This window comes from Cervus elaphus, chromosome 21, assembly GCF_910594005.1.
Source record: "Cervus elaphus chromosome 21, mCerEla1.1, whole genome shotgun sequence".
NCBI lineage: Eukaryota > Metazoa > Chordata > Mammalia > Artiodactyla > Cervidae > Cervus > Cervus elaphus.
Window position 1 is genome coordinate 45,517,414 of NC_057835.1, and position 144,179 is coordinate 45,661,592.

The 144,179-nt window shown below is 40.9% G+C and overlaps 1 protein-coding gene and 1 non-coding gene across 2 annotated transcripts; both read left to right on the forward strand.

Moving 5' to 3' along the window:
• The first annotated feature begins 11,261 nt into the window (after positions 1-11,261).
• On the forward strand, positions 11,262-67,560 carry STMN2 (stathmin 2). The gene is made up of 5 exons (XM_043880397.1): positions 11,262-11,649; positions 40,621-40,716; positions 45,400-45,572; positions 56,873-57,064; positions 66,210-67,560. Exons 1-5 carry the CDS (start codon positions 11,631-11,633, stop codon positions 66,267-66,269), a joined length of 540 nt encoding a protein of 179 aa, XP_043736332.1. The 5' UTR covers positions 11,262-11,630; the 3' UTR covers positions 66,270-67,560.
• A 34,553-nt stretch (positions 67,561-102,113) lies between these two features.
• Positions 102,114-102,186, forward strand: TRNAG-CCC. The gene has a single exon. It is a non-coding gene; the product is annotated as a tRNA-Gly (tRNA).
• Positions 102,187-144,179: the final 41,993 nt, after the last annotated feature.

Here is a 144,179-nt window from a genome sequence, read left to right on the forward strand (position 1 = left end):
GAAAATATTTTTAATAGACTAAAACTGAAAAGAGAATTTATCAGAATTTTTTGCATGCCTATCCTAGTCTTAATTATGGTATAATCTACTTTACAAAACCCCCATAAACTCTCACGTTTTTGCTGACTAACATTACCCTTATTACATCCTGATCTTTTCCGCTGTTTTTAAAACCTTATGTCCTATGCAGAGTCACACCCAATAGGTACAGACTGCTTTTCCTAAAGAGATTCCAGTTAATACACACCTGAGCTGAGCTGAAGTCGCTCAGTCGTGTCTGACTCTTTGCGACCCCATGGACTGTAGCCCCCCAGGCTCCTCGGTCCTTGGGATTTTCCGGGCATGAATACTGGAGTGGGTTGCCATTTCCTTCTCCAGGGGATCTTCCCAACCCAGGGATCGAACCCGGGTCTCCCGCATTGTAGGCAGACGCTTTACCGTCTGAGCCACCAGGGAAGCCCAAATACACACCTAGCAGGCTTTAATTATTGCACAATGAGTAGACTGAGTTATATAGAGAAAGACAGCAATGAAAGTTAGTCTTAAAGCTATATTGAAAGGGACCTTTTCAAGTGTTTCTCATCACTAATGCTGTTCTTAAACTCCGAAACACACAACCCATGGATTTATATTTCTCAACACATATGTACTAAGGACCTTGCTGCTAAGTCACTTCAGTCGTGTCCAACTCTGTGTGACCCCATCCCTGGGATTCTCCAGGCAAGAACACTGGAGTGGGTTGCCATTTCCTTCTCCAATGCATAAAAGTGAAAAGTGAAAAGTGAAAGTGAAGTCACTCAGTCATGTCCGACTCTTCGAGATGCCATGGACTGCAGCCTACCAGGCTCCTCTGTCCATGGGATTTTCCAGGCAAGAGTACTGGAGTGGGGTGCCATTGCCTTCTCCACTAAGGACCTTATGATCTGAATATCCATTCCCATTAGAGATCAAATCGTGGGCTCCCTAAAACATCTCCAGAAACCGGAAATTTGCAGAAACAAACAGACAGTTGCCACAGCTGCCAACATGGCCAACTGTGAAAACTCTTACCTGGCCCGGACCCTTCTAAAAAGTGTTAATGCACGTGCTCCAAATGAATTTAAGTGAAAGTCGTTCAGTCATGTCCAACTCTTTGCGACCCCATGGACTATAACCCACCAGGCAACTCTGTCCATGAAATTCTCCAGGCAAGAATACTGGAGTGGGTTGTCATTCCCTTCTCCAGGAGATCTTCCCAACCCAGGGATCAAACCCTGGTCTCCTGCATTGCAGGCGGATTCTTTACCACCTGAGCCACCGGGGAAGAAGTGAACTCTAGGTCTCCCACAATTGCTGCCGTCACATATATCCAGACCTCAAAGTCACCCATGGGATGTAACAATGTAAGTTATGATTCTACTATTCTGTCATAAGCTAATTCGGAACCATCACATGGCTTGTTTAAATCTACTGAGAATGCTTGTTCTTTGCAATTAGACTAATTGCAATCAAGCAGCAACTGATATGAACTGATTTATCTTTAAATCCTCTTAGAAGTCCCAGGGACAGAGGAGCCTGGCAGGCTACAGCGACTTAGCAACTAAATAACAATATGCATCCAAGGGATTACTTTTCCTCTGTAATTAGATGGACCTCAAAAATGATCTACACTTTGACAAAATCATATTGCCTTTCTTGGGATTCTAAACAAATCCCTCTTCTCATATTTTTGATGGGGAGCTTCACATGGTAACTCATCAGAAAAGATTCAAGACACCAGACATCATGAGGATTTCTTCCTCAGACTGAAATACGTGATCCATGAAAGTGGAATAACTAGTTTTGAGGGGGGGAATAGGCACACGGCTTTTAAGGTTGCCTAAACTGATCCATGAGCACTCCTGGTTGGTTCTAGGCCAATTAAAATCTAGGTACAAATAGTGGGATTCCAAATATTCCTTTTGGTAGTTAGGATTCACCTTGCCTTTTCAAGTGAATGATATGCAGGTGCCTAAAAATTACCACAGTGTCACTATGCCAGGCTGACACTCAGCTGATGCTACTCTAGCAAAAAGACTGAACCCATTATGGCTCATTCAGGTAACTTTGACCAAATGGAGGACCAACTTACTCTAATAGAGAAATGGTGCAGTCTTACCTTAACGATAAAGGAGAGTTCAGCAGAAGTCCAGCCAAGAGTTCAGCAGTAGCCATATCCAGAAATAAGACATACCACTTTCAGTCACAGAATTTCTCAGAAAACTCATAAATAACTAAAATGGCCTTCACTGGTAACTGCCAGTCCCTGATGAAGGCCGCCTTGCTTCAAGGAAAATGTTCCCCCCAATAAATATTAACTAATCACTTTGCCTAAGGGCCAAAAATAATATTTATTTTCAGATGCTGTTTTTTTTTTTTTAATAAACCATTCCTGGGACTTCCCTGGTGAGCCACTGGCTAAGACTCCATGCTCCCAATGTAGGGGGCCTTGGTTCAATCCTTGATCAGGGAGTTGACTCCCACATGCCACAACTAGTAACTCACAGGCATAAACTATAAGATCAAAGATCCCACATGTTGCAACTAAGACCTGGCTCAGCCAAATAAATAAATAATAAAACCATCCCTTGCTTTGTCTCCATGATTGATCTCCATCACATATGAGTAAATATCATCTATGCTTTTAATTAAACTGAATACATGTGAGTTATTCTTTAGCAAGATGATCCTCAATCTAATCAAGACCCAAAAGTTGACTTCCATTTACAGGAAGCTCAGGAAAAAGTTAAGTGACCACATAGCAGCAAAGAGGTATATCCAGAATGGAAAATAGTTCATAGGACAATTAACCCAGTTTCTGTAATAACTCAAAGACTTTTTTAAATGAAGGGAGGGTTGCTCCAGATTAAAAGAGATTTGAGAAACTTGAAACTGAATAGAATGCATGCACCATAGGTCCCATTTCAAGCAAATAAACTATAAAAAGGCATTTTCAAAGCAATCATGAAAATGTAATTCTGAGCCATGTATTACATGTTACCAATAAATCATTACAATTAAGTGTGGTATTAGAATTGCATTTATGTAAGAAAAGGTTCATATGTTTAAGAGAGATACCTACTTAGGTATGCAAGAGAAAATTTAAATAATGTCTATTTTCTCTTAAAGATTCCAACAAAGGTGAAAAAATTAAGAAAAATAATAGAAGCAAGGAAATTCTGACCATTTTTTAACCTGATTGACATGAGTTCATTATTTGCTCTCTCTTCCTTTGTGTCCATTTGAAATTGTTCATCACAAAAATATTCTTAACTTTGAAATCCTTTTTGAAATCCTTTTTTCCAAAAGAGGACATTTCCTGCATTTTCTAACTCAAAGAGCAAAACTGTGGGAAATGTTTCTTCTGCCACAACAGGCACCATTTGCTACCTAAACCTGCACATTTCTCCCTTGTCACTGACCTGAATTCCTGAAAAGTTAGATGTAATTACTTACCTTATGATTGAGGAAGCAGTTGCAAGGGAAAAAAAAGGACGACTCCATCAAGATGTAAAAAGATGAGAAAATACAGAATGAGATTCTACTGCCTATATGAGAACTCAAGGTTAATGTTACAGTCAAATTGAATTCTTAATGAAATCACTTTTAAAAATTCTATGTCTATTAATTCAATTCCATCTGATAACAAAGCAGGATGGGGTGGGGGAAGTTCAGAGGATAAGAGAATGAGTTAATAAATGATTAGTGGAAAAGTATCTTTGTCTTTTTTTTTTTAATTAAACTTTTCACTTTATATTGGAGTATAGCCAATTAACATGTTGTGATAGTTTCAGGCGGACAGCAAAGGGATTCAGCCATGGACAAACTCCCTTCCCATTCAGCCTGCCATATAGCATTGAGCAGAGTTCCCTGTGCTATACAGTAGGACCTTGCAGTTATCGATTTTAAATACAGCAGTGTGTACATGTCGATCCCAAACTCCCTAACTATCCCTTCTGGAAAAGTATCTTCAGAAGGCAATACAGTAAATTGCTTTTTCTTTTCTCTTTCCTAATTCCCCCTCTTCCTCCTTCCAGATGTGATTTAAATAAGACCAAGTTCTTAGGCAACCAAGGTTACCTGTATGTATAGTGCAATGCTTATGATGAGGTTTCTATTTAAAAAGTAAAATAAAAATAAGGCCTGTGGGATAAATGGAGTGAGTCATACTTCTCCTAGATTTCTCTTCCAGGCACTTCAATATTGTCTCCACTGTGTTCTCACTAAAGTATTGTAAGCTAAAATGCTGAGTGGGATCCCAAGAGGAATCAATTTCCCAGCTTCAGTGGTATCCTACTAATGTTCTCCTTGGACTCAAATTGTAAATCAGCTCACAGAAAGAAGGAAAGCAATACAGTAGTTGCTGTCAAGATAGCAAATAATTTTCAACATTATCAATTTAATGTAAAAATTCAACTTATTAAATTTATATTAAGTTCTTACAATCAAAGTAAATTCATGTCCAAAAATTTAATTACAAAATTATCAATAAGACTTACTAATTTCAATAAGTCACTTTGCTTCTGGGTAAATTATTCTAATTACTAATATGTATAAGTCCCATTTGGACATAAAAAAAATCATAGGTACAAAAAAGGAGATAATAATTAACTAAGCATTCTTCTTTTTCCCTGTTTTGGCCACACTGTGCAGCATGTGGGATCCTAGTTCCCTAACCAGGGGTCAGACCCATGCCCCCTGCACTGGAAGCGCAGAGTTTTCACCACTTGCCAGACAAGTCCCAGCATTCTCCACTTTTAATAACCAATCTAAGAGGAAAATAATAAAGTATGTTAATTCACCACTGCAGAATCAACTATAACTCACCAAACAATATAGATTTCATTGAATGAAAATATATATTTTCATTATATTTTCATTAATAAGGAACATAAACTCCCTCCTAGGAATGACTTTCCCTTTAAATAAACCACATCGGTGGTTCTTTTAAAGCACATCACTACAAACAATAAATGCTGGAGAGGATGTGAAGAAAAGGGAACCCTCTTACCCTGTTGGTGGGGATGTAAGTTGGTATAGCCTCTACTGAGAACAGTATGGAGGTCCTTTAAAAAATTAGAAATAAAGCTCCCATATGACCCAGCAATCCCCTTCCTTGGCATGTATCTGGAGAAGAACATCACTTGAAAGGATACAAGTACCCCAATGTTCATTGTGGTACTGTTAACAATATCGAAGACATAGAAGCAACCTAAATGTCCACTGAGAGATGAACGATAAAGAAGATGTGGTACGTGTGTACAATGGAATATTACTCATCCACTGAAAGGAATGGAATAATGCCATTTGCTGCAACATGATGGACCTAGAGATTATCATAAAAAAGTATGTTAGAGAAAGACAAACATCATATGATATCACTTATATACAGAGTCTTAAAAAATTGATATAAATAAAGTAACTTACAAAACAGACTCACAGACTTAGAGAACAAATTTATGGCAACCAGGGGGGAAGGATGAAGGGAGGGATAGACTGGGAGCTGGAAATGATGTAAGCACACTGCTAGATTTAAACAGATAATCAATAAGGACTTACTGTGTAGCACAGGGAACTTTGCTTAATATTTTGTAATAACCAAATGGGAAAAGAACTTGAAAAGGAATGTGGTGGTGGTTTAGTTGCTAAGTCGTGTCTGACTCTTGTGACCCCATGGACTGTAGCCCACTGGGTTCCTCTGTTCATGGGATTTCCCAGGCAAGAATACTGGAGTGGATTGCCATTTCCTTCTCCAGGGGATCTTCCTGACCCAGAGAACGAACCCAGGTCTCCTACATTGCAGGCAGGTTCTTTACCAACTGAGCCATCAAGAAAGCCTGAAAAAGAATAGATACATGTATACATATAATTGAATCACTTTGCTGTGCCCCTGAAACTAATACAACATTGTAAACCAACTATACTCCAATATAAAATAAAAAATAAGGGACTTTCCTTGGTGGTCCACTGGTTAAGACTCTGGGCTTTCACTATAAGGGACACAAGTTCAATTCCTGGTCAGGGAACTGGATCCCACATGCTGAAACTAAGAGTTAGAATGCCTTAACTAGAGATTCCACAAGCCATAACTAGGACCCAGTGTGGCCAAATAAATAAATAAAAACATTTTTTAAAAAACAAAACAAAACAAAAAATAATAAAGGATGTCAGATCCTTTTCATTCTTCATTAATCTACAAGGATATGGCAAAATCATCAAAATGTTAGCCAATTAACTTTTTTCATGTGTTACTATTTTAGATACATCTCTAGATATTTTCAGCTTTAACTGAATTTCCAACCACCTAAAAAAATTCTATGATTTTTTTCATAAGTTTTCTTCGTAATCAACCGAATTTCAATCAAAATAATTAACTCAATTCTCACAATATTTTTCCTATCTCACTCACTTTTAATAATTACTTTAAGATTCTTTCCCAGACAGCTTATTCTTAGCAGAAAATCACCTGAGTATACTAGATGACATCAGTTAAATACTCCAAAGAAACTGTTCTCTTCAGTTTGGAAAGATATCAACACCTCAGGCCTCCTTGAAGAGATAATACACAATACACCAAAACCCACAGTAATTAAATCTCTGTTAGCACGCCTTTGATTTTCACAACTTCCTCTGACTACTGCTAAAGATTTTAAAAATTACCAAGGATCTTCTATTAACATGAGCTTTATTCCTCTATGTCCATTTGGGAGTGGGGCAGGATATGAATAAAGATATAATGGTAAACAGCTTAGTACCTGCTCCCTAGATGAGCTAAGCAACGAAAGGTGGTTGAAAGCATTGCTACAGCTTCACTGGGTTTAATCATCTTGATTTATTTTCAACAGTGTTGAAAACTGTTGTTATTTCACAAACATTTATTGACTATCTACCCATGCTGCAGTCCATGGGGTCACAAAGAGTCAGACATGACTGAGTGACCAAACCGAACTGAACATGTGAATCACAAAGCCAAGCACTAAAAGGGGTCTAAAGATACACACTCAGTTCAGTTCAGTCACTCAGTCGTGTCCGACTCTTTGCGACTCCAAGAATCGCAGCATGCCAGGCCTCCCTGTCCATCACAAACTCCCGGAGTTTACTCAAACTCATGTCCATTGAGTCGGTGATGCCATCCAGCCATCTCATCCTCTGTCGTCCCCCTTCTCCTCCTGCCCCCAATCCCTCCCAGCATCAGGGTCTTTTCCAATGAGTCAACTCTTCGCATCAGGTGGCCAAAGTATTGGAGTTTCAGCTTCAGCATCAGTCCTTCCAAAGAACACCCAGGATGGATCTCCTTTAGGATGGACTGGTTGGATCTCCTTGAAGTCCAAGGGACCCTCAAGAGTCTTCTCCAACACCACAGTTCAAAAGCATCAATTCTTCAGCACTCAGCTTTCTTCACAGTCCAACTCTCACATCCATACATGACCACTGGAAAAACCATAGCCTTGACCAGACGCACCTTTGTTGGCAAAGTAATGTCTCTACCCAGTACCTAACCTTAAAAGTTTAAATGTATTGAAAACTAAAACATAGTAACTATAACTTATTAAATATCCATGGCGGTTTAGGCAGCTGACACATGGCAACCCTTCAATTTACTCCAAACATTGTAACATAAAAATTGTTGTCTTTATCTGCATGGCAAAGATCTAGTACGTATTGTTTCATTTGGTATCCATCCATCCCCATCAAGGGCTTCCGTGGTGGCTCAGTAGTAGAGAACCTGCCTGCCAATGGAGGAGATGCACATTCAGTCCCTGGGTCAGGAGGATTCCCTGGAGAAGGAAATGGCAATCCACTCCAGTATTCTTGCCTGAGAAATACCATGGACAGAGCAGCCTGGTGGGCTACAGTTCATGGGGTCACAAAAGAGTAGGACATGACTTAGCAACTAAACAACAAAAACATCCCCATCAAAACCATTTGCTTCCAGGAAAACTGATTCTCATCTTCTGGCCTCTGAGATCCACTCAGTCTCTGTAGTTAGATGAGCCAACCAATCCCCTTTTATTATCAAAGTCAGTTTGCATTTTTTTTTCCTATTCTTTGCACCCAAAAGCATTCTAACTGATACAGAGGATAACAATCATCCTCCAAAATTAGTAACATTTTCTTAAAAAGATGGCAGTTAATTTATTTTATAATTTTTATAGTATATTTTATAATTTTTATAATATATTTTATAATTTTTAGACAATAAGGAGAAAATTAGCTGATTTCAGAATATAAAAGCCTGAAATTTCATTAAATATTTGCTGAATGAATTAGCAGAACAAAAGAATGAGTAATGACTGAACTAGTGATTATGAGATAATTTCTCTGTCTCTATTTTGCCCCTATCCTCTCAGGCTATGATGTGTTATGTTAAAACATCGTTATGACATTGTTATGCTAAAAAAAATACAAAACAATAATTGATGCAACTCAGCTCTTTTAACTTAGTTTTTATTAGCCAGTTGATGACGGTCTCCTATCTTTATATTCTACAGTGCTGTGTGCTGTACAGTGCCAAGTCACTTCAGTTGTGTCTGACTCTTTTTGACCCTGTGGACTACAGTCTGCCAGGCTGCTCTGTCCATAGGATTCTCTAGGCAAGAATACTGGAGCAGTTGCCATTTCCTTCTCCAAGGGATCTTCCCAACCCAGGGATCTAACACACGTCTCCTGCATTAGCGGGTAGATTCTTTACCACAGTGCCACCTGGGAAGCCCATATTCTATAGTAAGTCATATTAACCTACTACCTCGCCTGCTTGACATTATTTGAAAATAATACATAACTTTAGGTTAAGTACCTAGCACCTGGAAAGTCAGAAATAGAAAAGATTTACACATTTGACACTTGTCTCTGTGTATATTGACCTCCATCTCACATTCCTATCCATCAGTAGGCAAAGTTCATCAGAGATTGAGAGATTAGACTGTACAATGTGTGTTTTATTTTGTGTTATTGATAGTGATCAAAAGTGCAGTAGATCTTGTTCAGCTGCTAGTGGTGGTTGTTAAAGGCATTAACACCATGATTTAGGGACCTTTTCTCCAAGGATTCTAATAATGGGTAGGGATGACACACAGTCTAAGGGGAAAGGGTGTGGTGGAAAGAAGAGGAACACTTTAAAGATATTAATCATGCAGAGCTACTGAAATCCCTTATCTCATGACTAGTAACTACTTTGCTGAGAAGGAATCAGCTCTCACATTTAAAACGGGAGATGACTATAAAGAAGGAGAAAAAGGTTATTTATTTCCAGACACTGCCAACTTCCATATTGCTCTCTTGCTGTGTCATAGTCACAGACCTGTACAGTGACAGGAAGAATAACTTCTAATCTTCCTGTTCAAGAAATGATTTTATTGATCTCTACTCTATCTTTTATTTTCCTTATGATTCAGCAGGTCAGAACTGCACGTGCTCCTGTAGCTTTCTATCATTCAGCAAGATATCCATAGAGTTAAAAATGTCTTACAATAGGAGAGGAAGAAATTTATTTCAGCACCAAGGAGAGTACCCTATTAGTTTGAAATGGTGTTATGCATTCAAAACTGCATATTATTCATGAGGCTAGAAAGAAATTGAAAGGTGGTTTGACAGAAAGCTGCTAAAAACTTATCTCATAAGATAGCTTATGAGAAAAATTCTAACCGTTTCTATAAAATTTAAAACTTGCCAAAGTTTTGTACGTGTATCTGATTTCAACCATGCACTAATCTTTTAGCTTTAAAATACAACAGAATTAGAGATTATTTGTCTATTTTTCAAATGTCAAAGCCACAGACCCTTGATGGACTTAGGTTTAAGGAAGTTTCAGTGAAGTCACAGAAGAGTTAAATTAACCATAATTAAAAACTCCATGATGCAATGAGAGATTATCATCCTAAGTGAAGTCAGTCAGAAAAACAAAGTAAAAACCATGATAGGAATCCAATGAACCTATCTATGAAACAGAAACAAAATCAGGGACATAAAGAATAAGACTGGCGGTTGCTGAGGAGGAGATGGGTGGGAGAGGGTAGGAGAGAGGGCTTGGGATTAGCAGATGCAAAATGGTATATATAAGGTGGATAAACAACAAGGTCCTACTATATAGCACAGGGAACTATATTCAATATGCTGTGATAAACCATAAAGGAAATCATATAAAAAATGTATATATATATATATATATATACATGTGTGTGTACATATATAGCTGTATATATATATACACATATAACTGAGTTTCTTTGTTGCACAACAGTAATAAGCCCAACATTGCAATTCAACTATACTTCAATAAATGTAAAAAAAAAAAAGGTCCATGAGGTCCATGTGAACAAGTCCTAAAATCTTGCTCACTGCTGTGTCCTCAGAGCTTGGTACATGGTAAATGCTCAATGAATATTCATGGGAGTCAAGTGAGAAAGAATGAATTAATGAATGGCATTCATTTAGTGAGTAGGAAGGAATTAATGAATATCTGGCTCATAATCAAAAATCACTGTCTGCACCTGGTCTCAGAGGTCCTCACACTGCTCAGTCTGAAACATGGATGCACCTTTCTCTGCCCTGTATCAACAGCGACTCTGGATCTCAGGGAAAAAATCTTGCTCCAGATCACACTTTTCAACTCCACTAAGCTTTCAGTATAAAGGGTTCTCCTTAGAGCCATGGAAAGGTCACTGAGGTTTCAACCGGTGTAATCCTATATCTCCAGGGCACCATAGCATCCACCCACCTGTGGCTACTCCAATGCTCAAGTCAGCCAGTCAATCTGGGTCTGCCCTGTTACCCGCTGGACAGGACGTTAACTCTCATCTTCTTCCCAAAGTCCCCAGGGAGACGATAACTACTTGTCCCTACTCCCTAGCAACCCAGCAGCCCTTTCTTGGTGCCAAAAGTAGAAAGCAGCAGGCCTTGCTCTGCTGAGAGATCCTCAGGAGTCCAGAGACATTTAAGTTCAGCTGCTGGGAGACAAATGACAATCGTGCCTTTCTGCTTTAAGTTGTCACCACACCAGACATGGGGTCACCCTGAGAGACTAGAATCTACCAAAGACATGGCCAAAGCTGAAAGAGAAAACACGCGCAAGTAAAAACAACGTTTAAATAGACGTTTCCCACAGTCAGCAGGTTGTGAAGACTTCTCAGGCCTCTGAAACCCTTTCCTTTTTCCTGTGTCTATTTGTGCAATGAAACAAGTGCGAATCAAGTCAAGCCTCCTGGCTCCTAGGTAGGTACAGCCCAGTTCTTAGCTCCTAGAAGGATTCTGGGCTAAGGCTCCACTCTACTTGGACTGTACTATCAGGCCCCCAAAATGGGGGGAGCTGCCTGGGAAGGACTGATTTCCATTTCAAACTGCATTCTGGTACTTTGTACTCCAGCACCATTGGCCGATCAATATTTAATGCTTGGAGATTCTGACTGTGCGGGAGTCATGTCAGGGGACCTTGGGAGCCAATCTGCTTGAGCTTCTGAGTGATAATTATTCATGGGCTCCTGCCTCTTGCTCTTTCTCTCGCACGGCCCCACTCTGCAGACTCAGTGCCTTATTCAGTCTTCTCTCTCGCTCTCTGCGCTGCTGTAGCCGGACCCTCCGCCTTCGCCACCGCTCAGCATCTGCACATCCCTACAATGGCTAAAACAGCAATGGGTAAGGCATCGCGCCTCGTTCTTCCTCGGCTCCACCTGAAGCCCACCTCTTACCTTTTCTCGTAGAGCTTGGAAGGCATTCGGAGATATTTTCTAGAAGAAAAGACATTATTGGTAACACAGGAATTGGGAAGGATGGAGGCAGCTCCGGGGTTTGAGGGAGGGCAAAGAGGGGGTCTTTGAAAATCTAAAGTTAAGGATATGTGTGTTTTTTTAAGGTGGAAGCAGGTAAGTTGCCGTCCCACGGGGAGTGAATTTATTCTGTTTCCATATTTTAAATTAAGGCTTAGCCGTTGGGGGAGGGGGCTACCTTAACTATATGCCTTAAATGGGGTTAAGGGACATTTTGGAAAGTGCTTGTAACGTCCTTTATCTCTTCTCTAGTTAAAAGATTAAGAAAGTAAGAAAATAGGGAAGAGGAAAGGGGATGGGAGGAAGGAAAAAGAAAAATGTAAAGTCCAAGTGGTCCCATCTAGGCTGTTTGAAAGATGGGTGGAGACGAGGGGAGGCGGGTGAAGAACCGGGCAAATTTTATGGTATTGTCTGGTGGCAAAAACCGCTAGTCCTGGGGCGCGGTGTGGGGAGGTGAGGGCGCGGGGCGGGGTTGCGGGGAGACCTACACTCCTTTGTTTTAGGGAGAGGGAGGGGATGGAGAGAGGAAGTCGGGAGGGCAAAGAGGGCGCGGGCGGGCAGCTGCAGGGGCGGGGAAGCGCGCGGTTAGGGAGGGACCGCGGTTTCGCAGGCGCTGGGGTGGGGTTTCTTTGTGTGAAGACGAGCCGTCCCGCGGGGGGTGGGGGGAAGGCACCTGCAGCGCGGGGCACACAATGCGGACTGCCCCACCCTGAGCGAGCCGCGCCGGCGCCCTCCCCCCCGCCCCGGCTGCAGCATCTCGGGCTTACAGGGGGGCACGGGTGCCGAGCGCAGCGCGAAGCCTGGAGCCCAGCCCTGGGTAGACAGCGACGCCACGCCCCGCGCCTCGCGCTCCGGACTCCCAGCCTCGGCTTCCGATCGAGACCTGACCATTGCCCCCGCCCTCCCCACCCTGGCCTCATTGTTCTGTTTGTAGAGAGAAGAGGAGAAAAGTGGGTTAAACATTTTTCTTTTCAAAACCACATCACCTAGGGTTGATTAGACTTAAACGCGATAAATTCTTCTTTCACGCATTTGAGCGGTGGGGAGGAAACCTTTTGGAAGCTAGATATGAGTACACATAATAATACAGATACAAAAGAGGTCAAGGTCTTTAACTGAGCCAAGTGATATAACAGTTTTGTAGGTCAAACAGGGCCAAATATCCGCAATTTTCATAGGCTCAGCCGGTATCAAGAGACAGATACCAAACGAGGTTCCGGATCCAAGGCCTCCAACCCCAACCCCTGGGTCTTGGGCCTCCAGGGCCCCTCCGTGGCCCCCGGGGACAGGCAGGGAGGGGCTGAAGCTCGGGCGGCGGCTGGAAGCACCCCTCCCCCGGAGCGGGATGCGGAGAAGGGAAAAGAGGCGAAAGAGGTTTGCTCTGGACCACTCCGCCCTGCCCCACCCTCCCAGGCGGAGCCGGGGAGACCTCCGGCTCAGATTCTTGGCAAAGGGGAAGGGGGTCTTGGGGAGGGGGGCCCTAGAGCGATCTGCAGTCCTAGAGCCCTCTTTTCCAGCCCGGGCGTCTAGAACAGACAGGACGCCCCTCGATGTGCGCAGACTTCGGGCGTTGCTCGGAGTCCGGGCTCGGAGCCGCTCCCAACCCACCGAGTGTCTCTGCAGAGAGGCCGGCTCGAGCCCCGCCCTGCCACACAAAGGCGCGACCCCACCCCAGCCGGCCGCGGGGCCGCAGAGGTGACCCCTTCCCAGGAGTGCGGGGGGCGCTTCTCTTGCCCTCCCACAGTCCAGGGAACCTGTGATTGCTTCCCCCAGCCGAAGCACACGATTCACGCCCTGTTCAGGTGGAGACCCCTTGGGTGGTCTTGGTGCGAGAGACCCTCGCTCCAGAGCGAGGGCTCGGCCCCACCCTTCCCAGCTGGGACGCAAACCCGACAGCGGCTGGCCGGGTGGGGGCGCGCTTGGCGAGCAGGCGCGTGGATCGCAGCCAGCCCTGCAGAGCCCCGCGCCGCGCCCTGCGCGCCCCTCCCCGGAGCTGGGCACTCGCCCCTGCGGGTGCAGCCCAGGAGACCGGTTTCTACGCAGTGTCCTGAACTACCCCAGCTCCCCACAGTCGTGCTTCGCCCTCAAGTCGGGAAAGGGTCTGAGAATGGGGGATGGGGGCGATCTGGCTCTGCGCTCTGCACCCCCCCCCCCCGAGAGGTTTCTGCTGCAGGAGGGCTTCTGCAAACTCATCACCATCATCAGTATTACTGCTGTTATTTCAAATTATTATTGTTTGATGACTCAGGTGCCATATTTGTTCAAACGGTTTGAATGATCGCATTTCAATGAGGATTAACCCTTGCTGCGCTAGCTTTTCTTCCTCCTATTCCCACCCCCCTCCCCAGAAAAGAATGCATTTCTTCTTTAATTATACTTTATAAAACAAGTAAATGTTTGGTTGCTGTAGGGATTTTGTATGTTCATAAGTGAAGGTACTTGCTAAGGGCAGGGCTTGTGTGCCAAAGATTGCTGGAATATTCTCCGCAGAGAATTGTTTGTGGCTGCAATATGCATATATAATTGAAATATTATGATATTAGCACTTGTATTCCTATGTATTATAGGCCATATCTATAAACATTTCAACGTAGATTATGCACAGAATTTTAATTGTTTCTTTTTTGTTTTCAAAACTCTTCAATTTTGCACAGAAACGTGGGTTGTGAAACGGTAGCCACCGTTCCATTAATAAAAATTCCACCCCAAATACGACAAATGCAAGGGCCCTTTCTGCCATGAGTAAGCAAATCAGGGAAAGAAGTACAACCTCTGCATTATTAAAATAATGGATTTTGAAATCATTCCAGTTGCAACGCATAATCAATTAATCACCAGGGCGGATGCTTTCTCCTGATTCATTAAACAATTATTGTATTCAGCATGATTGTACTAGCTGCATATAATACTCCCTGTTATCTTCTCTAATGAAGTGGACACCTTCTAAATGGATACATAAATAACTGGAAGTGGAAAGAGGAGGATTTGGTCAAAATTTCAGGATAAGATGGAAAGAGAAATAGCAGTAGCTTATCATTTAGTCTTATATGTATAGTTCACACCAGGCGAGTAAGCTGAGCCTGCAGTAAGCATTACTGACCCAGTGACGCCAAAGGCAAGTAGCTGGTTTAATGATATAAATTAATACATTTGCTGGTGGTTGTCTTACCTGAAAGAAAATAAGTTTTTCAGTGATAATTAAGATTGGATGGTTTGGCATATTAAAATCTACAACTTTTAAATTAAAGTTAATTAAAATTAACCATGCTTTTGTGGTGTGACTTACAGATTTGTACTAAATTATCCTAAGGAGAAAAGGAGTGTTTTTATTGTTAGAGCAATTGTCTCTGCCCTTAATCATTAACATTTTTAGCTGAGTTGTATTGTTACATTCAAAATGCATTTGCTTACTTTCATATTTTTTAATTATTAATGGATAGATCATGGAATAAGCATTTGACAGATTATGTCTTCCAGCAAATAACTCGTTCTCAGTGGTGAATGCTGCAAGAGGTTACATTTTCCCCTGATTCAGGAAATGTCCTCTCCCAGTGTCATAAAGCCGGTTCATGCAGTGAAATAGTTTTCCTCCCTGTAATTTAGGATCAAAATAATTACTCAATTCTGTGATTATCTAGTTGTAGCTATCAAGCAGAATTTGTAAGCTAAATCTGTAAAATTAAAAATGAAGTGGAAGATAAGTCAATTGCATAATTAATTGAGGATTTTTGTCATTGATAAATCCGAACCATTTTTAAGAAAATGCCTGACTTATCAATAACTGTGTTTTTTATTCCAGCCAACTATACACCCACCCCACCCCAGCCCCACTCCCACCAGCTTATTGTTCACATAGGCTGGAGGAAGCTGGTCTCAGAGCCGAGGGCTACCTTTTTTGGGTGTGGTCACCCCAGGCAGCTGATATTTAACTCCAGTTCACTCTAGTTTCCCTTGTGATCTTAGACAAACACACATTATTCTGTTGTCACACAACCTGTGACCTTATATGAAAAACACAAGAAATTTTCAAAAAAAGAAAAAAAAAAATACAGAATTAGCCAGCGACCCAGATGTTTCTAGAACCAAGGCGCTTTGCTGGTTCTTTGAACTGGAAAAGCTTGGTGCCTGCATTAACTTTTCACACCACTAGAGGGCAATCATGTTCTCAAAAAAGTAGATTTGCTTATTTAAGCCCTGTTTCAAAAACTTGCTATTTATTATAAAAGCATTCACTTGCTTATTGGATAAGTTAATGCCATGCTTAACCTAGTGAATGAAAAGGGTTTGTGCAGTTTTTCAAGGAGACATGAAATGAGCCATCTTAACAATCTGAAAGTAGGTGTTCAGTTCAGGAAGTAGGTATAGGTCCTGGTTAATTCTCTGATGATTTTACTCTTCTAGTATCATTACATTGTTATTGTAATGTCATTTATATTATTTTGGGAGTGGATACATAGTAGACAGTGGTCAGTAGTAATATCAAGATTATTAAAAAAAAAAAAAAAAGATTATTATAGGTACAGAATGTTTCAATGTTTAAATAAATTAATTAAACAAAAATATTGTTTAGTTATTCATTTATTTGAAATGTGCTCATTGTTGTGGATTCATTTGAATGTCACTCTCCACCTTCAGGGATCTTGCAAGTTAGTGACTAAAGCAGACAGGTACAATGTGATACTGAGAGAACTCCACCCCGCAACCCCCTCCCCACCCCCCGCAGTTGGCTGTTCCTCTGTTTCCTACTTTTTCAGCTTTTTTTCCATTTAAAGGATATCTCTTTTAAATAAATCCAGTGTGATTTCAGCTCGAATATTTAAATCTAATGTTTTGTTAGCTTTCAATAATTATTGAGTACTCCCTTATAGTAGTTTTATTAGTTTAGTAGAAAATTGATGTTAATTTTAATGAAATAAGAAGAAGCAGATAAGCATAAGCCAATTTTTAAGATTATCAAAATTGGATTTTTTTAAATGTTTGCATTGGTAGGGTATTCTTTTTCTCTTATATTTCATATAACTATAATCCAACCATAAAATATTTAATTGGTTCATATTACTATGCTCCCAGATTTAATGTGCATGTGAATTACCCCTGACTTTCATTAAAATGCAAATTTTAATATGGTAGGTCTGGTTGAAGCCAGATATTCTGCATTCCTAACAAGTTCCCAGAAGATGCTGATTCTAACCACCAAATACATTGATTTAAGAAATATAAAACTGTGATATATGTGTACCTTCCACAGTAAGCTCTGACATTATGTCCTAACATTTTCAAGTCTATGGCAATCTTTACAAAATATTTCACTTCCAATCTCATACACTTAGGGATTTTATTCCTCTGGGAGTTTTGTGTTCTGTGCCATCATTTTCTTTTAATTAGACTTTTAAAATATATTCGGATTGCAGGACTCAGCAGAAGACCTTCAGGAGAATGTGGAAATAAGAATTTGTGCATGTGTATGTACCTGTGTGTGTATAAGAATGGAATGTTACTTGTGGTACAGTTAAGAAGGATGACAAATCAATAATGCTCATTCCTGTCATTCCCAAAACAATATGCAGAAAAAAAAAAGTCAATTCAGAACCTTTTACTTGTGGAATGTTGTGCAAAAGTCTGTAACCCCATTTACCACATTGACTAATTCATTGTCAGTACTCCACACACTAAAGAAATTAACAAAGAGAATCCAGCAGCACTAAAATTGTCTCTCAATACAGCCTGCATTTATCATTTACCAAATTATCTAAGAGCATTTCTTTCTGGATACCATATTAGCAAATTATTAATAATCTTTTGAGTATGGATAGATATTTGAAAACAAATTATGTGTGTGTTATCTGCCTATGTAAACTAGTAAGGGACTTCTGTTACTCAATACTGACTTCCTAAAATGTGACCTAGAGGTAAAGAAATGTGCCATCAAGGAATATCATCAAAGATACCCTATGTCAGTCCTTCTACACAGTGGGTTGCTGACCATGCCAACATGACCACATCTCTGGAAATGCTACCCTGATACTATGCATGAAATACTATGCATAGAAATGATACTATGCATGAAATATCTCAGATTATAGCTTTACTATTTCCCAAATAGGGCATTAAAAACATGGTCTCAAAATAAAGCTGACCAGAGATATAGTACAATACACTGTTTTTCTCCATGAAGTTGGAGTAAGCCTCAAGGTTATCCATTCCTTTGTTCCTCCTGTCATTTCAGGGTCTCTCAAAAGCGAGGAAACCTTCAATTTTTGCAACTCCTAGTACATTTCAAAAGGAAGAAGACAGCATTATTAAAGTAATACGTGTTTTAAACATTTAATCCTAGCAGTCTTGATAGCTGTATGTTGTACTTCATTAAGACATCAAAAAAATCTAAACTAGGGGCCCTTGAAGACTGAGCCGAAAAAACTTCCTGCTTGGTCCTTCAAGCAATAGTTTTCCTATGATGCTGGTTGTTTTCAAGAGTCATTCTTCTGGCATAGAAGTAAATTTCAGAGTGTCTATAAGAAATTACTTTAGTCTATTGATTTCATCCTTACATAGCATATATAACATGCTGGACACTATGCACTTCACACATTTCACTATCCAGGCATCCTCAAAAGTCAGTACCGTTACAGATGAGGAAACTGAGGCCCAGAGAAGAGAAATGACTTTCCCAAGGTCGTGTAGTTACTCAGACCCGGAATTCGAACCCAGGTGTTCTGGCTCCAGAATCTTCATCTTTAATGAGTAACCTTACGTGTCAGAGGTTTTCTCATCATGGGGTTTGAACCAGTGATGCCGCCATTTTGTTTAACAGGCCCAATGGTCTCATCCTTTCTGAGCACAGAAGCACCTTGAAGATGAAACACCTTCAAATTAATGACTCGTTATAATAGCTAACCTGGGGCTTATTACAGTAATTGCCACGATTCAGGCTTTTGGAGAAAGAGAGCTATGAGACCATGGGGGCTGGAACATATGAAACCACCCGGCTTTCTGAAGGCTCAGCTAAGAGCCAGCAGGGACCTCTCATGTGGACACAATGATTTTTTCTCTGGAAAAAAAAAGCTTAAGCTAATCAGTATCATCCTGGTTGACACATTTCAAATGGACTCTCAGCTGTCTCCATAGGCCCTAGATATATAATTTTAATATTTTGTTTTATAAAATAAGTCTAAAGCTAAAAGAGAGATACAACAATGGTATCCACATTTAGTATAACCATTAGACATTACTTGAAGACTTCTCCATCCTGTTATCTCAAAAGCAGACAGGCAGGCAGGAATGATTGAGAAGATTCTGAATCCCCTGTGAAACATTTTTAATTATCTTTTAATAAAAGAATCAGGTCCTGTCATTAGTCAAGGAGACATTTGCAGTAGTAAAATCTGTGTTTATATAGCCCATTTTTATTAGTCATGATTAAAGATAACAATTTGTGTTCGTTTGTTCTTGCAAAACACTTTTATGTGAATGTAAAGGTTAATTAATGCATCTCAGCAATCAGTTTGCTAGTCATCTGGAAATATAGCTTCTCGAGGAATTGTACTTAAGAAAAGAAGCCACACACTATACCAGAAAACCATAACCAAAATTTTAAGGTTTTTCTCATTTGTAATTTTGTTGACCTCCAGTTTAAAATATTTAATACTTTGAAAAATTATAAGATTCCAAAAATTTGTTTTTGTGACCAAAAATAGATAGTTATAGTTCTTGTATAGTACATTAAATGTAATGCTTTCTGGAATTGATTTTTTAAATTATAAAGTGGTGGCTATAAGAATGCTTATTTAGTAGTTATTCTTCTGGAATAATTGTACTCTGGATGTCAGATTGTTTATCATTCGTTAGCACAAGTACTTAGTATAATAATAAATCATCAGTGATATGAATCTGTCAATCTTTTGGTTATATGTCTATATCAGTATAAAAAGAAATTGATGAAATTCATCTAGACTTAGTTCCACAAATACTTGTACAAGAAAGTATTTTAAAATTTAGATTTTCATTCTACTCCCTATCTTGGAAGATTTTTTTTCCCTTTAACAGCAACAATAATGGAGCCAGTTTTGTTCCACTGAACAAAACTGATTACAGTAAGCCTAATAAGAGTCTTTCAGTTTGGGCTTTCTAGTAAATAGAAGCCTAACTCACATGATAAAGTTCAATCTATAAAGTACTGACTGTTTCAGAACTGAGATGAGAAGATGAGAATATCATATCAAGATGTTGCTTCTTAACAGTTCTAGACTAACGGGGAGGGGCACCGATCATGTCAAGCTGTTGGAGGGAGGCTATGCAGCTGCCTTGGAACCCTGCTTCAGAACATTCAGACTTGTCTTTACTACTCCGTGGTTCTTTTTTTTCCTAACACACTAATGTCTATTGTTATTTAAGTCTCAGCTTTATCTGAGCAGTGTCAGTTAGCATCCTTCTCACTGTAGTAGTTCAAACACGTGAAACATCACGAGTTGATTCTAATCTTTTGATGTCCAGGTTACATGATCCCAAGACTCCTGTCACTTTAAAAATCATCTGTTCATTCTACTTCTGACCTACTTTTTCCTTTTAGAATTAAAAAAAGAAGCAGATAAACATAGAAGATTGAAAATGTTCAAAAGAAGAATTAGCATGACCTATCAGTATGGGACCTTGTGGTTCTCAGAAGATATTCACAAACTCCATCCTTTTTAACTTGCAAATAGTCCCTATGAAATGAGCATAATATACAGGTTACTCTGTTTAAAAATGCTCAAAAAATTTACTTAAGCAAGTTTACATGTGATAAATTTTAGAGATGGAGCCAGAACACATTGCATTATATATGTAATAGTATATATAACATATATATATGGCATATATAATATACATATCTTTATTATACATATCTTTATTAGACCTTTATATACATAACTCTTTATTAGAACACAGGTCTAGTAAAAATACACATCTTTATTAGAACTGTATATGATTTTACTGATATATGAAATCTACAAAACAAAATAGAAATTCATAGATAGGTGAGGGGGTGTAGGATTGGGCAAAATAAGTGAGAAACATTAAGTACAAATTTTCAGTTATAAAATAAATAAGGCACAAGGATATAATGTACAGCATAGGTAATATAGTCAATAATATTGTAATAATTTTGTTATACATGACAGATGGTAACTAAACTTACTGTGGGAATAATTTTATAATGTGTAAAAGTATTGAATCAATATGTTGTTCACCTGATAGTAATATAATATTAAAGTCAATTATAAAAAAAATAAAATAAAGTCAATTATACTGCAAAAAAAGATGTAGATATCTAATATACATTGTATATCTTAATATTATATGTATTAGGTAGAATTAAATTAGATATGATATCTATGATATATATCATATATATTACATCTATATAAGATAGGTTATGATAATATGTGATTAAATAAGCTAATAAAGTTTAGCACTTTCTCCTGTCCAGTAATGAAATATGCACAAGTGAAGAAAGGCAGGTATTGAGTGGGTTTGCCTTCAGTCTAAAGTTATTAATGGTTAATGGCATTGATTAAAATAGATTCAAGCACCCACTCCATTCTGAAACCTATGCTAGGTGTTGTGAAAATATAAATAATCATGGTCCTCACCCTTGGAGAATTTAGTCTTTTGAAGAAAACAGACCCCTGAACATACAAAAAAAAAAAAATAACCAGTAATAATAACATAACTATAAATAGAAGTGTCCATCATTTTAACAATTTTACTATACTACCCTGCAATATTATTACAAGACAGTACATGATACACTAAGACCATCAATTAGGAAGCACAGAGATATAACCAAAGACTGTTAAGACACCTCTGGCAGATCAGAAGTGGATATGGGGGTTAGATGGACATAGTTTTAAATCTTGCCCCATCTATTCACTGATAATCCTTGAGTGAATTATCATCTACTGCCATTTTCCCAATTATATCACACAATATATCTCAGGGAAAAATAATACCACCTAAATTACACGGTTGTTGTCAGACAGAAAAAGGCAAATACTGTATGATATCAGTTATATGTGGAATCTAAAAAAAATACAAATGATAAATGACATTTTTTGTGTATATGCAAAACAGAAACAAACTCACAGACATAGAAGGCAAGCTCATGGTTACCAAAGGAGAAAGGGGAGAGTGGAGGGACAAATGAGGGGTGTGGGATGAACAGATACAAATGACTGTGTATGAAATAGGTAAGCAACAAGGATATACTGTATAGCACAAGGAATTATAGCCATTATCTTATAACCTGTAATGGAGTATAATCTGAAAAAATACTAAATCCCTATACTGTACACCCGAAACTATTGCAATCTTGGAAATCAACTATACTTTGACTTTTAGAAAATCACATGGTTGCTGAGAGGATTAAGTAAACAATTCAATATTAAGCACTTCATAATCCAGATCCACCACAGGCTTCCCTGGTGGCTCGCCCAGACAGTAAAGAATCTGCCTGCGATGCTAGAGACCTGGGTTCAATCCCCTGGAGAAGGGAATGGCTACCCATTCCAGCATTCTTGCCTGGAGAATTCCATGGACAGAGGAGCCTGGCAGGCTGCAGTCCACGGGGTTGCAAAGAATCGGACATGACTAAATGACTTTCACTTCACAATCCAAATAGTAATCCCCTTCCCTGACACCTTAAATGGATGATGAAAACAGCAAACAAAAATATTAATTTACTTTGTAAATTTTACATATAATAACAAATCTACTAGAATTACTTGGAATTTAGGAAATGATCATTACTCAATAATTCTTTGTGGTAGAGGGAGAACTGATAACAATATTTATGAAACAGATGCCACTATCATATATCTCTAAGATAAATCCATTCCAGGAAATGCCAGAATCAAAAGTATTGGGTTGGCCAAAAAGTTCATTCAGGTTTTCCCATAAGATGTTAGAGAAAACCTGAGCAAACCTTTTGGCCAATTCAATACATTTCTTTTGAATTTATTTCTCATCTCATGTTTCCCTGTTATATTTCATATCTCATCCTCCTTCAAATATACATATAGCATCAATAAAACTAACCCTCTTGCTACCTAGTAAGGCTCATCAACATAAAATATCATATTCGACAGAAATAAAAACTGATTCCAGAAGCATTAAAATGTAGAAGTCTTCACTGAATTTTCTTGGAGAGCAGTCTCTTGTTCTTAAAAAGGTTATTAACCTATCAGTTTTGGGGGAAATTATATCACATTCCACACTCAGACACACACACAGAGTCTCTTGTTCTTAAAATCTTATCAGCCCATCAATTTTATCCAAATCTGACATCACTTGACTGTTTCATAATCTGTCTTTCCTGTTTCTTCAATTTCCTCCCTACCTGGAACTCTCCTGCTCTCTTCCATTTTCAACACCCATCCTTCAGCTAGATCTTTTCTTTCAGGAATAACCAAATATTTCTTATCTGGACCAATTTAGCCCTCCTACTCTCCACCCATTAGTAAATAAGCACAACAAAAATAACTAGAGACAAGCAGTAAAAACAGAATACTCCTTCGATAACTCTGGTAGGGAAAAAGATACAGAAATGTACAGTTTAGTATTGTTCTCCAAGTCATTCGTGAAAATAATACCTTTCCAATCAGTAGCTTTCCAAGTACTGATCAGTAAAACACTGTAAAATATTAGTGGAATGTTATTATTTAAATAATTAAGATAAATAAGTAAGATTAGCATTCATCTGACATCTGATGTTACAGAGACTTAAGGGATCATAATTGACTACTGACTTAAAGGGGCACTATTTTGTTTTGCCTCCAGACCATCAATTCATATAAATATGTGGTACATAAACCTGGAATTATATTTATGACATAATTGCAGGTATATTAATAGAAATATGTTTATACTTACAAGTGTAGTATAGTCCTTTTACAAATTAGATACTGTTGATGATTACCATATACATATAAAAATACCCCATATTGTTCACATTTATAGGCCATAAAATGCAGATGATAAAATATACTCCTACCTTCTTATAAACAAGAAATAATGACAAAGGAGGAGCTTTATATGAAAGCATCAATACAATTTAAACACTCGCGAGGTCATAATATATTACACTGAGTAGAAAAGTTCAGCAGTAAAGAAAATGTAGATATTCTCTCACCTTAAAAAGTCAAACAAAGTTCCAAATGCCTAACCAAAACATGAAAGTACAGAGAAAAGACCTACATCTCTTCCATTAACAGAACACTTGGTTTTAAAAAGAGCTTAGTAGTAGAACAAATAAAAGAAAATGCAATTCAGTATCTAGGATGAACATTTTTTATAAGCTCAGCATTAACATTGAAGAAATATTGAATTAAGCTGCTTTGAAAGAATTGGATTCCATCCGCTGTAATTTTTCTTAAAATGAATTTTTTAAACCTACACAGTAGCAGTCTGTATTGGTTTTGAGTTGCAGGAAGCTACATTCCAACATATGCAAGAGAAGAGTCACAGAAAAATGTAACTTGGGAGAGAACAGTGAATTTTATGACCTGCTTGCAGAGCTGAAAAGAATAAACGCATACCCACTTTTGCTGCTCTGTGTGTGTTGGGGTTTCCCTGGTGGCTCAGATGGTAAAGAATCTGCCTGCAATTCAAGAGGCATGGATTCAATCTCTGGGTCATGTAGATCCCCTGAAGAAGGAAATGGCAGCACATTCCAGTATTCTTGCCTGGAGAGTTCCATGGACAGATGAGCCTGGCAGGCTACAATCCATGGGGTTGCAAAGAGTTGGACATGACTGAGTGACTGACGCACTCACACACATTCATTGTCAGTAAAAGAACTGCAGAAAAATATATAAACTGGGAGAGAGCAATGAATTTTATGACTTGCTTACATAGCTGAAAAGAATAAATGCCTACCCACTTTTGCTGCTACTGACAACAAATAGCCAACATTTTATCACTTTTGATAAATTTTAGAAGTGAACACTGAATACATGGAATAAGGACCAGTCAGCTAAGTCAAATAAGATTTCTCAGAACTGCTTCTGAAAAAGAATTTGGTCTCCTAGAAGCAAAAAGAAGCAAGCAGGCTTTGCAAATCAACTTCACATCTAGCTCTCCTTGATCTTTCTTGCTGTGAACTCGACAGGTTTACCATCTAGCAATGCGCTTGGCAATTAGCCGTATACTGACTGGTAGCACCTTTTTGTGGTCATCATATTCCTTGTCATTTATTGTCTCCCTTCTATGCAGAAACCAGTGACAGGTCACATACCCCTCTGCCCTTTTTCCTATTTCATTTTTATGGCAACTTTTAAACAGGTTTTATTATCCCCGCTTGACAAGGAAGGAAAGGAGAAGCCGCAGGAAGTTCTGTAACTTTCTGGAAGTCACACACATTGTTCAGGGCAGAGGCAGGTTTCAGGTCTCAAGCTGTCTCTATTTGCTCCAGCTGCCTTGCCAAGAATGGTTGTTGACTTCGTGTTTTGCTACAGACATTATTTGTCTTATATGCAACTATACTAAGGGTTTCTTTTAGGCCAGAACCACATTTCCTGTACCTCATCTCCCCTACCGCACCCTCGCGGCTGGCAGTAATAATACTGCTGGCTAATGTGCATTGAGTATTTAGTGTGCTGAGTGTAGTGAAACTGCCAAATACCTTAAGATGATTACCATCCCCACTTCACAGGTGAGCAAGGGAGGGAGGGCAAGTCACCCACAGCTAGTAGGCGCTCGGGCGAGGATTTGAAACAAATCAATCTGACCCTGGAACCTGCGTGGGCAACACAGCCTACAGCCTCCCTTGGATACAGCAGGGGCTCCATCTGTGTTCAGTAATTATGAGATAAGGATGAAGAGAAGTCTCAGAATTACAAGAAGAAAGATGCCACAGCATTTCACTATAGCCACACTCTGCAGGACTTCAAAAGTCAAAAAATAAAGAACAAGTTAGAGAGGATTAATCTTTATAACAATATCTTGTACTAGTTAGCACTTCAGTTTCATGAAACGTCATTTAATTGAGTCTACAGTGATATCCTATCCTACCCCTGTTTTTTGGATTAACTCATATCTAGAAGGTTTAATATATTGGTTAAAGTCAGATAGATCCTGAACTAGAGCGTAAGTCTTGAGTTCTTACTCACATTTTTTCTATTATGCCAAGGTAATATTTATTCATCTTTAGTCAGTATTATGGGCTTCCCTGGTGGCTCAGCTGGTAAAGAGTCCGCCTGTAATGCAGGAGACCCAGGTTCAATCCCTGGGTTGGGAAGATCCCCTGGAGAAGGAAATGGCAACCCACTCCAGTATTCTTGCCTGGAAAATCCCGTGGAGTGGAGCCTGGCAGTCAGTTCTCCAGACCAGAATACTGGAGTGGGTTGCCATTCTCTTCTCCAGGGGATCTTCCCAACCCCAGGATCGAACCAGAGTCTCCTGCATTGCAGGCAGATTCTTTACCAGCTGAGCCACCGGGAAAGCCCAGAAAAGCAACGGAACCCATAAATGAATGCAGAGGAAACATTTACCTACCTCTTTTTTTCTCCTTACATAGAGGGACGTGATTACCAGCTGTGAAGCTGACCTTATGAAAGACAGGCTGAGCGGGTTGCTTAAATTTTGCCTTGAAACTGAGCAGTTATTGTGTTACTAACTAGCACCATTTGAAACTATCGCCATAGTTACAGCTGTGGGATAAGGGCCAAGTGACAGAAGCAGGCCACTGCAAACCACAGCAATTCCTGTCTATAGCATAAAAGGAAGTTAGTCAATTTACTGGAGAGAATCAATGAGCTCAGTCTGGGTCCAACATCTGGGCTCTTAACCCCCCACTCTTCACCTCTTCTCTGTGGGTAAGCCAGCTGAGCCACAGAGAGATGGGGGCGTGGGGGACACGGAAACGGTGGGGGTGGGGGGGCTGGTGTCATTTGCAGCTGGTGGCAGCTCCTCCCTGCTCAGCCACCAAAAGGTTAGCATTTATAGAACACTAACTGCCACACCCCTGGAGAAGGAACTGGCAACCCACTCCAGCATTCTTGCCTGGAAAGTCCCAAGGACAGAGGAGCCTGGCGGCCTACAGTCCGTAGAGTTGCAAAGAGTCGGACACGACTGAGCAATTGAGCGCAACCGCCTCACACAACTCTGTACACACATTAAATAAGACGCCGGCTCTCACCCTCAAACCTTAAATACGCTTGGGAAGAAATGATTAACAGCAAACACAGCAGTAGAGGAATAACGGCTAAGCTTTATGAAACAAGCCAGGAATATGCCTGTGGCTTTGAAAGGAGAAGAGACTCAAAGCCCCTTGCAATGGAAACCATCAAGTTTGAGTCCCTCCTGTGTTTCGGAAGTCACAACCATTAGAGCCATTTCTGAATTTTCACCTTAACCTAGTATTCAGATCCTCCGTCCTGCTCTATATATTATTACTTAGACACTTCTTTGAACTTGTGAATAATATCCCAAACCACAAGTACACTTTTTTATGAATGTGTTTAGGCTGAACAAATCTAGAGAAAACAGAACATAAAGGAAATCCCATATTGTGCCTGTAAGTATTATGTATTACCAAGCTGTGATTTTTAAAATAATATCAGCAATTTATTATGCCAAATTTCAATTCATATTTATCTATATAGGTCAAACACTTGATACCATTTTGCCTTCAGGTTTTTAATTAGGAATGTTTATGACCAAGTCAAGGGCTACTTGCTACATAAAGAAAATAAGATGCTAGTTTATTCTGATCTCACTCAACCAGTTATAATTATATGTAATATTTCTCATATCTTAAGAATGAGTATTATGAACTCAAAAAGAACTCCAGATGGCATCCAAAACTTTACATTTTATGCATCACCTAGTCTGCCTCATTGTGAAAATAGATACATATTTAAAGCCAAAAATTGATCTTCCATGTAGTATGGGGTAAAGTTGTTTGCTCAAATAGTTAGACAATTTGAAATTCAATCCATGAGTAGCTTTATGAATCACATTATATATAACATTTTGTGTCTATCATGTAAATATTTATTATTAAATACAAAGTTTTGGTAAGAGGAAAATTTACAAAGAAAAAATATGAAGAGAAAGTTTTCCTTTTCTTTAAAAATGTAATAGCTTAAAATAATTTGTTTAAAAGAAGGTAGATAATGGAAACCCTTAGCGGAGAAAACACAAAAGAATGAATCAGCATGTAATGAGAAAGCTAATCCATTTATAGACAAAATTGCTAAATTTGTAGAATCATACAATTCCAGAGCTTGGGAATACTAACTGTCAATGAGAAGGAAAAAAAAAAAAAGTCCAGAGAAATTAAATAGCTTGTCCAAAGTCTTAACATAAAAATCTTAAGTTCTGAGACAACTTCAAAGTTCTGCTCTTCCTTCCAGTTCTGAGATGCTATGGCTAGTGATTCCAATTGCATTAAACAAAATGCAGACCTAATAATATTTATGTTGATGATCTTAAAGTAAGTTTTTGAGAAATAGTGCTCACCAATTCAAGTCAACCAGATTTCATAGAAGCAGAAAAACAATGCATAACCAGAACATAATAATGTTTTGTTACATTATTTCCTCAGTAATAATATATTTCCTCAAAGTATGAACAAACTCTCCTGATCACTCAGTTATTTTTATTTGTATCTTATAGGTTAAATGTGTTATGAAATCCACCCTTAAGAGAACATACAGTTACTTTTTAAACATTTCTGGACTTTTCATGACATATATTGCTTATTTCAAATAATCAAAACTGAAATTTCAGTATCTTTAGCCTTTCTGTAGCCATTTGCTTTATTACCAAAAAAAAAAAAAAAGGCAAAAGGATATTTTGTCACGCAAAGAACAATAACTTAACAAAGCTACAGTTATCTTAGTATAAGCATATAAAACTTTTGTGCCACTGAAAATGACCATTTCTTAGAAGAGCTTTTATTTCCAGAAGAAACAAAAAGATGTGAAAGAAAGAAAACTTAGAAAACTTCTCTTGGACCACGTTGCCTTTTATATTTTGATCTTGTTTGTAACAGTCATGACCCAAAATTGACTGGGGAATTCAGAAGCTTCTGACATTTTACTTACTTGCTTTTTATATTGCTTTGCATCCCTTGCAGGAAATTATACTTAACATAAGTTCAAGTATATGATGGAAAGAATCCTATTTCAGAAAATGAGTCTTTAGGTGGTCAAGCTTGAGGAAGTAGCATTTGATTTTCAAAACAGAAAGCAATTTCCATGGCATATTTAGGTTAACCTCAAAATTCCTTCCACACTGTTTGGCTGCCTCGAAAATGGATGCTGAAGGTAATCACCCAGTGGAAGCTGTACCATTAAGAGACTTCACCTTCATTTCAAATGCTCTGGTACTTTCATCCATTCCCAGAGATATTCAAGAAGAATATCACTCAGTTGTTGTCTTTTAATATTGGTAGGAGTTCTAAATTTTGATAATGTGTCTATTTTCTGTTTTTCTTTAAATATATATTTGTTTGTTCTATTCTCTATGACACAAAATGACTGTAGGACATATTACTTAAGTGTGACTAGCAAGGTCACAAGATTTGTTTTCACTCGGGGGAAGAAATTTACCCGGCTGCTCAGGTTTTGTTCCCCCCTCCAGTTACCTAGGCATTTAATACACAGGTTTTGAATGGTTGACTAGAATAGAACTCCGAGAAACTTGCTTTGAAAATCCAACTTTCAGAGCACTAGTGAGTCAATGTTACCTACATTGAGACTCTAGAATTCTCCTTAGGTTTTGAGGAGCAAGCAAAATACCTCCTATATGAGGCTTTTTTGGCCTTTTCCTGAAATATTGTCTATTAATCATTTATATACCATTCATTTCCGAAGAAAAATTTTAGGGAGACTGCTATAAATACAGTTTGTATACTACCCAGATAGGAATTCTAGTCAATGGAAACTTATTAAGTATTATTTAACAATACCAGTAAGTTAAATGCTTCTTTTATTCTCAGTTGATGCTAGTAACTATTACAAGTAGTAAGGATTTTTTAAGATCCGTTCAGAACTAAAACAACAATATGGAACTCTTCAAATGCATAGAAACATTCCACCATTCCAAGGGAGTAGAGGTTTGTGTGAAAACTTCAAGAACTATGCTTTCAACTTCTAGCAAATTTTCAGATTGATAGAGGAATTAAATCAGGATATAACTAACAGGGGACTTCCCAGGTGGCTCATGGCAATCCACTCCAGTATTCTTGCCTGGAGAATCCCATGGAAAGGGGAGCCTAGCAGGCTACAGTCCATAAGGTCGCAAAGAGTCAGACATGGCTGAAGCGACCGAGCACACACACACACACAACTAATACGAATTGCCCCACAAATTATTGCAGAATCCCTGCTTAATCAGATTGTTTTCTTTTTAATGTTCTGTATAAATTAGCATATTCCATTATCTGAAGATAGGCAACCCCATCTTGTAATGACAGAGAGGACTCCCTTTTAATTCATTGTATCTTCAGCATCTAAACCACTGATCAATTCAAGAGAAAAGTCAACTGGCCTATTAAGTGAGATAAAGTTATGTGAATCTTATATTAGTTTTTTTTGTTTCTCACTTGTCAGAAAAGTATTGCATTTTTCATTTCTGAAAGTTCTTGCTTGGACTGAGACTATAATAGGAAATTCACCATATATGCAATTTTATACTTCCTTTTGCAATTCAGAAACATGAATCATAGTCAGACTTAATTCTAAAATCCATGGGAAGGGGAACCCAGAGCTTATTTTCTAGAGAAAGGCTACATGTTACAACAAAAAGAATAAAGAAACCAATATCCTCCTCATTGATGACACAACATTTTTGATTCTAGAATTTATACCATAGTCAGTCTGCATAAGAAGTATGAGTTTTGCTGAACTAAGAATGGGTACAAAGTATTTTTCTACTCTCAGTCAAAAGTTTAAAAGTAATAGGACAAGATTTAAATGAGTTGGGTGTCACATTTAGCCATTTTGGAGACACAATTCAGAGAACATCATGGCAGCCCCTGAAGGGCCCTTCCCTGGTGTCTCAGATGGTAAAGAATCTGCCTGCAATGCAGGACACCCAGGTTTGATCCCTGGTTCAGGAAGATCCCCTGCGGAGGGGTATGGCAAAGCACTCCAATATTCTTGCCTGGAGAATTCCATGGACAGTGGAGCCTGGTGGGTTACAGTCCATGCGGTTGCAAAGAGTCAGACACAGCTGAGCAACTAACACTTTCTGGTTTAGGAGACCACAGGGAAGACTAGGGAAAAAGGGAGGAAAAAACCCATTGCACTATGAGAACTTCACTCAGTCACATGAACAGACTGTTCTTTCACTCTGGTTTTCTCTCATTTTAGTCCCAACTAATTTAGCTATCATCCTAGGCTTGTGACTACTGCTGAAGACTTAAGAAAAATATATCCTTTGATACCTAAAATTAGGCTTGGTAATAAAATCTTGACTTGCAGACAAAATAAAGTGCTTCCATTACTCTTGTGTAAACCACAGTGTAGTTTGGTCTCCATGTAAGACTACAAGAATTTCTTTCATCACAGGAAAAGATAAAAGAATAGCACCCTGCATGGTTAAATTCCCATTAAACTCAACAGACGTTTGACTTGGAAGTAAGAGTAAGGTGTAAAGTTCCAAGTTGATACAATTTACTGCTTTTATTACAGTTTTGACCCCAGGGACTGAATCAGGTCACCCAGTTTCTTTTCCTTGTTACAACTATTTGACCAGTTATCAATGGAATTGAAATTTAAGAGTCTCATATGCTTCTGTAAAATCCAATGATGCGTTGTACAGCTTTGACCTTCTTAAATGTCCCTTGATTTGATTTGATATCTATTCCTACAGAAAAAAATATGCTGCTTTGGCTGATCAAAATATTAACTTTTCAAAACCTCTGTGGCTATTATAGCTTAGGAGATCATAATTCTTATGGGGAGATGTGCATAGAATAAATACCAGCTGAATCCATATTTATTCTAAGCCAATTAGCATTACATCATCATGGCAGAAATATCTAGACCATTACCTCATATCAGAGATCTTCTGGGATGTTAAAATAGATCTTGAAAAATCTGAGATTTCTTTTTCATGTAAATGTTGAGTTCTCAATTATGTATTCATCAAGCAAAGTTTTTTTAGGGCCCAGATAGAAGCCAATATAGTATGCAAATGCTTTAAATAAAGTCATTTTCATGCATTTCATCCTTCAAGAGGAAAATCAGTGATGGGGCTCTTGAAAGTATTTCTAAATGGGATGATAAATCTGAGTTTTAGAAAATAATCTGATCTGAGATTCTAAGACCCCAAAACAATCAGACTACCAAATGCAACACACACACAAACACACACATACACACACACACACACAATATAGTTAAAATCAAGTTAAAGTGAGCAGCAGGAGCTTAATTTATGACATGAATAAAGCATCAAAAAAAAGAGCTTATAGGTAACTGATTCTCACCTATTTGAAGACTTAGAAAATAGGAGGGCTAGAGAGGAAGACAGTTAGAAGATCAGTGGTAGAGTGTGGGTTCAATGTTTAATGACTGTGGGTATAAATGAGTCTTTTTAGAACTGATTAGCCAAGGACCTTGTTTCTCCCTTTATGTCATTGAAACTGTGTCACCAGCACCCAGAGTATTACCAAGAATATCCTCAACTGTCACCCCCATTTTCCAGATTCTAAAGATTCCCCTACCTGGAAATGCTTCTTTCCCCCAAAGAAAGAAGTGCTTTTAATTTACTGTTTATATGTAACAAATTGGAAAGCTTCAAATGTCAATGAAATCTCTTAGAAATCAATGCAAATATACTTGCTGTGAAACCAGTGCTAGGGAACTATATCCTACATTCTGTATATCATCTACCTTGGCCCTTTACTTTCTGCCTAGAGACCTTTCAAAAGAAGAAATTTAGGTTGACTCCAAGTTGTGTATTTTAGGACTTGCAAAAAAAAAAAAAAAAAACCTCTGCTGGACTAAGATGATCACAGGAGAAACATGAGAAAGGAAGGTGCTAACAGACCCTGAGCTTCCTTCATCAGGGCCCCTGAAACACAAGTCCATAGCCAAGTGGTCAATGCCCTGAACGTCTGCTCACACAGATGTTAAGAACACTGTTCTGTGGGGACACAGACAAGCAGCCCATTCAGAGATTATGACGTATTTCCTCCCAAAATAGTATATAAATGATATTTCCAGAGCATTCCATAGCTGTCTTTCATGTGTTAATAGAAAGTCTAATACATATCACTTTTTTTACACTCAGCATTAGCCAAAACTGAGGAGTCAAATAAAATTTTTCTCAGAATGAGTAAGCAAATGATATTTTTGTGATACTGCTGATTCCAAGTCAAATAACAAAGTGAGTATGAGAAGTCATATTAATGGCCACTCCCACACAAGCCAGGTGAAATACAAAACTGAACGTTTTTTAAAAACTCATTTTTAATTATTTGGACCTTTCAAAAACAATGCAGTATATTGCCATGAATAATATACATCGTTTTCTTGTTGAAACACAATTGTATAAAATTAAGATGTATTTGAAAGTTTAAGCAAAGGGTTAGAGTCTGATATATATTTAGAAGAATGGGAGAAACAATTTTATACATATATAATATAAATGTTATGTGTTCCCAACCCAGGGATTGAACCCAGGTCTCCTGCATTGCAGGCAGATTCTTTACCATCTGCTTCCCTGGTGGCTCAGATGGTAAAGAATCTCCCTGCAATGCGGGAGACCCAGGTTTGATCCCTGGGTCAGGAAGATCCCCTGGAGAAGGAAATGGCAACCCATTCCAGTATTCTTGCCTGGGAAATCCCATGGACAGAAGAGTCAGCAGGCTACAGTCCATGGGGTCAGAAAGAGTCAGACATGACTGAAGCGACTTAGCATCCACATTGCTATTATTCAGAGTTCATTGTAGCCACTTGGAAAAAATGGAAAACTATGTGTTCATACACCATTAGGTTAAGTGGATATTGCTATAAAATCATTATACATCTTGTGGGTTGAATTTTAAATGAATTTACTAGAGAAATACACTTACTTGAAAACATTAATAGTTAATAGCAAATGCAGCCAACAATGAAAACTATTATATGGAATTACCTGCCTCCGCCCACATCCTTACAAGCACGCACACTCTGTTTGGTGTTGAGCATAGTGAAAAGATTAATATATGCTGACTTCCAAAAACCAATGAAGGAAATGATTGTCAATTCAAAGGGTGAAATTTCAATAGTGAAATTCAATTTCTATTCAATAGAAATAACATGTTTCTAATAGCATTTGCACTTGCTTGGGATTTGGTTTATTGGTAATAAAAAAGTTTACCCAAATTATATATATTTCAGTACTTCAACCCATGGTCTGTTTTCTGCAAAGCCAACTTATCTTACTGGACTCAGTTTTAGCAACACTTTCTCTGGAAAGCTTCCCTTGGCTACCCAGCCATGAGGCTCTCTCACCCTCTTCCATCTACCCTTGACTCCAAATTTCTATCAATTCACCTTTCATAAAATCCCTTGCATCTTCTCTTTCCTTTTCCTCTGCATTTAGTTCAGTTCAGTTCCTCTGCATTACCATTTCCCAAAGTCACACTGCATTCTCTACTGAACTTTATTCAGTTGTTTCTTAACTTTATTCAATGTGTCTCCTGGTGTCTTTCCTGAACAAAATGGCCAAATAGATCTAAGAAGAGCCTTTTATCAGGTAATTCCACTTTCAAAATGTTCAACGGCTACCTATTGCTAGGATGACTTGTAACAGACAAATTTTCCAACCATGAAAGAGGATGTCATTAATGGGCTTAAACCAGGGTGATACAGGCAAACCAGAACTTAACCAAAAATCAAACCAATGCCAACTATGTGCTTCTCAAACTTTCTCACATAAATATTCCTAAAGTAAAAGTGAAGTCGCTTAGTCGTGTCCAACTCTTTGCAACCCCATGAACAGTAGCCTGCACCAGGCTCCTCCGTCCATGGAATTTTCTCGGCAAGAGTACTGGAGTGGGTTGCCATTTCCTTCTCCAGGGAATCTTTCCAACCCAGGGATCGAACCCAGATCTCCTGCATTGCAGACAGACTTGTTTCTTAACTTTATTCAGTGCGTCTCCTTGTGTCTTTCCTCAATAAAATGGCCAAATCTATCTAAGGAGAGCTTTACCATCTGAGCCACAAGGGAAGTAGATATTCCTAAGGGTGGGGTCAAACTCTCAGGTTCAAATTTCTTTTACATTTACACATTTAAAATTCTTAAAATACTAACATTTTAGTATATATTCATGTTTGTTTTAATATAAACATAATGGTTTAAGTCACAACCATCCTTTTACATGAGCAAAAATTCAAAACATCTTACCGAAAATCCTGGCACACAGCTGACCTCAAAGAAGACTTCCTATCAGGGCACAGCTTCTAACACCCCTTTGTGGCAGAGTCTTTGAGACGCCATTCACAAAGATTAGGAGGTGAAAGATGCTCCCTGGAATGAGCTGCGTCATTCATCCTTAAGTGAACTCACTGTTCCACCCATAAAAGTTTTCCATACGGTCTCTTTAGAAGACCATTTCCATGTCAACAATAATAAATTTGGCTTCTCTCTTCTTTGCTTCCCTCTCCTCTACTCAGGCTTACAGTTACAGTCCACTTGGCTCTGGCCGCCATATATTGGATTGGTCAAAATGTTCATTTGGGAACTTGTTATAAAAAAAACCCAAATAAGCTTTTTGGTGAACCCAATAAAATACAAGATAATCAGTTAAAGTTGAATTTCAGAAAAGCATAGAATGGCTTTCAGTATGTCCCATGCAATATTTGGATTAAAACTTAACTAGATGTTGGTATTTTTATTTGCTTTAAATACGGCAACTCTAACTATAAAGTCATTCCTGACCACCCTCTCCACAAACCCAGGACTTGGAGGTTCTTTTGAATTTCTAGTACGATTCATCTGTGCCTCTATTTGACACTTAGCTTATTTTGCATGTGTTTCTATCACTTTTTAGCTTCCCTGGTGGCTCACATGTTAAAGAATCTGCCTGCAGTGAAGGGGACCAGGGTTCGATCCCTGGGTTGGGAAGATCCTCTGGAAAAGGGAATGGCAACCCACTCCAGTATTCTTGTCTAGAGAATTCCATGGACAGAGGAGCCTGGTGGTCTATAGTCCATGGGGTCGCAAAGAGTCAGATATGATTGAGCAACTAACACATTCAGTTTCACACTATCGCTTTTTACATCTGTATACTTCACTTCCCTGACTTGAAAGCTCCTAAGAATGAGGACACATATATTATATCTCTTTGTAATTTCATAATGCCTCACAGAAACTGTTGACCATGGATACTGACCATAAACACTTTTTAATTGAGAGACATTCAAAATCAATGAACAAAATAGCCAACAATGATTCACAAAGCAACTGCCTTCTGTTCCATTCAGGACTATGCTGTAAATTAGTTTATAAATGAGTAAGATGCAACATTTGCCTTTAAAGAGCTTAGTTTAGTAAACAAAAAGTACACATCAAAAGTAGTAATGAAGGAGTCTTGTTCAGTTGCTAAGTCATCTCCGACTCTTTGCAACCCTGTGGACTATAGCCCACCAGGTTCCTCTGTCCAAGAGATTCTCCAGGCAAAGATACTGGAATGGGTTGCCATTTCCTCCCTGAGGGGATCTCTCTGACCCAGGGATCAAACCCAGTGTCTTTTATGTCTCCTGCATTGGTAGGCAGGTTATTTACCACTAGCACCACCTGGAAAGCCCAGAGTTTGCTCTAATTACGTCCACTGAGTCAGAGATGCTATCTTTATCTCATTCTCTACCACCCCATTCTCCTGCCTTCAATCTTTCCCAGCATCAGGGTCTTTTCCAATGAGTCGGCTTTTTGCATCAGGTGGCCAAAGTACTGGAGCTTCAGCTTCAGCATCAGTCCTTCCAGTGAAGGGGCCTAAGCAGTATATAATCAAGTAGAACAATATAATAAAGATTAGGTATTACAGCCTCCTAAGGACAATAGGAGATCAACGTGGATAGCAGCCCTAAGAGAGGGAAACAGTGAGGAGCAGGGATCTGAATTGAGATTCAGATCTTGGGAAGGATGTAGATGAGAGGATTAGAAAGGGAAGTGTCACCTGGGGGAAAGTGGGTAATGGAGCCAGGGAGGAAGAGACCCTTCTTCACAGTCTGCCTTTGCTACTTGGCAACCATCAGAATTTGCTTGGGCTGTGGTTTCAACTGGCTTTAAGGGGTTCCCTAGGATTCAGAGCGGAGAAGGCAATGGCACCCCACTCCAGTACACTTGCCTGGAAAATCCCATGGACAGAGAAGTCTGGTAGGCTGCAGTCCATGGGGTCACAAAGAGTCGGACACGACTGAGCGACTTCACTTTCACTTTTCACTTTCATGCATTGGAGAAGGAAATGGCAACCCACTCCAGTGTTCTTGCCTGGAGAATCCCAGGGACGGGGGAGCCTGGTGGGCTGCTGTCTATGGGGTCACCCAGAGTCCGACATGACTGAAGCGACTTAGCAGCAGCAGCAGCAGCAGGATTCAGAGCAACTGTAGGAGTGAAACTCTACGCCATATCTACTGCTAGATAGTCAATCATGCCATATAGAGTCACAGGTCTTGATTTTTAGAAATAATCAAAGTGCACTGTCATGTGTAAAACAGATAGCTAGTGGGAACCTACTGTATACAGCAGGGAGCTCATCGGTGCTCTGTGATGACCTAGATGGGGGAGGGAGGGAGGACCAAAAGGGAGGGGATATCTGTATAGAGATAGCTGATTCACTTAATTTTACAGCAGAAACTAGCAACATTTTAAAGCTACCATACCCCAGTGAAAAAGAAGGAGGCTAAGAAAGAAATCACCCACAAACTGGGGCTGTCCCCAGACCACCTCAGAGAAGAAAGAACAAGTGTTTCTATCAGTCACAGTTATACATTACACATGGGCGCCAAACGTGTTGGTTCCTGACAACGTGTACACCCATATCAAGTACAATTAGAGCAGTGAGTGACCTTCCTGAAAATTAGTGAACTGCATTTCCAAGGAACTAAGGACTGATGGTGAGGAGTATTTTCTTTTGCAGGAAATCTTTTTCTTCTACACCTTTAATCTGTAACCGCTGTAAGAAAGAAAGTCTTTTTTTTAACTGAAGTATAGTTGATTTACAATATTGTGTTAGTTTCAGGTATACAACAATGTGATTTCATTATATTTTTTTCACATTACTTTCCATTATAGATTATTACAAGATATTGAATATTGTTCCCTGTGCCATTCAGCAAAGCCTTGTTGCTTATCTATCTTAGGTGTAGTAGTTTGTACCTGTTAATCCCATACTTATAATTTACCCCTGCCCCCAATTCCTTTCCACTTGGTAACTGTAAGTTTGTTTTCTATGCCTATGAGACTGTTTCTGTTTTGTATATAGATTCATTTGTATTATTTTTTAAGTTCCACATGTAAGTGATATCATATAATATTTGTCTTTCTCTGACTTAGTTTGATATTCTCTAGGTCCATCTATGTTGATGAAAATGGCAATATATCATTCTTTTTTATTATATATATAATATATATTATCAGAATAATGTAATACATATATATATATAGTTGATGGGAAATTGGTTTGTTTCTATGCATTGGCTATTATGAATAGTGCAGCTATGAACTTTGGGATGCATGTATCTTTCCAATTAGAGTTTTCATCTTTTCCAAATATATGCTCAGGAGAGGAATTGCTGGATCATATGGTAGCTCTTTTTTTTTTTTTTTTAAGGAAACTCCATACATACTGTTTTCCACAGTGGCTGCTCTAGTTTACATCCCCACCAACAATGTAGGAGGGTTCCCTTTCCTAGACAAAATATCTTTTATTTTGGTTTTTGATTGTCCTTCCTTAATAAGGTTGATATCTTTAATATGTGCTTCTAATACGTGCTTAATTTTGCAAAGTATTTCAGATACCATATGGCGTCCTCTTACTAAAAGACTTACAAGCTACAAAGCTTTGCTGTTTGGTTTTAATCAGCTCATGGAATTACACACATTGAACGTCAGAATGTTCTCATGTGATACTGTGATTCACACTGAACATCCATGTGAAGATTGGCTTGAACCTTTATAAGGGACATAATTTTATTAACTAAATAGACACATAAGACAAAGAAATATAGTTTCAGCCTTCTAAAATTCCAAAGGCATTCAATAAAATCTCTGAGAATGGGTATTAGCAGAGCTCTTTTGGTACAAGGCAAATTGTGTTGCTTATTTTAAAGAAATAAGCTAAATAGGGAGGGAGATTCTTTTAGAGAGGCTCAAGGTGTGTTATGTTGAACCATATGCAATATGGCAATATTTGACCTTTGTATGCAGTTCACAGGGCTTCCCTGGTGACTCAGATGGTAAAGAATCACCTGCAGTGCAGGAGATCCAGGTTCAATCCCTGGTTTGGGGAGATCCCCCGGAGAAGGGAATGGCTACCCACTCCAGTATTCTTGCCTAGACAATTTCACAAGCATGTCCAGCACTCTTAACACACTAAATAAAGCTCATCTTGAAAGTAGAGCTAGAAACCTCTTAGCAAGTTTAAGACCTTGATTTACTACATTTTATCAAGACCCCAACATGGTCACTAGTAATATATGACTTCAGCCTCTGTGGTCCATTTCATTTGCAAAATTGATGGTAAGGTGGGTAGACAGTTGACTAAATGATCTCTTAGAACCTTCCCAACCTAAATTTGTGTACCTCTAAAGCATCCAGATATTGACTCTATTTTCTTCTGGCTAACCACAGATGCACCTGGCAATAATGCCCAAACAATCTTCTGCGAGTTCTCACCTTCCCAAGGCACTCCTCTCCCGTGGATGCATAACCATCAGAAGACCCTGCCAAGAGGCACTAGGTCCCTGTGAGGTTCAGTATGTTAGGACCTCACCATCTGTTTATACATTCTCATAAGTTAGTCAACAAAATCTCTCTATGATTCCTCTTTCATTTTCCTTAATTGATTATTCTTGAGAATTAATAATCAACAAAGGTTAGAGAATCCCACCTCCTTATCCCCATCTGTTGTCTCAGTGATGGCCAACAGTGATAAGAGGCCCCCATGGTCACCTAGGCAGGAGGCTTCTTGAGAGGAAAAGAGAAAAATGAAATAGGGGTTGGGAGGGATTAAGAAGGAAGGAGGTCCGAATCCCTGCAGCTGCTTGGCATCTGAACTGAGTGCGCAGAGAGGAAGGGAGATCCTTATCAGATCTCTGGTCCAGGTTTGTTTTTGTGTGTAAAGAGAGAGATAAATGAAACTGCACTTGGGGATGAAGAGAAGGCAGCACACTGGTCCCTGGAAGATGTACTTGCTTAACAGTTGTCCTGATGAATTCTCTGCCTCTTCCCAAATGACTATGTGGCCATTCAGATTTAACAAAGCACACCTCCTGAAGCTGACTTACATACAACAGACCTGTGCACACATGTATAGAATGAACCTATCTGTCCATTTTGTCTGTTTCCGTTTCCTCCGTATCTTTCTTGTCTCTCCCTCCTACCTTGCTGGATCTCAATTCCTTCTACCTTCCTTTCTTTCTCTAGCTCCCTTCCCCTCACTTCTTACCTAACCTGCAGTAATTTGCATTTTATGTCCTCTGTAATAAGAAATATGCACCCCAGAGTTCTGTTTGCATCGAATTTGTGAGAGTCCCTGCCAACTTTAATTCTACAAGAGGCTATAACAATTATTCAGATGAAATGAAGCATTCAGAGGAAATTCAGGAAATGAGACTTGCTAATCTTGAGCTGTTTGTTTCAGCCTACAAGGAAAAAATGAAGGAACTGTCCATGCTGTCCTTGATCTGCTCTTGCTTCTACCCGGAACCTCGCAACATCAACATCTATACTTACGATGGTGAGTTGCCTACAAAATGCCCCTGCTGGCTGGACCAGCTTAAAAAGCTTGGATGTGGTTGCTTCTCTCTCACAGCTCCTCATATAATGAAATCAATATTTTGTAGATCTTGCTATTGACTTGCCAGGTCTCGCTAATGGGTCTTATTGATTGCTATTTGCTGAAAACAATATGAGTTTGATGCTAATAACAGCACATTCATGTCTTTTAAGAAAGATGGCTGAGTTGTTATCAGCTATCTTATCCAGCATATCAACATCCGCAATATGTTCAAAGCTTCTCTTTGCAAATAACATAATATACTAAGCTATAATTAGAGAAGATCACAGTTTGCAAGAAAATGCTTTATAGTTAGAAAACTCAGGAAAGAAAATCAGCCACCAACAGTTTATGCGTTAATGTAGTCTTTATAAAGGTTTCTTAGGTGGCACTAGTGCCAATGCAGGAGACATAAGAGACGTGGGTTTGATTCCTGGGTTGGGAAGATCCCCTGGAGAAGGACATGGAAACTCACTCCAGTATTATTGCCTGGAGTATTATCGCTCCTCTGGCCATGGAAATCCCGTGGACAGAGGAGCCTTGTAGTCTACAGTCCATAACGTTGCAAAGAGTCAGACACGACAGAAACAACTTAGTACACACGGTCTTTATAAAATCCCCGTATTTTCTGTATGCATCTCAACAACCTAATACGTTCCAATAATAAAACTGACTTATGACTGAAGTCCAGATAAAGAGGATTTTAAATGAAAATCCTGAATGATTGGCATAGCTATGAACCTTATTTTGCAGTGAAAACCTTTTGGTTTGATTTATCCTGGTTCATTCTGCTTAGTTTGATGACCATCCTGGTGCTGCCACTGTCTGCCTGACCTTGGGCAGGTGACTCAGATTCTTTGAGCCTTATTTAACTCTAGTATCTTCCTGCCAGTGTTTTTGTGGAGTTTAAATGGTTTAATGCAAGTTTGTGGCATTTAAATGGTTTCACGTTTAGCACTGAGCCTGTCCTCTTGTAAGCATTCAGAATGGTAGCCGTTATTATCAAGAATGCCGTCTTCACTTGATGTGATGTATATGTGCTCAGTGCAGTCATGTCCCACTCTTTGTGACCCCATGGACCATAGCCCATCAGGCTCCTCTGTCCATGGGATTTCCCAGGCAAGAATACTGGAGTGGGCTGCCATTTCCTTCTCCAGGGGATCTTCCTGACCCAGGGATCAAACCCACGTCTCTTGCATCTCTTGCATTAGCAGACAAATTCTTTACCACTAGCACCACCCGGGAAACCCATCTTCACTTAATTCTGTCCATTTATCAAAATGTTTGGGGCTGTTATATGTGTAGTAAAAATGAGGGATGTTTGGCTACCTGTTTGGCTCATGACAATTTTTTCTTTTACATGTGTGTAAGGAAATACATTACAGGTAAGGCAAAGGGATCTATGGCAGTTAACTGCTTCTCTGCCTTTAAAATATTCCAGGACTCAAAGGAGTTTTTCTTCCAAATTGATTCTTTCGTGGCATAACCATCATGAATATGAATTAACTGTTTCACAAAGGAATGCCTTTCATGCAAATAAAGTTCAGTTTCCAACCAAAATTCTCATTAGAATGCAGGCCCATGCTTACTTTGTATAAGTTCATTCAGTCAACAAATACACTGGACTGCTCTTCTGAGACACTAATATGTCGCCATGTATTGTCACTGAGGCTTCAATGATGACTACGGCTCAGGAAGGCACCAATGACAAGTACAGCTAAGGCCTCTTCCAGGCACTCATGGCCTTGGAGAGGAGAATTACAACATGCAGATAGCCAGTGAGTGGAGCACAGTGCGGTTAAGACAGAGGTTATACACATTTACTGGTAGGACACAGAAGATAGTGATGGTGTCTGCCTTTTTAGGGACTGGAGAGGGGGAAATGAAAATCAGAAGTTGTGTATAAGCTGAGTCTTAGAAGTCAGAAAGACAATTTACCATAGCTCATGCACTATTTCCTTAAAGAATTGGTAGAGAATTTCAAATTCCCAAAGTCTTTAACCTTGTCTTGTGTTTCTGTACTGGATAATATTTACTGTAGACAACATTATAACAAGCATTTACTGGAGACCAACAATTATAATAAGAATTAATAATAATAATTGTTTACATTTATAAAGCCTGTGCTTTACATTTAGTATCCTTTATAAATCTTTTTGGAACTGGTTCACAATTTAATTTTTTTAACTGCTGTATTGAAGTAACATACAAAAGGCTGCACATATTTAATGTATGTAATTTAATTAATTTGGACAAGTATCTTTTATCTTTTAATTTCACCATGGTCTTGTGAGAAAGGTGCTTTTCATCTGCATCTTTTAGATGAGGAAATGGAAACTTAAAGAAGTGAATTCATCTTCCCGATATCACATGCTTACTAGTAAGAAGGGCTTACTAGTAGTAGTAGCAGTGTTAGTCACTCAGTCTTGTCCAACTCTTTGCAATCCCACAGACTGTAGCCTGCCAGGCTCCTCTGTCCATGGGATTCTCTAAGCAAGAATACTGGAGTGGACTGCCATTCCTTTCTCCAGAGGATCTTCCCGACCCAGGGATTACTATATGGATGCAAATTCAGGCAGTTCTGATTTTGTAGTCTCTAACTCTATCCATTTAAAATCCCATCACTTTATCAAACAAAGTGATTTTTGTTTGCTACTGTTCTCTTGAAATCCTTTTCCATAAGTTTACATATTTTTTATAGAATTGTACTTAAAGTATAAGTACAAATTTGGATGCCTTCACAAAGATTTTGAATATTTTTATAATTGTGAAAAAACCCACATCATTTTTATTATACTTATTGAATTGACTTTGTCTATACGAGCGCACTTCCCAGGTGGTGCTTGTGGTAAAGACATGCCTGCCAATGCAGAAGATGCAGGAGATGCAGGTTCAATCCCTGGATCAGGAAGATCCGCTGGAGAAGGAAATGGCAACCCACTCCAGTAATTTTGCCTGGAGAGTCCCGTGGACAGAGGAGCCTGTGGGCTACAGTCCATGGGGTCACAAAGAGATGATTCACGACTGAGCACACACATATGATCTGTTAACATTCATAGATCTAAATAAGTTCAGTTCCTGTTCACCGGGGGTCACTGTAGACCACAACCTCAAAATACACTCATCAGATTGCTAAGAGAATTTAAAGGAAGCCAATAGTCACATCAAGAGAAGTGATATTTCTTCTTTGCTCTGCTCTAGTTAGAACTTGCCTGGAAACCTGGCCAGCTTGGTTGCCACAGTTTTCAAGGGACATTAATAAATTAGCAAGCCCTGTGAGGTTAGGGAGTGATGTAGCAGTAAGGATCTAAAAACAGTATCATTTTGGGGCACTGAGGATGTTTTAAGCTGGGGAAAAAATTGAAATAGAAGATCATAACTATTTTCAAATACTTGAAAGATGGTGATGCACAACAGAGACTAGCCTAAATTTGGGTGGGTTCAGAGGACAGAGCAAGAAATAGGGGGCTGAAATGAGAGGGCTGCAGTCTGGGGATGAAAATCAAAAACACTCATCTAAAAAAGAGAGAGTTGTCTAATGAGCTTTTAAAAATCAGTATATTTCCCTAAGCTGTGAGCTGTGTAATTGCACTAATGTCCTAGCAGATGCTAGCTGTCACTTTATTTTATTTTCTAAATTATATTTTTATATTTTAAATCATATTAGACATTTATTTTCAGGTTTTTTCCCTTTGAACTATTATGCATATTATGCAGTTATTGAATGTGAATATTGTTTAAAAGTACAGAGTGTATAAATTAGATAACCACCACAATGCCTCTTCCCCCACCAGCTCATATCTACAGCTGGGGAATGATGAAGGCATTCTAAGTAGCAGCAACGTACAGGCAAAGGCATTGCTGTGGGACTCCGCCTTACTGTCTTCATTAGACTGTAAGCACCTTTAGACAGGGGCTCCCATCAGTGTCCTCCCCAGGGCTGACATGATGCTGCTTGACGACTCAGATCAACAGACTCACTAGAAGGCAAAACCGGAACCAGTAGAAAACCCTGCACATTAGTCTTGAATGGGTTGAATATTGTGCTGGCCAAAATGTTTGTTCCGGATTTTCAGTAACATCTTACAGAAAATCCCAAACAAACTTTTTGGCCAACCCAGTATTTCCAGCCATTCAGGGAGCTACATTGGCTGTAACCCAGCTCCTGTGATTCCCAACCATAGGATTAGGTGTGAGAACTGGAGGACTTTGCTATTTTCCTCATTAATTAGTATGCAAAGGTTTCCAACTATGGTGATTTTCAAAAAAAAATAAATAAACCTTAATTTGTGCTTCTTGATTTTCACATGAGGCTCATGTTTATTCAAGAGGAAAATAAAGCTGAATCTAAAATTGAGTCAGGCTAACTGTTTTCTGGGCATGCCTACCATGATTTAACTCCCTATGGACATTGTTGAATTTCCTAACACTGTAAATATAAATTCAGTTAAAATAGATCCATAAATATACTAGAGAAAGAGGTCTTATATGTTCAAAACAAGGTAGAGCAAATGGTCACATGTAGCATTTTATTCATCTTCATCAGAATAACAAGGCTACTTTTAATTGCCAGAGTGCAAATTATTTAAGTAAACGTGTGCCTGTGTTTGGTAGGCTTAACCTTCTCAAATATTCATCTCTCAGATATGGAAGTGAAGCAAATCAACAAGCGTGCCTCCGGCCAGGCTTTTGAGCTGATCTTAAAACCACCATCTCCCATCTCAGAAGCTCCACGAACTTTAGCTTCTCCCAAGAAGAAAGACCTGTCCCTGGAGGAGATCCAGAAAAAACTGGAGGCTGCAGAGGAAAGAAGAAAGGTAACTTTTTCATAGATTTTTTTTTGTTTGTTTTTTAAATTATGAAAGCATAATAACACATTTATAGGAGACTTGGGAAATAGAGGACTTCCCTGGTGGCTCAGGCAGTCAAGAATCTTCCTGCAATGCAGGAGACCCAGGTTCAATCCCTGGGTCAAGAAGATCCCCTGGAGAAGGGCATGGCTGCCTGCTCCAGTATTCTTGCCTGGGAAATCTCATGGACAGAGGAGCCTGGAGGTTTATAGACTGTTGGATCACAAAGTGTTGGACACGACTGAGTGAACTAACACTTATTTAAAGCTGGAAAATACAGAACAAAGTTACATATAGTTCTGCTATCTATTACAGTTACTTTTTAAGTAGATAAATTAAGATTTAGTTGGAGCTTCAATATCCACAGGTTTTTATATTCTGCTGTCCCTTCTTGCCTTCTCTCTCTACTCTTCTCTTTCCCTCTCCTGCCCCCTCCCTTTTTCACACACACACACACACACACTTCTAGCAGAAGCTCCAAGAGACAATGATGCCTGAACCTGCACTGTTCCAACACATGTAGGTCTCCTAGACATAGATCCAGACTAGTTCAAGTAAAATCTGCTGCTTTGAGGGTAGTTAAAACCAAAGGTCTCAGACACTGAATTTCAATGCTTTAGTGCCCGTTCCCTGTCTTGGTCGCTTTTGATAAAAGCCTCCCTGCCTTAGCCTATCCTCACTGTCAGGAAAGCACAGCCTTAGATAAGGTGCCTCCAGGCGTTGCATGGGGTGAGGGGCCAAAGTGGTGAGCCCTCCCTCTTGGAATCTGCGTGGTGGATGGTTTTCCTCAGAACCAAAAAGCACCAGATACCCCCGCTGAGATGTTTCCTGCCCAGAAACGCTGTTCACCCCAGGGGCTTGCCCCTGTCCCCTAGGCTTCACTCCCTGTCCTTGAAGTTGGTTCATCCAAGATCAGTACCCTCTCTGGAATCTATGAGTATCTTCCTGCACTCATATCTAAGCCTTGATGGCATTTTTTCTCTTTTTTCCATTGGTCTTTATTTGTATCCAAGAGCTTTTTCTTACAGAACTAAATCTTTAATTTTCCACAATCAGCTGAATAAAAAAAGCCAAGGGTATTAAAAATGGAAGACCGTCAGAAACCCCAAGGACTATGTACATAGAGACGGAAATTATGCTTGAATATGGGTGGACCAGTTTTGTGATTATGGAAGTCCATCCCATCAAGATGCTCTTGATTAATTCAAATGAAATTACTATGTTGTACTTTTCACTGACTTTATCATGGTACATTTTTAGAACCACATCACTAAGAATATGCTGCATTCATGACCTTATGATGTGACTGGGAATGGCATTTATAATAATTTTAAATTTCATTTAGATGTTTGTAAAAAGTCAGCCAATAAATTAAACACTTCTGTGTTGGATACCTACAAAGCAAATGAAGATAGCACTTTTCCTAAAACCTGAATTCTCTAACAGGGAGTGCAGAGCAAACCCGAATGTGTGTGTGTGTGTTTATGTGCTTATATATACCTACATATACACACAGTCACACAAATGCACACACCTGTGCATGTGTGCTAAGTCACTTCAGTTGTATCAGACCCTTTGAGACTCTATGGACTATAGCCATCCAGGCTCCTCTGTCCATGGAGTTCTCCAGGCAGGAGTATGGAGTGGGTTGCCGTATATCATCAAATAACAAGACTTAAAGATTGTAAATCCTTGATTAAATTTTCTGAACCCAAAACTACTTTTTGTCTTAACCTTTATAGTTGGAAAGTCTTCCTATATTGCGTCAATCCTGATCACAATTTCAGTTTTTACTCGTGAAGTTCTCTTAACATCCAATGAGTATTTTACATATTATTTATCATATTTGACCAATTGCTGTTGTTATACAGTTGGATTTCAAAAGGAGGAAACAAAGCTACTAACCCAAATGTATATATACAGGAAGTTGTTTTAGAAAAATTTATCAGACTTTTTGCTGCCATTTATAACTTTGTTCTCATAGTAAAACTGAATTAAAGTATTGAGTTACAGTCCTTCAAGTCTGTCTCCAACATATATTAATAACTGACTACAGTAGTAGAGAACATGTTACAGTCAAGGTAATTTAAAGTTCTCCAAAGCATTGGCATCTTATGGGTAACAGGTATAGTTATAGGATATACGTTGAAATATAGGGATGCTATGACTTGATTAGAATTCAAAGTCACTCACTGAGCTGAAATTGAAAATTAGAGATGAAAATTCAACATCATGGTTTAAGGTGTTGCTGGCATATTTTTTTTTTTTTTGCTGGCATATTTAATTAGAAGGAAAATATTAAAAGAAAAATAACATAGAGATGACCAAAATTAACTGGATATTCTCATAAAATTCCCTGAGTTAACTAATTACTGATTATGGTAAAATTCATGTACCCTGATGACAATAAATTATCAACACTTTTACATTTAAATAATTAAATTGAACTAGAAACTGGCTGAGTGACTAGAAGACATCTACAAATATAATCTTTCAACATTGTGACACCAAGGAAAAAAGTTCTTTGGAACCCTTTAAACAGCAGTATTCCTTCACATTTCTGCTTTTATTAAAATTCGCAAGGCAAAAAGTTATTATATAGATTATATCCTGGTAGTGGAAATTAGAAGAAAATGTAACTAATTAACAGAAAGTGCCAACTTAAGAAATCATTAATTGATTTTTTTTTCTATTGGGTTGTGCTGACTTAATTAGCACTCATTTGAAGAACTTATAATTCTCTTCAAAAAGCAAGTGCATATATCTCAGTAACTAAGGTCAAACATATAACCAAACACCAACTAGCCAAAGCAGAAGAGAGTATGGGACTAAAAACCAGCTTGATCCAGGAGATCGATATTTCTTTTTACATATTTCTTTTCTTTCTGCAACTAATTGGTTTCAATATCAAGGAATTTTTATTTCAGTCAGTCCCAAATTATTTTTCTCACAAATCAGCAACTCCAGCAGAAAGAGAGCTTCTCTTTCCTTATAGTTCTAACAAAAGTTATAGAGCTGAGTCTCAGTGACCTGTCTTGGGTCACATGCCCAACCCAATAAGATTGTACTAAATAATGGAGGACAGAGGGGGATTGTAGTTCTGTGGTAAAAAGTGCTCTTCATATGAGGTGGTCAGAAAAGGCCTCTTGAATATGAGAACATTTGAAAGGAAGCATGAAGGGAGTGAGGGAGAATATTTGAAAAAAGGCAGGAAGGTAAGGAGTAAGCCACATGACTCTTCTCTGGGGGCAGAATTTGAAGTAAAGAGAAGAGCAAGTGCAAAGGTCCTGAGGTTGCAATTTGCTAGGACTGTTCTGAAAATAACACAGAGGACAGAATGGCAGAGCAGAAGGAACAAGGGGAGATGGTAGAAATTGAGGTCAGAAGGTAGCATTTTTAAAGACTGACTTCAAATGAAAAAGGAGGTCATTAGAAAGATAAAAACCCGTTCATTCCTTGTGAATCACAGCATCTTTACAGAGAAATGTCTACTTTTAAAATCTGAGTGACTAGAAAAATAGTTTTAGATAAATAGAGAAGACATGAAAGCATTCTAGATATAAAGAAAGGTTCCAGAACTAAGGATACCCAGAGGTGAGAGTGCAGAAAGTCTGTTTCCAGGGCAGTGGGTAGACCTAATCGTTTGAGCTGGTGGACTTGGGTAAGGAGTTGGAGAGTAGTGAGGTGAGATTGTGGAGGGCCTTGCATGCCAAGTTAGGTGCTCAAACTCCATTTTATCTGAGAAATGAGGAGTCACTGAAAGCTTTCAAAAATACACGGATGTCCAACCTAGTTAGTGACCAGCAACATTTGTTTTGCCCTAGTTCATTTCCTTTCCTACAAGCTAAAAGTTTGTAAAGATTCCACCGGCCGAACAGGACGTTTAAATAGGTATTAAACAATTCCTTTTGTCATGGTTATGATCAAAGCGATCTATCAGTTCAGTTCAGTCACGCAGTCATGTCCGACTCTTTGTGACCCCGTGAACTGCAGCACGCCAGGCTTCCTTGTCCATCAACAATTCCCAGAGCTTGCTCAAATTTATGTTCCATCAAGTCGGTGATGCCATCCAACCATCTCATCCTCTGTTGTCCCCTTCTCTTCCTGCCTTCAATCTATAACTACCAATTAATATTACTGAATATCATAAAATAAGCATTAACTCACTACACTGACATAATTCTACCTCAAAGTAAATATAGACACAAAGGTGAAATATGATTTTTGATATGGACTTTAAAACAAAAAGGCTATGAGACCTCTCTCCCTCCACTGGGCTTCCTTGGTGGCTCAGACAGTAAAGAATCTGCCTGCAAGAGACCCAGATTTGATCTGCCTGCAGGAGACCCAGATTTGATCTCTGGGTGGAGAAGGTCCCCTACCCACTCCAATAATCTTGCCTGGAGAATCTCATGGACAAAGGAGCCTGGAAAGTTATAGTCCATGGGGTCACGAAGAGTTGGACACGACTGATCTATTAACATTGATATTCATTGGTACTCCCCCTCCATTGGTACTCTTGAAAGATTTGCTCCTGGGACCTGAGTCAAGGGACCGCATCTGGGAAGTGGTGACCTAGGCTGTGCTGCTGGAGACTGCTGGATTTAGAGCTGGAGGGCTGCCTCTGGGGCATCTCCCTGTGGGCTTAAATTCACTTTGTGTTCAATGCTTTGGCAGTTTCCCCAACTCCTCCCTCCATCTGTTGATACTATGGCAGCACTGACCATCTGGTCACTACATTAAATGCTCCTCCCATCAGGTTCCTCTGAACCAGAATTAATGCTCCATTGGTGAGCTGATAGAAGGTTATTATAAAGGGAAGAAGTCCTTCTGATTTTTTTCTTCCTTCTTTGATTATCTCTGAGAATCAGTCTTCATCTCCATCAGACCACATTGCCTCGTGAAGTCAACATAAAGCTCATTATTTCAAGTTAAATATTCCATCCAGCAGCTTACCCACATGGATGAAATGATATGAACACTTCAGTCATCCATCCATCCATCCATTTATTTATTTACACAGCAAACATTTATTTAGTGAAAGGCAACACAGCTAGGTCAACCCTATGTCCCAGTTGGCCCAGGACAACTCCAGCTTATTCCTGCTGTGCAGATATCAATATCGTCTCAGTTGCATAAGGATCTCAATTTAAACAATAAATTATATGATTACTGTAAGCCAAGCATAGTGTTTAAGAATATCTTTTAAAACATTATGGTTAAGAACACATGGTTAAGAGAATGCCTTTGATCAAAGCCTGGTTTCACCACCTACTAGTTGTGTGACCTTGGGCAAGTCACTAACCTCTCTCTGTTTTATTTTGTCCATCTGTAAAATGAAACTAACAATAGGACCTACATCCTGGAGTTACTGGTGATTTAGAAGAGTTACTCCACATAAAGGCATACCACAAGCACTGTGAAAGTGTGAGATACTTTTGTGTAAAAACATATCTAGTTCCCAGCCTCACAGAGATGACAATCTAGTAAACTCATGATTTTATAAATTTTCTCATTTACACAGATATTGAAATGTTACATAAATTTCATTAATATTTTTAAACATTATAAAATACCAGTTATCATGCTATAAGAACAGTTTGATAGGTAACATATATAAATAGTTCAGCCTAACTAAAAGCTTGAAAAAGATTAATATCATAAAAAAATGATGAACATTTAAGGAATTGGATGACATTATAAAATCTCATGACAACATAGATTAAATTACAAAGAATGCTCCTCAACCACTCCAGTAAGCTATAACTGGCACACCGATGATATCGGCATTATCAACTCTGAAGTCACTGAAGCTCTGAAAGAAAGTCATGTTGCTTATTCTTAATAATATGGCCTCAAAGTGGATCATTTGTCACCAAATCTGATAGGTTTGCCTCTTCTGTCTGTGGGCATCTCACATTGCAGACAGCAATTCAAGTCGAAGTCACAAAAAGAAGGGGTGCTTTGTATAACAATGGATTGTGAGTCAAAGGATTAGATTATTCACAATTCAACATTCAGGAAGCATTCTTCTCCTTAGAGAACATGACACATGGCCTACAGACTCTTCATGCATGTTATCCCCTCCATGTAGAGTGCCCTCCCTCCCCACCTTCTGTGATTCTTTTCCTGGGAGTTAACCACAGTGAATGCATTACAGAGTCTGGCAAAGGGCTCATTCTAAAGGTCTTTGGATTTTAATCATTTCAAATTTCATCTGATACATCTGATTCTTCAACACAAAGTGAACAGTAAACTCTCTTGTTTTACATAATTATATTCAATCATCATATTTAACCAGGCTTCATTTGTGACTTTAGCTGGGTTAATACTGTTTTTTCATTGTTAATAGGAAAAGCAAATAATTAGATACACATCCTCTAACCTACTACCACAAAAGCACTTAAGAACTAGGAGATCTAATGTCTGATAAATGGTTCCAGAAGGCAAGGAATAATAATATAGCTCAATGATGCAAGGGGACAGGAACATAACAAGTTAGAATATGCTCACTTCAGAACATGTAGAGATAGACACTAGCATTCTCTAAACTATAGCCTTAAATCTCCTCTGTGTACACAAAGTAAAATGAGTTTTATTATACCACTTAACTCAAATTTATCTTTCATTTCATTTATGTAGTAATTAAATGCTTATACTCAGTAATATAAGAAATGGTAATGAACCTCTTTGGAAAATTATATAGTTAAAGTGTTCCTAAATGTACAATAACTCTACTCACTATCTCATTATTTTTCCCTTCACATACCTCTCGTGTAATTATTTCAGTGGTACCGAGTTCAGTGTGAGGAAGTTTATGCCTTGAATAGGCCGTTCATCATTAACGAGCCTCCACTATCACAATAGCAATATGGAGACCATCCGTCCCTTCATCTCCCATAACGTCATGCTGGATGTCTTAGTTCTATAAATACTTTGCCTTGACATTTGCATTATACCAGCTGATCATTATCATGCCCTCATTTTCTATTTCCAAAATTCTGTGACCTTCAACATTAGGTACGTGCTATTCAGAAATGTTTCTCCAGGGTCAGATCTTTTCTCCTTAAGCAATTTATTTTTAACAACTTTCAACAAATCCCACTTCTCCAGCTTCCCCATCAGGCAATCAAGTTTCCTTTCTGCTAATGTGCTCAAGCGAGAAATGAAACAAGAATACCCACTCAACTAGGGCTTCCCAGGGGCACCAGTGGTAAACAGCCCACCTGCCAATGCAGGAGACATAAGACGTGTGTTCGATCCGTGGGCTGGGAAGATGGGTTGCTGTTCCCCATGGAGGAGGGAATGGCAATCCATTCCAGCATTCTTGCCTAATGAATCCCCATGGACAGAGGAGCCTGGTGGGCTATAGTCCATAGGGTTGCATGCAAAGAGTCAGACACGACTGAAGTGACTGAGCACCCCCACACACACTCAACAATGTAGCAAAATCCTCACTTCTACTGAAATTAAGGAAAGTGCTTCCACTTCTGTGTACTCGGTCCTCACACTCATTTCATGTCATGTTTTAGGGCAGTTCTCTGGACTAAATGCTTAGTTTCTCCTTGATAGAAATGTTAGAATCAGAACCAGCAAGGCTGTGACTGAGAGATTAAGCTATATTCATGAGAGAAGCTATTTATCCCCAGGAATAAGGTTAGAGAAGTTATAGGCAGTGATATCTGAATGCCAGGCTTTGTAGAAAGGAAGAATTATCACTTTCTGCAGCAATGCAGTTCCAGAAATCTTAGAAACTGAGCTTGAGGCCCTCAGGTCTGTTAGCTCCATGGAAGAATTTAAGAGATGAGCATTTATGAGGAAGGATCAAAATAGGGAGAAAGACATTTTCTCAGTGAGGAATTCTCTCCATAATCTTCTCATCCTATATTTGAAACATATTTAATTATGAGGTCCTACGAACACCTCAGTGGAGGCAATGGTGGCTATAACAACCCCTCCAGGGCGTAAGGAACGGCCCCACAGAAGTGAGCGGGCCTGAAGGGTCGCCTGGCCCAGCTTGGCAGGTCTCCATTTAGCAGCGGCCTCACATGAGAGCACTCTATTCTACCTTCTGTTGCTGCTTCACCCCATTAATTGAACTAAAGAAATGCATTTGACACCTAGGCTGGGTAATCTCATTTAGCCCCAAGGACTGCAAAAGTACTAACACTGTTAATTGAGGCATTTCAGACTGAGCCAAATGCCACACTCCTCTCAGGGCAATAAGCCTCCCTCCATTACTGTTCATGGGCCCCGTGGGAAAGTGTGTTCACACAGACCAAATGTGTCCCATTCCGGTAACAGAGTTGAAAAGGAATGTGTTGCTCTACTACCCTTTTAATGCCAAAGCCTTCTCTTCTCCATCCTATTCCCCTGCTGTCTCCTGGCTGCTTTCGACTCTTTCATAAAAGAAAAGTAAAAGTGCAACTATAAACCTCAACCTACAATGCAATTTCGCAAAGTTCCAAACTTAAGCATCTGAAATTTAAAAATGATGCAATTGCCTCTTGATAACTATTAAAACTAGAAATGACACAATTGCCTCTTGATAACTGTCTGTGGTAACTCTCTCCATAAGAAATGGACACAAAGAAGTCCAGGTAGACCCTCTCTGGGCAGTGCTGGAAGCTCTGATCTATGAGAGGAGGTGGAGGGGAAAGGGACTTATTAACTCACTGAGCAGAAGGTTCACATGTCTACTGCCTTCAGCAGCCTTGGCTGATAGACTTTGTTGTCAGAAAAAACAATCTAAAAGCACTGCTGTAGCAGATTTTGAAAAGTTAAGCTTTGTTTTGCTTTATCTTGATTGATTTGGTTTTCTTTGGTTTCCTGAAGCTGCCACATGGTTTTCTGCCCCATACAAGAAAAATGTGAGGCCCTAAACTTATCTCTAATTCTTGGATACATCACACTCTAGTTTTGTGATAACCCAGACTTCTTTCCCTCTACAAGGTTTTCTGGACTGGAGGTTATATAGATTGAATGAACTTTCTGAAATGAAAAGTCCAAGTCATTTCCTCTCACTTTTTTGTGATGTTTCCTTAACTGTGACAATTTCTATCAACGCAGCCCTGTTCAGTGTACTAGCAGACACAAGAGTCAGGGAAGGGCTGACTGGCACCATGAGGACACTGACTCCACTAACTGGCAATAACCAGGGGAATTCGAACAAATATCCTGCACATGTGAGATGACCGAGATTCTACATTTGAGTTTAGTTGTAGCAGGAAGCTCAGCTGCCATCAGCTCCAGTCACAAGTGTATTTTGAGTTTTACTTTCAGTAATAATGGCTGCCATGTCCTCAGCGCTTCCTTGATATGAGACCCTGTGCTGAATACTTTGCAAACATTATTTCATTTGATGCTGGCAAAGAGTCCTATGAAACAGGTACTATCTTTACCAGTATGCAAATAATAATAATAATCATCATCCCATGAAGACTTTTCTCAGAGAGAAACTTGAAACACACACACATTTAGCCAGTCTCCCTTGCCCCATGTCACAGTTCTGTAATCCTGGTAGCAAGAGATAAGCAAAATCAATGCAGAATGTTTTACCAATAGTCCCACCTAGAGGCAGGAGGATGAATAAACTAGAAAATATTTTTTTGCTTCTTCCAGAAGAGTTCCATTAGATCTTGAATTTCTATTCATATTTTTATCATTTTTCATATTAGATTTTTGTAAGCTGTAACAAAGAAAGAAGGAAATTGGGTCTACTGAAGATGTCAATGAAACTACTATGGGGTTAAAACAAAAAGAAGTGGGGCTAGTCCCAAAACTGTCTGTTTAATCTCCAGTGAGTCGCTAGATATATTCCTGGTAAATGTCAGAATAAACACATCCACAAAGACTCCTAAGGTTATATGATTCTACTATTCCTGTAGAATTTTATCTAAAGAGAAGTTTCTTCCCCTCTCAGACTTCAAATTTTTTATACATCAAGATCTCTCCAGTAAGGTCCCACAACCACTCCCATCAACTGTAATATCTATTAATGTTTTTAATGGTAATCAATACTTAGCCCATGGAATATTTTTGATCTACTATTGTTTAGATATTTGATCTACTATTGTTTAGATATTCACATGTACAATTATTCCTATGAAGGCTCACCTCAGAGGACCAGCTGATCCCAAGGAATTATCCCAGAATGATGGATGTGTAATAATTTAATCTTAAACCTGGATAGTTCAGTCTTGGGTAAGGCTTCTCTTAGCTGCTTGATTGTGGAGAAAAAGAGGAATGTGGAAAGATGTTAATATATCCAGGGCAACCAACATAGGACTTTTAAACACAGGCCTGACACCAAAGCCCATGCCAGTGTGTTTTTCAAAAAGTAGTCTGAACTGCTAGCATTACAATCACAGGGGATGCTGATCAAAAATACAGATCCCTGGGTCTCACCAAAGAACCACAGAGTTAGAATCTTGAGGTAGATACTAGGCCTCTGCGTATTTACCAAGCACCCCTGTAATTGTTAACATACAAAACCATTCAGCTTCCTGATGCTGCAGGAGAATTTCAGTGCACAGAATGTGGGGGGTGTGAGGGAGTGGGGTACACAGGGCTCTGATGATTCTTCTGTAATCCCTGAGCAATCTCAGGGTTTCAAAGATGACCCACGTGGCCTTGGCGTGTTCAAAACGGGTCCATAAAAGGACTTTCTGCTGTCTGGGGCCACATGGCCATGAAGTTTGCAGTATTCACAAGTCACCAAAGACTGTTTGGTGCAGGGGAAGAAAGGGTGCGTGTAGGTGCAGAATAAAACAAGAAAGTGAATTTGACAATTTTACTGAGGAAAGTTGAAAGGCTCATTGCAGGGTGGAGCCTGCAGCTGATCAAAAACAGTGAGGCAGGGAAAAGATGGGAGCTTGCCCCAATCCTCGCCTAGTTTCCCCAGGCTTTCATGGATGTTGTCATCCACTGATTGATTACTGTATTCCCTGTTGCATAAATGCTTAGCAGCAACTCATTAAAACGAAAACAAGAACTCTTCCAGCAGGGTTAAATGCTTCTTTAAAAGTCTGTCCAAAAGATTGACAGCTGAAAATTCAGCTCACCACTTTTCCCAACTCACATGTTCTATAGAAAACTCAAAGGCATGAAGATGAGAAGGGAATTGACAATAATGCTCAAGGCTAGAAGTACTATTCATTTGAAAAGAATGCTCTTTTGAATCAGTGGACCGTTGTTCTGCCAGGCTTCTGTCTGGGTGGTTCTGAGATGGCTGTGATGGTTCTGAGATGGATGTCTCTCTTCCCCAGTCTCAGGAGGCTCAGGTGCTGAAACAACTGGCGGAGAAGCGGGAACATGAGCGAGAGGTCCTCCAGAAGGCTTTGGAGGAGAACAACAACTTCAGCAAGATGGCAGAGGAGAAGCTGATCCTGAAGATGGAACAAATCAAGGAAAACCGTGAGGCGAATCTAGCTGCTATTATTGAACGTCTGCAGGAAAAGGTAATCGTAACAGAGAACCAAGCAGATGCACATTCATATGCAACACACAGTGAGTGAATTCTCAGATACCCGGCATCAGAGACTTAATCTAACTGCTGCAGGTGCGGAAGGCACCTAACCCCATAGGCAGGGTCTCCCACTCTTCAGTGTGGTTGAGGAATATAAGTGTGACTTACAGGTGGAATTCTTTCAGGTTTTCCAGTAGTGAATAAACTGAGGGAGGCCGATCACTGCTTTTCAAATGTATAAAAGGCTTCAGTACAAATCTTAGAAACTCACCTACTGGAAAAATATTAAATTGAAAATGTTAACTATTTCATATAAACAATAATACATAATAATATAATGAATATTTTTAAAATAATATATTATAAAAATAATATAAAATAATGTATTTAATATTTTGTCTAATGTTTAATTAATATATAATATTAAATATGTAACTTATGGTCAAAATATATTTGGACATGTTTCCATACATTTGGAAAAATATATTTGTCAAAAGAGGACAGAATATTTATGAATAGTGGAAAGCCCAGGTAGGAAAATCTATGTGGAAAACTGGGCTTCCCTTGTGGCTCAGTTGGTAAAGAATCCACCTGCAATGTGGAGACCTGGGTTCGATCTCTGGGTTGGGAAGATCCCCTGGAGAAGGGAAAGGCTACCCACTCCAGTATTCTGGCCTGGAGAATTCCATGAAATGGATAGTCCATGAGGTCGCAGAGAGTCGGACACGAGTGAGCGACTTTCAAAAAGAAAACAACATGGAAAACCAGTAGAGGAAGTTCATTACCTACAGATCTGGCACCCTGGTATTTTTCTTCTCAGCAGTCTGAATATATGATTGTCATCCCCATCAGTCAGGATGAGCAGTACTGAAAATCATCTGGAAATTGTTCTCTCAGAACTATAATATCTTTTATTCAGGATAATTGTGAATCAACCTTCATCTCTCATCCTAGGCCCTAAAAAAATAAAATAAAATGGCATTGCTGGGAGTGGGGCATGCTGATCTTATCCAGGATTGGCAGTTAGACCTCTAATCTCCAGTGCAAGATTTATCTCACTCCATGGCAATCCAGGAGCATTACTGTTTTTTTTTAAATTACACACACTCAAACACACAGCACATCCTTCTTGATTTCAATTGTAAAAGAGGTCATAAAATTTGCATATTTAACTAGTATTTCCAGAAGTGTTGGTTTTTAATGGGCAATTTATTTTTCTCTGCATATTTATCTTCACCCACCCACCCCCTTCCACCAGCTCCTTTTTCTCTCTTACCACTCTCACCCAGAATCAGGCTCCTCCATACATACATACATACGTTCATACATATATGCAAGAATACATACAATTTGTCCTATAAATATTCAGCCCATGGAATTCTTAATATTTACATCAAGCTGCAGAATCTCCATGTGTGGGACTCAAGCAACCATATTTTTTTTTAACTCTCCAGATGATTCTAGTACACAGCCAGGTCTGAGAACTAGTGGTTTGTAGTCTGTTCTGATATAAATCTCAGCTGACAGCTTTCTATCTTGTGCTGAATTGTGCAGCTCACATCATCTGTAGGGCCACATTTTCCCTTATTCCACAGCTAGTGACACTTTTCAAATCTAATAGAACCTCTGACCAGTGACAGCCAAGATCTGTTATCTTCTCAGTAAAGTGGAGATACTCCTTAGAGAATACCAAACTTACTTCCATTTGATGTATTTTAAATACACTGTTTTTTGTTTGCATATGGTATATATGTTTGTATATACTAAAACTACTTTCATTATGGCCAAAAGCTAGCCTTTTGTCTGAATGAAATTACTACAGTGAAGTTAGAATTAAAAAGAGAGTCAATAATAATACTGAAACTGTATGAAACTGCCAATATAACATAAGCTCTTCTGGAATCTCCCACATCAAAAGATGGTCATTACTGAAATGGCACCTCTTAGTAAGTTGTCATGAAGTGACCACACTAAGTGCCTTTTATACATTTTAATTGCCCACCGTTTTGACAGTCTTCCCTGGCCCTACCAATTAGCCAAGAGACGTGATGAAATTCCACATGAGGTTTTGCAACAATCTGCCTCCCACCCAGCCTTCAGCCCCCTCCTCCTTGGTGAACTGAACTGAGTATATGAACAGAACCTGCCCCTCAGTGGTGACTACAGTGGTGTCCTCCGTGTCATTCGCTCATGGATTCCCACAGCCTCTCAGAGTCCCGGCCACGTTAGCTCAGAGCCTTTATAAAGCTCATGTTCAGTCGCTCAGTTGTGTCCGACTCTTTGCAACTCCATGGACTGTAGCCCGCCAGGCTCCTCTGTCCATGGGATTTTCCAGGCAAGAATACTGGAGTGGGTTTCCATTTCCTTCTCCAGGGGATCTTCCTGAGCAAGGGATCCAACTCACGTCTCTTGCGTCTCCTGCATTGTCAGGAGGATTATTTACCACTAGGGAAGCCCCTCAAAGCCTTTAGCTGAAAGCCTAAAACAAAAGCAGTTCCAGCTGCACCTTAGAACCTCCTGAAGAGCTCTTTTAAATGAGAGCTTCTGATGTAATCATCTGGGGCAGAACCCAGAGATCAGCATTATTTTCAAAGCTTACCAGGAGACACTGGTTGGATGGCATCACCAACTCAGTGGACATGAGCAAACTCTGGGAGACAGGGAAAGGGAAGCCAGCCTGGCATGCTGCAATCCATGGGGTCGCAAAGAGTCAGACATGACTTAGTGTCTGAACAACAAAGTAGACACTTGCATTTAGCCAGAGTTAAGAAACTCTGAGTTAAAGGCTTCTTAAATGTTTTATTTTGTTGTCATAAGTTATCTTGAAATATTTTCATCTTTGTTCCATAAAAGTGTTCTTTCTTCCTTTAAAGAATAATGTTACACTTTTTTTAACATATATTACTATTTGTTTATTGAATAAATGAGCAACCATAAAAATATAAAATCACCAACATGTAAGTAATATGTAGGGAAATACTGTGTCTATATGGTTCACCACTGAACACACAGCACCTAGACTGTTGCTTGACACAGAGGAAGAACTGCACAAATATTTTTGAATACATACATACACATCAATGCATGCATACATAATTTAGCTCATGGTCCCTCTTCTCTCGTTCTTTTCCCAGGATTCCTCCTGCCTCCCACAATTTCCACTATCTCCTGTATGAGAACTTATCCTCATGACTATTAATCATTAGGTTAAGAATTACTAATGATAATAAATGTAGTTGTAATGATGCTACATTTACCAAACACATATTATGACACATATTAGCTTTGTGCTCAGTACAGTTTTGAATGTTACTCGCCTTCTAAGTTTCCATTTCTCTTTCCTTAGCACTACATCTTAACACTCCCACTTACACAGAAAAGAGTTAAATGAGGAGGCTGTGGACAAAAAGATATCTGTGCCACAAAGACTTACAGTAGGCTGATATGTTTTTGTCACTCAAATTGATATAAACAGTCATGCCCGGGGCACAATAATGTTACCTGGGGATTAGGACAAACACTGAGGTGAAATTGAAAATGTTCTTATTCTTTGAATTTCTATTTCTAAAAAAGAGGGGGAGGGGGAACACCATGCAGAGAGGATAAGAGACTCTTTTTCCCTCACCCAACACTTCTTTCTTCCCCTCATGCACTAGACTATATCCCTCAGAAAGTTCAGTGTTTGACACATTGGGCATCATGAGTAGTAGCAGCTTTGTTATCAAACCCAACCAGGAACTTAAGTGAATAGTTAATCATGAAAAATCAGTTAAGGCAGGTCTAATCATTTTAACAATACATATATTCATTAAGACTTCCCTGATGGCTCAGCGGTAAAGAATCTGCCTGCAATGGAGGAGATGTGGGTTCAACCCATGGATCTGGAAGATCTCCTAGAAAGGAAATAGCAACCCACTTCAGTATTCTTGCCTGGGAAATCCCATGGACAGAGGAGCCTGACAGGCTACAGTCCATGGGGTTGCAAAAGAGTCAGACATGACTTAGCAACCAAACAACACAATGTAGATGATAGCTAGATTTAGGAGATAGGATGAGGAACATAAAGTGAATGGGGAATACTAACTAACCTAGCAGGTCATTTAAGAGGATTTCTAATGAATCTTGTTGAAATCTTCTCTTAAGCCAATTTGTAAAACGTCTTGGTTTCAAAATTTTACTGAGTCATTCACTAGCCAATGCCAAGACCTCCCAGCCTGAAACTTTGTAACAAATACTGAAGGAGTTTTAGGTGTTTAGGAGTGAAAGAAAAAAAAGAAAAAAGTGAAAGAAAAAAAAAAGAAAAGAAAACAGACTTCCTTGACAACTACTATACCTTATTCAACCACAAAGTACAGAAATGAAACACTGTTTCAATATAATTGATACTTTCACCTCTAACAATGGATGAAAGGTCAAATGAAAGCATTATAGTTACTATTTTAGTGATAACGGTGTTACTAATATGACTTAGTTTAAAAAGATAAAAAGTTTTTTAAGAGAGTAAGATTCTTTGATTTTTTATCTCAGAGATAATTTTGATAACAGATAACTGTTTAGGTAGAGATTTCAACCATTATCAATTTCCATTTATTGTAACCTTTCATCCTTCTTATCTGATATTTGGGTTTTGGTGGGGGGGGTTGTCATTCTGACTCACAAGTGACTTCTCTGTAACTATTTCCTACGGAATATGTCTGATAAATGAATCATGAAAGGAAAAAGAGGATTAAAACTATCCTTCATTGATTTCTCATCGTAAGTCAGGTATTTGGCACATACTATGGAATTTAATTCCAGAAGGAAATCCTGTAATCATCCCCATTTCACATCTAAGGAACCCGGTCCTTAGAGAAATCAAGCCATTTAGTCAAGATCACAAAGCTAAGGACATTGGAGTCTGACCAAGTCTCTCTGACTCCGAACGTTTATGCTAAGTTAAAACTAACTTGTGCCAACTCTGCACAGTAAGCAGACTGGTAGCAGCATTGGAAGGTTATAGTGCTCCCATGATCAGCATCATCTTCAAGAATGAAAATACTTTCCTTCCCTCCTGACTCACTCCTGACCCCTCTTAGTTATTATTAAAGAGGAGGATTCTGATGATATCTCGTCTTGCAGTTAAATATTCACATAATAGGATTTCATGGATTCTAATTGATACACTAGGTCATCTAGTTCAAGTGCTTGTTTAAATTTGATAACTAGAAAGGAAGGGGGATATTAAAAGGTTAAAAAAAAAAAGAACAACCAAAAAAAAAACCCCCAAACCTCACATTTCTTAGCTTCCAGTACAGAAATCTCTCTAATCACATTTTCTCCACAGAATCAGAATTTTTCCTAAAACTACCTTTTACACATTTTTCATATCAAAGGAATAGTTGCATTCCATGGTAAAACACTATTATATTGATGGGAGGGAGGGGATAAACTGCAGAGAACATTGTAATTTTAGATCTGTTTCAGTCTGTCTAACCCAGTGTGTCTGACAATGCCTCGCAAGTATGACAAGCTCAATAATGAAATGAATATTATCAAAGAATAGACTTGACCTTTTGATGAGCTTTCTCAGAGTATCACAGTTGCTTAAGTAACCTCTGATTTAAGGTCTTCTGACAATTACCAAATGGGTATATCTTTCCTTTTCTCCTTTGCCTTTAGCTTCTCTTCTTTTCTCAGCTATTTGTAAGGCTTCCTCAGCAACCATTTTGCCTTTTTGCATTTCTTTTTCTTGGGGATAGTCTTGATTACTGCCTCCTGTATAATGACAGAAATCTTTATCAGATCTAATCCCCTGAATCTATTTGTCACTTGCACTGTATAATCATAAGGGATTTGATTTAGGTCATACCTGAATGGTCTAATGGTTTTCCCTACTTTCTTCAGTTTAAGTCTGAATTTGGCAATAAGGAGTTCGTGATCTGAGCCACAGTCAGCTCCTGGTCTTGTTCCTGCTGATTGTATAGAGCTTCTCCATCTTTAGCTACAAAGAATATAATCAATCTGATTTTGGTATTGAACATCTGGTGATGTTCATGTGTAGAGTCTTCTCTTGTGCTATTGGAAGAGGGTGTTTGCTATGACCAGTGCATTCTCTTGGCAAAACTCTGTTGGCCTTTGCCCTGCTTCATTTTGTACTCCAAGACCAAATTTGCCTGTTACTCCAGGTATCTCTTGACTTCCTACTTTTGCATTCCAGTCCCCTATGATGAAAAGGACATCTTTTGGGGGTGTTAGTTCTAGAAGGTCTTGTAGACAATTACCAACATTTTGCTGATTGAAAAAACAGACTATGCTGAAAATGACAAGCCCACTGCATATGTCTATTTGATTCTCCCTTATTTTTACATGGAATTGCATTACAATTTTAAGTATATATTTGATGATTTGAATATAAAATTTTCAAATAACAGACTTACTAAAATACCTGAAAATAAACAATATTTTTCCTCGGAGCACAGCATTTAAATTTCCTGTTTTTATTTTTTCAGTTCACAGATTATATTTGTTCTCTCCTATGGCAAAATCTATTTCTTTACAACTAATTTTTTAAGTTGAGTAAGAAGTGTGCTCCAAAGTAGCCTAATAATACTAATTATAATCTTTCCTGTTATATTGTAGATTTGGGTTTACCTGAATCTTTAGACTTGAAGCTGGTTTTTTTCCTAGCATAGTGATGGTCTGGGCTTTTTCTCAATTTTTGTCAGAACTGAGCTCTTACTAATTAGTTTCTTCCTGCATGAGAAAAAGATTTTACAGCATCTTTTTCCTCATCAGAGCAAAACAAAAAGAAGGAAGAGTCAGCTGCATCCATGCTAATTCCCCTGTGACATTTCCAAACAGGATATGATTTCTTTATGCATGCTTTTTTCAACCCTTCTCTTCATGGCTTTTGAATGCAGACAAAAAGCTCATTTAAACCAATTACATAAAATTGCTTTTAAACTCTTTCTCTAGAATCAACTTGCTGCTTACTGTAATTCTCTATTTTTGAAGGAAGTGTATGGCTATATATATGCCTTTTCTCCCAGAACCTACATTTGAAAAGACACATTTTTTCCACAAAACTTATGAAATTTTCTCTGTGCACTCACACTAAGACTACATAGCAGTGCTTGAGGGGTGGGGTTGGCTGCAGAGCCAGGCTCTCTGAGTTTAAGTCTCAGCTCTGATGCTTGTTGGTTATGTGATCTTGGGCAAGTGACTTAGTCTTTTTGTGCCTCAATTTCTTCATCTGTACAATGGGAGCCATAATAGTCTCCATCACAGGATTGTTGTGACAATCAAGGGAATTAATACAGGTAAAATCTGTGCTTATACAGAACTGGTACATGTTAAGTGACTAGTAAATGCTGAGTATTAGAAAGAATCTATAAGCAAAGACTTCTTGAGATCAATAGAGCTTAATGATAAGATTTACTTTATGGCTGGTCAACTAAATCCCTAAACTAAAGGAATTTGTAGAGCTACAAGAAATTTCTGGAGCTACAGGGGGGAAATAGCAATATAAATAATATTCTAAATAGAAAATAAATAATAATAATAATTATCATTTTAAATTTTAATTTAATAAACATTTAGCTCCTATAATAGGCAAGGGGCTAAATTAAAATTGAAAAATACTAATTATTATCACCATTTATTTTTCTGTTTAGAATATTAGTTATACCTACCAACACTTAGTTAGCCCCTATAATGCACAAGGGGCTTCCCCAGTGGCTCAGTGATAAAGAATCCCCCTGCCAATGCAGGAAATGTGGGTTCAATCCCTGTTTCAAGAAGATTCCCTGGAGAAGGAAATGGCAATGCACTCCAGTATTCTTGCCTGGAAAATCTCATGGACAGAGGAGCCTGGTGGGCTACAGTCCTCAGGGTCCCAAAAGAGTCAGACATAACTTAGAAAATAAACAATAATAGGCAAAATCATGTGCTCAGAAGAATGATGTACTAAAAATAGCATTCCACTAAAAATAGCGTTGCCTATCAACTCCCTCCTCAGAAAGTTTAATAAGTTTAGTAGCTCAGTTTCTCATGTAAACAAACATTCATTGATCATATACTATATGCAAAACACTCTGCTGGGCCCTGCAGATGGAACAAAACTGAAAAAGTACAGCCCTGGCCTTAGCAGCAATGCTAGCCAATTTGCTAGCATTTGCTAGCCCTGGCCTGCCAGCAGCAATGCCCAAAGTACACGTTAGAATAAAATGGCTGCCCCATGAAAGAGAAGATTTATGCACATTTACAAATGAGAAGTGAGATAGTTTTCAGTCTCATGAAAATCTTCATGAAGAAAGAGACAACCACTACAGGGATTTAAAGAGTCTTCTCCTGACGGATGGAGATGAAAGACTAGGAATCTCAACAATTGAAAATCTCATGACAATTCCATTAAACTAAGAGATCAAGTAGGTGTAGGAAAAGGGTAGAGGGTAAGGTTGGAGAGATCATTTGGAGGACTCAAGTTTTGAAAGACTGATTAGAAGTTAAGAATTTAGGAAGCATACATAGGGTCTTCTTCCTACATCTCATCTTCCCAAAGTGTCCATTGTCAATTATAAATCCCTTAAAGTGTTAGAGAAAAGGAAAAAGACCGTCAAAAATAATAGAGAAAACAGTGTGCTATTTTATTGCTATTCTGATGATTTATACAGTAGCCCTAATAGTCAAAATTCTCTTAACCATATGATCGTTTTGTCATTATTTTAATCAAATACAATGGCAAATTTTTCAAAAGACAGAGGAGACAGTATGGTATTTTATTGCTGTTCTCTAGATTTAGACAGTCCTGAGAGTCAAAATTCTCTCAATCAAAAAAGAAAAAAATGAAAAAGAAAATTGTCTTAATCATGTGATCTTTTGATCACTATTTTAATCAAATACATGGATAGTGTTTTATAGACACCATTAGTCTTCCATGATCTTCTGTGACAAGATGCTTACTGGGTTCCATGTTTTACTTTCTTGTGAAATGAGGACGTTGTCTCCTAAAGGTAGACACTAAATGGGAAGGAGCTGAGGTTGGGGGAGGAGGCGCTACTTTCGGTCAAGCGCAGAGTATGTAAATTAGTGGGCGGGCTCTCCTTCTCTGTGGACCCGGCGAGGCGCGTGACGTCTCCCCTCCCTCTGATGTTTTCCAGGAGAGGCATGCGGCGGAGGTGCGCAGGAACAAGGAGCTGCAGGTCGAACTGTCTGGCTGAAGCGACGGAGGGTATGGCACGCCCCACCATTAGTAAATCCCCCTGCCTATATTATAATGGATCATGCGATATCAGTATGGGAAATGTATGACATGGTTTAAAAAGAACTCATTATAAAAAACAAAAAACAGAATCAAAAATAAAAAAAAAAAATCAATGCGGTCTCTTTGCAGAATGTTTTGCTTGATGTTTAAAAAATACCTTGGATCTTATTTTGTAAATACTTACATTTTTGTTAAAAAATACAAGTATTGCATTATGCAAGTTATTTCATAAGCGTACATGCCCTGTAACAGGCTTTCGATGTGTCTTTCCACTCAAATGAATTTGCTAGGTCTGTTCTTTTGGAAGCTCCCCACGTCTGACTCCATTCCCTGCCCTTTACATTCCAACAGAGAAATGAGGTCAGTAGACAGTCTTTGGTGCTAGAAACCCACCATTGCCTAATGACCTAGACAGCTTGGTAATCTTTGGACTTGACTGAGGCCATACTTAGATCACGGGTATTATAACTCCACACAAACCACCACGTTTGTTCGCTCATAATCTACTAACTGCCTAGAAACTACAAAACCAGGCTAAGTAACACCACTACTCATAGCATTTACTTCTGCTTCTACTGGATTATGTGCTACAAATGTGCTTTGGCTTTAGAAAGGGATGGATGAAAAAGACAGCTCTGAGATCAATCTGGGTAGAAGCAAAAAGCTGAACCTTTTAAAGCACTGAACACAGATCCCAACCCAAATGGTTCAAGCAGCCGTGAAATCGCTTTTCATGAAGTGGGCTTAATTCTCTAGTTTAAGTTCTTTTGATGGAATGAATTAATGTGTCAGGTGGCTTATTTGTGGATGCCATGATTGATGATGTTCATTTTAAGCTCTTACCTATAGTACAAGTACATGATGCTACTGAATATTTTTCCACTTGGAAACTGTGAGCTGGTTGTTGCATTCAAACACACACACAAACACAATCAAAAACACTGCGGATTTTCACTTAAGCTGGTCTTTCTTCCCCAGTGTGAGGCAATCCTGCCTATTAAAAACAAAAATTTACTCCATCTGTGAGGGCTGATGCAGTCGAGGGGGCTAGGCAGGGCGTTTGTGCCAACTAAGAGAATCACCAAATACCCACCGTGAGTACCTATCGCAGTTTTGAAGTCGTTTCTCCCCCAACTCCCAACTCCTGAAGGTTGCTGCCTGCATATTTACTCTTCATTAGTGCTATTTTCCTGTATGTCATTGTGAGCAAGCTGTGATTAATAAAGAATTGGAGTTCTGTGAACTAATACAGGTTTGGTCTGTTCTCTTGCCCCTCTGTGTGTCTGACCCTGGAGTTCAGATTTTACAAGTGTGGCTGTTGGATTAGACAGTCTCAGAAACAGACAATAATTAGAGTTTGGAGGAAACCAGGGCCCCTGCTGATTCACTTCCCTTCTAAAGCAGCAGGAAGCGTCACTTTTCTCTCTCCTTCTGACAGCCCAACACAGCGGGAGAAGTTTTCAATCTGTTCCCCTTGCAAACAGTCAAGATTGAAGGAGACACCACGGTTTCAGACCAGTAAGTCTCTCAAAGCGCTTGGAAGGGTCCTGGAACAGCCTCACATTCTCCCACGCAGCCACTGGACACCTTCCGCAGCCTGTTAAGATGCAATTTCCCCGCCATCCTGCTTAATTTTGCACTGCCAATAAACACTGCACACACGGACACAGCAGGGGGCCTGTCAGTGACCCAGATGGATCCTGCAGGACCAAAGGAACCACATCCAGTTTCAGCAGAAAATCATAAATAACTGAAACCACACAGACTTATGAATAAGCAAACTGGGCTCTCATCCATAGGAGTGATAGCAAGCCAAGTTTAAGGTGGAGGCCAGCTGGTCCCTATCTTGAATATCCTTTATTTGTGGGAATCTAATACTGCAACCATTGATACGCATCCTTAAAAACATGAATTCCATGACCTTCCTTTGAAATCAATCAGAGCTTCTGATGAACAGAAAATAAGCTGTATTTTCACAGTGATACTTTTCCCTTATTTATTTACTATTTTTTTGATTAAAATACAGTTTGATCTAAAAAAGAAATAAATTAAAAAAATAAAATACAGTTTGATCTACAATAGTATGTTAGTTTCAGGTGTACTACATAAAGGCTTGACATTTGCATACATTATAAAATGATCACCACAAAAAGTCTAGTAACCATCTGTCCCCATACAAAGTTATTACAGTATTATTGATTGCGTTCTTTGTGCTATATGTTACATCCTTGTGGTTTATTTGTTTTATAACTAGAGGTTTGTACCTCTTAGTCCTCTTCACCTATTTCACACACCCCCAACTTCCTCCCCTCCAGCAAGCACTCATTTGTTCTCTGTATCTGTGAGTTCTCACAGTGATTTTTATTTCAGTTTGGAAAACATTACTTGAAGGGCTTCCACTGGGCCAGAGCCTATGATTAAGCCCTAGGAATATGAAAACAAATCACTGCGAGAAGCTCATAGTCTCATGACTTGTTTTAGCCCAGAAGTGCTCAGTCCTCGAAACATATTGAGGGAAAGCATAATCCCATCAGTTCTCTGAAGCTTTCTGAAATATTAGAAATGATCAACAAACTCCTGGTGCTCCTCTGTGGTGCCTAAACTGGAGCTGCCAGCCAGCCTGCTGCCTAGTCTCTAAGATGAAGAAACTAAGGCCCTGAGAGGGATAGTGATTTTGCTCCAGGTCCCAACATCCACTTCTCACAATTAAACTCCTTACTAGTAAATAGCTCATCAGCAGACCATCCCCAAATCTCACCACAGCAGAGCAGACAGGTTATTTCTGTGGACTTCCCTAGACCAATGGTCCTCATTTCAGCTTCATTTATGCTTCAGAGTCCTATCTGGAGGGTTTGTTTAAAAGAAAAACAGGTGAGCTTCTGATTCCTGGAATCTGTAGAAGCCTGGGGATGTGCACTCTCTCACGGTCCCAGGTGACACTAATGCTCCTTTCTGCACACCCACTTGAGAAGCCCAAGACAAACAATGAAATGGACCTAGGGAGTGGAGATTCTTGGTGGCAGCCACACAGAGCATCTATTTCGGTCAGGGCATGTTCCATTGGGGAGTGGGGTGGCCATGAAATGAAACATTCGATCCCATTCAAAAAAGTGGGAGTGGAACACAAAGGAATCCAAGAAGAAGAAAAAATGAACAACTACACTTGCAAAATACTAAAACGAGAAAGAAGGCACCTAGGGGCTGGAGTAGGGTTAAGAGACAAGTGAGGTCAGGGAACCAATGGTCTTGTTTCTCTCATACAGCATATGGTTTCAGTAGGGTTCCATGGTGTCTCAGACAGTAAAGAATATGCCTGTAATGCAGGAGACCCAGGTTCAATCCCTGGGTCGAGAAGATCCCCTGGAGGAGGGCATGGCAACCCACTCCCATCTTGCCTGGAGAATCCCCATGGACAGAGGAGCCTGGAAGGCTACAGTCCATGAGATCGCTAATAATTGGACATGACTGAGCTACTAACACACACTGAAACACCTGAAGATGCTCCTGTCCCTTTAAGAGATGAACTAAGAGCTCTTTCTAGAGATGGTGCCATTTTGTGAAATATGCACAGTTTATTTGCCTGAGTACACTTACAGATTTTTTTTTCATGGCGTCTTGATTTCCTCAGGACTACATTTAAATTGTGCATACAACTTTGAAATGTTCTTTAAAGAAAACTCACATAATCCCATTGATTTGAAGGTTCACCCTCCTCGCATCTCTTCTAATCTCAATAATGTGTGAAACAGTAGAGGACTGGTAAATGTGATTCTCCTCCCTGGATCAGGCGCATCAGACTTTACAACATTTCAGAGAAGGCAAAGGTAAAAGTGTGCTGATCATCATACTCCACCCCTGCCACCACTCCTCCCACTGAAGGAGAGAATGAGAAGGGGGAGACATGCCACCCTTGACTTTAGCAATTAAAGGATCATTCCCAGGATAAGACAAAACAATCGTCCTTGATTTCTAATCAGGCAATTTGCTGAAAACTACTAAGGCAAACATGGATGCTAAAGCAAAACTAACATCCCCAAGCTCCCCCAAATCATCTCAGATCATCTTCGACTTTTCACTGTCCCCACCACACACCTCCAAATGATCAAGTAGCACTGACTGACCTCCAAGTTGCTCCTCTTTCCTTGCGCTTCGACTTCCATGACCACTGCCCTAACCTGGATACTATTAGACTCTTAAAGCAACCAACTAATAAGTCTCTTTTGCTCCAATCTATAGCCTCCTCTACACTCTGATCAAATCTCTCCCATAATCCACTACCTCCTCCCCTTTATCATCAGGATAAAATCTGCATTTCTGTAAGTGTCATTAAAGTGTTCTCACCATTCCTTTCTTTTCTCAAGTACGTTACTCTCCTAAGACACCAAATTATTCATCCTGGCATACCAATGACATGCAATTTCTGGCCTCCATGCATAGACTGTACTCTGTCTAGAATCATCTTCCCTACAACATGAGTCTGCAGAGGCTAGACTGAGCTGTGATAAAAAAAAAAAAAATCCTTCAAATCTCAGTGAAATAAAACCACAAAGATTTATTTCCTACTCCAATTGTACAAATTCAACGTAGGTCATGGAGGACGCTTCTCTGCTGTATTCCTCACTCTGGGGCCAAAGACCTGTGGGGTGACCCATATCTGGAATGTTACTTAAATATGTCAACTCACACACTGGTTCTCTTAAAGCTTCCACCCAGAAGTAGAACAAGTTATTGATCAAAGTAAGTGATGGTGTGGCATGTGAGTGCTCAGTCGTGTCTGACTTTGCAACCCCATGGACTGTAAACCACCAGGCTCCTCTGTTCATGGAATTTTCCTGGCAAGAAATACTGAAACAGGCTGCCATCTCCTTCTCCGGGGATCTTCCCAACCCAAGGATCGAGCCTTCATCTCTTGTGTCTCCTGCATTGGCAGGTACACTCTTTACCATTTGCTCTACCAAGTAAGTGATACAACCACATTTAATGCCAAAGAGCAAGAAAGTGTCATTCCATCATAAGCTCAGAAGGAAAGCCAGCACCAATGACTATCACCCTACTGGTCACCAAGTAGCAGGTTCACTCTTCTCCCTTCATGTAAACACATTCACTCTGTCCCTAAGATGTAAAATCCCTAAGTCACATTTGGCCATGACATCAAGCTCAATGTCCATTGTGATGCACAGGACCCTCTCCAACAGATGTGGACATGAGTCCTCTTGACCAGAGACAAATAAATTAAAAAGACAGCTTATCTCCCCTAACACAGTCAATATACAATGGTGAAATGGGGACAGATAATCAATAATAAACAAGCTTGTTCAAAGGGGAAACAATAGGGAACACATGGCATTCACTGATGATAGAAATTCTGGTGTGCTATTGACCAGTCATTGAGAGGCTCCTCTGTCCTTGAGGATAGGGAACACTCCTTGCTTCTACCTTGCTCCCAGAGAGGAGCTTCCCAGTCCATGGCTCTGCTCTGTCACCTAAGCAGATCTTCCTGTTCCTTCATTCTCCTTGGGGCATTCCACCCTCAGTGGAATCTGAGCAGCTCTTAGCCAGCCTGCAGCCCACCAAAACTGTAGATCCAAGAGTCATTACACTTTTACTGATCATACCCCCTAGCAAGAAACAACATACTATAAAGGGTAAACGACATATATTTAGTGAAGATTCTCTTTTTATGAGGATGTGGACAGATTAAAAGAAATCAATAAAGGGTGGTGAAGGACCTTGGGTGTACCACCAGAGAGAAGCCATTTCCACCCAAAGACTAGAGACAGTTGTAGCTATAGAAGAAGCCTGTCTGATTAGGGCCTTTGACCTTGAAGAGAAGAATTCAGCCTCTAACAAATGCAGCCCAGCAAGGAAGGATCCATAGAACAGATATCTCGGCATCTTTCTTCTCTTAACTCTTCAAACTGTAGCCAAAGACTTGCAGTGGTCAAATCCAATGAGAAACCAGAGGGCAAGAGAGCCCAGGAGATGCACTGCGTAGAAGTCAGCCTCTGGAGCTGAGCAGAGTGCAGAAAGATGGAAAGAGAATCAGGAGGGGTGAGCAGAGGCCATGGCCACCTGCAGTCCAGACCACAGTCAGAATCAGAGAATAGTGCTAATGACAAGTAGGATACCTTCCATTTGTTTGTCATTAGTGCTATTCACTAAATCTTTTTGGCTTCTTTCCTTCTGGGATTGATTCCACTTCCCTGACACTTCTAGTGAGGTGTGGTTGTGTGACTTGCTCTGCTCAGTGTAATATGTGCTGGAGTAACTTGTGCCTATTCCAGGCAGAAACCTTAAAATTAAAGTCACAATTCACCATGCCTGGTTTCCCCCTCCTATGGTGACCTGGAAGAAGATAAAGCAGAGCACAGCTCCCATCTGTGAGAGACACATATCAGGAATGGGATGAGCTCTTTTTATTTTATGACCCTTTAACTTTGAGATTACTTGTTATTCACTAATAAATAGTAATGAATTGAAATTCTTTTCACAATCACATAACGCATCTCTTAGCCAGGCACATCATCCCTGGTCCAAAATTGAATGTTTCAACTACTTTCAAGTCACTCACATATTTTCAATTCATTTGAATCCTAAATGTCAAAGAAACCAATTAAAGCTGTGATATTGGGAAGCAAACCTGACCTAACCTACTGAACTATTTATCTCAAATACTGAAAGGCAAATTGAATTTCTTCATTGGTTTATTTTGAGCTGTAGTCACCTGCATTGTTTTAAAAGATAACAAAGTAAAAGTTCAAAACCTTGTATGATACACAGCATTGTAAAGCAATTACACTCCAATTAAAAAAATCCTTGTATGAATTCTGGCGTGCAAAAAGCTTCATATGCATGCATATACCAACTACCTCTAAAAGTTATAATTTCCTAACCCACATGGAACAACAGATTGGTTCCAAATCGGGAAAGGAGTATGTTAAGGCTGTATATTGTCACCCTGCTTATTTAACCTATATGCAGAGTACATCATGCGAAATGCTGGACTAGATGAAGCACAAGCTGGAATCAAGATTGCCAGGAGAAATATCAATAACCTCAGATATGCAGATGACACCACCTTTATGGCAGATGACACCACCTTCACCCTTGTGAAGAAGGAGTGAAGAGCCTCTTGATGAAAATGAAAGAGGAGAATGAAAAAGTTGGCTTAAAACTCAATATTCAGAAAATTAAGATTGTGGCATCTGGTCCCATCCCTTCATGGCAAATAGATGGGGAAACAGTGGAAACAGTGACAGACTTTAGTTTGGAGGGGCTCCAAAATCACTGCAGATGGTGACTACAGCCATGAAATTAAAAGACACTTGATCCTTAGAAGAAAAGTTATGACAAACCTAGACAGCATATTAAAAAGTAGAGACATTACGTTGCCAACAAAGATCCATTTAGTCAAAGCTGTGGTTTTTCCAGTAGTCATGTGTGGATGTGAGACTTGGACTATGAAGAAAGCTGAGCACCGAAGAATTGACGCTTTTGAGGTGGTATTGGAGAAGACTCTTGAGGGTCCCTTGGACTGCAAGGAGATCCAACCAGTCTATCCTAAAGGAAATCAGTCCCGAATGTTCATTGGAAGGACTGACGCTGAAGCTGAAACTCCAGTACTTTGGCCACTTGATGTGAAGAACTGACTCATTTGAAAAAACCCTGATGCTGGGCAAGATTGAAGGCAAGAGGAGAAGGGGACGACAGAAGATGAGATGGTTGGATGGTATCACCAACTCAATGGACATGAGTTTGAGTAAACTCCGGGAGTTGATGATGACAGGGAGGCCTGGCATGCTGCAGTCCATGGGATCGCAAAGAGTTGGACACGACTGAGCAACTGAACTGAACTGAACCCACATAGTTCCATGACTGAGGCTTCAGCAGACCCTTTTGTATGTGAAAGGAAGGAGTAAGTTTTACTAATCTACCATGAGCTTGGAATATTGTGTAGGATTCCATTTCAAGCAATGGGGACTTCAAGAAAGTCTTTTCAAATCTGCTTGCAATATACATGTTACCTCATATTTATTGTATTTAATGCCAATTAAATAAATGTATTGATTCAGTACAAGACAGACACTAAGGGAGACTACATGTTACGTGCAAAAGCACACACACTCATTGAAATCATTCCCTCTCCCTCTTTTTGTGAGTGACATTCAACTCCTCTCTCCTCACCTCCCACCATCCAGCAGGACCATCTTATACAGAAGGGCAAGGGTGTGATGGATATTCTAGAGATCAAACCATAATCCAACAGGACCTCTCTACTAACTTTCAGGTCTCTGAAGGAAAAAACCCAAATGCTAATCTTCTATCTTATTCCCATCCTGTTGTTTTATTTTTTTTTCCTACCCACCTTAGCCAAGCTTCCAGAGCCTGTTTCTCTTTCGACACCTCCCATGTACCATTTAACCCACCCACCTGCCTTCTGCTCTCACCTCTCCAGTGAAACTGCTTTAACCACTACCTATACCCCGCTCACTGCTAAACCGGATAGAAACTGCCAGTCAGGCCATATCCTACTCAGGATCAGCTCCAGGCCCTTCCTTTCCTACAGATCCTCCTTAAACACTTTATACCTCTACAGGCTGGTAAGCCACCTCCCCTATGCCCTCCCCAAGTAGCCTGTGCAAAATAGTGTAGTGGTCAAGGGTATGGGATCCAAGGGTTAAGGTTCCTAGCTCGCTTATCCTGGGCAAGTTGCTTAAGTTCTTTACTTTAAATGTCCTCACCGGTAAGCTGGGGATGATACAATAGTCAGCACCTACACTTGATCGAATCACTGTCCTCAACTCTTCACTTTCACCTGGTGACTGCAGGAACTCTCACTGGAGGAGGCAGAAGACATCCCCACCCACTGATGCTGGGCTTGACCATGCCTCAGACCTTGACCAGTGGAGTGCTGATGGATTTGCCGTGAGTGAGGGCTTCAATATGTCCTGGAAGAATTGCTATAAAAGGGAGAACACGGAGACACATGAGCAGACCAGAATCCTGTCAGAAGCCTGGAGCTAAGTCCAGCTGACCAATAGTCTAAAGCAGAAAAAAAAAAAAAAATGCAAGAGAAGTAAATATTTATGGTCATGAGCCACTGAGGTTTGAAATGGTTTATAACAGCATTATTATGAGATGATTAACATAGTGTCTGAGAAGACTGCTGACAAGATTAAATGAACCAATGTAAAGGATCTTTACAGTGTATCTAGTGCTTACTGAATATTCTTTAATTATTAATAACATATGTCCCATTATAATTTCTGTTTGCTTAGCTGTTTCTCTCATTTAACCATACGCTCCTCCAAGGAGGAGAATCTCTGTCTATTTTATTGCTGAATCCCTAGTATTTAGCAAGGATTCGATACACATACACACAAACACACACACACACACACTTTTGGTGAGTTAATGAATGAATGAACACATGAATCAAAGAATTCAAATGTGGAAAATCCTTACCACAATGCTTGGCATAGGTCAGCACTTAATATGAGCTCCCATCTTCTTTCCTTCCTCCATGGTCCAACAGTTTCTTCTTGGTTTCAAATTATTTGAGTATGAAATTAAGCTTTAGGTATACAAAAGACCATTTTAGATGATCAGAAAAATAAACCTCTGCAGAAAAGGGAAAACTTTTAAACACCAGATGGTGCAAGTGGTAAAGACCCCTCCTGCCAATGCAGGAGACATAAGAGACTAGGGTTTGATTCCTGGATCTGGAAGATTCCCTGGAGGCAGGCATGGCAACCCACTCCAGTATTCTTGCCTGGAGAATCCCCATAGACAGAGGAACCTGGTGGACTACAGTCCATAGGTTCGCAAAGAGTCGGACTTCACTGAAGGGACTTAGCACGCACACAGAGGAAAAACAGAATAAAATCACTCAGAGGCAACTCCTTGATAGGAGTTTAATGGTAACACTTTTAGCAACTGGCACCAATGAAACCAACACTGGTCCCAACAGGTCACACCACGTAGGCTTTTGATTCTGTTTGCTAATCATGCCACTTCGGTCAGCAGCTCATCCCGCGCTCTGAAGCCTGAAGCTACCATTTGTTCCTGAGGAAATGGAGTCTAACTGAACTGAACTCTCTTCCAAAATGGGAAAGTCCAGCACCGGCACAGTTCTCAGGGTTTGGTAACAAAAAGAAAAAGAAAAAAAATCCCTGGCGTTTCTGTGCTGAGTACTGTAGGAGCATTGTCTCCATTTAAGCTTTAAATTCCCCAAGTAAACAATGTCTTTCCCAGTGGAAAGTCCCAGTGGAAACAATGTCTTTCCCTCTCTCCCCTGAGGATTCTGCTTCCCCTGTAGGCTTCTCAAGGACTGTGCTCTTGTTTTCCACTTTCTGATCATTCTAACTCCTCCCTAAAACACCCACACTTGCATCTCATGGGCATGCGTGCTAAATCACTTCAGCTGTGTCTGACTCTTTGAGACCCAATGGACTGTAGCCTGCCAGACTCCTTTGTCCATGGGATTCTCCAGGCAAGAATACTGGAGAAGGTTTCCATGCCCTCTACGCAGGGATCAAACCTGGGTCTCTTCTGTCTCCTGCACTGGCAGGCGGGTTCTTTACCACCAGCGCCACCTGGGAAGCCCCCTTGCATCTCATGTCACCAGACTATTTAACCTCTTATCTTCATTGCTAGGGTTCACTACTAACCCCCAGGTGGCGTTTCCCTCATTTCCTGGATCACTGTTGCTCTCTTCAACTCTACTTCTGTGTTAATGGTAATATCCTTCCGGATGAACTTCCCACATTCTGCTGAGGTCCTTGACCTCCCCTCCTCTAGTGATCTTGCTCCTCAATCACTCAGTCTACTGGATATTTCCTAGACCTCATCAATAATCATATTATTATCAGTTATCATCAATAATCATAATCCCCTCATTATCTCCATTCTACCATCCCACTCTTTGATTACCACCTCCTATCTTTCCAGTCAAATCCCTTTGGTACCTGAACTCCTATCTTTCACTCACTCTGAGACTCCAGATCCTTGATGGAACCTTTCCGTGTTCCTTATCTTCCTTAATCATCCCTTCCCTCCTTACCAGCTTATTTTCCATGGACAATTATTGTAATCTCTACCTTACACCTCCCTACAACTCCCTCCCTTAATATGTTGTCCTCAGTTGGCCAGACTCACATGCTAGCTAAATTAATTCTATCTAGTCCATGCTTGGACCCATGTAGATGAACACAGCTGTAGATACCACACAGCTATTCTCACTGGTCTTTCTTTAAATTCATGAACACGAACCCCAAGTAAGCCCTTAATTTTCCCCAGAAATAACACTTTATTTCTCCTGCTTTATTCTTTTTTTTTAATTGGAGTATAATTGCTTTACAATGTTGTGTTACCTTCTGCCTTACAACAAACTGAATCAACTATACATATATCTGGGCTTTCCAGGTGGCCCTAGTGGTAAAGAATCTGCTTGCCAATGCAGGAGACACAGGAAAGTCAGGTTCAATCCCAGGGTTGGAAAGATCCCCTGGAAAAGGACATGGCAACCCACTCTAGTATTCTTGCCTGGAGAATTCCATGGACAGAAGAGCCTGACGGGCTATAGTTCATAGGGTCACGAAGAGCCAGACATGACTTGAAGCTACTTCACATGCACACATGCATATATATATATATATATATAAGTCATATATATATATATATATATCTCCCTTCTCTCTTGGACCTCCCTCCTACCCATCCCCCCCACCATCCCACCCATCTAGGTCAACACAGAGCACCAAAATGAGCAACCTGTGCTATTCAGCAAGTTCCTACTAGCTATCTGTTTTAAGCACAGTAGTTTATTGTTCTTATACTCTCTCAAACCACCTGAAAATTCAAATACCTCCTCTTACCTGTCCTCACACTTAGCTTATAAGTCTCCTTCACTGAGCAGATGAAATAATTATACGATCATTTCCACACACTCCCACTAACACCTCACTCCACCTTCCACACTTCTGCTCGGCCGTCCTGTCTGTTACTACAGGTGAGCTGTTCAAAGGCAGCCCTTCCATCTGTGCTCTAGATCCCACCTCCTCTCACCAGCTCAGAGAGATTGCTCCAGGTATTCTCTCCTCTCCCTCCTAGTTCACCATGTTTTTCTTTCTACAGTTTCAACATTCAAATGGCCTATTATTTCTCCCACTAAAAAATAATTTTTAATTGATTTTTTCCCACTAGCTATTGACATTTCCCTCTTGCAGCAAAATTTCTAAGGGTCCCCTCACTACCCTGTGTCTCCTCTTCTCTCATGAACCTTCTCCAATAAGGCTTTTACCTCCATTCAACTACATCTACACTGTTCTGGTCAGGTTATCAGTGATCTCCAGGTGTCAGATGCAAAATGGTAAATACTCAACCCTCTTCTTATCTGACCTATTACTTGACATAACTGATGACTCTCTCCACCATGACATCTTTCTTCACTTGGCATTTGCCGCCCTGAGTTATTTTGGCTTTCCTCTTATCTCAGTGTTGCTGCTTCTCCATCTTCTTTGTGGGACCCTCTGCTTCTACCCAACGTCTAGGTGTTGGAGCCCCCCCAGGGATCAGTCCCTGGACAGATCTACTTCTCACTATTACTCCCTTGGTGTTCTGTACCAGTCTCAAAACCTACAACCTACAGCAAGCAGCTTAACCCGTCTCTCTCTGTTTATTCAGATTTAATTTGGAGAATGATAATAGTACCAACCTCATTAAGGTATCATGAAAATTAAAAAGGATTAGCAACTTCAAAGTGAAGTAAAAGTGTTAGTTGCTCAGCCATGTCTGACTCTTCATGACCCCATGGACTGCAGCCCTCCAGGTTCCTCTGTCCATAGAGTTCTCCAGGCTAGAACACTAGAGTGGGTAGCCATTCCCTTTTCCAGGGGATCATCTTCCTGACCCAGGGACCAAACTCAGGTCTCTTGCAATGCAGGCAGGTTCTTTACCATCTGAGCCACCAGGGAAACCTAACCTCTAGGAAGTAGTATATACTATTTAAAAGTATTAGTTACTTTGGTTATGTTTATCTAGAAGTAACTGAAATGCAAATTTTTCTATCATGAACTTTATATTAAATTCATCACAAAGAGCTATTTGATAAACATTCTATAGTTACACCTGAACCACTTTGATTGTTATATAAGTCCTATTATAGATTTAGTTTTGAAACACCTCTCTGCCTGCAATGAAGGATTATATTTACATACACATGCATGCTCAGTCACGTCCGACTCTTTCTGACCCCATGGGCTATAGACCACCAGGCTCCTCTATCCATGAGATTCTCCAGACAAGAATACTGGAGTGGGTAGCCATGCCCTCCTCCAGGGGATCTTCCTGACCTAGGGATTGAACCCATGTCTCTTGCATTGCAGGTGGATTCTTTATCCACTGAGCCACCTGGGAAGCCATATTTACATGTACAAATATCTATGGTGATTTTGGGGACAGAGTAGGGTATCAGTTCAGTTGAGTTGCTCAGTCATGTCTGACTCTGCAATCCCATGGACTGCAGCATGCCAGTCTTCCCTGTCCATCACCAACCCCTGGATCTTGCTCAACCTCACATCCATCGAGTCAGTGATGCCATCCAACCATCTCATCCTCTGACATCCCCTTCTCCTCCTGTCTTCAGTCTTTCCCAGCATCAGGGTCTTTTCTAATGAGTTAGTTCTTCACATCAGGTGGCCAAAGTGCTGGAACTTCAGTTTCAGCATCTGTTCTTCCAATGAATACTCAGAATTGATTTCCTTTAGGATTGACTTGTCTGATCTCCTTGCTGTCCAAGGGACCCTCAAGAGTCTTCTCCAACACCACAGTTCAAAAACATCAATTCTTTGGTGCTCAGCTTTCTTTATGGTCCAACTCTCACATCCATACATGATGACTGGAAAAACCATAGCTTTGACTAGATGGACCTTTGCTGGCAAAGTAATGTCTCTGCTTTCTAATATGTTGTCTAGGTTGATCACAGCTTTTCTTACAAGGAGCAAGTGTCTTTTAATTTCATGGCTTCAGTCACCATCTGCAGTGACTTTGGAGCCCAAGAAGATAAAGTCTGTCACTGTTTCCACTGCTTCCCCATCTATTTGCCATGAAGTGATGTAACTGGATGTCTTGATCTTAGTTTTTTGAATGTTGAGTTTCAAGCCAGCTTTTTCACTCTTCTCTTTCACCTTCATCAAGAGGCTCTTTAGTTCCTCTTTGATTTCTGTCATAAGCGTGGTGTCATCTGCATATCTGAAAGAAAGAAAAAAGAAAGAAGTCTCTCAGTCATGTCCGACTCTTTGCGACCCTATGGACTGTAGCCTACCAGGCTCCTCCATCTATGGGATTTTCCAGGTGAGAATACTGGAGTGGGTTGCCATTTCCTTCTCCAGGAGATCTTCCCAATTCAGGGATTGAACCTGGGTCTCCTGCATTGTAGGCAGATGCTTTACCAACTGAGCCATCAGGGAAGTCTGAGGTTATCAATATTTCTCCCAGCAATCTTGATTCCAGCTTGTACTTCATCCAGCCCAGCATTTTGCATGATGTATTCTGAATATAAGTTACATAAGCAGGGTGACAGTATACAGTCTTGACGTACTCCTTTCCCATTTTTGAACAGTCTGTTGTATAGAATAGGGTATAAATATATTTCCACTCACAATTATTGCAGCCACAAAGCCCAAACATATTAGTAAAATAAGCAATCTGTTGAAGGAACACAACATTTAACCCAACAATAAGAACCACTTATAAATTAAAGCAGTTGTCAACAATTTTCTGTCTGTAATTTATTTATTTACTCATTAACAAACACTCATGTAGCCACAATATTCTGCCTATAAGCCCTTTTTATTATATACTGGGAGATGAACAGTTAATTACTAAATTATACAGTATTAAAAATAATAAGGAGCAACAAAATGACTCAAAGTTTTCCCCTGGAGTTTAACATTTGAGTAATACCTCTCTGGGAAACTTTTAATGTTGCTACATTAATATGAAATTGATGGTTATGGAAGAAAGAAACATCATTTCTAGTCCAGAGCTATAAATCAAACCTAGTTATATATTATTTCAAAAGGAGTGGAAAAATTTATTGTTGTTGTTGTTGTTGTTGTTGTTTAGTCGGTAAGTCATGAAAACTCTTTTGTGACCCCACAGACTGTAGCCTTCCAGGCTCTTCTGTCCATGAGATTATCCAGGTAAGAATAGTGGAGCAAGTTGCCATTTCCTTCCCCAAAGGATCTTTCCAACCCAGGGGGAGAGCTCGTGTCTCCTGCATTGACAACATGAGCGATTGTAGAATGCCTATTATAGAAAGTTTATTACCAAATCACATGCAACCTTCTTGTTAAACTAGTTTTTATTCTTTTGTCTAGGGTTTCAATTTTGTAAAATGGTGTGTGCGCATGCTCAGTCACTCAGCCGTGTCCAACTCTTTACGACCTTATGGACTGTAGCTTGCCAGGCTCCTCTATCCTTGGGCTTTTCTAGGTGAGAATACTGGAATAGGTTGCCATTTCCTCTGCCAGGGGATCTTCCCCACTCAGGGGTCAGCCACCTAGGAAGACCTTTGTAAAATGGTCTAAGCGCAAATGCAAGAGAAGAGCAAGAAAAAAAGTGTAAGAATAGGACATTTTTTGCAAAGAAAAAATCTTACCCACCTCTAGTCTGTTCTACGTACTACAGTCAAGGTGGAAATCCATAAAATTGATATGATTGGGTCACTTCTCCACTTAAAATATTTTGGTGGTGTCTCATTGCCTTTAAGTTATTCCAAATGCCCTAGTATAATTTACAAACTTTTGGTCTCACTGCTTTCATCTCTTATCATTACAACCCTATAATCTAAGTGACAATCTTAGTTTCTTTAGTTTCTGGAAAATACCATAACTCTCTCTCCCCAACATTTAATAGAGTGCCTGGTTTATAACAGAAGCCCAAAAACACTTGTGGAGTGAGAAAAAATGAAAGAAAATGGATAAAACAAAGGGAGTGATTTGATTCATTTCCTCCTTTCACAGTTCAGTGAAGAAACCTGACTAATGACATTTTAAATTCTGGAGGGTAAAAAAACAAAACAAAACTCAGAAGCAAAAGTAATCTCAAGGGATTAACAAACTGATTTTTCAGACATTGGGCAGGTCTGCACATAATGTATCAGAACAGATTGTTGTGTTATGAATCTAGGGTAACACTTTGAATAGACATATTTCAAAAATTATTTCTTAATTACAATTCTAAAAGCAAAGGGTGGTTTCCTCTAATTTGAGCAACAGCATAAATGGTTTAAAGAATAATTATTTTTAAGAAAACATAGTTAAGAAGTCAGCAGTTAGAGAAAGATGGAGGATTGGATGCACTCATTTCTCATTGTTTTTGCCCAAAATTTGTGAAATGGCATAAAAGGTAATTAAGATAAAGTAATTCCACTGCAATAATGGAAAATAGAAGTGTTAGAAATGGATCAGAAATTTTCAGCAACCTTTGAAAAAGAGAGGCTAGTTGGATTCAGAGCTGTAGAGAAATTCAGCTACAGGAAGGCATGTATTTCAAAGATAGGTGCAGCTGAGGGGAGCACTAAGTCCAGAGTCAAGAGGTAACAGGTGCCAGGCAACCAGGCATCAGGGTGTTTAGTTCAGAGTGTATGAAGGAGCTTCCTAGGTGGCTCAGATGGTAAAGAATCTGCCTGCAATTCAGGAAACCCATGTCCAGTCCTTAGGTTGGGAAGATCCTGTGGAGAATGAATGACTACCCACTCAGTATTCTTGCCTGGAGAATTCCATGGACAGAGGAGCCTGGCAGGCTACAGCCGAAAAGAGTTGGACATGATTGAGTGACTAACACTTTCACTTTCTCTTTCACCTTGAGCATCTAGACCAACTGACTTCTTTCCCTTTTCCAGGCTTTAGTAAGCTTTAGGCAGCAAGTCATCTATGTATTCAAATGAAAGCAATGAGTGTAAGCCCTAAGGATATAGAGGCAAAAAAAAATTTTTAATAGAAGAAAGTGGAAATACAGCATACCAAAACTTATCAGATGAACCAAAAGCATTTCTAAGAAATTTACAAAATTGACAAAACTTTACCTAAACTTACCAAGAAAAAAAGGGAGAGGAGTCAACTAAATAAAATTATAAACAAAAAAGAAACCATTACAACTGATACACAATAAATATGACAGATCATAAGAGACTACTATGAATAATTTATATCCTAACAAATTGGACAAGCTAGAAAAAAATGGACAAATTTTGAGAAACATATGACCTATCAAGTCTGAATCATGAGGAAAAGAAAATCTGAGCAGATCAATAACAAATAAGGATTGACTCAGTAATCAAAACCTTCCAACAAAGAAAAGCTTGGGACCAGATGGCTTCACTGGCAAATCCTACCAAGCATCTAAAGAAGAATTAATAAAAATTCTACTCAAGCTCTTCCCCAAAAAAAATTAAAGAGGAAGAAACACACTCATTTTACTATCTAAAGCAATCTACCAATTTAATACAGTTCCAATGACATTTTCAATATTCCAATGACATTTTCCCAGAAACAGAACAAATAGCCCTAAAATTTGTATGGAACCACAAAAGACCCTGGATAGCCAGGGTAATTATGGAAAAAATAACAAAGCTGAAGGCATCATATCTCCTGATTTCAAGTTATATCACAAAGCTGTTATAATCAAAACAATATGCTACTGGCATAAAAACAAACCAATGGAACAGGAAAACAGTCCAGAAACAACCCCATGTACATATGGTCAGTTAATTTATGACAAAGGAGTCAATAACATAAAATGAGGAAAGCATAGTATTTTCAATAATAGATACTGGGGAAACTGGACAACCACATGCAAAAGGGTGAAAATGGACCTTAACTTACACCAAAAGTCAACTCAGAATAGATTAAAACTTGAACATAAAACTGCTAGAAGAAAATATCAAAGGTAAGCTCATTGGCATCAGTCTTGGCAATGATTTTTTATTTGACAACAAAAGAAAGGACAGGAGGAAGATGGATTGAAGACTCCAAAATTCATCTCAGAGCTCTTCTGTATTACTTGGGTGAGTGGGAGCAGTTTGTATAGGAAATAAGAAAAAAAAAACAATAATAGAAGAAAATTTCCTCGCACTACAGGGCTTCCCACATGGCACTAGTGGTAAAGAATCTGCCTGCCAATGCAGGAGACTCAAGAGACACAGGTTCTGTCTCTAGGTCAGGAAGATCCCCTTGGGGAGGAAATGGCAACCCGCTCCAGTATTCTTACCTGGAAGATTCCATGGGCGGAGGAGCCTGGCGGCTACAGTCCATAGGGTTGCAAAAGAGTCGGACAAGACTGAACAATTTGAGCACAAAGCAGCATGAGTCAAGAAACCGAAGGTACCAAGTGCTAAAGGCTAAACACAAAAAGACCGCACCCACACAAATGCTGAAATCATAAACATCCATTCCTTTACATTGCCAACAGAGTTAAAAATAACCTAGCTACAGACGAGTGAAAATCAGATTGCCTCTGACTCCCTGTTGGCAACTCTGAATGCTAAAAGATAAAGGAGAAATATCTATAAAGTCTTGAGGAAATAATATAGGGTTCTATATCTATCAAATGACCAACCACATGCAAAGGCAAACTAAAGATATTTTCATTCATGTAAGAACTCATAAAAGGTATTGCCCAATTTCTGAGAAAATCACTCAAGAATATACTCTGTCAATATAAGAGCCAGTAAGATTTAGCTCTTCTAAATTATTGTTGACGAATATGTTTGGTATTGTCTAACATCATTTAGTGTTGTCCTCACCCCTCTGTGCTTTCCCCAGGAACTCCAAGCCTGTGAACTACACTACTATCTTCTTTGCCAGCGGAGTTCCTGGTACTCTATAGATTCTATCAATGAGTCCTTGCATTAGATTTGGAAGGTGGAAGGGAAGTAGAAGTCATTCTTTCCCCCTGGAATTGGCAGTGGATGTGTGGGCTTTCCTGGTGGCTCGGTGCTAAAGAACTTGCCTGCCAATGTGGGAGACTTAAGAGACATGGGTTTGATCCCTGGGTCAGGAAGATCCTCTGGAGGAGGAAATGACAACCCACTCCAGTATTCTTGCCTGGAGAATCCCACGGACAGAGGAGACTGGCAGGTTACAGTCCATGGGGTCCCAGACTTGGACATAACTGAAGTGATTTAGCAATCACACACATGGGCTTAAGCAAACGTGCAGTAATCATGTTTTTGTAGCAGTCACACTTGTGGCTTCTGTAGTAGTCACATTTCTCTGACAATGCCTTACTTCAGAAAAACTGTAACCATGGACACTGGCCTTTCCTGTCATCTGCCACCTCCTGGGTGATGACAACGACTTCTTAATTTTCTCTTCCACACAGCTAAAGTGCCTCTGACTTTCACTCTTACAGCCCTTCCAAAGTTCTGGAAAACACCAAATTTCCTTAAATCTCTTTCTGTTTGAATAATTAAAACAGTTTCTGATTGCATTTTTACCAATAATGCCCAATTCAAAACCATTTGGAACTTTTCAGAAAATGCTATCCAAAAAAAGTATTATTTAAAAAGAGAAACTCTCTGGAGTTCAAATCAAGCTTCTTTCCAAGCCTCTTATCAGACTCCTTCCACACTATCTTATCATTAAAGAATTCACTAAATTTGAGAATACAGGAAACCTCAGTAAGAACAGATGATTCTTTAAAATTTTACAAAATCTAAAACTCTTGTAAATTGTTGCACTTGACTCTTAAATTTTCAGATCTTCCAGAAACTGCAATAAATTCTAAAAAGGTCTTGCCATGCAATGAAATTTACTCTCAAGTAATATATTTATTAGAAGACCCATGAATTTCAGTTAGTTTCTGCAAAGAGAAAAACATTGAGAGAAAACTTCTACAAAATAGATTTTGTTCTGTCTATAAGTTTAAGGTAATATCCTACACTATGAATAAGCCAAAACACCACGTTCCATGGTGGCACATCCAGAAGAAAGCTTCAAAACTTTAAAGTAGGGGTCAACTTCTAGAAGTCAAACCCAGATTTCAGGGGGTTCTCCTCATTCATCTCACAGTTAAAACATTACAAAATGTAGGTTGGTGGTGGTTTAGTCGCTAAGTCATGTCCTACTCTTACGACCCCATGGACTGCAGCCTGCCAGGCTCTTCTGTCCATGGGATTTCCCAGGCAAGAATACTGGAGTGGATTGCCATAAGCAAATCAATGGTCTTGTCTTCAAATGGCATATACAACAAAGGCACTACAGAATGCGCAGAACACCACCAAACTGAGAACTAAGGTAGAACATGATTAATTCAACTGGCCCAGTGCCAGGCGCATGATAAACGTGGAATGAAACTTTGCATAGTCTGTAGCTGCAACAGATTCAGCTCGCTGTTTCTCTGGTAACGAGCCCTGGAGTTCACTGATTCACTCAGCAAACGTTCGCTGCAGACCTAGCATGGGGTTTACACAGTCTGAGAAAACTGTCACGTGACTTCTCCCGCTTTTGCTCCTTCTTCTGCACACAGACCTGTGCCCATTCTCTTCGGCTATTTTCTACTTGCATTAATCATCCTCATGATTGTCCTTCTCTTACTCCTTGTTCTTACTGATTCGTGTTTGCATTCAACATTTAGAGAGTGAGTCCTGCACACCAAGCCCTGTGTATATAAATGAATAGAACCTGGTCCTCAGCTGTAAGGACATCCAGATGATAATCTGCCTAAAAAACAAATGTAGAAACTTCCCTAGTGGTCCAGTGGTTAAGACTCCACACTTTCACTGCAGGGGATATAGATTTGATCCCTGTGGGGAATGAAACTCAGCATGCCTTTTGCTCTGGCAAAAAATAATAACAATAATAAAAGTTATTTTAAAAAGTAAAAACAGATGTAGCTATCTCATGATCTGACAATGGCTGTCAGTTGCCCTCCGGCCCCTGATGGTCCTACCCATGGTGCCTCTGAAATGACTGAACTGATAATCACAATTCATAGAACTATGGTTCTTCTTCAGCCTCATGCTTTCGCTCAGGTAGATCTCTCAGCTTCCTTAACTGCCTCCCTCTGCAGCTCACATGTCCGCTGTTTCCTTAGGAACCTATCTGGAACACATCTTCCCCACATTGGCTGGCTCTCCTCTCAGCTTCTGTAACTCTCTCTGTTTGCTTCTATCAACAATTATCAGGGCTTCCCTGACAGTCCAGTGGTTAAAACTCTGCACTTCCACTGCAGGGGACCTGGTTCGGTCCTTGGTAGGGGAACTAAGATCCCATGTTCTGCACCGTGTAGCCAGAAAGACAAACAAACAAAAACAATTAACACATTGCAATTAAAATGATTTCTTCCAGTTTTATCCATTCACTCCATTACTGATGGACTATTAAGTGCCAGATACTTGGCTAGCTGCTAACTGCACAATACTGAGTAAAACAGATGGGATTCTTGTTTCCATGGATCTCCATGATTGTGAGGGGAGACTGACAACAAATAAGTAAAAACATACATATATACAATCATACAACTTGGGGAAATGGCCATGAAAAGGATGAGGTTCATATTCTGTTAGAATAAAAGGATACATAAGATAAAGTTGTCCAAAGATTCTTATCAGAGGTGGTAACAAATGCCTGACACATAGTAGATGCTCAATAAATGTTTCCTTAACCTTCAAAACTGTGTTTGGCAAAGTTACATTGGAATTAGAAAAGTTATAAATGTTTATATATAAAAATAAAAACTACAACAAGTTATGATGGTTTAAATAACATGGTGTAGTAGCGAGAACAATAGAGAAAGAAGTTGCAAGTGTGTGAGAGGGAGGAGAGACAGAGAGGCGTCCTCAGATCCCTCAGGCTAGGATGTATTTATTGTGTTTCCCCTTTGGGGTCTATTTTTGTTTTCTGGAGAAAAATGTGAGATCATTTTAGACCACCAGAGGGCAGTATCTGACCACGTGTGACAACTCTTCTGACCCAGACACTCATTTTGTATGGGACCTGCTGGGTCTGTCTCATTTATTAAAATATAAAGGGAGTGGACATAAAATGCTATTCATTCCTTTCACATTACTAATAAAATATATAATCATCAAAGATGACAAATATTGTAATTGGATTAAAATGTATTAAAACGGAAGAAAAAAGAGGCATTTCATATTCATAATTCTATAATTACCCTTATCTAATGGAACAAATCTCTACTTCCTAATCATTTATAATTTTCATCACTCCACACTAGGTCACAGCAGGTATTAATATCAGGTGAGAAGGAATGTTCCGGTGTCTATTCCGCATTGATGTTGTTCAAGCACTTCCAAGGCATGCTTCCTTCATGCTGAATAGTCTGGTTTAGCCTCATCATAACTCATTGAGGTAGATGAGAAGCAATTATCATTTTTGCTTGGCAGATAAGGAAGCGCAGAGGAGGGCTCTGCTGGCTGAGGCAGAATAGAAAATGGCGACCCAAGTCCGACAGGCTGCCCAGAATTCACTCCACTCACTGCCTGCCAGAATGAACAGGCCCTGGAGCGCTGCCATCTCCTGGCAGAAGTCAATGACCAGGTGCTTCCAAGAGTGTGTTGTCTGAGACGCCCAGCGATGTTATTCCTGTCAGGGCACATCAGAGCCCTTGTAAAGAGCTCAGAGCCCCTGATTGGCCCAATGAAGGTTGTCCCAGAAGTCTCAGCAACTTCTTCACTAGGCAGCATTCATGGGAAAGACCACATACTGTTTCAGGAAATAAAAAGCCGTAAGAGTTGGCAAGCAATAATCCAGGCTTTGCTACCTGGTTCTTCAATTAATAGACACACATCAAACAGCAGGGCTTCCCTGGTGGCTCAGCAGTAAAGAATCCACCTGCAATGTAGGAGACCCTGGTTCGATCCCTAGATTGGGAAGATCCCCTGGAGAAGGAAATGGCAACCCACTCCAGTATTCTTGCCTGGAGGATCCCATGGACAGAGGAGCCTGGTGGGCTACAGTCCATAGGGTCACAAAGAGTTGGACACAACTTAGCTACTGAGCACGTTTGCATGTATGTACATTAAACAGCACTGCATGAATCATTGTGGGGATAGCAAGGTGTAAAATATTGTCCTTACGCTGAAGGAACTTAGATCTAATTATAAGAGCATGACATATATGCACAAAAACATTTGTTAATGGCAATATAAAAGATTCTATTTCTGTATGGTGAAGTTCAATGGAGATTGTCAGTACGTATTTGTTGGTCATCAACTAAGATCCAAACATGTATGAGGTACAGGAGTGTATATAAAAGGCACTGTGCTTGCCCTTGCAGACTTTTCACTCTAGCTGTAAAGAGTATGATTTGTTCTATTTATTAATTTGAAAAAATATTTATTTGGCTGTTCCAGCTCTTCAATCTTCGTTGCAGCATGTGGGATCTTTAGTTATGGCATGCAAATTCTTAAAAAGTGGGAGTGAGGGGTCCCATTCACCATTCTTTTTAAAAATATTTTTATTTATTTATCTGGTGGTGTCAGGTCTTAGTTGTGGCTTGAGAGATCTAGTTCCCTGACCAGTGACTGAACTCAGACCCCCTGCATTGGAAGCATAGAGTCTTAGCCACTGGACCACCAGGGAAGTCCCTCTGTTTATTAATTTATTTAATGAAGGTTAATGGACCACCTATAACATATGAAGCATTGTGTTAAACAAGAAGAATATGAATAACCCACAGTCCCACTCATGAGGAACTCAGGCTGGTAGGGGATGTAGACCTGTAAACACATGGTTTACTTTCAGTGTAGTGTATGTATCTGTGTAGTAATAGATGTACCTGTTATTGCTTTGAAGATTGAACTACTTGTAGATAGATAAGTATCTACACATACCTATAATTATTGATAAATAAAAAGATAAATTGTAGATAGATTAGATGAATATATAATGCTTAAGATGAGTGTGAGAACATCACCAAAAGGGTGGCATTTAAGGAGAGTCTTGGAAGTGTTTTCCAAATAGACTCATGAATGAAGGGTCTTCCAGGTAGAAGGAAATAAGTGTACAAAGGCACAGACTTAGGAAATGGCATGGTGGCTCTTTAACGGGCGGAAGTCGAGGTAAAACTGAACTCTGATGGGAGGTGAGAATGGTAGTGGGGCAGGAGGGAAGGAGAGTTCAGTTTCACACAATGAAACCCTGGCTTGCAGCCATAAAAGAAAAACCGCAAGAAAATGAATGGGAGGAATAGAGGATAAAGATTTCAGGTCTAAGTATGTTGAGATCAAGGTGTATGTGAACCAGCTAGTGGAGATGACCATAAATAGTTGAAAGCTGAGGTGGCCATAGGATACTTCTTGGGAAAGGTACTAGATTAATTTAGATCCAAAAGAATCAGTAGAGTTTGTGGAAGAGGGGTAGGGAAGAGAGAAAGAGCTGGGGAATGAAAGACCTTCCAGGTAAAGAAATATTCTTAATGAAAACAAAGAAGTAGGAACAAGACAGTATATGAGACCACCTTGAACAAAGCGAAGGGGAAGAAAAAAGCTGATGTTTCACCGACAGAAAGAATCCATTCTGTCTGTGAATCCAATCACAGACAGAAAGGTCATGTTAAAATTGGGCCCTGAGGAAGAATATCCTGGTGATAAGGTGAAATACATGGTTTAAAGAATCTGGATCAAAGTGGCAAATGGCAGGTTAGGAAATTTTCCAATGCATGAAGAATATAAGAGCATGTCATTTAACTTAAGAAAGTAAAATGCAGAACCTCCAAACTTTAGTACCCAAAGTAGAGATTCCTGGTGGAAAAGAGAGGTTGATATAATACTATATGCTAGGTACTGTTCTAAGTACATTACGTATATCAATATATTTCATCTTCCCAGCAACCAAATTGAGTGTTTATCATTATTGTCATGTTATGGATGAGGAAACAGACATAGAAATTTCTAGTAACTTGATAAAGTTCATACAGCCAGCTGGTGATGGGGCAGGGGTCTGGCTACACAGCCATTTCACTACCTCGCCTCCCAAGTACTGTAGGTGATCTGACTTGGTCCCTTGCCTTGAGCCCACCCACTATGACTGGCATGCTGATTCCAGGGGAGCTGGGCTCTATCCCTTTGCTGTGCTGATGCAAGCCAACCCCTATAAAAGTCTTTACTAAATCAGAAGGGAGAATAGAGTGAAAATGCAGAACAAGTGCTCGGAAAAGTAATCTCACTTGTGAAACACAAGTTTCCAATCCTTTTCTAACTAGCTTGCCCTCATCCTCATGATTTTCTCTGACCACCACACTCACTCCAAGAGCTGATAGCTCTGTGTACCACTCGCCTGAGATCCACACCTTTTAATTTGCTCTATGTGGTAAAAGCGTCTTTAAAACACATGATACAGAGCAACTACCAAGACATTAACTTAGAATTCTCTGTTAGAGGAGCTCCTTCCTCATTTCCACAGATTGATGTGGTCCACCTGTTCCCCAGGTAACTGACATCACATGAGACTTCATTCTACCAGTGAGATTTCTTGTCCAGAACCCCTGTGCCTGCAACCTTCACCCTGAAGTGTGTCTTCACTCTTCCAAGATCATTTTCTGATACACGACACCAAACATTGTGTCCAGATGGGAAGAATAATCTGCCTGTAAAAAAGTACTTCCTCACAGTGACAGGTGTTAGATGGAGGGAGGGGGGAATTTGGGAATACAGAGGGAAAGATTGGCTTTGACAGAGCTAAGATCGGTGCTTTTCTATAAGACTTGAAGCTGAACCCCAAGGTTCAAGTCCAGATGACAGAGAACTAATTGTACTGAGACATTCAGGGAAGTTGGTGTGAAGAACTGGTTTGGAGAGTTAAAACAAAGAATGTGTTCTTACCCAAGTTGTCTGGGAGGTGAGGGAGAGCAATCCAAGTAGATATGTTTGATGGGCAACTGAATGCCTAAGGCTAGAGATAGAGACAAGAATGTCATCAGTGGGAAGGTGAGAAATGACAAAGAATTAATAGGTGTTCCAAATTCTAAAGGAGAGACCTTCAGAATCCCCTGATCTGAGATTCTACCTAAGGGGGCAGAATTCATAGCTAGGGGCAAAATGAAGAAGGAGGAGGAAGAGAGGGGATGGAGGAGGAAGAAAAAAGAAGGAAATAAGTGAAAAAGGAATCATTCCAGAAGAATGGAAAAAAACAGAGATACTGCAGGATCATAGAACCACAGTAGATAAGAGAAAGTGAAAGTGTTAGTCACTGTCATGTCCAACTCTTTATGACCCCATGGACTGGCCTGCCAGGCTCCTCTGTCCATGGGATTCTCCAGGCAAGAATACTGGAGTGGGTTGTCTTTTCCTCCTCTAGGGGGCCTTCCTGACCCAGGAAGCGAACCAGGGTCTCCTGCATTGCAGGCAAATTCTTTACCATCTGAGTCCCAGGGAAGTAGAGTGATTACTTTAAAAATCTCTGTGGCAAGAGACACCATAATAAGAGCAGAAGGAAAACAACAGACTATGAGAAAACATCTGAACTACATACGGCAGATGAGTTAACTTCAATACAAAAGGAATCTTCCATAGACAAAGTGCAAATGCTTGAATGGCAATTTCACAGAAATGGAACTGAAAGTGTCCAGTTTACATATGCAAAAGTATATTTATCAATATACTGGATGGGTGAAGTATATATTGAGCCCGGACAGGGAAGCCTGGCATGCTGCAGTCCATGGGGTCGAAAAGAGTCGGACACAACTGAGCGACTGAACTGATTCATCCATAATCAAGAAAATGCACATGAAAGCCCATCAGAAATGTTGATTGTAGAAACTCTCTGATGGTCCAGTGGTTGGGACTCCATGCTTTCACCACTGACAGTGCAGGTTCAATTGCTGGTCAATGAACTAAGGGCCCACAAGCCGCGATGTGTGAACAACAACAACAAAATTTAAAAAAAAGAAATGCTGATGGCATCCATACTGGCCAGGAGTTCACCATGGAGTCACGTTTTATCACTTATTGCAGGTAGAGGTGTGAACTGAAACAATCTTTTTGACAAACATCTGACACCATTCATAAATTTTCAAAGGCATTTGAAAATTTGTCATTTATCATTTTGACCCCATGGCATCCCTTTTGAAAACCTATCACATAAAAGTGAAAGCATTGATATATTTAAAGATCCTTGAATTTGATTGTGTGTTTTTTTGCATCATTTTTGATGAGGGGAGAGACTTGAAAAATTGAATTTAAGTAAATAGGAAAATAACTAAATAAATTATGCCATATTCAGACCATGAAATATTGTATATCCCATATTCCATTAAAAAAAATAAACATTTAAATGAATATGCTATGTATTAAAGCAAAATGCAAGTTGCAGAGCAATATTTATTGTGTGATCCCCTTTCTGTATAAAGGCGGTAAACCTCTATTTATGCATATACAGTTGAATGCGTTTGCTTAAGTACAATGATTGCAGGGGAAGCATAAACAATAACTTGCTAATTTTGGTTACTGGAATGGGATGAGAGCAGAGGGAATGGAGATTAATTAACTTTTTCTTTATATGATTTCTGGGTAGAGTTTGATCTGTTACAATGTACATATGTCTTAAGGGTTTGGGGGAGTGGGGTTGTTCTTTTTGTAAAATACAAATGAATAATTGTAACCATGAAGAACTGAAAAGTAACAGAAGCCGCATTCTTCTAGAAGACTGAACATGGAGACAAAGCCCTGGACAAGTTCTTTGCAAAAACACTTCACTCAGGAAAGTGAAGGTCAGTGGGTGACTAAGAAGAATCTGGAAGAATCCTGATTCCAAGAAATGCAAAGGAAATGAGTAGTAAATAAATAAATTCCTACAGAATGTTCATGCTCCCAAGTGGGTTACTATTTAATAAGTATATGTTTCTGTTTGTATGATGTTTTCCATTTTAAAAATAAACACAAACAATCTTTTTTTTTTTTTTAATGAAAGCTCTTTCTGGTGTATTATCCCATTTGGCATTCACAGAAACCCTGTTCTGTCATAAATATTGCATCTCCATTTGACACAGAGAGCTGAATCTCAGATGACCAAATGACTCTTCCAGGATCACACAGCTAAGATGCCCCACTAGCTGGGCAATCAGATCTCCTGGATCAAATCTTTTTATTTTATTCAGCAAAAGCCCCAAACTGTAAAGGTTCTTCCTGGACTCCAAGGGAAGTAGGCTGGCTAAGGAGAGCTTACTCTCATTGCCAGATGGAAAATATGAGGGAAACCCACTCCACATCAAAATCTGTCTTGCTGGACCCAAGCTGGAGACAGGAGGCTGGAACCAAGAAAGCAGCCTGTTGGAAGTATCTATTCTTGTCACAGCTCTCCACGACCTTGAGAAAGTAACTTCACCCCTGTGTCTCAGTTTCCCTCCTTTTAAATAGGATATCCCACCTTCCTCCCAAGAAAGGGCAAGCTGAGATCAATGGGGCTTTGTCTGCAATTGCTTTGAACTTGTTGGTAGAAATTACTGCACGCGTTACCACTTCCTTAGAAGTGGTTCCCAGAGAACTCGCTCAGGAAGGAGATTTATAGTATGACCTTCCACCCTCACTCACCTCAAGGTGAGAAAGAGCCTGCTAAGTGTATCTAAGGGACTAAATATAAATTGAAACCACACCTGCTGAAAGCTGCAGGGCTGCCAGGAGCTGTGAGGAAAATCCGATATCTTTAGTAGTCACTGTTTGTGTGAAAGAATGTGACAAACCTCAGGCAGGGCCAAAGGGGACCCACCCTAACCCAAGAAAACCATGAGTGTGTGTGCACATGTAAAATTCAGTCACACAGATAGGAATCCAGTTCCACTTGGAAAAACTGAGTTTGCCTTTCACTGCTTCGAGAAAATACATTCTAACACCCTCAACACAGTTTCTTGGGGTTATTGACGAGCTAAGAATGAGTCAACAGCCATATATACATGGGCAGGTGGTGAGCAGGGATGCATTTGCGTGTGTTTTATATTCACCCAGCAAGATGGTAGGTTCCAGAAGCCAAAGAGCTGTCTTGTGACAGTCTATCTGGTGTCTGCTCTTCCTTCTGCCCTGGTCACCCTTCACATACAGCATCCGAGCAAGGCTGTAAATAGAGCTCGCTCACTGCTGAAGCTCACGCACTAGCTTTTCATGGCTGGAAGATTTCTGGGCAATTCTACAGGGAAATGCCAATAAGCAGCCATCAGGGAATTCTAAAACATGAGATTATAAGTAAAATGATACCCAAGCTAGTCACACCCATTTAGACGGTTACAGCTCAAGCTATAACTATCTTGGTGTCCTTCTGTCATTTGTCTAAAATTATAGCAGAATAAACAGGTTATCTAACACTGTGTGTGTGTTCTCAAAAGCACCCAGAGTTGCTTATACACCTAAAAATCGACTCTTGGGGGCTTCCCCGGTGGTCCAATGGTTAAGAATCCTTCTCCCAATGTTGGGGACATGGGTTAGATCTCTGTTGGGAAACTTAAGATTCCCACATGCCACAGGGCAACTGAGCCACAAGTAGGAAGAAGACCGCACTGCAACGAAGACTAGTCACAGCCCCACCCCATCCAGATCAATTCTCTCATCACTTATTAAGCATAAATCATGCTATAGTTTAATTATTGTGCTATGTAATATCTAGTGTGGGGGACTTGAAGTTTTGGTTTGGGGGTCTTTTTAAGGCACAGTTCCTTCCTTCTAAAAAGTCACAGTAGAATAAGGGAGACAGTTGAGACTAACAGCACCAATTTCCACAAAGTTGAATGAAAGTCACTTATGTGAGACAGTAACCTGGATTCCTCAGGGCAAGAGTGTCAAAGGCAAGGCCTCTGCTGCCAGAGACAGACTTATAGTCCCCCTGAGTAGCTACATTGAGTTTTAAATGCCTGGTTCCACCACATCTTTCCAGGTTCTATTTCTCGCCTATTATATGTGGAAGCTGAGGCAGTAGATGGCAGAACTATGAAATGAATAAAATGTAAAAGGCAATTTTTCTTAATGCCTGCACCCACAATCTGTGGTAGGCATCATAACACAGCAATATATGTGTTGCAAATATGAGCACCCAGAGCATCGTAAAATGTAATGGATAATTTGGGCAGATTCTCCACTTTTCAATGAAGAAATAACTTTCTTGGATTCTTTACATTGGGAAATATTGGCAAGAGATAAAAAAAAAAGAAAGAACGAAGGGAGGGAAAGGAAGATGAAAGAAACAAGAAACAAAAAGAAATCTTTACACTATTTTGAAAATTGAATCAATTCTGTAAAAAAAAAACAAAACACTACAGATTCCCAGCAGAAATGACATCACTGGATCACCCCTCTGATTTGGGAGGTGGTGGGGCAGAATCAACGGTTTCAAAGTCTAAATGCAACGTGCCAGGACAAGAATCACAAGCTCCTTCCTCAGTTCAGAGGAGCCCCAGGTGTCAGACTCACAATTATTCTTCTCAACCTCTGAATTCTCCACAGAAGTTGCTTCCCACTCCTATCCATTGCTTCTCAGTTACCTGTATCATTGGCTTTCTGTGGTAGCTTAGTGGTAAAGAATCTGCCTGCAATGCAAGAGACCCAAGTTCGATCCCTGGGTCAGGAAGAGTCCCTGGAGAAGGGAATGGCAACCCACTCCAGTATCCTTGCCTGGAGAATTCCAAGGACAGAGGAACCTGGCGGGCTACAGTTCAGAGGGTCCCAAAGAGTTGGACGTGACTGAGGACTGAACGACTAACACTTTCACTTTACCTACCTGTATCATAGAATCAGTGTCAGGTTTCAACTTGGAAACCTGGCTAAGGTTAGAGGCTGTAGGAGTCATTAATCCAGTTTAAAACCTATCCAGTTAATTAAAAATAGGAAACTATATCAGGGGAAAGTGGGGAGACATTGGTAAAAGGTTACAGATTTTCATCTCTAAGATGAATAAAGTTTGAGGCATGCTGACTATGGGAAAGAAAGAGAGAAAGAGAGAGAAGGAAGGAAGGAGGGAAGGATAAGAGGAAAAGAGGGGACAGAGAAGGAAGAAGGAGGGAAGGAAAAGAGTCAATGAATCTAGATTCTTGGTTGAATGGAGGCCATAGGGCCTTCCTAGTGCCAAAGACAAAACACAGCCTGGGGAAAATGAGGAGCTGCCCTGGCATGTTGCACTTAAAATCTGAAGAACCATGTTGGTGCAGTTGTTATTCAGTTGCTCAGTCGTGTCTGACTGTTTGCGACCCTGTGGACCATAGCCCACCAGGCTCCTCTGTTCATGGATTCTCCAGGCAAGAATACTGGGGTGGGTTGCCATTTCCTTCTTCAGGGGAATCTTCTCGATCCAGAGATCAAACCTGAGTCTCCTGCATTGGCAGGTAGAATCTTACCACTGAACCACCAGGGGAGCCCTGAAAAAACCAGAGCTGGGCCTAAAGAACAATCTGGAAATGAGCACAGCAAGCTCTTCAAACAACTTTTGTGAAAATTCAACTGTCCCTGGGCCAGCCCTGGCACTGGCCACAGATGGGCCGCCAATCAGCACTTCACTCTGCCCCCAGGACCCCTGACAACGTGCATATCCCCTGGCTGACACAGGCTCTGTTTTCCTAAAATGAAAATGTCCAAGTCACATTAAGCCTGCAGATAAAGAAAGAAAAAAGCAAAACGACTCAGGCATAGAACTGAGATCACTGGGGGAAACACTGTAGATTTCAAGAAGATCTGATTTTATTGCCAGTGTTCAAATCCTTAGAGCGCTCCTGAAATGTACAAGATCTCCAGAGGAAAACCTGCAGGAATGAAAGCACTTTTAGTGCCAAAATTGAATCCCCTAACTATTCTGACTCTTCTTACAGAAAGCTCTCATTCAGAGCACCAAGTTTTGCAGTTGCCACTTGAGCATATAAGACATCAAAGCCTTGCTAAATAGCCCAAGGTCACCCCTTCCTCTCTCCACTAGGGGTCAGAGAGTCAGAGTCCTAAAAGTCAGTCAACATTTTAAAACTTTCTTTGGAGATACTGATCTCAAATGATTAGAGGTCCAAACAGCAGAAGCGAGGAGATCCTAATACGTGCTTGGCTGCTGGTAAGCTGTTTCCAAAATAATTTCAGTAGCCCATTGTCTTCATACTGAATTCCTGATTTCACGTCACTTGGCAGGAGGCAAGTCTCTGCTTCCACAACCGTCCCTTCTGTGTTACTCAGTTCCTGTTAATATCAGATCTATCCCCTTAGTCATTTAAGAATCTCATACATTTGTTCAAATCACTCTTTCATTTTATATAAATTTTAGTTCAAAGGCCTGTGAACCTGTGGTACCAATACCACCTTATGTTAGTTTCTCTATATCTTCACCAGAGAATATGGGGAGTTCTAATCATGAGAAGGAACCCCAGCCCTTATTTGGTCAGTTAATTAGCTGATGCTGGGACAGTGGAGAGGAACTGTTCAAGGGTAAGAGCAAGATTTAAACTCAGCCTGCATTCTACCTCCTAGGGGTTAAGTGACTCCCTCTGCTCCTGATCATGTGTGCCTTCTTTTTTTCCATCGCTGAGTCTCCTCCACAATCTAACATCTCATGGACCGTAGCGACTTAGACATTCTCCAAGGACTTTCAGACACTGGCCTGGAGTAACTCAGAGCTCCCTCAAGAAAAGGGAACTGGGCTGCAAGGACCGTCCTGGCCTTGCCTTTAATCAAACCAGATGACACAAATTCCACCGGTCTTGCCCTCATCCTTGTAATCATCTTGGGAGTTTTCCCAGACTGTTGGGCAGAAGTATTCCATCACAGAGTTCAGTGTCGGAGATTTGTTTAAAATACCGTCTGGGTTCCTCCTGAAGTTTCTAGGCAGAAGGAGAATTAGGCACGTGGGAATGTGGTCTGATGGAAGAGCTGCTCGTAGTGGGAGGGTTTATAAGAGACTTTCTGTTACTTGCTGCCTCCTCTTTATCACCACCACTAAGATAATTCTGTCAACTTTTCTATAACATTCTGTCTCTTCCCAGTAACTCATGGATACAAAAATCGTAAAGATGGGAGAGATGGCAAGAATGCATTTGCCTAATATGCTCCCAGGTCTCTTCTCAGCACTGTAAGCTGTTTCTTTTTAAGGAAGAAAGCATAGAAGGAAAGGAGAAAAAGAGGAAGAAATGGAAATGCTTAACTAAGATGTCCATAGTTGGAGATATTCTAATGTATAACTTCTAAGAGTTAGGAAGATCATAAAATGTCACCTCATAGAAATTTCTCTTGTACCTATTCTCCTTTACCGTTTTTCTGGCAGAGGGCTGGAGGGGTGGGGGGCATAGCCTATGTGTGATGCTGTGCTGCGTGCTAAAGCATTTCAGCTATGTCTGACTCTTTGTGATCCCATGGACCATAGCTCACCAGGCCCCTCTGTCCGTGGGATTATCCAGGCAAGAATAGTGGAGAGGGTTGTCATGCCTTTCTCCAGGGAATTTTTCCAACCCAGGGATCGAACCCGTCTCTTGTCTCCTGCATTGGCAGGCAGATTCTTTACAACTAGCACCATCTGGGAAGCCCCTGTGTGATGCCACTGAAGGGAAAAAACACCTTCAGACACTGCCCATTCCATCCATGCTAATACAGTCCAGCATTTCACAAGGGCAAGACTCTGAGGACCAGTTTGGACTATCCCACTACAGGTATAATACCATCTTCAGGCTGCAACCTGAGTTCCTTTTATGAAGCACACCACTTCCCCATATTCTAAGGCAAGTACAAGTGACCCTGCTTTGTCTTAAATAATTGCAATGTATTCCTGAATCAGCAACTCTGACTTCTTCCTTGATATTTCTCAACTGAGCTATGCATGATGCTCTATATTTCTACTCAAAACACATTCCCTAGTTCCTTAAAGTAATAGTAGCCACCTCATGGACTTTTTATAAGAACTAAATTAAAGGACTTCCCTGGCAGTCCAGTGCTTAAGACTTTGCTTCCCAGTGTAGGAGGTATGGGTTTGATCCCTGGTCTAGGAGCTAAGATCCCACATGCCTCATAACCAAAAAACAAACAAACAGACATAAAGCAGAAGCAATGCTGCAACAAATTCAATAAAGATTTTTAAATGGTCTACAAAAAAAAACTAAATTAAACATAAGCATAAGATCACTAGAGTATTGCCCAATACATGGAAAGACCTTGATCAATATCAGCTATGATGAACATTATTATTCATGGACATTTCCCTCTTTATTCCACTCACACGAGTCTCTTTTGAAGATGGGAAATATGGATGTAAACTCTGACCCTGAAATTCTAGATGCACTGGTACCTACATGATGCTGAGAGAGGGACTGGCCCTTTCTCCTCCGTGAGGCACTGCGTTCAAAAGAACCCTGCTCCTTCCCACGGGGAGGTCAAGTCACACACATGGGTCTCACTGACTTCGTTTTTGTTGTTGTTGTGCTGAGTCTTTGTTGCTGTGCTCAGGCTTTTTCTAGTTGCAACGAGCGGGGGCTACTGTCTAGTTGCAATGCACAGGCTTGTAATTGTGATCATTTTCTTGCTGATGACACAGGCTCTAGGCACACCGGCTTCAGTAGCTGTGGCTCTCGGGCTCTAGGGCACAGCCCAGTAGTTGTGGCGGAGGGGCTTAGTTGCACCATGGCATGTGAAATCTTCCTGGATCAGGCATCGAACTCACATGCCCTGCATTGGCAGGTGGATTCTTAACCACTGGACCACCAGGGAAGTCCCTCATTGGCTTCTTCTTATCACGGTGACTACTTTGACATTTGTGACCTTGTCCTTGTTCCTAGAACTTGATATATATACTTTGAATTATTTTCCTTGAAAATAAACATAAACCATCTTCACTTAGCTTTTATTTATTGGCTCAAGTCCTTCACTAGTATTTGTTACTCCTTCAATTTAGCATAACCTCAAAGTTGTGAAGTACTGGTTATATCCTTTTTTAAGTTCAAAAGGTGTTCATTGGGGTAAATATGCATGAAGGCATATGTAGAAATATTGAATTCGAATGTATCCATCAGTGGCAGGTGATTGATTGCATGCTGAGTGCACAGCACTGTTGTGGGAAAACACAACTGATACTTAACAAATATTGACTGATTCCTGCCATGGGCAGGTTATTTGGGGGAGGTTTTCTTATGTGAAAAAAAATGTAATTGTATAGGGAAAGATGATTTTTTATTGAAAATAAATATATTTAAGATGCATAATATCAGATATTTGCTATAAAGAATCATCTGAGGTATGTCTCCATCAATCACCAACAACGGCAAATATCCTCATCATAAGCTCACAGCAGATATCGATAATTGATCATGGCTCAGCCAAGATGAGGGGCTTCCCTGGTGGCTCAGACTGTAAAGAACCTGCCTGCCAATGCAGGAGACACAGGAGACTCAGGTTCGATCCCTGGGTTGGGAAGATCCCTTGGAGAAGGGAAAGCAACCCATTCCAGTATCCTTGCCTGGAGAATTCCATGGACAAAGGAGCCTGATAGGCTACTGTCTGTGAGGTCACAAAGAGTCAGACATGACTGAGTGACTAACACTTTCATTTTCACTTTCAGCCAAGATGAAGCCCTGGAATCCTCTTCAACACAGCCAATTTATATCGATCTATCAGAACTCAACCAGTCATTCATGTATTCAACAAATATTTGTCAAGTACCTCCTAGGTGCCGGACATTGTAATGGGTGCTAGGCTACGACAGTGAACAATACAGGATATGGTCCCTGCCCTCCTGCAAGGTTAGTGTGATGAGGCTGGCATTTAATACAAAAGATTGTTCCACTCTTGACTTAGCCTACCCACATGCTGTTATACCTTCTCCCTTGAAAAGATAAGACAATTTCCCTGGTGGTCCAGAGGCTAAGACTCTGTGCTCCCAATGCAGGGGGCCCAGGTTCAATCCCTGGTCAGGGAACGAGATCCTGCACCCCACAAGTAAGAGTTGGATGCTGCAACTAAAAGAACCTATATACCACAACAAAGACCCAGTGCAGCCAAACAAATAGTCTTGTTGTTGTTGTTGTTGTTCAAGATATAAGACAAGCGAAGGGAAACAGACACAAATATTCTTTCTCTGCTAATTCAAGGTCCCCAGGACTTGAACTTCAGGGTAAAACAGACTGATGAAAAAAGCATATTCTAGATTATATTGATACACTAGAAAGAGGATGTATTAGTCAAGATCTCTTTGGCTACGAGTTAACAGAACATCTGACATAAACTCATTTTAAATAGTAAAGAAGTTCATTGCCTCACTATGTCAGAGACTGAACTGTCTCCCAATATCCCATAACCATATAATCCCATGATTGCTTGAGCATCTGGCCACCCAGAATAAAAACTACTTTCCCAGATTCCCACACACTAAGTTTTAGCCAGCAAGATACAAGCCAAAGTGTTTTTGGCAGCCTCTAAGAATCTTCCCCAAGAGACAGATACTTGGCCTTCTTAAGCCTTCCTCCTTCTAGCCTCCTGGAAAATGGATGCCTCTATCTTAGACCTTAAGGGTAAGGCCCATATCCTAGAGATAGAGGACTGATGATCTGGAAGGACCTGAGCCACTGAGGACTTCATGGAATGGAAGTTTCCACGTTAGCCCTGACCTGCTTTCCTACACTTTTCTGTGACAAAGAAATATCTGTCCTGTTTAAGTTATTGTTAATTTAGGTCTGCATGACTCACCATAAAACTTGACCCTAATGATACACTAATGGGAAGTCTTGCAGTAGGGTAGGCTTCAGGAATGGTGTGATCTAGTGGTTCTAGCTCCATTCTTTTGTGATACCCTTGGCCTCTGCTCTCTTCCATGATGGAGATTCGTCTCAAGCTGGTAATGATATATATAGGTGCAGTGGTTCTGGACCTCACATAGGCACATGATGAAAATCTAGGGAGGGAGAAAGTAGTTTCTAGAAGTTTTCCCAAAAGACAGACAAAGAATATACCAAGAAGTCCCTAACAGACCTCTCCTCTTGTGAAAGCTAAAGTGTTAGTCACTCAGTCATGTCTGACTCCACGCCACCCATGGACTGTAGCCCACCAGGCTCCCCTGTTCATGGATTCTCCAGGCAAGAATACTGGAGTGGGTTGTCATGCCCTCCTCCAAGGGATCTTGCCCACCCAGGGATCGAATTTGGATCTTCTGCATTGCAGACAGATTCTTCACCATCTGAGCCACCAGGGAAGGCTCCTCTTGTACTTTGGCCTGAATTGAATCCTGAAACAATCCCTGGAAATTGGACAAAGGTTCCTACACACTTAGACCAAATAGAGCCACCTGCCCCCAGAACTGGGGGTATGCCAAGCTTCCTCCAGGCTGGGTGCATGAACAGGTGAGAGAGCCGAACAAAACTGAAACTGGGTTAGAAAGGAGGAAAAGCAATGTTCTGGCTACTTATGGCTCTTAGCAAACCACCCAACACTTATGCCTTAAACAATCTTGAGAGCAATCACATTTAGCTTACAAGCCTGCAATTTGAGCAGGACTTGGGGCCAGGGAGGACATTTCTCTGCTCCCTGTGGCATCCTCTAGGGGAGGGGGCTGCTTACAGGTCACTATAGGGTCCTCAGCACCTCTCTCTGTCTCCATGTAGTCACTGCATGGTCTCCTTGGCAGGGCAGCTTCCAAGTCACTGGATCTCTTCAGAGAAGCTCCAGGCTCTGAAGGCACATGTCCCAAGAAAGGAGATGCTGTGTCGCCTTTTCTAACTTAACCTCACTTTTGTCTCATTCTATTTGTACAAGAAGTCACAAAGGCCCACTCAGGTTCAAGAGGAAGGAACATAAATTCCACGTCTCAATAGTTCCATGGCTAGACTCTGGAAGACTATACGAGATTGGGATGATTGTTGTGACTTATTTTGGAGAATGCAGTCTGCTACAAAGTGAATGGAAATTAGGCCACCAATTATAGCCACCACCAGGAGATCTGTCATACCCTCAGACATTCACTTCCTTGCTGTGCAAAGGGATCGTGATTTCAGACAAAGCGGACAAGTGCTACAGCAGTTCAAATGCAGAAGATTATATTTCTGATGGCAGGATATGCCAAATAAGCATCACTAGTAGTGGACCATGAAGAATGGGAATGGTAGGTAAAGAGAAAAATGTGGGCAAGGGGGTTCCAGTGAAAGAACAGTACGTCAGTCCTGAGACACAGGAAAGTGCAAAAGCCAACGTGGACAAAAATCACAGGGACCTATACTCAGTATTTTGTAATAACCTATAAGAGAAAAGAATAGGAAAAAAGATATCTATATCTATCTATTTATCTATCTGTGTGTGTGTGTGTAAATATGGGCTTCTCAGGTGGCTCAGTGGTAAAGAATCCACCTGCCAAGCTGGAGACACAGGTTTGATCCTTGGGTCAGGAAGATCCCCTGTAGAAGGAAATGTCAACCTACTCCAGTATTCTTGCCTGGGAAATCCCATGGACAGAGGAATCTAGCCAGCTATGGTCCATGTGGTCAAAAAAGAGTTGCACATGATTTAGTGACTAAACAACAGCAACAAATGTATGTGTGTGTGTGTGTGTATAGAACCAATTCACTTTGTTGTGCACCTGAAACTAACACAACATTGTAAATCAACTTTATTATTATTATTAAAGTGCAGAAGTAAGGACATTCCAGAATAAGGGATCAGGTAAGCGAACCCAGAGGAACAGGAATCTAGGCAGCCTATCCTTCATGTCTTCTATTTACCATGATGTATTATAATACTTTCTAAGGGCGCCCCTTTAAAACTGTTGAGCAAATAATTTAAACAAGCAAGTTGAATGACAGGCGGGCAGGCAGACAGAGACACAGCCAGTTGGGTGAAAGAGACAGAGAGCACAGACATGGCAGGTGCCCTGTTGGAAGCTGCCAGTTTGCAGGGTTGACCCAAATGGCTGACGACACTCACTGCTGCGGCCTGATGACCTTCATGCCGACTTCCTATAAATGAAAGGACTGATTTTTAAACCACCAGGTGCTCTCAACCTGTTTCACACAGAAAATGATTCTATTTCTCAGCAACCTAGTTGTGGGGGGTTTAAGGCCAGAGGTGGCCTGCTTGGTCCAGGAGCCCTGGTCACGCTAAGAACTGAGAAGAGCAATAACCCATCCTACCAACAAGGTGGTTTAGATTTAGAAGGTGGCCTGGCCTGAGCACGATCTCTGCTACAGCAGTGGGTCTCGGCCCTGGCTGCATATTTGGATCCGCTAGAGAAGTTTCACAAAATTACAGAGGCAAAAGTCTCCCCCCAGACTCCATTTACTCGATCTTGGGTTCCAGGCTTCCCAGGTGGTGCTAGTGGTAAAGAACCCGCCAATGCAAGAGACATAAGAGATGCAGGTTCGATCCCTGGGTAGGGAAGATCCCCTGGGGAAGGGTATGGCAGCCCACTCCAGTATTCTTGACTGGAGAATCCTATGGACAGAGGAGCCTGGTGAGCTACGGTCCATAGGGTCACAAAGACTCGGACATGACTGAAGCGACTTAGCATGCACACCACCTGCACAACGGGACCTTTCTTATTCTCCCCATGTGATTAAAAATCCTTGTTTTACCACGCAAACTCCCCAGCACTGACCCTGAGAAAATAGAGTCTGAAAGGCTTAGGTGCTCAGAGTTCATCTTGACCAGTGGAGTCTCTACCTTGTAGAGCTCACGTTCAGTCACTCAGTCATGTCCAGCTCTTTGCGATCCCATGGACTGTAACCCTCGGTACTCCTCTGCCCATGGGATTCTCCAGGCAAGAATACTGGAGTGGGTTGCCATTTCCTCCTCCAGGGGATCTTCCCCACCCAGAGATTGAATCCACATCTTCTGCATTGGCAGGTGGATTCTTTACCTCTGAGTCACGTGGGAAGCCCCTTGTAGTAGTGTTTAAAAATTTTTCTAAGGTGAATCAGGAGGAGGAATGGTGGTACTCATGTATGTATTATGTGAACCCTCCAACTATGTAGGAGCAGTTGATGATTTTATTTCCAATCCAGATGTGTGAGATTCCCAGGGGAATCTGGGAATTGTGGTCTGGCATTTCTAATGGGAAGAGATATCTTTGTTATTAAATACTGAGGAATTTGACCCTAAAAATTCAGACTTTTCTACAAATTGGTCTCTGCCTGTGACAAAACAGCAAAAATATACTGGCCTTTGACCTATGATTTCCACTGAGTCTGCAGTATACTTTTTATTGTTAATTGAGGAGTTGGCAGGATTTAAGCAATCTTAGTAGCAGAAGCACATAGGAATGTTCCTACCATGGATTAGACTCTAGTTCACCAGTTCAATCATATCATGAGTTAAGAAATGCTGTCTAAGGCCACATCAGCCACCAATCAATCATGAATTCTCCATAATTACTTCAGGGATGTCCAAATCAACCCTGAGGGACTCAGAGACAATGTCTCAGAGCTGTGGGGTCAGAGTTACCACCTGGGTGGCTTGGAGACTTAATGGAAGCAGGATATGTAAGAGCATGAACCTAAATCTCAGCTGAGGAATGAGGCAGGAATCAGGAAGTACATTCAGGAAACTGTGATCACCAAGATCCTTGAGCCTGGCTGGACATAGTTTCTAAGTGGATGTTGCCAATTCTTGACTCACCTGGACCAGCACCAGACAGCCAGCACCAGATATTTTCCACTGCAGACTGTCAGCCCTGCAGTCCTGGGACAACAAGCTAATGGCAAACCAGATTCAAACATCATCCAGTGGGTGCCCATCTCTTGCAGACATTGATTCTGACTGTCTGATCCCATGGTTTCACCTTCTCCCTCACAGTTAGGAGTTGGACTCCATGGACATTTCTGCTTAGAGACCCCTTCCACTCTCAGGCAGCCATCCTGCCTTCTCCTCCACCTCGGAATTACCTGTGTCTAGAAAGTGCTGTTCCACATGGCTCTTGCTATGGCTACGCTCTGCTACATCCACCTGTCCCGGTTCACCCCTCTGGATGTGTTGAGAAAAGTGAAGGTGTTAGCCGCTCAGTCACATCTGACTCTTTGAGACCCCATGGACTGTAGCCCACCAGGCTCCTCTGTCCATGGAATTCTCCAATCAACAATACTGGAGTGAGTAGCCGTTTGCTTCTCCAGGGCATCTTCCAGACCCAAGGATCCAGGCCCTGACCATCCCTAACCTAAGCTGCAGGTCTTGCATTTTTTGTTTGTGCCTTTGCTTACGTTTTTGGTTTTGTGCCGTTGTCCTGATTGCCTCTCCAGCTTTTCTTTGTTTCAAATCATGTTGTGCCTGGATCACATGAGCTATCAAAACTTGGGGAATTTTCACTCTCTGCAGCATCCACAGGCAGGAACTGCCCCCAAGCCCACTTGTCCCAGTAAGGAGGCTGTGAACCTCACTGCAGGAGCCAGACATTCAGACTCACTGAAGCAAAGCTGACACTCAGCAAACTGGAGGGATGTGGAGCCAGGCCAGGTCAGTAGATTTCAAGTGAAAAGCTCCCTCTGGGGGGAAATGGACTAACCACTGACTCATACCCCCTCCTGGCTGAACATCCTGCACAAAGCCCACTTCATTACTCAAACCCACCATGAACACTTGACTGTGATCACACCTGCCAGCCCCACACCTGTCCCCTGGTCCCCAGCATTGCTGCAGAACAGTCCCTTCAAACCTCATGCAATGGCTGGATTATAGATGAAGCCTGGCAGAGTGGGTGATCTCTCCACAACTAGTTCACGAGTCATGATTGCGTGTTTTATATAAAATTAGATTGACAAAACAACAGATTCTCAACATTGTAAGTCACTTATAAGCCAATAAATTTTTAAAATTTTTTTAAAATAAAAAAAAAAATTTTAAAGACCTGACATCTAAATGTATGCTGTGATTTTAAGCTGGATCCTTTTGTTATAAATGTCACTATGAGGACAGCAGGTGAAGTTTAAATGGGGTCTGAAGATTCAATGTTGGTGGTGCTTTGGTGATAATTTCTTGGTTTCAATGGTTGCATTATAGTAGTGTAATAAAACGTCCTTCTTTGTAAGGAAGATACATCATAGTATTCCTGGGTAATAGGATGTCAGGTTGGGAACTTGCCCTAAAAGATTCAGGAAAATAAAAAGATTCTTGTACTGTTACCTCCAAAAAACAAACAAAAACATCAGATTCAAAAAGCCATCAAATTTGGCTCAGATATTAATATTAAGCCAGACTAAATGCAATATGCCACAGGATAAAGGGTATGGCCTTCAGAGCCCCAAGACCAGGAATCAAATTCTGGCCTTAAAATGTGAATTTGCCACTGAATCCCTCGAACCTCAATTCTCTACTCTGTAAAATGGAGGATGCGAATAATGCCCAGTTAGAAAGTGAGGTGGGTATTGGGATGTGGAGAAAATAACTGGGGCTTTACAGTCAAGTGGCCTTGGTTTCAAAATCTGTATCTTCCTTGACTCCAGATTGGCAATCTATATCTAACTGATACAACCCCCTTCAAAACATAACCACGTATAAAATAGGGAGCCAATGGGAAGATGCTGTGTAGCCCAAGGGGCTCAGGTCGGTGCTCTGTGGCGACCTAGAGGGGTGGGATGGAGGAGGGTGGGAGAGAGGTTCAGGAGGGGGGGGATGTGTGTATTCATACAGCCGGTTCTCTCTCTTATACAGCAGAAACTAACAGGACATTGTAAAGCAATTACATTCCAATAAAAATTAAGCAATTTTAAAAAGCCACAAATATAAACTCCTAATTGACCAAAATTATTTTAAAAGAAAAATGTTAGTTCATCTCCAGTGTTCCACACAGGCGTCTCTTGAAAAGAGTCCTCAAGTCTCTGGTTTAACCAGCCCCTTGGCAAGTAACAGGCAGACTGGCGAGTTGAGGAGTGCCCACGGGCACACAGCGTCTCTGCTACACCTCTCAAAGCAGCACTCACATGCTGTTGTTCAGTCACTAAGCTGTGTCTGACTCTTTGCAGCCCCTTGGACTGTAAACTGCCAGGCTCCTCTGTCCTTGGAATGCTCCAGGCAAGAATATTGGAGTGGGTTGCCATTTCCTTCTCCAGGGGATCTTCCTGGACCAGGGATTGAACCCGTGTCACCTGCATTGGCAGGCGGATTCTTCGTCAGGCAATTCTTCATTGCCACCAGGGAAGCAAGCTGAAGACAACTTCAGAGCAGGTGCAAATGCATCGGCCTCCAACCAGAACCTATAAGCACAGACAGCTCATGGCTTCTCCTCCTCCTCCCTGGGTGCCGGGCAGCTCAGTCACGTGTGACTCTGATCCCCCACCCGACTCTCCAGAAGGCTCCACATTTCCCAGGTGAAGCTCAGCTGGGTGTTGCTGGCATCTAGTCAGAGCCAAGTTTATCTCTGCTTTTGCCCACAGAAGTTCAAAAGGGGTCATGGTCATTGAGGGTGGTAATGAAGGTGGCTGCCTGTTGGAGATAGCGGCTCTGAGGGGACACCCTCGCAAGTCTCAGGGAAACAGGACCTTCTGCATTAGTAATTAACAATCATTATTAATGGCATAGTCCAGAACTTGAACTGCAAGCTCCTGATGATGCCTTTAAAGTCAGAATCCATGGGTCAAGTTTCTCACTTAGCCATTCACTAGTCATTGACACTCTCAGCTCCAGTCTCCTCATCTGCATGATGCAGTTTTAACATCAAGTTTTGTTACGTTAAAATGACAGCAGTTGGAGCATTCTCATTCCAATATTAAATTAATCTAAGGGCCAATATGCTATAGACCAAAGAGTGGGAGCTTTGAAACAACAGGATAAGAATAAAGTTCTTAGCCATTCTGAGCATCTGTTTCCTCCTCATTAAAATGGGAGATGACTGGTCCAGGGGTGCTGAGTCAGCAGTCCTGGGCTCAGAACCCAGGACTTGTACTGAGAGATGTGTTTGTGAACAAATCAGGCAGTCTCACTGAGCCTCAGTCTTCTTCACTCTTTAGTGGAACTAATATTGCCTATTTTGCCTGTAATTGCAATTTCTAAATGGAATAATGAATGCACGTAAGGAATCTTCTAGGGAATTCCCTGGCAGTCCAGTGATCAGGACTTCTCACATTCACTGCTGAGGGTGCAGGTTCAATCCCTGTTTAGGGAACTAAGATCCCCATAGGCCAAGGGGCACAGCCAAAAAGAAAAGAATCTTCTAGAGGGATGCCTAGCATATAAGAGACACAACAAAAAGAAGGAGCTTCCAAGGTTGCTCGGTGGTAAAGAATCCACCTGCCAATGTAGGAGCTGCAGATTCATTCCCTGGGTCAAGAAGATCCCCTAGAGAAGGCGACCCACTCCAGTATTCTTACCTGGGAAATACCATGAACAGAGGAGCCTGGTGGGCTACAATCCATGGGGTCACAAAGAGTCAGACATGACTTAGCAACTAAACAACAACAACAATAAAAAGAATAAAATGGAAACTATTATTATCATAATATGTCAATGCCTTATAATTGTGTGAAAGGTTATACATATATCAGTTATTATTAATTTATCTCTTTTCCTAACAATGTCTAAGGATACATGAGAAGTGTCTAAATTATTACCTTAAAAAAGTAAATAAATTTAGCTATGGTCAGAACACTATAATTCAAATAAAATATTTGGGTAATCAGGAGCTTGGGCTTGGAATCAGGTTGCTTGAGCTATATCCCAGCTGTGTGACCTCAGACAGGTCACTTAACCTCCCTGTGCTTCTCTAAAATGAGATGACAATTGCAGCTGTCTCCTGTGGTCATTGTGAGAATTAAATAACTTTAATAAGTTGAAATACGAGAAGTCTTTAGAAATTTTCTAACTCATTAGTAAATGTTCAATAGATGCCGACCATTTAACTGCTATGTGCCAATGGCTATGTTAATGGTTTGGTAAAATCACAGATCACTATGCCTGTATAATTCTTCTCATGAATGATTCATAATCTACAGAGAAAATCAGACCTTATAAACCAGCCTTTGGGTTTCCCCAGTGACACATACAGCTTTGAAAAAGCTCTTTCTTGACACTTTCTTGTCATCTGCTAGAAATTTTTCAAAATAAATATGCAGTAATTATTCATGGAAAGAATATCCCCAGGTTTGTGCAGTATACAGCCTCAACAACTATATATGGGGATCCTATTGTTCTGGACATAAAAAAAAAGTGTGTGAGTGTGTATATGCAGTGTGTGTGTGCACAAACACACATTTTATTAGTAACAGAATAAGAAACCAGGTGAAAGAGGATGGGCTGGAGAGAGTAAAGGAAGGCTATATGAACAGAAGAGAGTGAGAGGTTGGGCCAGGAAAGAAATGGTGTGAAAGCAGTAAGAAATGTGTGATTATCTCTCAAACTATAGGTGCCTCTCCCAATAAAGTCACCTGAAGTGTGTTGAAATCAGGTTATTGGGCCTTACCCCAGAATTCCTGAAGCAGACTCTCTGGGGTAAATTCTGGGACTCTATTTTTTTTTTCTTGCACCTCGAACAATCTTTATATTCAATAAAAGTTTGAAAACCACTGCTGCGGATAGGAGGAAGTCATCCTAAATTCTGAACTGGAAGAAGACCCCTGAATAAGTTCATTTTAGCTGACACTTCCCTCCCAGTGGATGGAAGGGAAATTTTACACAACAGAGAGTGAACCAGTGGGTTCAGGGGGCACTTCTCTGCATCATGGAAACAACGTGCAGACCCCAGGAGCCAAGAGTTAGAAGAAATTGGCCAACTCCAGGGGGTAGGAAAGTAAAAGGAAACTGGAAATGACATACCTGTGCATCAAAGACAAGAGGGCTGAGTCAACTTTTGTTTGCCACACCAAAGAATATACACAGCAGTTAAAAAGAACAGGCTATATATAAAAGATCTCCAGGAAGTGAATTGAAAATTGCAAGTCACCGAACAAAACCTATAGTCTGATCTTCCTTTTTGTAAAGCAAACACAAATACGTACACACAAAGCAATGTCCCCATAACCCATATGTGCGTACATTGTTTATTTGCTCAGTTGTGTCTGACTTTTGCGACCCCATGGTCTGTAGCCCACCAGTCTCCTCTGTCCATGAGATTTCCCAGGCAAGAATACTGGAGGAGGTTGCCACCTCCTTCTCCAAGGGATCTTCCCAACCCATGGATCAAAACCTCATCTCCTGCATTGGCAGGTGGGTTTTTTACCACTGAGCCACCAGAGAAGCAAGCACACATGCATATAAATGTACATAAATATGTAGCCAATGTTCTTGAATGGATCCCCAATGCACTGATAATAACAGTGATCTTGGAACAGGTTAGGTTTGAGAAAAGTAGTCAAGGGAGATTCAGGCTCATCATATCATTTTATTTTTATAAGAAGAATGTATTCATGTATTGCCATGCAATTAATTTTGTGAAGAGATTACAAACTAAAACAGAGTTGACTTTGAAAACAACACTGTCCCTCTTCCCAATTTTGCTCCCAAGGCAACATCCACCAAGCACCCCAACCAGACCCAAGATGGAGACCTGGTAGGACTAAGCTCAGGCCTTCTGCCTCTCAAAAAACCAGGGAAGGCTGAAGCTACTAATCTGAATAACACATGACATAGAGAATTCCTAACCATTCCATCCGATTCTACACAAGATTGTCCCCATAAGCAGCCTGAAATCATCCTCATTTACCAAGGTTCAGTTGTTGCTGGGCAACCTGGCACAAAGGATTTCCTTGCATCAAAAGCTTTCTGTTTTTTTTTTTGTTTTTTTTTAAAAAAAAAAAAAAGAGTGTATGACCATTCTACCAAGGTAATAAAGAATGAAAAGCCCAAGTGCGCATTTTTTTCCTCATATGTTTTATATTCTCTCTCTAGTATGATGGAACTGGAAGCCTGTTCTGCCAGGAATTGTTTGTGAAGTAGGTCTTCCGTTGGGATTTTCACTGAGGGATATAGCAGCTAAATAGCAAGGCAACACTTAATTTTCCACTCACAGCCATCATTAATTAATGGGCTACTTCTTACAAATGCCTGGAATCCACCCAGGAAAACCTGTTGAAGTCACACACAAGAAACTGCCTACAAGCCAAACCTTATTGCTAAATTGAATTAAGGATTTTGTGTGTCATTTTTTGAAAAATAAGCTGCATGACACATTTACCAAACCAGAAACTGCAGAAATACTTAAGGTTTGGATCTTCAGCTATTGAGACTAGTATACATCTTGATTCTATAGTGGTAGGTTTTCCACTGAGAGATTGCAGAATGCAATATTTAAGGTAATTCTGCGTGCTGCAGTCCATGGGGTCGCAAAGAGTTGGACACGACTGAGTGACTAAACTGGACTGGGTTATTATAAAACGGGTCAGCGAATGGTCTATAGCCAGTTTTTCTGTGATACCCAAGGCACAGTTATTATGTCCAACAAGCTCCCAGAGGTGACTCTGAACTCAGCATGTCACTCATTACTCTTAGAACTGCCAGCATTGTTGTGTCCTCTTCCTTTGCCTCTGCACTAGATTACTTACAACAAAACAGAACAAAATAACCTTTTAAACAAGAACGCATCTGTGTTTTCCATTTTAAGTGCCCTCAGTCCATAGTTATTGTGGGCTTTATACATGAATATCAATCAGCCCAATACCCATGAAATACAATCCAATGCATTTAAATACGCAAAAGCGTTTTACAGATGGTACACTACTAATCAAAAAAGGAACAGTGGAAATTGAATTATCCAGGGTTTGGGTTCAGATGCAGAAGAGCTGAGTTCTTTAAAAGCAAGATCCACTTAGTTGAAAAGACTGTGGACTTAACACTCAATAAAAGTTTTGAACCAACAGTTAAATAATATATGAAAAAAACTCCAGAACAGTTTAAGTAACTGGGTACCAAAAAATGTTTGCAAATAGGGCCACTGAGAGATAAAGTGGGCTTCTCCATTCAAGAATTCATGAGAATTGTGATCCTCCTTCCAAAAGGCATTTCTTTAGTAAATTAGCCATAAGGCCGGAGAGTGTGGTTACAGAGATGGGAGTTAGAGAGATATCCTCTATTCTTATTTTAAAGCCCTTCCTCCAGAAAATACGTTGCTAAACAACAGTTATTAATTTGTACAATATCTATCTGGAGATGGAAATGGCAACCCACTCCAATATTCTTACTTGGGAAATCCCATGCCCAGAGGAACCTAGCAGGCTACAGTCCATGGGGTCAAAAAAGAGTCAGACATGACAGCAACTAAACCACCAGCACCATCATAATAACTATCATAAAGCATCTACTCTGTACATGCTGAAGACACGACTGTATAACAAATGTGACTCCTATCATCAAGGATTTTATGGTCTAGTAAGACAAAAAGAGATAAGTGGAGTGCTAAGGCAGGAGGATCACAATAAACTGTGGAAAATTCTGAAAGAGATGGGAATACCAGACCACCTGACCTGCCTCTTGAGAAACCTGTATGCAAGTCAGGAAGCAACAGTTAGAACTGGACATGGAACAACAGACTGGTTCCAAATAGAAAAAGGAGTATGTCAAGGCTGTCTATTGTCACCCTGCTTATTTAACTTATATGCAGAGTACATCATGAGAAACGCTGGGCTGGAGGAAGCACAAGCTGGAATCAAGATTGCCGGGAGAAATATCAATAACCTTAGATATGCAGATGACACCACCCTTATGGCAGACAGTGAAAAAGAACTAAATAGCCTCTTGATGAAAGTGAAAGAGGAGAGTGAAAAAGTTGGCTTAAAGCTCAACATTCAGAACACTAAGATCATGGCATCCGGTCCCATCACTTCATGGGAAATAGATGGGGAAACAGTGAACACAGTGGCTGACTTTATTTTTCTGGGCTCCAAAATTACTGCAGATGGTGATTGCAGCCATGAAATTAAAAAATGCTTACTCCTTGGAAGGAAAGTTATGACCAACCTAGACAGCATATTAAAAAGCAGAGACATTACTTTGCCCACAAATGTCCGTCTAGTCAAGGCTATGATTTTTCCAGTGGTCATGTTTGAATGTGAGAGTTGGACTATAAAGAAGGCTAAGTGCAGAAGAATTGATGCTTTTGAACTGTGGTGTTGGGGAAGACTCTTGAGAGTCACTTGGACTACAAGCAGATCCAACAAGTCCATCCTAAAGGAGATCAGTCCTGGGTGTTCATTGGAAGGACTGATGTTGAAGCTGAAACTCCAATACCTTGGCCACCTCATGCGAAGAGCTGACTCATTTGGAAAGACCCTAATGCTGGGAAAGATTGAGGGCAGGAGGAGAAGGGAATGACAGAGGATGAGATGGTTGGATGGCATCACCGACTCAATGGACATGGGTTTGGGTGGACTCCAGGAGTTGGTGATGGACAGGGAGGCCTGGTGTGCTGAGGTTCATGGGGTCACAAAGAGTTGGACACGACTGAGCGATTGAACTCACCTGAAGGCAGGAGGAGCACTGTTTCCTATAATAGGGTCCTATGAGCAGGCAACTGAAGAGCAGCCCATCAGTTAGTAAGATCCATCAACTACAAGTATCAGAAAAACCAAGCTTATGGTGATTTAACACATAGCAAGAAGACTGGAGGTAAGCAGTACCTTGTACCTCTACCTCAAGCCTTGCTTTTCACTAAATGACCACACCTGACTGCAGCTTGAAGTAGCCTATTAAGTGGCCTGGTGTAGAACTCTGCCTACAGAGGCACATCTATGGGATTAGAGCTGGTCAACCCAACGAGTCTCACCACACTGGAGAATTTTAATGTGATCCATGCAAAGAAGGCTTCCCAGGTGGCTCAGTGGGTGAAGAATCTGCCTGCAACGCAGGAGACACAGGAGTTGTGAATTTGATCCCTGGGTCGGGAAGATCTCCTAGAGGAGGACATGGCAACACACTCCAGTATTCTTGCCTGGAGAATCCCATGGACAAAGGAGCCTGATATGGGGTCACAAAGAGTCAGACATGGCTGAAGTGACTGGGCACACACACACGCTTGTAAAGGGAACCAGCAGACCATAGAATGGTAAAGTTCTAGGAGGAAAGTAGCAATATAAAATTTTTAATTGGTATAGAAGAACCTGTTCTAGAATTCTTTTCTTAAGTGGGTCATGATGCCATTTGTTTATTCCAACAAATGATGAACAAATTTTATTTTTGTGTCAATATATAAGTCTTGGAACTAAATCCTTGTCTTGGAACTAAATCCTTGCCAACCATTAGATGAAATGATGATGATGAAAAACAATTACATGCCTATTTTTAAATGTTCCACATTCAGTTAGGGAATATGGAAGCAAAATCTTGAAGACTGGTGTTCAAATTGAAAAGCTATGACCCAAAAAACAATGTAGAGAAGCTGATAAGCAGAACACTCATCAGCAGCACACTAACAATAGAAACCAAAGCAAGCTTTATTCAGTGTGAGAAGGTCACATGTGGCAAAGTTTCAAGTGGTGAAGAAGGGCAGAAAGGCACCAGGACTCTCCAATGCATAACAATCTCAGTTTCTGCAGGATTTCCAGGTATCTACCAGCTGCCACCCTTCTTCCCATATTTCTCCATGAGTGGTTGTCCTCATTCAAGGTTTTCAAGACTTTGGTTATCAGTGTATCACCTTAACAAGTGTTTCCCTGTGAGCTGCCACCAGGATAATTACTTACTATTGCTTCCAATATCAACTCATTTTTAAAATTTTAGATTTATACTAAGGAATCACACCCCTAAAGTATGTGATATGATGTGTTAATTCTTCTTTTCCTAGTATACAACAAAACTTTTAAAAGTCCCCTATTGTGCCAATTAAGCACATTCAAATCCCAGCTCAACCAGCTTCATGGCTTTTAATCCAAGTCATTGAAACTTCTAAGCTTGTTTCCTTCTCCAGAAATATGAGAGTGATGATCCCAGTTCTTAGAGTTCTGAGCTACACAAGTCAGGTATCTAATAGAATGCCCAGCATTCAGCCAATATTTAATATAAACAATCAATTACACAACTCATACTATCCATAGAATAAAAAATAAAACAACTTGCTGGGGACCAAACACTGAAGAGCAAATAGCTAACCCAGTAAAATCAGCAGAACGTGAATGAAACTTAAGCAAAGACAGGATGGAGATCCTACCCAATTTCTTTAGGAACATGTGAGTTTTGAATCAGTCATGGTGAAAAGTAAAATAAGTGACACAGGGCCAGAAGTTTGGCAGTGATTTCAGCCTTCAACACAGGCATCTGCATGTATGTGTTTCTGTGTGTGTGCACGTGTGTGTGTTGTCAATTTAGTAATCCCTTGGCTGAAAGTAATCCATCCGTTCACAGATTTGCACAGGTGGCTTCAACACCGACCTTCCTTTCTGTTTTCCTCAGAAATAACCTGGACTTCCTGGCTCTGCTCTCCTCTCCCTACATCACCAGAGCCTGGACAAGCTTCCTCTGACTGAGAAGGTAGGAGAATCCACTGAACCAGATTAATATCATTTTAATGGATCCACGAGAGCCAAGAGCTAGACTCACTAACTAACAAAATGGGACAACCGTGCCCCCTCTCCCGGGTTGGGGGTGGCGGTGGTTAGACTCCACACACAGCCAGCTCTCTTTAGCTCATCGCATCTTTCAGCTTCAGACCTTCTGAGATTCCAGTCAGCAGACTCCTGTGTCTCATTCTACCCATGAAACCCCCAACGGCTGAGCCATGATGATTTTTCCATGCCTCACCCTGGGATGTGTGAGCACATAATGCCAAAGTATCTGAAATCGTCTGGATTCATTAAAATAGTTGTGTTACTGGGATCTCCTCACTCTGCTCCCCAGTGTCCAGTACTATGGTTCCCCACACCCCACTGTCCCCAAAATTCACAACCCGGATAGATCCCATTAATAAAGTCATGCCTAGCTGTCTGCTGGTGGTCTGGAAACAATAAGATTGTATTTAATTCCCACTTGTGCCTGGTTTTATCTTCAGTAGAACCATAGCCTTGCTACCTCCCACATTAGCATCCCTCTGAGGCCATAAAAGATGTGATAGAGGCCAAAGTCATGCTTTCCCACAGGGGCTGAAATTGCCATATTTCTCAGAAAGCTGTATATTTTTATCCAGAACTGATTTAAAACACTCCAAAAGAGAACTTGAAAAAAAAAAATAGTATGATCAGAAAAGTAGAAGTCAGAACAACTAAATGTCCTTTACTTGGTAACTTGGTACTTCTTGGGAAAGAGATATTGGGTGGGAAAAGAAAAAAAAAAATCCCTGGGCCTCAGAAGACAGCAGCATGAAAGGAATACATTTTTATTATCAGAGATGTTAGAAGACAGTGGGCAAAAGTCTTCTAGCTGATCTTCTGACAAAGAAGCTCAGCACATCAGTCAGCCACTTAAGACTTGAAGGCCTGCCAAGCACGGCTTGTGATCAGACAAGGAAAACAGCATTAGGCTTAAGAGCTTCAGTTCTGGACTCAAGTAGATTCATAGATCATTTTTCTGGGTTCTATGGTGAGTGGTCCACCTGGCTCTCCCACGTACTAACTATATGACTTGGGATAAATAATATCTTAAATCTCAGTGTCTATCTCTGTAAAATGAGGCTAATTACATCTCTTTGATAGGCCTGCAGTGAATTTAAACAAGGTAATATTGTATGAATAATAGGGTAGGACAACAAACATTTATAAGGGCCCACTTATATGGCACTTATGTGGATGAGTGAGCACCATCTAAGGAGCACTTGAGCTTCCCAGGTGGTTCAGTGGTCAAGAATCTGCCTGCCAATGCCGGAGACATAGATTTGATCTCTGGGTGGGAGACCCCCTGAAGAAGGAACTGGTAACCCACTCTAGTATTCCTGCCTGGGAAATCCCATGGACAGAGAAACCTGGCAGGTTACAGTCCATGGGGTCATGAAAGAGTTGGACAGGACTGAGTCACTAAACAACAACAAGAAGCAACACTTAAAAATGGATGGATGGTTGAAAAGAAAATGGGTACTGCCTTCAAACAGCACACAATCTAATGAAGAAGAAAAAGGGCAAACTGATTACAATAGAACACAACACCTGCCCTAACTGAGGTTGGATAGACTGTTCCACGAACGGAGAACAGGGACATTGTCCTGGTGGAGCCGGAACACAGACACTGACTGTCTGATCCCTGGCCTTCTGCTCTTCATCATCACATCCAATGGTGGCAAAATGCCATGATAATCAGTCTAGCTCCCAGCCTTATGACATGACAAGAGTCAGCATTCAGTTGGCCACTTTCTGTAAGCCTGGTGGACCCACTGAAACCAGCAAACCTCACCACCACCCCTCCATGCTTATCAGAAAATAGATTCTCCCTCAAAGGACTTTGGTCACTTCATTTATTTTCTCTAGGACCTTTGAGTCCACCCTACATCATTCAGTCATTCAGCTGTGCACAAAGTCTTCCATCAGAATCTTCTCATAAGGATGGAAATGTCAAAATCAATTTCCTGGAGAAGAAACAAAAATGGATTTTTTTTCCCTTAAATGGTCTTGATAGCAAAATTTATGAGAGAAATACATCCTGAGGGATTGGATGGAAGGCTCATTGAAAGAGTCATTTTCATCTGGACCAGGGAAAGCCCTAGAGAGGAAACTGTACTGAGACCCAGAGGGCAGACTATATGTTGGAATTTTTCTTTGTTTCCAACAGCTACAGTTGGCTTTTTTGTTTATTTGCAAAGTGCTGGTTGTGTCTCAGGGGTAGTGAGTTGGCAAAGCGTTTTACGTGGGAAAACCAAAAAAGTCAGTGTCACAGGAAGAGGTTGGCATGTCCCACTGCAGATAGCTCAGTGAAAAGCGAGGGGTGTCCAGGGGCCAAGGACATTTGGAGAGACCCAGCGCCCTGCTAAGCTGTCTAGAGCTTCCATCTACAAGGGCTGCTAAAATCTTATGGGAATATATCTGAAGGCATGGCCCACTGTACCCCAGATCATCACCCAGACTCACTGCAGAATGGTCAAAAAGTAAGCTGGTTCCTCTGCCCCAGAAGAGACAAGGCTCTGAAGTAAACGTTAGAAACAGTTCTCTCCCATCCTGTCCCTGCACCCACGAATAAGTTTTGAAGAGAATTTAAAGATGGTCAGACTAAAGGATGCCAAGTCTCTATCTTGCCCCACCTCCATCCAGTTGGTCCAGAAGCACAGACAATGCTCCCCAAAGTATCCGGATAAAGAGACTGAGCGTACCGTGGGGACAGTTCAGGTGATCCCTCAGGTCTTTAAACTGGAGTGATAACCACAGTGGTTGGGACAGCAGGGCCCACTGACCACCGGAGCCCAGCAGCTTGGCGGGCTGTGTGTGGGAGGCCGGTCAGGGCTCCAGCTGAGTGACGGCTCCAAGGATGCCGCAAGGCAAGCCCCAGTCAGAAGCGGGTGATGACAGTGGCGGCTCCGGACTTTCACTTGAGGAAGGGCTCCAGGACAGCCATTTGGTGGGAAGAGGACTAGAAAAGCTGAGTGCGTAAGCACTTGACCCAAGACTGAGAAGACAGCAGTCATCCACATCCAAAAGTATACGGGCTGTGGAGATTTGGGGGGATAGCTAGAGCCTCTCGAATCACACATTGCAAGCCACCCGGACACGCAGAATGGAGAAATTTCCAGGAACAGAACTCCCAAAGGTCGCTGCACTAAGGTCCCAAGCAGAATTAGAAACTGGGGTTCACAGTGGGAGGACAGGATCAGGCTGCCAAAGTCAGCTGCAAGATGTCCTGTCCAGCAGGCCAGAGGCAGAGGAATGGGAGTGAGCTAGGCCTGGGGTCTAGGGCCCTTTGCTGCCATGCTGCAATGCTTGCTCAAGCAACAAAATGCAAAGAAACTATATAGGACTAAAAATTATTGCATGCCTGGGCAGTTAGGGGCTTCCCTGACGGCTCAGTGGATAAAGAATCCGCCTGCAATGCAGGAGACACAGAAGATGCAGGTTCAATTCCTGGGTCGGGAAGATCCCCTGGAGGAGGGCATGACAACCCACTCCAGTATTCTTGCCTGAAGAACCCCATGAACAGAGGAGCCTGGCGGGCTACAGCCCAAAGGGTCACAAAGAGTCAGACATGATTGAGTGTCTAAGCACCCATGGACGCACGCATGTGCAGTTGGAGCAAATTCTGGACAAAAGATACAAAGAGACCAAAACCCCAGCTGCCACTTCTGAGGAGCCTGGAGTAAAAACAGGGTGTGGGAAGTAAAAACAGTGTACTTGGGCATGCCCACTGCACACCACACCACCAAAGGGGTAGGCAAATCACCTAAGCCACCCCAGTAGCCTGGACAGACCCCCTACCCTCACCCCATATAAGGACAAGTTTGCTCCCCCTTGGAGAGCAAGCAAGCAAAGGAAGGTGGTGCTTTTTTCCCTCATTCCTCCTGCTGCAGCAGGAGCCCCAGTAAAGCCTTGCCTGAATTTCTTGTCTGGCATCTGATCAATTTCTACTGATTAAGGAAGCCAGGAACCCTGGTCTGTAACAGGAGGGCCCATGGTAACACCCCCACCCAGACAATTCAGGAACCCGGTGGTCAGCAGATGGACAAGCGTCCTGGGTGAGCGGGCAGTGAGGATGTCTGGATGGGGTGTGGAGGGGGGTTGGGGGCGGCCTGGCCCTGTGGAGAGGCGGTGCTGGGCTCTGCTTAATTGCTTCCTGCCTCCAGCCCACACTGGTCTGGGAAGAAGGCAGGGCCCGGCTGCAGGTGGGAGAGCTACGCATGTGGCCAGCTGTGGCTGTGACAGAGCTGGAGGAGGCTGAGTCAGGGGAAACGCCAGGGAAGGTTGGGGCGGGGGGCTGGGAACCTGCTGAGAAGAATCTGTGAATGTTCTGGGGAAGGAGACAGATCTCATTCCGTGTGCGGCAGAAACTTCCTTCCTTCTTTCTTTCTATTCCTTCCTCTCTCTTCCCTTGAAGGCAAGCAGCCAGAGGCAGGATGAGCTGTCTCAAGGAAGAAGAAATAAAAGCAGCTTTTAAATGACTGGAGGTCACATCCTGTGTGAAACAACAACAAGAAAAGGGAACACAACATTACCTCTCCTGCAGAGACCAGGCTGCCGTCATCTCTGGCCAAAGGAGTAGCCGGAAGACTTGAGGACGTCTTTATAGCCTTGAGCTGAATTGTGACACTGCAAATCTCCCCTCCTCACTTCTTTTTTATTTTTAATTAAAAACAATTTTTTTAATTGGAGGATAATTGCTTTACAATGTTGCGTGTGTGTCCTGTACAACAGGTATACATATATCCCCTCCATCTTGAGCCTCCCTCCCACCCCACCCCCGATATCCCACCCTTCCAAGTCATCCCAGAGCACCAGGCTAAGCCGCTTCCCACTAGCTATCTATTTTACACACGTGTGTGCTTAGTCGCTCAGTCGTGTGACCCCATGGACTGTATCCCACCAGGCTCCTCTGTTCATGGGGATTTTCCAGGCAAGAATACTGGAGTGGGTTGCCATGCCCTCGATCTTCCCAACCCAGGGATCAAACCCAGATCTCCTGCATTGCAGGCGGATTGTTTACCATCTGAGCCACCAGGGAAGTCCATTTTACACGTGGTGATATATATATTTCAATGCTACTTTCTCAATTTGTCCCACCCTCCCCTTCCCCCACTGTGTCCACAAGTCCATTCTCTGCGTCTGAGTCTCTATTCCTACCCTGCATCACTACCATCTTTCTAGATTCCATCTATATGAGTTAATATATAATATTTGTTTTTCTCTTTCTGACTTACTTCACTCTGTATGTCCAGGTTCGTCCACCTTACTGGAACTGACTCAGTTTTGCTCCTTTTTATGGCTGCTTTCTTCACTTCTTTAGAGAAGCTGCTAACCACATCCACATCAGCCCCATGATCCTTTCACTTTGGACGTTTCTGCAAGGTCTTCCTCCCCCATGAGTTGAGTATGGTAGCCATGACCCAATAGACCATGTCTGGGGCTCTGTTATCCTTGATTTATGCTCCTGCACATTTGGCCTAGAGCGTAAGGAGGAGACCACCCCCCACTCCCACCCCCCCACCACAGTCACAATCATACAGGTCCTGAGCAAAGCTATCAGAGCTCCCCTTTTCCAACACAGCTAAAAATTGACTAATAACCTGAGAAATAGGCATCCCTTTTTTATTTTCAGATGAAAGGTGTAAATCTTCTGAAGGCTGCCCTTTTCCATCCAGTTTTCAATCTGATGGCAACTATTTGTTAAACACAGGGAGGCAGGAGGCCGTGAAGGCAGAGCACACAACTGTCAGTGTTTTGATGCAGGAGTAAGCCTCCCCCAAGAATCTTAGAAACAAAGAGATAAGACAGGCCTCCGAGAGATGAAACGTAAAATCAGTACCTGGAAAAATAGGCCCAGTCACCTTAAAGCATCAGAATGGCTCCTTGAGTATGTCAGACATTTGCAGTGTTGAGTGGGAAAAAAGCAGGGCTGGTCCAGCATCCACAGGACCATGGCAAGGCCCGTCCAGCACATCCAGGGAGCCAGGGACCTAAGTTGCCACGTGCTGGCTCAAGTGGGCCAATGAAGAGCAGAGAGAGCCGCATGAACCCAGAGGAGCATCAGGCTAGCTGGAGCTCACGGCATGAAGCAGGAGTTCTTTGACTCACCGAGCAATCTCTGAGGAAAATCAGGATCCTCCTATAGGCCCAGAGAGGCAGAGCTCACCAACTGAGGGTTAAGAGTACATTTGAGAACCCTCGGCACTACTGGTTCTTATAAATTGCCTTAATTACTTAATTCCCAAGTAATTTTGGTTACTGCATGTCTGCCCTTGAGGGATTGGGTCAGTTGGAAATCTCAGTGCTATAGTAAATTCAATCAACATTTACCGAGTGAACAAATGAGTAAAATTAGACTTCTGTGACTGCAAGATTAAAGATTTCAGTCTGAGCCATAGGCAATCCCTGGAGGCAACACCTCCATGTGAGCAATTTGGGAAATACCCTGCTGGTCTTTCATGGGCTATGAACCACCTGCCATTGCTCCTTGGTCAAACCCGCAACTAACATGTTACTAACACAGACAGAAACAAATAAGACCAGCTCTTTGACCAGGAAGAAAAACACTGATACATCAGAGAAAGCAACAAATGACTACTAGATCATGTGATTCATGTGCAGGAAGGTAGCAAAGACTAACAAGCGACTGACAGAAGAGATGTGTGTGAGTTGGCTCTGTAAGGGGACAGAGGGATTGGCCATAGTGCCATAGATAGGGATGGAAATATGTGGGACCTGCAAAGAAGGTGGGAACATTTAGAGCAGAAAGTTTTGGTGTTGAAGTCTTGGATGTGATGTCAGAGACTTCAGAATCCTGGCCAAATCCTTCAGTGTCAAATGCCAGGCTGCTGCAGGTTCATGCAGGGGAAGCAGACCTAAGAAGACTGAGCTGGTAAGAGTACATAGGCTGAGTCACAGAGGAGAAATACTGAAAGTAAGGGAAGAGTTAACACATGAATGCAAGAATACATGGAAAAGGCTTATGGAGTCTATTTTTTTAGAATTTTGTCCCTTCCTTTTAACTCTGTACATTTTTCCTCCCATGTTCTATTATGTCAACTCAGCCCACTTTATTTTGCTGACTTCTGCTCTATCTACATTATCTCGTTTAATTCTCCCAACAAATGTAAGGTATATATTCTTTTCCCCAGTGTGTATATGAAGAGCAAAGAGGCTGCTTGCAAGTTGAGTAACTTGCCTAAGGTCACACAGCTGACTAGCAGATAGTAGGTCAGAGGCAGAGCCCTGAATCCAAGCTCAGGTCTGCTTGAGCTGAAGGTCAAACATCCTTTGTGTGTTTGAACAGTTTTCCAGCTATTTAGAGACATTAGATAATATAATTTCTTAGCAGAGGCTTTAAAAGTCAAGTTCTATATTTGGCATCTAGCTTTTTTTGTATGCTTTTATAACTACATCACATTTAGTCCAGGAAGACTTGGCTCTCAACAAGCATTAGTTAAACATTAGGTAAGTGAAAATCACAAATGTATTCAATTCTCATTAATATCAACAGGATCAGCATTAATTAACCCAGTAAACCACGTAAGATTTGTGGCTGAAGCCAGATAAAAGTTTATTACTTCCTCACAGTAATGAGGTCCAAGAATAAGCAGTTCTACCCTGGTGACTCAGTGGTAAAAGAATCTACCTGCCAATGCAGGAGACACAGGAGACTCAGGTTCGATCCCTGGGTCAGGAAGCTTCCCTGGAGGATGGCATGACAACCCACTCCAGCATTTTTGCTCCTCTCCCATGGTCAGAGGAGCCTGGTGGACTACAGTCCATGGCGTCACGAAGAGTCGGACATAACTTAGCAACATAACAACAGTGGCAACAGGGGCACCATAGGGCCATCGAGGATCCGCACTCCTATCTCCCTGCTCCAACATTCTTAACACAGGCGCTTCCATCTTCAAGGTCACCTCAAAATCCATTATGATGTGAAGGTCTAACCATCAAGTCCATGACCCTGGTTGGCACTGAGGAAGTGGGGATGGACAAGGGGAAAATGCCATTCCTCCATGTGTCCCTGTCAAAAAGTATACTTTCTAGAAGCCCTTCCTAACAAATTCCGCTTAGAACTAATTGGCCATTCCAAGCAGAATGGGGGCTGGAAATGTGTCTTGTTATAGGCAGTAATGTGCTCAGCTAAAAAAATCTGTCACTCAGGAAGAAGGCAAGAATAGATACTGAGTAGGCAACTAACAGCCTATACCACTCAGATCACCTGAAACAGCAAGGAAGCCAAAAATTAATTGAAATTCAGACAGTATTCTAGGATTCCATCTGCATGTGAATCATGGAAATCTGAGGCTCTTATAGCACTTTTCTGCAGGTCAAAGAGTGCAAACATTTGAAAACATATTTGAGAATCAGGCCAAAGAATGCAAAGATTTGAAAACATAATTTGAGGAACTTTAGGAGTTTTGTTGTGTGTGTGTGTGTGTGTGTTTTATGACCTTTGGGTATTTTAAAGAAAGAAATTTGCTTTTGTCAAGTAAGCTTCATTTCCTGAGACTTGTCAAGATGTTCTCTTATTATATTCCTAATATAAACTCTTAGAATATGAAGCATGAGAAATTCAGTTACCGGGTTGGGAAGGTTGATGCTGGGTCTATAGAGGATTAAACAGTGAAAAGATGGCCCTTTTACACCAGCGTGAGGCTCTTCTCTGATAGCTCAGCTTATCCACAGAACTAAGTTGTATCTTGAGAATTGCAGGGTTTAAAAATTGTGTAATATTTGTAAAGCCCACCCCAAAAGGGATTATCTTGTTTCCCTAGGACCACCAGAAGTAGCCTCTTATTGGTAAAGTAGATTCCTCTGGCCTTTCCTAAATGGCCAGTATGTTTTAGGATGAAGTCTGCCTTGGAAACTTTTCAAGAAAGTCAGAGTCGGGCCATCAGCCAAGCAATTCTGATTTTGGGAACTCATGACAAAAGGACCAGCCATTTCTGTGATTTTCCAGACTTGGCCAATTTAGAATAAATAGATGGAAACAGTCTCTTAACCATGATTCCAAATCTTCCTATTATGCCAGAAATAAAAATCTTCCAAGACCTACCATTTTTTGACACTTTAAAAATAACATAAGAGCATTTTCAATGTACACTAACTTGGGAAAACCATTATAAGATAGTGCTGAGTTGAGATAAACAGCTCTAGGTCACCTTTAAATAAAATTGTAACCATTTTTTAGAGAGGAGGGGTTTCAGTGTTTTACCATTCTGGAAATAAACAACATCAAGGTTCCTTCTGTTTCAATGAGCACAGCTGTCTGGGTGGGGACGTAAACATCCCCCAGCAGTGTTGTGAATCCAAACACAACAATGTCAGGCGGCTGTGTGAGAACCAGGAAACGAAGCTGACTACAAATTGCCCAAGAACTGACATAGTCTCATCATCCAATCAAAATGAAATAGGACCTACAAAACAATAGACTTGAGCCTCTTTTAGACATTAGCCCTTTTGTCAATACATGCTTCTCCTAGAAGTGCAAAGTACTGATTGAATTCTGTATTAATTTTCTTTCTTTCTTTTTTTCCTTATTTCAAGCCACCGGGTCCTGACAGAGAAATCAACAGGTGTGTTAGAATGATTTATTTTAATTATTCAGGGTCTCTAAAGAGGGATTCCGGCCAGTGGTTAGGACTTGGCACTTTCACTACTGGGGGCCTGGGTTCTATCCCCGGTCAGGGAACTAAGATGCTGCAAGCCTTACAGTGCCGCCAAAAATAAAATAATATAAAGAACAGGGGAAATATCTTTTTAGAATCTTTTAAATTTTCTTATTTGGGTCTTAGTTGCAGCATGTGGGATCTAGTTCCCTGAACAGGGACTGAACCCGGGCCCCCTGCATTGGGATCTTGGAGTCTTAGCCACTGGACCACCAGGGAAGTCCCCAGGGAAGATATCTTAACATGAACTGAGTCACTGTAAAGATAAGGCATGGGGTAGTGGATGGGGGTCTCTAAAGCACCTGCCACCCAGGTGGGTCCTCAAGGGCATAGGCAAGATGTACTTAATTCAACTCTAGGTATGGGTATTGATCAAGCATCTTTGCCACACCGAGCCCCATTGTAGCTCCAGGGACTCCATAATGAGGTGGCCCTGACCTTGAGGAAGCTCACTGTCTCATGAAGAGCAGTGGGCATGTGCAGAAAGACCGCATAGCATTGCAGCATAATTACGGATTAACATAAGGATAACCAGACTGCCTTAGGAGCAGAGTAAAGATGATCTAGGAGAGATCACCAGAGACAGAATTTTTTTTTTTTTTTTTTTTTGCTGTTGTTTCTTTGGGTACAAAGAAACCTTAACAAACTTTTTAAGATACAGACTTCTACCGTCAATGCTCTGATCGTAATCAAATAACATTAAAACAAAAAATAAAAAGGATATTCAAGCTAGGAATGTTCTGTGTCTTGATTGTGGCAATGTTTATCCCAGTGGACACATTTGTCAGAACTCACTGAGCTAGACACTTAAAATGGGTGCATTTTATTGGAAGAAATTCATTCCCAAATAACTCTTGGATCAAAGCAGAAATCAAAACTAAAAAGACATTTGTAGAAAGCAATGAAAAGGAGAAGAGCTCAGAGGATTTCCCTGGTGGTCCAGTGGTGAAGACTCCACATTTCCACTGCAGGGAGAAGGGGTTCAATCCCTGGTTGGGGTGGTAAGATAGCACATGCCATGTGGGCCCACCCCAAAAAAAATTTTTTTTAAAAGAAAACGGAAAGAGTTCATACCCAGGCCTGAGGGCATGGCTAAGTTGGACTTGGAAGAAAATTCTTGCTCTTAAATGTTTGCATTATTCCAGAGAAAAGAACAGTGGTAAGGGCACTTAGCTTTTAGAAATCCTGATGGAACTCTATATTAATTTTATTTATAAAACAACATATTTTATGATGTTTTGACTTCTTAAGGGGCCTAGCTGGCCAGGGAGAGACTGCCCCTCCCAGGGCTAATTCCTAAGATAATAACTTAGGAATTGCCTGTGAACAAAATTTTCATATGCAAACCAACCATTTGAGTCTATTTCCCAAGCCACTTTCTTTATCTTACAGGATCATTCAAACTAGCCAATCCTGAAATGTTTCTCCTGCTCTGCCTGCCTTTCCCACAGAAAACACAGTAGAGATCTTAGCCCATGTGTTCCCATCACTCTTTTCAGTCTGCTGACTAGCTGGTGCTTCCCCATGTGGCCCAGTGGGGTATGCCATGACCTCTCCTTTTGGGAAATGCAAGTAATAAAGATCCTCCTTTGGTGACAATAGATATGCTGTCGTAAAGTCACCTCTATCACTTAAAATCTCTTGGGTACCAATACTGATACAAACCCCCATTCACTAGTATTTTAGAACATGGTACTAAGTGCAGGTGTAAAAGTCTCAGTTCTTTGTCCATTATCCACTCAGTCCAGCCCAGTCTGTGCAGTTGGATAAATACGACATCTGACAGGGGAAAAATACTTTCCCAAGTGTGTAAGTGTCAGAAAAATCTCCCCTTACAAGACTCCAATACAGTTGTGCCCTGACTTGGAGAACAAAAGGGAAGCTCCTTCCACACAACAAAACTCTCCTACCCAGGACGCAGGTTGCAGATTCACCCTCTCACCCGCTGCCTGGACCACGTGGCGGCCCAGACTCATGCATCAGTAACCAGTGGCAGCCTGTGGGCCACGTCTGACCCACAGATGGATCTTCCTTGGCTGTCATAACATGTTTAAGTAAATTTAAGCCAACATTTTAAAGTCATGAAATTTCACACAAAAATCTAGATTTCCAGCTTCTTTTAACATCTGAAAACTTGTGTGGTGCTGGCCTGTTTTCCCACCTGGCCACCACCAGCTGCAGCCAAGGTGAGTGTGACACTTGCCTGGGGCTTGTCCTCTTCAACCCCCGATGCTCCGTTGGTTCAGAACCCAGAGAGCAAGTGTCAGTGGCCTTTTAACCCTGGGCTTAAAACCCTTTAAACCCTGCTCAGTTTACCTCATACTAGAGGTATTCTTCTGTACCTTCAAGGGCCTCAGATAAAGGGCTCTGGAACAAGACACTGCCTGGGGCCAAACCCTGGGCCTCCCACTGTTGTCATGAGTTTGATCTCAGGCAGTTTTGCTCATCAGCTTATGCCTCAGTAACCTCGTCATTGAAAGGAAGAATAAGAATAGCACCTACCTGGCAGAGTGGTTGTGAGGATAAAAGATTTAAAAGCACTTATAATGATGTCAAAGTGGCACAAAATAAGAGTACAGAATCTAAGCTTTTAAAATCCATGTGTTTATTCAAAACTGAGTCAGGGGGAGCAGGGAGGCGGGGTGGGATGAACTGAGAAGACTCAGTTTAAGACACATATTTAAAAACACTGAAAAAATGTTTCTCGGTAGAATGAATAAAACTAACTCCCCCAGATGTTGAGCAGGGAAACCACCAGCCAGCTTCCTTTGGTCACGGCCTGTCTGGACTCTACGGCAGTGCCATTTAATGGAGCCCAGCTTCAGGCTTTCTGGTCCCTGGTCCAACGTGCGAACTCTTTCCAGAGTATTCTTCCCAGAGAAAGCTCTATTCATTTCCCCCACCTTTAAAGGAGTCAGTCTGCCTAGCCTGGCAGCAAGGTCCCCTATGATCACTGCCTCATCACTCCCTTTCTAATAGGTTGCATTTCAGCCAGATGACCTACTGACCAACTCCCCAGATAAACCATCAAACATCTCCTGAATTAAGAACAGAACACCTCCTACACCTACAGTGCTTGAGGCCCCCTCTGGATCTAGTCCTTGTCATTTTCTTCCTGTCCTTCACACAGATTGGTCAGATCCAATCCATCCTCCAGCTTTGACACAGAGGGCTTCTTCTTTATGAAACTGTCTTAATCTTTCCACTTGAAAATAAGCTTGCTCTCTAAACTCCCTTGGCTTTTTCTGTTACAGCACTTCACACTTTATTCACTGAACTGAAGTTAAATGTATATGTCTCTTCTTTTTCCCACTAAACTGTAAAATTCCTGGGAGCATTCTTTATTTCTCAAAGCACCAATAACAGAAAAATGCATTTAACCTGAAATTAACTAAGAGATTGGAGGACAGTTTTTTTTTTTCCTCTTTTGAAAATATCTCCTAAGAGATAGTCTGGTTTTGGTACAACACAGAATTCAGCTAACAGGGACAGCCTCTTTCGATTTCCCAGAAAAGCAGTGGAAAGTGAGTCATGGGCGATGGGGATGGGGAAGCTGGTGGGGAGGAAAGGAAGGGAAAGGAAAACACAACACATTCAAGATTCAAGTGATTGCCAGAACTGTAATGAATTTTCAGGGATGTCAGGACAAGTTGGACTGGATGCAGAAACATAAATCCTAGTGCACACATGCAAGGCTACTTGAAACAGAGTAAACCTGCCCACCAAGAAGAAAGTGGGAAGCTGTTATGAGAAAACAGAACTAAGGAATTCCCTGGAAGTCCAATGGTTAAGACTTCAAGATCTCACTGCCTAGAGTCCAAGTTTGATTTCTAGTTGGGGAAATAAAAGTCCTACAAACTGAGCAGTACAGCGGAAAACAAAAACAAAAACAAAAACAATCTACTCTTAAAAGTAAGAAATAAAAAGGATGGAACAACAACCAGGGAATAAATTAAGGAAGCTGTCAGTAAAATAACATTCCCTTCAAAATAAAAGTGAAGATGCAAATATATCAAAAAGCTAAGATTGTTGGGATTATGTCTTTTCCCCCATGCTGATTTGTAATTTCTAGTTTTTCTAGGACTGCTTCTATAAAAATAAAAAATAGCTACAATTACTTGTCTTAAAAGTCTTATGAAATACAAAATAAAGTGACATTAGATCTCATATTGCCCATTAGAATAGGACTTTTAACTACCTATTTTATTTATAGTTAGCATTTATTAAGCACTTACCATGGCTCAGCAGTAAATTATCTACCTGGAATGCAGGAGATGCAAATTTGATCCCTGGGTCAGGAAATTCCCTGTAGGAGGTAATGGCAGCCCACTCCAGTATTCTTGCCTGGAAAATCCCATGGATAGAGAAGCCTGGTAGGTTACAGTCCATGGGATCACAAAGAGTCAGACTTGATTGAGAGAATGAGCACACACACATGCATACACACACACATGCACTGAATAATACACTGTGATTTATTATCATATCAATTTGTCATCATGTCATACACTTTACTTTTAGGAAACTGAGGCTCAGCAAAATTAAATAACTTGCTTCAGGTCCCACAGGTAGGAAATGGAAGAGGCCAGTTTCACCTAGACCCCTTGGATCCATTCCATGGCTTTAGTTTGAACCACCAGGTATATGCACACACAGTTCTGCAGGGGGCGCTGGGAGACACTCACATGCTGCTGCAGGAAAAAATGTTAGTCTTTCTAGAAAGCAATTAAGTATGCAGTGACTGTCAAGAGTTTTTAAAATGTTCATGGTTCTTTGCAAGTAATAACTTTAGGAATATATGCTGAAGAAATAAGCTGAGATTCTCCAAAATTTATGAACAGGGTGTTCACAGCATCATTATTTACTACAGTGAAAAAATACAAACAGAAAGCGAGTGCTGAAGAATTGATGCTTTTGAACTATGGTGTTGGAGAAGACTCTTGAGAGTCCCTTCGACTTCAAGGAGATCAAACCAGTCAATCCTAAAGGAAATCGTCCTGAATGTTCATTGGAAGGACTGATGATGAAGCTGAAGCTCCAACACTTTGGCCACCTGATGCAAAGAACTGACTCACTGGAAAAGACTCTGAGGCTGGGAAAGATTAAAGGCAGGAGGAGAAGGGTACGACAGAGGATGACAGGGTTGGATGGCATCTCCTACTCAATGGACATGAGTTTGAGCAAGCTCCAGAAGTTAGTGATGGACAGGGAAGCCTGGCATGCTGCAGCCATGGAGTCACAAAGAGTCAGACACAACTGAGTGACTCAACTGAACTGATACCCTACTCTGTCCCCAAAATCATCATAGATATTTGTTTACGTTAATATGATTTCCCAGGTGGCTCAGTGGATAAAGAATCCACCTGTAATGCAGGAGACATGGGTTCAATCCGTGGGTTGGGAAGATCCCCTGGAGGAGGGCATGGCAACCCACTCCACTATTCTTGCCTGGAAAATCCCATGGATAGAGGAGCCTGGTGGTCTACACTCCATGGGGTCACAAAGAGTCAGACACGACTGAGCAACTGAATTGAACTGATATGTCAAAGAAGTGTGTGTGTATGTTCAGTTGCTCAGTCATGTCCGACTCTTTGCAACCCCATGGACTGTAGCCCACCAGGTTCCTCTGTCCATGGGATTCCCCAGGCAAGAATTTTGGAGTGGCTTGCCAATTCCTACTCCAGAGGATCTTCCCAACCCAGAAATCAAACTCACGTCTCTTGTGTCTCCTGCACTGGCAGCTGGATTCTTGACAACTAGCAACACCTGAGAAATAAAATGAAAGTTACCCAGTTGTATCCGACTCTTATCAACCCCATGGACTGTAGCCCACCAGGCTATTCTCTCCATGGAATTCTCCAGGCAAGAACACTGGAGTGGGTAGCCATTCCCTTCTCCAGGGGATCTTCCCGACCCAGGGCTTGAACCCGGGTCTCCTGCACTGCAGGCAGATTCTTTACCCTCTGAGCTATCAGCGCCACCTGGGAAGATATGTCAAAGAAGGGAAACAGTTAAATAAATGGTAGTCTTTCCATTTAAAATTATTTTCGAAGACTTCAATGACCTGGAAAAAATCTTAAATAAAAGAAGTGAAATGTGAAATCTAATTTCATATAATTCTGTTTTGTAAATATACAGAAATCTATTTATGTTTACATGTATAGAAATAGAACTAGGAAGAACATCACCCAGCTGGCATTCATTGTGATGAGATTAGAAATATTTTTAAAATTTTTTCTGTGCTTTTCATATTTATTATGATAAATACATTATTTCATTTTCATAAAGATAAATTTATTTATTCAAGATTCATTCTTTAAAAGTCTGATTTATATTCAACTTTCTGGATTGCACCTGTTGCCTCAAAAACACTTTTATTTATTTATTTACTTATTTATTTTTTTTTAAAACACCTTTATTTAAAAGGAATGTTTTCAGATTTTCCCCTGGAGAAGGAAATGGTGACCCACTTCAGTACTCTTGCCTGGAGAATTCCATGGATGGAGGAGCCTCGTAGGCTACAATCAATGGTGTCGCAAAGAGTCAGACACAATTCAGCGACTTCACTTTCCTTTCCTTTTTCAGATTTTAGTTAAGCCCCAAAATATTTAAGTAAATTTTAAGCATTCCATATGAACCATGTTAATGTTAACAATGTAATATAATAAATGTAATCACATAGAACTCCCAAATTAAAATGTAATCACTGCTAGACAAAAAATTGGAAAATTTTTTTATCTGCTGCAAAGGTCTGTTTATCTTGAATCCAACCGACTGGAAAACTAAGATAAACATAATTATTCCATGCTGTACAATTGAAGGGTAATTGCTGTTCATAATAATGATTCAAAGGCATTGCAAGGCCCTGAAATGTCGTCTAAGCCCCCAAAGAAATATTGCATTGCAATGCATTGCATTGCCTAGCTTCATCATTAAGACTGTTCTATTGTTCTGGATTCTCAGAAAATTGACTAACCTACATTTGGCAGGTACAGTTACTTTCAGTAAGCTATAATTATCTATCAATCAGAATGCCCTATTCCTCCATGCTAAAACCAGAGTGCACTACATATTCATCAAAATTTGTCCAGAAAAAATGAGGAGTATGAAATGCCTCTGAGCTCTTTAAGTTTACCTTGGCGACAGGGGGTAGGGGAGGAGGCTGGGAGTCACAAAAACAGAGACTATATGGGATTGGTAAAAGGAGAAAGAAAGCCTGCGGGTGGTTCAAGAGAAGCTGGGAAGATCCCTGTCTAAAGATAATGCGATGCTGGAACTGCCAAGTTCTGTTAGCAAAAGCGGGTGAAGGGAAACTTCAGCACTACTGCTAAAAAGAGGTCAGAAGCCAGAAGAATTTTGGCAAGCACGGAGCTTGGAGCAAGTCCTGCTGTGGGAACTTCAGGATGCTCTCGGCAAAGGACAATGGCAGTAAGAACCTTTCTTCTCAATGTTCCCTGGTGGAAAGGCAGTGCACTGCCGTCCTGAGAATAGAAAACATGACCGCAGGGCTTCAGGTTTGGGGTCAGTGCTCCAAGCAGCGATCATCCATGCTGTCCTTCCAAAGAGGTTCTTTGGGCTTCCCGAAATCACATGATGGCTGCCTGGGACCCTGTTGGGGTGGAAAGAACTGTGCTGAACTCAGTTGACACAGAGAAGCTGAAGGCTGGTGAGCAGTGCTGGGCAGTGGTGGTGTTTACCAAGAGCCACAGAGAGAATGGCAAGTTAGCGAGCACCACAGCAGCATTGTGGCTTTTAGATTCACCCATGGACAGACCATGGTTGACCAAAGGCGGCGGTACCTGTCCGTGGAAATAATTACTATTGTACCAGAAAATCCATGAAGCCACTGGCTAAAGTAATGTGTCCGTCTAGAGCTGTGCTACCCAATTTGACAGGCACATAGTCACATGTGGCTGTTTAAATTAATTAAAATTAAATATAATTAAAAATTCATTTCCTCAGTCACTGCAGCTACATTTTAAGTGCTTGGTAGCCACATGTGACTGGTGGCTACTGTGTTGGACAGTGCAGATATAGAAACACTCCCATCATCAAAGGAAGTTCCGCTGAACTCATACTGAAGCCAATGTTAATATATCAACAGAGCGAAATACAAGAGGCTTATGAGTTTTTAAGACAAGATTGTTGGCTCTGTGTGCTCAGTCGTGTCTGACTCTTTGCAGCCCCATGGATTGGAGCCCACCAGGCTCCTCTGTCCGTGGGATTCTCCAGGCAAGAATACTGGAGTGGGTTGCCATTTCCTCTTCCAGAGGATCTTTCTAATGCGGAATCAAACCCACATCCCTTTCATCTCTTGCATTGGCAGATGGATTCTTCACCAACTGAGCCACCTGGGAAGCCCAAGACAAGACATTAATACGAGAACTTAATAAATGTTTGTGCTTGCACCTGGTTGCTTTGAGCTAAGCCCCTCAGACCTTCAGGTGTACCAATTTATCCTCCCTTTGCTGGGAATGTTTGAGAAGTATCACATAGTGGTCAGTCAGCACCTAGAACACTGCATCCAGCATCCCTTACATACTGTGTATTGGTTTCATGAACCAGAGGAGAAGCCAGATTTCGAGATTAAGATTATTCTCTTGGACTCCTGCTTCTAAGCAGCTTCTTGTTCAAAAGTAATAATTAGCTACTCTCAGAAGCAGAAAAGTAAGTTCAATTTTCTTTTTTACCCTCAGGTCTTCAAGACCCAGCAGGCATCCTTCCCCTTCCATCCTTTGGCTGAGCCACACAAACTGGTGGGAGAATCACAGGCAAGATGGCCCAGTTCCCCTGGTAAAACAGGTAAAAAAGGGGGCAAATGTCTGTAATTCAAGAGTAATTTTAGCATTTATTAGTCATTGTGTGCTCTAGAATACATGGGTGTCTCTAAGGACCTCATGCTTCCTGTGGCTGTTTTAACCTCCACCCCACCTTGGTGAGGCTCAAGCAGCTCTAGAAGAATGCTCTCTAGTTCAACAATTGACTATCTTAAGCACAATAAGTCGATCTTTAAAAAAAAAAAAAATGAGGCTGAAAGTCAAACCTTGTAAAATAAATCAGACATTTTATAGTGTTGTTCTGATTACATACAATTCCCACAAGAAGGGAAGTACCTTTAAAATAAGGACTATTCAATACTAGTACAGGATTTCCTCTCGTTGTTGATAATTTCCTTCTAACAGAAGACATGACACAGTCCGAACCAAACTCAAAGGCGGTATCCAGAGACGACAGTGCATCTACGTTCCATGGGGAACATTGTTCAGTCTAATTGATGTTTTCCTTACGAAGCCATAGTGAGTGGAACTATTTTTATCCAAAACAGATAGGTTCCTGCTTAAAAGTATGATTCGCTCACCCCAACTCTTTTTATATATAGTTAGAATCACAATGTGTCCCCTGGAGAAGGAAATGGCAACCCATTCCAGTATTCTTGCCTAGAGAATTCCATGCAGAGAGGAGCCTGAGGAGCTACATTCCATGGGGTTGCAAAGAGTCGGACATGACTGAAGTGACTTAGCGTACATGCATGCGCAACATGTACCTTTTCAAAGTGAAAGTTCCCATGAAATGTAAGAAACAATAGGCAAAAGTACATGCTGAACTATGTTCTCACTCAGCAGGCAAACCTTTACCAGCCACAGAGTTTTGAATTGTGGAAATTCTGGTCCAGTCATTTTACTTTCAATGGATTCTACCTTCTCAGCAGGAGTGATGCCCAGAAAAGGGTCCTCAACTTCCGTGAATTTAAATTTCTTCCTCTTTGCTAGCACAATGATACATGTTATCTACAAATCCACTGAAGTTACCTGTAGAGGCTGATGCCTTTAGTCACATATGGTCAAGTTCTCTAAACAGACAGTAAACCTTGATCCTTGTATATACAATGGCAGTAAATCAGTAAGCACATTTTGGCAGAACATTTTTCCAATTTCCTCCCTTCAGTCAGAGAGGCACAATTCAAACTCACAATCTGGCCAGACTTTCTACAAGTAAATTAAAGTTAGCCTTTTGTCCAATTATGTAAACATACCTAATGAAGAAGGTGGTTCTTACATTAGGATGAATTAGATCAAAGCTATGATTATGAAAAATGAAACTGCCTAGAAGGGAGAAAATATAACACAACAGTAGTAGGAAATTTTAAGGGCCTTAAGGACTTCTGGAATTTTAGCATGAGAACTTCACACAAGGGGAGGGCTCGAGTCAGCATAGCCCAGAGCTCATCTCAGGCATTCAAGAAATGCATATATGAAGAATGATTCATTATAATGAATAATCTAATCTAATCTAATTGTCACAGTAATATTACATGTTTTCCAGGTCACATCAACAATCTGATGGCTAAAGTAAATTCACAGCAAGAGCAACAATAACACTATTTTTTTGGCTTCATTTTTTCCCACTACCATGTATATTAAAGGTAAGAACGTGGGCTCATGATTCAGAGATCAGGTTAGAATTCCTGTCTCAATACTCACTAGCTCTGTGTGAGTCCTGGGCATGTAATTTACTTTCTCTGGAGACTCTTTCCTCATCGGCAGAGCAATTGTAATCATGGAACCTACTTTACTGTGATGTGAACATTAAATGAGCCTGGGTGTGGATAGCTGAACCTGCTAATCATACACTGCTAATAAACGATTGTGTTCAGTCACTTCAGTCATGTCCGACTCTGCGATCCCATGGACTGTAGCCTGCCAGGCTCCTCTGTCTATGGGTTTTCCCAGGCAAAAATATTGGAGTGGATTGTCATTTCTTCTCCAGGGGATCTTCCTGACCCAGGGATCAAACCCGTGCCTTCTACGTTGTGACAGATTTTTTTACTGCTGAGCCACCAGGGAATCCCATCATAAACAATTCTGCTGCTGCTAAGTCGATTCAGTCATGTCCGACTCTGTGCGACCACGTAGATGGCTGCCCACCAGTCTGCCCTGTCCCTGGGATTCTCCAGGCAAGAACACTGAAGTGGGTTGCCATTTCCTTCTCTAATGCATGAAAGTGAAAAGTGAAAGTGAGGTTGCTCAGTCGTGTCCGACTCTTCGAGACCCCATGGACTGCAGCCTACCAGGCTCCTCCGTCTATGGGATTTTCCAGGCAAGAGTACTGGAGTGGGTTGCCGTTGCCTTCTCTGATTATGAACAATTACATTATGAATGTATATAATTGACCTATTGCCATTGTTGTCATCATTACACTGTCGTTGTCATCTTGCGCTGATTGTGGTGGTTACTTTCAAGCCCAGTTCCCCACGGCTAGCTTCTTTTAGTGGCCCAGGGATAGCTCACAAGTTCTGGCATCAAGAAGACATTTTCCTTTTCTCCTGTTCAGCAGCTGCTACCGAAGTTGTCCGCACCACCTCAAAGCCGCCAAGACCACAGAAGCATCATGGCTTCCCTATATCCTTTCCAGACCCTTTCCAGTGCTCAGAAGGCTTCCTTCTGGGGCAAAGACAGCTGAAGAGCAGGGAACAGGGAGAACTAGTTTTATTCTCCATCAGCTTTGACAGTGACCTGTGGAGAAAATACCCTTCATCCCCAATCATGCTGGGCTGTAGCTCAACTTGGGGTTCTCAGGGCCCTTACAGCCATGTTAGTGAAACGCCTCTTTAATTTTCAGGACTCTCTTTATTGCAGGTCCTGGCATGGGTCCTTGGGGACTGAGCTGGAAGAAAATCTAGATGACAGACACCATGCTGTCTTCAAAGCAACCCACCCTCTCACCCCACTCCCCCCACCCGCGCCCTCGCCAGCCGTGTTTGAAGGTGGCTTGTGCTTGCTTTTGTCAGTTCCTTCTTCCCTTGAGTTCTTCCCTCAAATCACCTGAGTCCTTCCTGTAGCTACTGTCACCCAGATAAGAACAAACCTGACTGCATCCTTGGGCAGAGTTAGCCTGGAGACCCAGACTGAGGACTGTCTCCCCCACCCAGACCTGCAGCAGAAGTAAAGAGTGATGGATCAAACCCTGAATTCTTTGGCCAAAATATTGTGACAATTTTGTAGGGCCTAAAGTATATAAATCTGAGGGCCACTTAAAATCCACAAAACAGTGTATCTTTACAAACTTTATATGAGCATGGGCAAACACATTGCCACAGCCCTCCCAGGTTTCAAAAGGGACCCGTGCTTGTGGAGGGCCGTGAAGTCCCCCCTCTGATTTTCCCTGTGGTGCTCACTGCCAAGTGCCTGCGTGTGTTACATGCTTGTGGCAATCCCAGTGTAAACAGACAGAAGTGTAAACAGAAACGCTGGGTCATTCAGGTGACTGTCCTAAAGCTGCAGACAGTCCTGTAAGAAACGGGAGACAGGTACCCCCTCCACTTCATCAACTCCGATGATGGGAGGCCGACCATGAACACACCCAGAGGTAACATTCTTGTGCCCTCTTAACTTGATTTGGCCCAATGCTCCTCATTGTTTGGTTGGCTGGGGCTTTTCTTTTTGTTTGTTAATTTTGAATTTAATTCCTTTGCTGTTACATAGGCTGAGAAATGATCTTTTTCATCCTATTGCCCTGAGCATCCTTGGAGGTCCCCCCACCTCCCACTGCACCCGAGAGGGGAGGAGTGGAGTATTGTTTTGTTCCTAAACTCTGCAAATAATAGAAGAAATGATATTGTTTGCATTGGGTGCACCTGCTTCCCTAAACCAGGGTGAGGCGGTTTGTTTTTTTTTTCCTCTCCACCCCCACTCTCCTTTTATCTTGCCTGTGCCTCCTTTGTTGTTTGGTGGGAATGTAAGTGACTCCTGCTTTCTTAGGGAACTTCCTATCCCAGGGAATTCAGAGATTCTCCCCAGGGGCAGTCAGAGACGGTATTGTTTTATTCCCCCACCCCCACCCCACTCCTATTCCACATGAACCACATAAACATGCACCCAGACACAGAAGATGTTTGTATAAAGGAGCAAAAGAAATGCAGTCCCCAAAAGGTTTCCTGCATGTGTGCTGTGTGTGTGTGTGAATGTATTTTTACACACATATGTGCACGTTACCAAAAAAAAAAAATGGAAACCTGTATGATTTTCTACAGGCATTCTCTTTAATCTTGAATACAACAGAATTAAATACAGGATTTTCTTCTCTTGCTTCCTTTGTTTTTCTCCAAGTTACAAGATAGTCCCAGGTGATCAGCAACTCCTCCTCTTCGTCCCATGACCTTCTTTCCCCAGGACATATCTCTGCCCCTAATTGGGGCTCAGTGGACAGTGCCCATTACAAAGCTCACGGGGGTGTAAAGAGAAAGGCACTCAGCCCAGTTAGTTCTATTTCGTGAGTCTCTGGGTAATGAGGAACATACCCTGCTTCGCCTGTGTACCCCCAGCTTCTGGCAAAGAGCCTCACACATAGAACACTCTCAATAAATATTTGCAGAATGAATGTTGCATGATGTGACTTTGGGCAAGCCACTTCACAGCTCTGGCTCTGGTTTTCTCTTCCATAAAGAAGACAGTATTCTTGCCTGCAAAATCCCATGGACAGAGGAACCTGGCAGGCTACATACAGTCCAAAGGGTCGCAGAGTCGGACACAACTGAGAGACAGGGCACACACTCACATATAAGACAGTCCATGTCTTGAATTTTTTCTAATGCTATTATGATTCTCTCTGTCTAAAATGGATTTGGATTTATCGCTTTATAATAGTTAGGATTAGATGTGTGTAACAGAAAAAAAAAATGTTAAGCAGTGTCTTAGATAAGAAATTCTCTTCTCATGTAAAAGAAGTCCAAACGTGGGCTGTTCAGGGCTCCAAGATGTCACTGGGGACCCAGGCTGCCATCTTTCTGCCTTGTCATCCTCAGTCCAAGAGAGATGCTGTGGTCAGTGGCCACTGTGTCCTCCTTCTGGATGAGCAGGAAGAGGAAGTGTGGGAAGACCAAGGGCCCACTTCGCAGCCAGCCCCACTGAACCAATGCCCTAGAAATCTGATTCACCATTCTGCTTAAATCTCATTGGCCAGAATTGAGTCACATGGCCAACCCTACTTGCAAGGATGTACATACATTCTTTCAACTGGACACAATAATGCCCCAGATAAACACCAGGGTTATATTACTAAGGAAGAAAAGCAGAATGGATATTGGTGTCAAGTAGCAGTTTTGCTACCTTATTCAACATTGTTTGGCCTGATTTCATCCTGAAGTAGCTGTTCCACTTTTAATCTACCTGCCCCTGTGTTTTGAGATCTTAAAGGTTTCCCAAATACTGATGACATTTTCACTAGTCCTTGAAAAAATGAGCAAGAGAATTGGTATTTTTCAAATGCTAAATTTATAATTAAATGTATTTGGCTAAAAGGACTACCCTTTATTTGGTGACTATTTTCATTTTTTTCTCTTACATGAAAACTGGCTTTTTTCATGAAATGTTGCATGTGGAAGAAGATAGTTTGTTTTTACTTAGAAAAATAAAAATTTTGAACTCTATGTCAGTCACCTGAGTTTTTGTAAATTGGTTTTTTATACTGAAGTGTAACTGATTTAGAATGTTGTATTAATCACTGCTATATGGCAAAGTGATTCAGTTTTACATATGTACATATATTTTTTATATTCTCTTCCTTTATGGTTTATCTCAGGATAGTGAATATAGCTCCCTCAGGTATATGTTGGGCCTTGTTGTTCATCCATTCTATGTGTAATACTTTGCATCTGATAACCCCTAACTCCCAGCCCACCCTCCCCCATACCCCCTCTCCCTTGACAACCACAAGTCTATGTCCATGATTCTGTTTCTGTTTTATAGATAGGTTCATTTGTGTCATATTTTAGATTCCACATATGAGTGATATCGTATGGTATTTCTTTTTCTCTTTCTGACTTACTTTACTTAATATGATAAACTCTAGGTCCATCCATATTGCTGCAAATGGCATTATTTCATTCTTTTTTATGGATGAGTATGAAAATTGGTTTTGTAAATAATGAAAGGTTAGTTCTGTCCCCAAACTTCCTCGTCTAAGGACAGAGGGTTGAGGACAATAGACTAGAAAAACTTCAGGTAGGATTGTCTGTATCCCATCAATAATAGTACAGAAATCGAGAACGGAGGTGTGGTTCATTCAAGAGGAACATAAGGGACTTCCCTGATGGTTCAGTAGCTGGGATTCCCAGCTCTCAAAGCAGGGGGCCAGGGTTGGATCCCTGATCGGAGAACTGGATTCCACATAGTGCAGCTAGGACCCAGTGCAGCCAAATAAATTTAAAAAAAGAAAAAAAGGGACATAAACCTTCTCAAATCATTTTTTTCTTTTTTTTTGTAATTGAAGTATAGTTGGTTTAAAACATTGAGTTAGTTTCATGTGTACAACACAGTGATTCAGTCACACATGTATTTTTTTCTGATTAACATACGCATGCTACTATATATAAAATAGATAACCAATTAGGACCTACTGTATAGCACAAGGAACTCTACTCAATATTTTGTAATAACCTAGAAGGAAAAAGAGTCTGAAAAAGAATCTAAACCTCAGCTCTTGATATCAAGGCAATCTTGTAAGAGGGAGGCCCTCAGTATATAGAAACCAGAGTCTGGTTCCTGAACTCTGCCTGCCGGAGTTCACATACCACCCCCAGAACGTACCAGCTGAGTAATGTTAAACAAGTTACTTAACCTCTTGATGACCAACTTTTTAATCTATAAAATGAGAATAATAATAGAATCTCTCTTAAAGAGATTTGTCTGAGGATTAAATTAGAAAATACATGGAAAGAGCTTAGCAGGCACCCAATACCAGAGTTCAAAAATGCCACTTATTATCATAGGATTTGATTCGCCTGTGAAGGACTAAAAAGCCAAAATTATTAATGGCTTGAACACAGTAATGTTTGTCTCATGCAATACAAGTCCAGAGCACAGCTGGAGTAGCAGTTCCTCGGACACCAGGGACCAGCTCTTTCTTTCTTTTTGCTCCACCATCCTCAGCTTGTTACACACTTGTAACAAGTGTGTTTGTGCTCCAGCCATCACATACACACTCAAGAGGAAAAAAAGACATAGAAGATTGCACCTTTACCTTTACTTTCAAAACTCTTGCACAGCACTTCTGATTATAACACCATGAGCCAAGTTTAGTCCTCTGATGACACCTAGCTAAAGTGGGGGTTCCAGATGGGGTGTATGGCTGTCCTGCGTACAAATTGAGATCCTGTTAATAAAAAAGGGAGAGAATGAGGGACTTACTTGGTGGTCCAGTAGTTAAGAATCCGCCTTCCAATGCAGGAGATGCAGGTTTTGTCCCTGGTCAGGGAACTAAGATTCCATATGCCTTGGGGCAACTAAGCCCATTGCTGTAGCTAGAAAAAGCCTGCATGCCACAATGAAGACCCAGTGCTGCAAAAAAAAAAAAAAAAAAAAACAAGAGAAAGAATGGATCATGCAGTTGGCAAGCAGTCTTCTTTACCTCAGATTTAATTGCCATTGATGTTGTCACTGTTATTACAGAAGACAGGACTCTGGGAGTGGGTGGGAGCCAGAGATTCTGAGAGTCACCACCATCACAGGTGATGAATGAGACTATAGAAGCAATAAGAATCCTAAAGGAGTGACAGGAACAGATGTCCCAAAATCTTCTAGGACATGTTACATCCATGGACCTCCAGGTTTCCAACAATCCCTCTCCCTACCCCTGCCCAAATCCGATTCAGTAGATTGGGATCAGTCCAGATAATCTCTATTTTTAACAAGCACCTCAGCTGACTGATGCAGCAGGCCCATGTCCTAGTTTGTTTCATTCATGGGTTACTTCTCTGCTGAAAGTACTGATGGATTTCTTTCTGCCTCTACAGAGGTATAATGTTATGGCTGACCTTGTGCCAT

Coding starts and splice junctions, on each gene's coding strand:
- STMN2 (XM_043880397.1), top strand. Junction 40,717..45,399: donor CAACATCTATACTTACGATG/GTGAGTTGCCTA, acceptor TTCATCTCTCAG/ATATGGAAGTGAAGCAAATC. Junction 57,065..66,209: donor TTGAACGTCTGCAGGAAAAG/GTAATCGTAACA, acceptor GATGTTTTCCAG/GAGAGGCATGCGGCGGAGGT.